This window comes from Tenebrio molitor, chromosome 8, assembly GCF_963966145.1.
Source record: "Tenebrio molitor chromosome 8, icTenMoli1.1, whole genome shotgun sequence".
NCBI lineage: Eukaryota > Metazoa > Arthropoda > Insecta > Coleoptera > Tenebrionidae > Tenebrio > Tenebrio molitor.
The window spans coordinates 15,811,777-15,955,955 of NC_091053.1; the positions used below are offsets into that span (position 1 = coordinate 15,811,777).

General features: G+C 37.3%; 6 protein-coding genes and 1 long non-coding RNA gene across 10 annotated transcripts; 3 read left to right on the top strand and 4 right to left on the bottom strand.

Annotated features, from left to right (window-relative positions):
* Nucleotides 1-201: 201 nt before the first annotated feature.
* LOC138136170 (mannosyl-oligosaccharide alpha-1,2-mannosidase IA-like) lies at nucleotides 202-82,107 on the bottom strand. Of its 2 annotated transcripts, none has more exons than XM_069055222.1 (6): nucleotides 81,437-82,107; nucleotides 10,283-10,501; nucleotides 5,179-5,358; nucleotides 2,896-3,109; nucleotides 1,667-2,292; nucleotides 202-1,195 (listed from the first exon to the last, which is right to left on the bottom strand). In XM_069055222.1, exons 1-6 carry the CDS (start codon nucleotides 82,013-82,015, stop codon nucleotides 1,073-1,075), a joined length of 1,941 nt encoding a protein of 646 aa, XP_068911323.1. In that variant the 5' UTR covers nucleotides 82,016-82,107; the 3' UTR covers nucleotides 202-1,072. The 2 variants fall into 2 exon arrangements, with proteins under 2 accessions (XP_068911323.1, XP_068911324.1); XM_069055223.1 differs by lacking the exon at nucleotides 81,437-82,107 and adding an exon at nucleotides 15,162-15,443.
* A 330-nt stretch (nucleotides 82,108-82,437) lies between these two features.
* LOC138136180 (uncharacterized) lies at nucleotides 82,438-84,761 on the bottom strand. The gene is made up of 2 exons (XM_069055238.1): nucleotides 84,168-84,761; nucleotides 82,438-83,750 (listed from the first exon to the last, which is right to left on the bottom strand). The coding sequence occupies exons 1-2, from the start codon at nucleotides 84,525-84,527 to the stop codon at nucleotides 83,313-83,315; spliced, it is 798 nt and encodes a 265-aa protein (XP_068911339.1). The 5' UTR covers nucleotides 84,528-84,761; the 3' UTR covers nucleotides 82,438-83,312.
* A 928-nt stretch (nucleotides 84,762-85,689) lies between these two features.
* Nucleotides 85,690-86,531, top strand: LOC138136182 (acyl-coenzyme A thioesterase 13-like). The gene is made up of 3 exons (XM_069055240.1): nucleotides 85,690-86,031; nucleotides 86,081-86,262; nucleotides 86,312-86,531. Exons 1-3 carry the CDS (start codon nucleotides 85,948-85,950, stop codon nucleotides 86,466-86,468), a joined length of 423 nt encoding a protein of 140 aa, XP_068911341.1. The 5' UTR covers nucleotides 85,690-85,947; the 3' UTR covers nucleotides 86,469-86,531.
* A 1,617-nt stretch (nucleotides 86,532-88,148) lies between these two features.
* On the top strand, nucleotides 88,149-90,271 carry LOC138136179 (major facilitator superfamily domain-containing protein 9-like). Its single transcript, XM_069055237.1, has 5 exons — nucleotides 88,149-88,373; nucleotides 88,424-88,555; nucleotides 89,113-89,242; nucleotides 89,288-89,500; nucleotides 89,549-90,271. The coding sequence occupies exons 1-5, from the start codon at nucleotides 88,338-88,340 to the stop codon at nucleotides 90,256-90,258; spliced, it is 1,221 nt and encodes a 406-aa protein (XP_068911338.1). The 5' UTR covers nucleotides 88,149-88,337; the 3' UTR covers nucleotides 90,259-90,271.
* On the bottom strand, nucleotides 90,223-91,592 carry LOC138136183 (protein PET100 homolog, mitochondrial). The gene has a single exon (XM_069055241.1). It carries the CDS (start codon nucleotides 90,501-90,503, stop codon nucleotides 90,264-90,266), a length of 240 nt encoding a protein of 79 aa, XP_068911342.1. The 5' UTR covers nucleotides 90,504-91,592; the 3' UTR covers nucleotides 90,223-90,263.
* A 231-nt stretch (nucleotides 91,593-91,823) lies between these two features.
* Nucleotides 91,824-97,721, bottom strand: LOC138136178 (cytochrome P450 4C1-like). 2 transcript variants are annotated; one of them, XM_069055235.1, is made up of 9 exons: nucleotides 96,993-97,721; nucleotides 93,517-93,922; nucleotides 93,283-93,468; nucleotides 93,168-93,234; nucleotides 92,990-93,116; nucleotides 92,883-92,937; nucleotides 92,606-92,784; nucleotides 92,337-92,550; nucleotides 91,824-92,003 (listed from the first exon to the last, which is right to left on the bottom strand). In XM_069055235.1, the coding sequence occupies exons 2-9, from the start codon at nucleotides 93,878-93,880 to the stop codon at nucleotides 91,954-91,956; spliced, it is 1,242 nt and encodes a 413-aa protein (XP_068911336.1). In that variant the 5' UTR covers nucleotides 93,881-93,922; nucleotides 96,993-97,721; the 3' UTR covers nucleotides 91,824-91,953. The 2 variants fall into 2 exon arrangements, with proteins under 2 accessions (XP_068911336.1, XP_068911337.1); XM_069055236.1 differs by having other exon boundaries at nucleotides 92,382-92,550; nucleotides 96,993-97,680.
* Nucleotides 97,722-111,703: 13,982 nt separating this feature from the next.
* Nucleotides 111,704-114,492, top strand: LOC138136184 (uncharacterized). 2 transcript variants are annotated; one of them, XR_011161198.1, is made up of 4 exons: nucleotides 111,704-112,537; nucleotides 112,736-113,368; nucleotides 113,470-113,717; nucleotides 113,776-114,490. It is a non-coding gene; the product is annotated as an uncharacterized lncRNA (long non-coding RNA). The 2 variants fall into 2 exon arrangements; XR_011161197.1 differs by having other exon boundaries at nucleotides 112,736-113,717; nucleotides 113,776-114,492.
* Nucleotides 114,493-144,179: the final 29,687 nt, after the last annotated feature.

Consider the following 144,179-nt stretch of genomic DNA (forward strand, 5'->3'; position numbering starts at 1 on the left):
ACAGAACGCTAGCACACACTGCACCACATTTAGGACTACAATCAAAGATCAATACTGGCTTTCGCGATCGACAAAAACTCGTACGAAACGTCAGAACTCCGAGTCGATATTGTTTTCCACTCGTGCCAACCTTGTCACATCCTCCATTTTCGAACAAAAGAGAAACGCCGGTGGAATCGTGTCGTCAAATGAATAGACAAGTGAATGATGGGAATTTTAATTACAATAAAATTGTTCTATCACATGATTCAATTTTTCATACGAACACTTTGATTCAGTTTAGTAGATTTCAATATCGTACAATAATTTAAGAAAGACAGAGAAGGAAAAATGTAAACGAAAAACAAACAACAATAAGACGTACATACAAAAGAAAAAAAAAACACAAACGATACGATAAACATAAGTAATAAATACCGTTGCCCCCAGTGTAGTGATCTCACCTATGACAGGAACTGCACGAAACAGTTTCTTTAACAGATAATATATATTCAAACTATTTATAAAAATGTACAAATAAAGTTTATACAATTGACCTAGGTATATATACAGGTTGTTGCTTAATTACAGACAAATTTGGCATCTCGACTTACACCTACATCGTAAAAATAACCACGAGCGTACAAAATAAAAAGCTGCGACCTTTCCGTATCACTTAGTTCGGCTAAATGATCTGAGTTTAATTAAATAAGTTACTGACGGTGACTACTCAGTAGTCAAGGATTGCTCATTTAGCTTCACCACAAACACAAACGAGCTATAACAACACTAGTCCTGGCTGAAGTGAAAATTTTTCGTGGATCGATCGTTTCCAATTAAGCAGCAACTAGTATAGTCGGATATTTTCCTATTAAAACCATGTACAACAATGAGTGAATCGATGCGGATTGATTTCTTTACGACTTTCTTCACTCTACATCACCGTCAGTCAGTCAAGTCAGTCAGTCACGTCAGTCACACTCACACTAGCCAAGTCACCGATAAATCTATCTCAAGTAAGTAACTTTTTAAAATAGCCGAGTCTATGGTCAGTCTCGAAAAAATCATCTAGATTGTCTCTCTGGTCGTCCCATTACACTGACGCCTCCCTGTAGAAGGGGTTGACGCCCTTGATGGGGAGTGGGTGGCCCTCGGTGTTGAACACCCAGTAGTCGAATGACAAGAGACTGTCGTCGGAGAACAACAGGTACAAATACTGCAACAGAAATTATTTATTATTATCATAATCAACGATGGCACGTTGCGTATTCGTTGCGATCATAGACGAACGCGGAAACGTGATTAGTTGGAGTAGGTTTCGGCCGAAAGAAATAAATATTTGAAAGGCAATTGACATTTAGTTTACGGTCGTTAATGGCAACCGTAATTATTTGACTGGGCTGTTAGTACCGCGTTATGGCCGTATAAGCGTGTTATTGCCGTTAAGGCGAGTCGTTAAAATATACAGAAAGACTGGCGGCACATCTTCATAAGCGTGCGTAAAAAATAGGGAGCCACAAAGTTTTATAAAAGAGACCGTGTGGAGGGCTGGAGGCTGCGGGGCCAATAAAAAAATAGTAATTTACATTAGAGTACGGTAGGGGTATTTTACAGCGCGAAAACTAGGTTTCAGGCACGAGGCGAAGCCGAGCGCTAGAAGTGTTATTCGGTGAAACTGAATGGCTACCTTAAGCGTTTCCGCCAGGAAGAAGCTCTGCTGCACGTCGTCCTTCTGCGGATCCTCCGAGTACACATTCTTCAATCCCGTGTACCCCCCGGGCACCCTGCATTGCTTCTCCAACGCTTGCACCGCCTCCCAACCCCAGTCCCTGTACTTCTGGTCCTTGGTCAACCTGTACATGTAGAAGTACGACTCGATCACTTCCGGTCTGAGTATGTAGTACTTCTCCGAGTTCTTGAGCGCCTTCGCTTCCGAACCTTCCGTGAATCGGAACGCTTCCGGTCCCAGCTTCGTGTACGACCTGTCGTACGACTCGTGGCACGTGTTCGTTATCTTCTTCGCCACTTCCATGTACTTGTCGGACATGTCGTTCTTGAGCGTCTTGGCGCCGAGACCGAGCAGACCTCCCGAGAAACATCCCAGATGGTCCATCTTGTGCTCGGGCCGGTCGAATTTCAGCTCGGCGAAGTAGACGAGACCGCCCTTCGAGGTGAAGAGCATGTGCTGCAGGACGGCCTGCATGGCGTCGTCGAACATCTGGCGCGCCTCGTTGTCCTCCTTGTTCGACTGCAGCCACGCCTTCAGGAGGTACTCGAAGAAGCTGTCGCCCAAGGCTCCCATCGACATGTGGTCTGCAAAAGATGCAAGTGTCAAATTTACGTTCAAAATGTGACGGAAAAACACCATGAAATCCGGTCCGAATCTCTTTTGGCAATATACAGGGTGTACTAAAAATGGCGCAGAATATTTATGTCACGCGAATCTACGTTGAATACCAAACAAAAAATTCTAATTCGAATTTCCTCTTAGACAAATATTATTATTCAAACTATTAGATACTATTATCAAAAATGACATTAATTTTTTTTTTCAAATTACACTATATTTTTTGTTTATTCGTTCTTATAGAGACATGACAATGTCTCGAATGAACGGAAAGAAATCCATTGGATTCAAATCTGGGGATTTAACGGGCCATGGATTAGGTCCAATAATTGTTAATTCAGATTTGTAATTCTTTGCATTAACAACAACATAAAAGATCGTCACGATTCACACGGAGAGAAAGGGGTCGGGGTCCCGCAAGACGTCACTCCGGGACCGCTACTGTACCACATCGATCACGCACGCAGCTACCGCAGCGGTATTGTGTCGTGGGACAGCTTACGCAATGTAAATTATGGGAGTCGAGATAAGAAAATAAAGAAAGAAAGAAATGTGGAAAAGAAACTTACGTTGACCCCATTTTCCGGTTTTCGGATTGAGGTAGTTGGGATAGAGCCCGTTGGGTTTTTCCAGTCCTTGGAGGTACTGCCTGATGTGGTCCACTTTGTTCCTGTAGATCGGTTGACCTGTCACGTCGCTCAGATACGAGAATTCGAGATGGAGGGTGCCGAATTCGGACAAGATGCTGGATCCGCCGCTCGCCCAACCGAAATTCTTGCTCGCCTGGAACGGTACAAAGGACGTTGATTGGTGGAAAACGAAATGTGAAATGCCAATGCTAACATGAACAAGGTGAAATTGGATTGAAAGCGCTGCCGAAATCGAAAACTTTTTTCAAGGTTGCTTTAAAATTGACGTTTCTTTGACATTTCAGTGCAAAATCTGTTTACCAGTAGCGTCGCGTTTGACAGTAGAGCTGGTAAATTACCCATTCTTACGAACGTAAAATGTTGCTCTTTAATTTATCTCCATTATCAGGTAATAATAATAAAATGCGCAATTATAATTCCAACGTCTTAATTCATGAGGTATGATTTATTGTAATGCAGCGTTTGAGACCACAAATTTTCTACGCCCATGCATTGAACGCTAATTTTCATAGAATTCCGCTACGACATGCCCGACCGATAATTTGCAACACCTGCTCTGGTTTGTTTTCTTTTTGATCACGTTGTATTTTTCCTACTTTTGACACGTTCACGTTGGAGTTTGTTCGTACAACTTTACGAATTGTAGACGCAACTGTTGAAGTTAAGTGATCAAGCTGTGAAACGACGGAACGCGGTTTCTTCTGGCAGTCCAACATCCATCCAAACATCGACCACATTCAACATTGCTTCATAGAACAAATGAATTACATATTCGTAATGATGCTTTGCCTTCAGTTTTTCTTCATGATAAGTTTTTCATGCTATATTTCGTTAATTTTTTTTTGTCTTGACCACTGTTTTACTTTTTCTCCTCCGCTAGTTCTTCTAATGTTTGTTTGAATTTTTTTTTCTGCATTTCTCTTTCTTTCTGTCCCTTCCATTTCTGCTTTTATTTCTTTATAATTTCAAAGATTGTTTTTTCTTGGTATAGTCGTGTAGAAAGTATAGTCTTCTACTCGCGTATAATGGCTATTATTCACTCGGATGATTCCACCACTCGCCTACGGCTCGTGTTGCAATTTTAATCCTCTCATCATTATACGCTCATTGAAGAATGTATACTATTTAACAACTCCTCTAGGTTTTCTTCGACAAGAAGTCGACTAAAGCAATTCAAAAACTTCTGCCGTTTTAGTCCTCATTTCAGTTTTGGATTCCCAGTACCTCCCACAAAATAAAAAAATTCTCAATTTTGTTAGTTTTAAAAAAATGCTTCTTTGTTTTCTGAATTCATCTATTCTCTACAGTTCTTCTATAACTAGCCTTAGTATTTTTTTACATTGCTTCTTATTTTTTCAATTTTAAATTTTTATCCCGCAAGTCAATTATTTCCTTTCTAGCCTTTCAATATCATTTCTTTTTGTATTTTCTTCATCAAATACACACTGCACCAACTAGAACCCTTTCCTTGTTTCTTTTTTTTTTTTTTTGTTAAGTACATATACCTACACTTTATACTTTCTTTTTTCCGGGATTTTTTTACTTTTTCTTTTAATCCAAATCACAATATCTTCTTGTTTTATCTTTTCCCTTCCTCAAAAGTTACCCCAACCCAAATCTCTTCCCATTGCTCAGGTTCTTCGCAAATTAAAAAAAGAAATTTTTCCCCTAACATCTACTTCACGTAATTTCCATTAAGATTTTTGTCTTCTTCCCCACCTGTCAAACGAGACAGTTCCTTTCTTGACCGCACGCCCCGCCCACGCCTCGTGATGTTACAAGCGGGAATGTCACTGAAGTGTGACAACCGACAAAAGAAAACCAAAATCTATCAAGCACGAACGCACCACAAAAACATCTAATTTCCTAAACGGGCAACTTTTTCGCTCAAACTGGCAACCGGTCACACTAATAATCCTTTCGAAATTATGGTGATTACCCTCGATGAATGCTCGTTAACCGTTGTTTTTTTCTGTCCTCGCGACTAATTTCCTGAAATTTGATTTTTTCCGTGCCGTCCGACATCCTGCCGACGAATTAACGGTTTCCCTCCATTATTATGGTAATCCGTCCGACGGAAGCACCGTTTAACTGTGACATGTTACATAATCGTGACGCTCACAGATGCGAAACTAATTGGACGTCGGAAAAGCGACGACGACGATGGTACAAACAAAACGAACACTTCGAAAGAACACTCACTCCGGTTTTCAAGTTGACCAGGGCGTGAGGAATGCCAGTTTGGGTCTGGAACGCTGGCAATAGCTTGTCGGCTATTTGCTGGGCCTTGTCCCGGAACATGACGTCCCCGGTGAGAGCGAAGCAAGCCAACAGTCCACCCACGAACCTGATGTTCACCTCGAAGACGGACACGTCCGACGCCTGAAACAAGAACCAACAACAACAAATGAGAAAAATTGGAATTGCAGCGGGCCCCGAGTGGAACCTTGTGGGACACCCGAACTAGCACGGTGACCCAAAAAATCTAATGTAATGTACGTAAGACTACTGTTGACAAAATCCCGTGGTTACTTAGAAAGCACCGGATACGACCGGATCTAAGTCACACGGAATTCTCGTGGTCGTGGATATTTTCAATTAGGAGGATTCATATTGACCTAGTTGGCGTTTGGCAAGTCGTTCGGGTTGAAAAAAAAATGAGAATCCGAGCCAAACGATTCTAATCTTGACGTGGTGATTGAGTAGTTTGTATTGATCTAGCGTGCTTTGGCGATTCAGGGTTCGCGTACGATTCTCGACCTCGACAGATGGATGAGGAAACGTTCGGGTCTTAATTAAAACGGTGTCTCCTTAATGAAAGCGTTGATTGGGAGGAAATTTGTGGGGATCGGTGGAGACTTTGATCGAACGAATCCTTCGGCGGGTGGAAATTCCTGGAGGAGGGGGAGGGATCTAAATGTGGAGAGAAGCTTCGAGGGATTAGGAAAGAATGGAAATTGGTCTTGGAAATCTGCGAAAGGCAGAGAAGGTACTCTTTATCTTCTGGAGATATGCAAAAACTTTTTTTTAATGATTTATTATTCAGTATCGCATATTTTATCATGTTCAGTTTTGGCGGCAGTTTTGAAACACCCTGTATAACATGTATAAACAAACTGTGACGTGAAGGTGTGAAAAGTATATCAAAATAAACGAATACATAAAAAAATTACTTTTAAAGGAATCATCATTACTTGATTGAAGTGTCCGATCCGGCCTGGATGCCGCGCTCCTTTTTGTGTAATATGAATCTTTATCAGTATCACCAAAGAATTTGGAAAAAACAATTGGTATACATACATACATAAATATAGAAAAAAAAAAACTAGAGACAGCATTAATAAGCAATTCAAATATGTATTAATTTTGAGTGATATGTACTAATAAAATAATACTAATATGAATTGAATTATGGATATTCCTTTGAGAGAATGCTTGTCAATACCTTTCACACAAAAAAAAATGTAATCTTGTTTGATGACTGCTTCAATCGAACTCGACATCTTATCCTTTTTATAACTGCCTCAAACGGCACAAATAACAACGTAGGTACAAGAAAAATAATGAAAAAAAAACTTGCACCGAACACGTTCCACTGACGCAATCGTAAAAAGAAAATTCCCTCCAACAGAGCGAAAAAAAAAGACGTTTCGACCGGCTCAACGTCCATCCGTTCCGCTCCGACCCGTCCGACAAGTCGGTAATCCAGATCGCCAACTTAACATCTGCAACAACTTCAAAAACTCGAATCTAGATCCACCGCTGGACCGGTGCAACCCGGATTCGCGTCGGATCGTGAGAACGTCGCGAGATAAAAACGAAAAAACAACCAAAAAGAAAAACGAACGCGAAGTGTCCGCACCGGTTCGCTCGTCGCTCTAGAATTCCGCACGCCAACCCCGAAACCCACTTATCCGGGGCGTCGTCGCGACCGAATTTCGCCGGTCCCTCGGACCGGACCCCGGAGGAATTCCGCGCGAGGTCCGCCGGCGGACGGAGGAATCGATTATGATAAATTTCAGCGTTAAATCGTGCCATTGTGAAAAATTAATCTCGGCGCCGTCACACCGACGGCATTAAAACGTGTCGTAGGAGGTGAAGCTGACTCGTACCACGGTCGAGGAGTTTAATTAAAAGCGGCCGTTCAGACGGGAAAAAAGCCAACACGACCCAGGCATGTGGTAGGCGACCGTCGAGACTCACTCGACCGATTATTATCATTTACCAACAGGACTGTTTCTGGTACTGGAGCTGGCTCGAGGTTGTGAACGGGAACAAGATGGGAGTTTTTTTTTGTTTTTTTTTTTTGACAATTTGTCAAGTCAACAACTTGTCGAAAGAACTAATGAATGACGCTCGTTGGTCTGAAGAACCAATTTGGTGGACGAAACATTGCGAGGAATCAAAGAGCAAAGTTTTTCATTTCACCGGAACAACTATGTATTTATTGGGGGCGGAATTTTTGTCAGCTGCAAATTTGTATGTTTCTCAATATCTTTGTCAGTACAATAATCCTTAAAGGTGGTAGCACTCAAATGAAATTGGCGACAGTCTTTGAGAGTCAGTCCGTGGGACAAACCCAAACCCCAAATGGGAATTTCAGTAAAAATCAAACAACCAAAGTGAGAAAATATCAAAGCGTACAGTCGGTTGCAAAAAAAATCGAGTACCATTGGGAGTATAAAAAGTGGGACATCAAATTTCTGTCAGTTTTGAAAAATTCGATGTATGTAATTCAAGCTTTATTGTCATTTTGCCTTTGATTATTGTCACAGAAATGTGACACTATTCTAGCTGACAGTTTAAAAATTTATTTTATACTCCTATTTTCCTTTTCCAAATGCCCTCTTTTTTGGGGGACTTTGCATTCAATAAGTATTCGCTACGTGCTTATTTCACTCATTCCCTACAACCTACAATACTTAACGACACCGTAAATCAAGTAGGGTTAGAAACAGTTAAGGGTAATTTCAAATTAAAAGTCAAGAGAGTGACTTTTTTGCTCCTAATAGTACATCACATTTTTTTTAGAGTTTCATCTTTCTTATTGTCAATTTTGATGTTACCGAGACAACCAAAATGTGAAAACTTTTCACTTCTTACGTCAAACATAATGATATGTATATACTGGGTGCCCCAAAATTCGCGGAACAATTTAGCAGTACGTTGTTAAGTAGTAATTAAAATATCAGGTAAAAATGTTTAAAAAAATCAATCTTCGTTTTTGTCGAAGATATGGACCTATTCGTTACACTAAATGTGGCAACATTTAAAAACATTCTATGTATCCCAATAGTCTGCAAATATTTCATTTTTGTTGTATCCATGGAAATGGGGGAGAAAAATCAAAGCCATGTTGCCGTACGTTAGTTTAGGTAAAACGGACATAAAATTACTATTTGGAAATGCTGGAAGTAATGAAGAAAATAAATGCCAATAGGTAGGAAAAGACAAATAATGAAAATCTTTTTTAATATTTAAAATAAATGAGATCAAAGCTGCATCTTTTGAGCCCCCATATCTTCAAGTTTAAGAGGTATAGAATTTTTTTATTATTTTTCTCATTATTTTCTAACATGAGTTGACATTGCCCCATTGAGTTGTTCCGCGAATTTTGGGGCACCCAGTACAGTCAGGGGCAAAAGTAACGCAACAATTCGATAAATCATAAACTGTTGAGTTTTGAAAAAAGAACAAAAACAGGTCGATTTTTAATTTCAATTTCACGTTTATTGACGTAACGTTTTTTAATACACCGTGTTCCTTGTCAAAGTAATGACGTCATCGGATATTTTTAAATAGCAACCTATATTCATTTGTCATCATTTTGATAGGTCTTGTAACTGTCAATATGACAGTATAAAAATTTTAACCCATTAAATTTAAAAAAAACTTGAGAAAAAAATTGTTGAAAATTATTTTTTTTTAAATTATTTTCTTTATCAATGATTAATTTATTAACTAGTTAGTACCCAAAGGCATTACTATTAGGTCAGTATCATTTGGACTTGAAGAAATTATTAATCAACAGGGACAAAGAAGATTTTTATGAAGTAATTTTTTGTTCGTGTTTGATTATTGTTGAAAACCTTCAAATGATACTGACCAAATAGTAATGCCTTTCGGTACCAACTATCGGGCCTTCAAATAAATATATATTTTGAGTAGGCGTAGGCGACATTCTAATTCTGTTAACAATGTAAAGTAATTTTTGTAGGTAACCAATTATTCTCCTGAGTTACACATGTTACATAGTAAGCTTTTTCCCAATTTCATATTGTCTTATTCCGTGGAGGGGGAATAGGGAGAATGCACTACAAAAATTCAAAATATTTTTTAACCTAATTTTATTTCGTTAAAATGTCAGACGTTTCTTGTGTCATTTTCTACGCTGAAAAATGTTGCAAACAATTGAATTTCCATAGGTTGCTCTAAATATAAATTTATTTGAAGGCCCGTTAGTTACGTAGTAGATTATTTTACTCTCCGTTCACTCTTTCTTTCCACCACTCGCACTCCCTCTCTCACCTGGAATCCCCTCCCGTTTTCTTCTTCTTTGTGAAAATTTTTCCACAACCGAAGCCGTCCGACCAGAAGCTAAATAATGGTCCAACAATTCCAAAGAAAAACTTGAGCCCGTTCGCTTGTTTAACGGCTTCTTGAATCTCTAGAATTTCGTCCCCATCCGACGACTTCATAAAACAGACTCGACTCGGTTCTAATTAAAGTCGAAGAGATTTATGTATCTATTGAGGTTGAGAATTGTCGGCGAACTCGGCGGAATACGTTACCGACGTATCCCAGATCGACGAAGACGCTCGCCTCATCGCACAAGCCACGAGTTCACGTCAAATTTTTTCAAAACGATACTCTTCCAGTTTATTTCCGGTCGAATCGTCGACCATTTCGACAAGATAAACCGAGCCTCACAACGCCACAGTCGCGCGTCGCTCTTTAAAAAAAATCACGCCGCGACACCAGCCGGATTTGCGTCCAATTGAACATGCGTGGACCAGCCATTTTGTCTTGTTGCATACTTCCGATTTAAAATTTTCCACGAAAACGACATCTTTCGGACATTTTGCGGCGATTAGAAGTGACAATCGAAATTTTCAAAATTTTTGAAAAATAAAATTTTCTGTTTCTGGTGGATGCGCCGGTACGATTCCCACCAGGACACAAGTTTGAAAAACTTTTCGAAAAATTTCGAAACCGTTCGATTTTCCATCGCCCGATTGAAAATCCGGGTCGAGTGGCTCGAACGTGGTCATCGCTCAAACAAACAAACAAAAAAAACGTCACTCACCATGCTGTTGAGGTCGAGCTCGTTGGCCACCCAGTCCCTCGCCTGCTTGAACTCGTCCTTCATCCCCATAATGTAGAGGGTGTCCAGTCCGTCCATTATTGTGGCGGCGAGGGGCAGCGTGCCGAAGATGCTGGCGCTGTGCCCCCTCTTGCTGATCGGTTTCAGTTCGTTCTTGCCCCAGGCGTAGCGCACGTAATTATCCCACGCGTGCTTCATCATCTGGAAGTAGAAGAGAGGAGTTGAGTGAGCGAGCGAAAAACGAAAGAGAAAAAAATCCATCGACGATGATCATGATGACGTTTATGGTAAACAGGAACGGTTACGACGGCAATTAACGTAATAAATAATAAATCGAGTGTGAACCGTGAGCCCACGACGGAGTAATTTAATACCGACGTGGGCTGATTAATAAGTTTATGGAGTGCGGACGATCGATCAAAATCGAAAATGTCGAGTGCGCCGCCGACAGTAACACGAAATTCGCCGGGACGAGGAATTCCGATTCGTTTTGTTGGTCCTGATGGATTTTTTTTAATATCGCCCAAAACAATAAAACAAACCAAACTGACAGTTAAAAAAACACTAAACTATTTACGACGCGACGTGCTAAATTAAATTGTCAATTGTGTTTCGACATTTGGACTCCCAGAAAATATTTTCATCTTTTATTATCTAATAAGACACATTTCCATTTTCACTTTTGTTTTTGTGAAAATTTTTACGAAGATTTAATTTTTTAAAATTTTGGGTGTTCATTTAAATTTCTCCTCAAAGTTGCCGATTGTGAACGCACCACTCGTCGGTCTGCAGAGTAAAAACACAAACAAGTCAAAAAGTGAGGTTACATTTAAAAGCTGATGCGTGATCTGTACCTAATCCGTGGTGCGTTCACAATGGAATCTTCAACGCCTACTTTGTGGATAAATTTAATTGAACACCCGATACTTCATGGTCTGTTTTTCTGTTTACATTTTTCCTCTCTTTCCCTGGCTTTCTCCCTCCAAGCCCAATTTTTATTTTCTCCGTCAAGAAATGTTAATTCCTTTGAAAGAACTATTTGTATAATGACTTATTTTTTTATTATGCTCACTGTTTTACATTCACGTCAGAGTGTGTTCCATATTATTAATGCTTTACTTTCAATTTGTTTTATTTTTAAATCAAGATAAAATTTACGATTTGCTCCATTAGTTACAAATGAATTAACAAAGTTTCAAATTTTGAAAAATATTCACGCTATGCTTTGCTTAATGTTTTTTTGCATTTTTTATGTTGACCAGTAGGACTTCTCTTTTTCTCCTCTTGTTCGAGATGTACCAAAGCTGGATTATAAAATTTAAAAAAGTTAAGTTTTTAAATTTTGAAAAAAAATGCTTAAATTTCTTTCTCTTTTTCCTGTTCCTGATTGCTGTCAAAGGAATCAATTCCCTTGTTAACTGATTAATCATATTAAAATAATAATATGTAAATTATATTAAAATGTTTTATCCAACTAAAATTTTACGTCTCGGCCTCGACTCGTGACGTCACATACGGGAACGTCATTGAAGTGTGACAACCGATTAAAAAAACTATCAACCACTAACGACACATCACAAAAACCTGTAATTCTCTATAAACCGACAATTTTTTCGCTTGAACTGGCAAGTGTCACTCACAAGTTTTTCTACATAGATCTTTTTTTTGAAAAAAAAAGCAATTTCAAAATTGTTTTTGACAACAGTAGAAGATTTTCTTTCCGAGGTGGTAAAATACAGGAATATTGTTTAATGTACAATAAGGTAAACAATTTTATCAAGCATTGTGTGGGCACGTGGTGTATTTGACGTGATTCTTTTTTGAATAAGAAAGAATAACCTTGATGTATTTATTGCCACTGGTGTGATTAAATGGGTTTCGTCATATCGTCTAGGATTGTTTTCTGTTGCTAATTCTTTGTAACATAGTTAACATAGACAAATTAGTCTCGAAGAGATGAATTTTTTAGACATTTCAGTCATAAGATTTTATCGAAGTACAAAGAACATTCCAAAAATGTTCTGAGTTTATTTTCTTCTTCTATCTAAATCAGAAAATACTTTTTCGACTTATAATTTTCACCGTCATACTTTCTCACCTTACATTAGTAAGTTTTTTTTTTTGCGAAATTATATCAAGTAGTTTTTCCTTCACCGAGAATAATTTCGCTGCTCTAGTGCGTGTAAACTTCCCACTTGTCAAAAAAGTAACCACTCACATTGCACAAAGAGCAATTTTTGAATTGCTTTATTACTCAACTAGTTTCATCTCATTTTCCTTTTTATTTGTTCGTAGAATTGTCTTGTCAATCTAAAATACTAACGATCGTACCGAACGCGTGCCGATAACCTTCATTACCATTTAAAATCCTGTCAACAGGTGTTGTTCTATTGTAAAACCGTTCCCCTAAATTAACTCTTAATCTGTCACTGATGACTTTTTGATGATCGGGGGGATTCCCACTCGTACACAAATTTTTCCGCTTCGCGCTGCAGCCAGCGCAGCGGTACTATAAATCAACAACCCCTCATCGTCCCCCTCCTCCCGTATCCGCAGTTCAAATTCATTATCGCTAGACCAGGTGTAAATAGAATTTTTGTCGATTAACGTCAACATAAATTAGCCGCGGACATGCGGAGGGTGTACACAACGGACATGTGATATATCGATGGCGTTTGTTTGCCGAAGACGGGAAAATTTTCCTCCGCCGCTCATCTCTCGAACGCGTGTAAATAACGTCAAAGTTCGCCCCTGACAAGCTGTCGATGCGGGCGCGGGGGTGGGAAAAATATCGAGAGGCGGCGGCGCTACCTCGAATTAGAAGCAGAAATTAAAATGCACTCACGTTGTTTTGGACATAATGGGAGGCCACGGAAATTTTGCAATAACGCTGTCTGTTGAATTAGGTTATGTTTTTGTACGTTTGAGGTTATGAATAGCGTCAATGTCTAGTGCACTGTTGTCAGTTTTACTAATTTGCAATAGAAGAATAATAATAGAGATGATCATTATAATAATAAATAACACTTGATAGAAATATCCACAATGATTAAAAATGCGGCCTGGATGCCGTGACTCCTTCTGCGAAAATAGTCATGATTATCATTTTTAAGCTTTGTCGTCCCGGATTTTAAAACTTCGACGAATTGATTTTGGAATTTTTTTGTATCGTCCCTTGTGGCATCCTTTATTTTCGAAATTGTTTTTGTTTTCGTACTTTTTTTTCTCTTTTCATTTCTGAATAATCGGTGCGATAACTGGTGATTAAAATTTGACAACATGCTCGATCGAAACCTGAACGGTTATCAGAGGTCCCTTTTGCTGAATAAACAAAATTCCGAAAAAAATACGTAATCTAAAAATATAAAAACGATAAAGAAGCGATAACAATAAAAAAACTTATGGTAAATTTGAGTAATCGGCCAATCGCAGTCTTCACTTCACGTGAACACGGAGAAGATTACTTTGATAGTGTAAAAAAGATGTAAACAAAAATAAAGATTAAATAGTGAATGAAAAAGAATTATTTTGGGAATGTATAAATAATTTGAATTGTGAAGAAATACTGTACGATATAGGGAGATCAAATGTGGTGGGAAAACATTTAAATTTATCCTCAAAGTTGGCGTTGAAGAGTCGATTGTGAACGCACCACTAGTCAGTCTGCAGAGTGAAAACACAAACAATGCAGAAAGTGAGGTTGGATTTAAAGAGCTGATCCGTGATCTACATATAATGTGTGTTCACAATCGACTCTGCAACGCCTACTTTGAGAAATTTCAATGAACAGCCGATATAAAAAACGAAATGATGATAAAAATAGTAATAATACTAATAAGGGTTTACTGTGGTGCTATTAAAAACAAATTAATTTGATATGTTTGTGAGAAAGTACAATGGCAACATTAATTTTTAATTGTGGTCATAAACGTATAATAGTAATAATTCCAAAAAAATAAAAATAAAGCAGGTTTTGATTTGGTGAAGAAAAGTACAAAAAGATAAGAAAAACTTCAGTAAGAAAAGAAGAATAATGAAAAAAAAAACACAAGCAATATGACATGATAAATAGAAATAAAAAGAAGATGGGGGTCAACTGAATTGATTGAAATTAAAAGTAGAAAAATAATAGATTTGTACATTTCAATTGCCTTTTGGCACCAAACTAAGAAAATTTAGATTTGTTAGTTTTGCTTAAAAACTGTTTTTTAATTAAAAGGTTGCAGTCATGTTTGACAAACAAAAAGCAAAAAATACAGTATATTCTGCGAAGCATTTATCTATTTATAAAAAATGTCAAGAAAAGCATTTGACCAAATAATAAACAAAATCGAATCGATGCTTTTTGAAAACGTTGCGATTGTTTTTGATATCAGTGGCTTTTTCCACTTTTACATCACTGTTTTGTCTTGATTCTGTGACGAAAATACTTCCAGTAAAATTGCAAAATACATATTTTTGTAAAATATTTACACGAATGTAGCCTTGCGAGGTCTTTGGAATCGACAAATTCATATTTCGCATCGAAAAATAAAGCAGTGACTACAGAAACAAAGAAAATTGCCGATCTAATGAAAAATGCACTCGAAAGGAAACTCTACAGTTCTGAAGAACGTTAAAAAAAAAAGAAAAACTGCACTCTGAAATTATGCAAATTATCTCAGGAATTAAAGAACAACCTCTTAACCCCTTGATCCATTCGAAGCGAACAAAGCGAAATTAATTATTACGACTCGTGTCTGTTCTTAATCCGCGACGATAACCCGGTAAGACGTTTCGGATCAATAGTGAGTGAGGAAGCTCGCACCCACGAAATCCATGCATTTAAATCCGGCGATCGTTAGGTCCGTGTGCTTTTTACCTCTTTGACTTTGTCCCTTCGCGCGTCATTCTCCACCTCCAGGCTGACGGTGGCGTTCTCCTCGAGGGTGACCACTTCGTACACCACCGGCAGCGTGACTTCCGGCGTCACCGTCGTCACTTGCTGGCTGCTCCGCGAGTGCCTGCTCAGGTATATCCCCGACCAGGCGACCACCAAGATCGCCGAAGTCACCCCTGCGGTTGCTGCTTTCGTCGGTACTACCATGGCACGACTTTTCCACACCGAAAAATGAACCGAACTGACCTGGAGAGTGGTGTGACTTGGTGGCGATGCTTACAAATAAGCTGTTATCGCGGCCGCGTTATCGAAGAGTTGTGAAAGTGGAGAGGAAGCGGGGTCGTCAGTGGACATCGCGTGGTTCCGCCGCAAGCCAATCAGTTTCCCTCCGGAGGTTTCGCCGTCGATGATTTCATCCGACGCTAAAATTAGATCGGAGCGGGCGGCGGCACCCGAACGACCCACGGGTCAATTCACCCGAACGGTACCACCTCCACTGTCACAGTACCGAAACGACTCGTGTCGACACCAGGAAGTACCACCGATTTCGAATGTTGTTGTTTTCCAAATCTCAATGCCAACGAGACCTCCACCACGACAAATACTCCCAGATAAAGTGCTGTCGCAACGACTTCTCGTTGCGGTACTACCGCACCAATTAGGTTAAAGCAGATTAGATTTTCTTTGGACCTTCTGCGCTCCGGACACGTCGAAAGACACTTCCTCCTCCCGATCGAGTTTGCGGAACAAATTGATCCGGACAAAAGACGGGCGGGGTGTTACTTGGCAACCACCCCTGCCTTTATTCGAATGTAATGAAGTCGATGATGGCGAAAAGTGGACTTTACGAGTTTCGAGGAGAATCTACGCCGACGAACCGGAATCGGCGTGGAAATGTGGGAGAATTACGAAATGCGTGTTCTGTCTGTCGTATTTCGACAGGATAACGCGCGCGCCCACACTGCGATGAACATTTATGGGACGTGAATTGACCACGGTCGAGCAATTCGGTTCGCCCTCCGGACACGTAAATAATGTTGCGGAGGGCACGCTCGGGATCGGACAGCACGAGTCGACGTCTGGTAATTGAAAACGACCTGGAGGAGTAACGAAGTGCATGGGAAACCGCGAAGGGGGGCAAGATGTTGTTGGCTTTGTGCTCTCGTTATGGTCAACAGAATCGATCTCGAAAAGTATTAATTTTCAAAATCGATCGTTAAAAAAATTGTCTTGCAGGATTTCTCCAAAATACTATTGGGCATGTTGATGTCAAAATCACTGCTTTTTTCAAATTTTTTCCAAAAATTGTTTAATCTTTTCATGAATTGTACAGTTTTTGTGAAATAACTTTGTAAAACGATTTTTCAAAAATTCTCCAAAAACCATTTTTAGAATCACTGCTGTTTTCAAAATTTTGCCAAAAATTGCAACAAAAATAGTTTTAAATATTTAATTTTTTCAAGAATTGTAATAAAGAATCTGTCAAATGTCGTCATACATTTCGAGAAGTAATCTTCTAAAACCACTTTTCAAAAATTTTCCAAAAATCATACCGATCCGTCCTTGAAATTATGAAAAAAAAAGATCATTTGCTAAAATCCACGACTTACTAAATCTGAATTCAAAATTTCAATTTTTTTATTAATAATTTTTTATTTTAATAAGATAAAATCGTTTGAAGTCTTCATTTACACAATTTTCAAAATCGATCATTACAAAAATTATTTTTCTTCCCGGGTGTCTCCAAAACACTATTCTCTATGTTTAAAGAATCAATCACCATCTTCAAAATGACGGTTATTTTAAAAATTTCACAAAAAATTCGGTATTGTGGCAAAAATTTTAACAAAAATTAAACAGAAAAAAAATTCACGTTTCCAAAAATATAAATACCACCTCTTGTGGACGAATTTTGAAACACTGATTTTTAAAAATTCTACAACAATTGTATTGACCTTTTGTTATTACATATTAGTAAAAAATCTGCTTAAGGTGTGGGATTTCTCTGGAATCTGAATTCAAAATTTCGTTAAAAATCTTGTAATTTGGATAAAACCGTTAAAAAGTTTGTTTCCAAAATCGATCATTTTAAAAACCAGCCAGCATTTCTTTAAGAAGCTTTTTTTACGTCAAGATTAACGGCAGGTTTGCACCCACGTTCCTTATTTTTAAACCAAGCTTAAAAAACAATTGTTGCTACGATTTTAATAATTGTAACCAAGGTTTTAAGCTCTTCTTAATTTTAAACTACGACGGTGAAAACGGCTATTAAAGAATTGCGTCAAAATCCTTATTAAACATTTTGAAAATCACTGTCGTTTTTAAAATTTCGTCAAAATCATATTGTTTGCCAAAAATTTTCAACAATCGTTTGAAAGGTGTTTGTTTTCAAAAATACAAAGTATAAATCAAATTCATTGGTATACTTTTTTCGTGAGACGATCTTCTAACACTACTCGTTAAAGATTCTCCAAAAAAATGTGTACCTGATTCGAAAAATTCGAAAAGAAAAATCGTCTGTTTAATATGCACGACTTATTAAATGTAAATTAAAAATTTTGTCAAATAGTAGATCATGTCATTAAGATTAGAAGTGTCTTTTTGTGCTAAGCCTAGAGATTGAAGACCGAGATGAACTCCTAGGATTTGAAGTGTTTCAAGTCCGGTTATAAAAAGTCATTTCAACTTTTTTTACAGAGATACACAAAAGCGCGATTTTCGACCGCTTGAAGATAAAATCATAAATTTGGATACATATAATGTCAAAATGTCTGCAGTTTGATTTTTTTTCCTTTCTTGAGAACTCTAATAATACCATTAAATTTGTAATTATGAATGCACATATTGTGTTATTTAGTACCAAAATACCTTTGGAAAACCTGAGGTTTTTGTTCGAGATTTTTCAAAAATCATATTTTTTATAATTATGTAATGGAAAAAAAAAGAATTTTGAAAAAATCCTCTTAAACGCTATTACGTAAGTTTTGTGATGCTATTTTCAAACTTTCTTCAAAAATATCTTCCAAAAACAAAATCTTCAAATTCGAATTGACAATTTAAAAAAATATATGTACATTTATCAAATTATCACATATTGGATGCTGCCCAGGCTTCGCCCCCTTGATATTGATTTTCATCTTCATCTTCATCTCATCTTCACCTACACACCTTCATGGTAATTTCGATCTAGACATTGATCTTAATGGGGCGTATTCTGCAATTTTTAAAGGGGTGTTAAAATTTTAGCGTCTTTTAAAATTTAAAGTTTCGAGCCCTGATTGGTCATTGCTATGACAACTTAATTTAACTGCCTTTAAAATTTAGCGCAGCAGTTACAGAATACGCCCGAATATGTATTTATTACTTTAACCTCCAAATTGTCATTTTCTAATCAATTTTTCTGTTCGAAAATTTAACTGAGCGCATAAAACTGTCAAATACCGACACTCTCAAATGAGATCACGTGTATTTTTTTTTACACAAAACGCAACAACACCCAATTAAAGAGTGCAAACGCGATTCCGATACTTCCCACATGCACAAAAATGACATACAAAACTATTTTCGCTTGTTAGCTGTCACAAATTTAGATCAACGAACTGTACTTTGAGATGTTTCGTAAACACACCGTTGCCAAGTGACCGCTTCGAATGCTTGCCGCAACAATCCTCCGACATCTTTTCCTTTTTCGTCACCACTCGACTCCCTCGCAAAATAGTAAAAAATGTTCTCGAGTACACAAAGTTGAGCCAAAGAAACATTCGAACTGTTGGTCAAGACCCCATCCAACTGGGTTCAGTCGTTCTTTAGCTACAACGGGACAAGTGATACATACATACAAATTTTGTCTTTACTAATTGTTTTTTTTTTCTCTTGGGTCACACATTACCATACTGATATTTTTCTAACATTTTCTTCTTTCTATTGTGCCCAATTAGTTTTTCCTTTGTATCTTTTATCATCACTGTTCCTTTTCTCCTAACACGGAAGGTAAACACCTTATTTCTTACCATATCTTTTATAACTCATTTCGAATTTACAACTATTACCGAAATTATTCACCACATCAACTAACTTCGGGAGAACTAACTACAAGCTGGAAGTTAGAACAACTCCTGTTATTTCTTACACACACACAAACTACAAATTATTTCCTCCGTTGTTTACATTATTCTATTCGCCTATTTAACAGTTCCTCCGGAGTCGCATTCAAAACACGACTTCTTCTGCACGTTCGACCTTTGAATTTAAACATCAGTTGAATCACTCTTTCCTTCGTGGAATCGTTCAATCCCAACTCTTCTACCGAATCGTTCGCAAACTGTTGGTATTTCTTTTTTTCTCCGGCAAACGCAAAGACACAATTAAATGAAAAAATCGAAACGCAGATAGCAAAGCTCCGGTTACATTTTTGATTCGGTAATCGGAGAACCCCCAATTATGTTTATTAAATTTCGAGCGGAATCACTCGAGGTAACAATTAAGCCGAAAAAAATTAACATTAAAATTCAATAACCCGGAGCAACTGTGCCAGATTAAAATCCACATCTCTATTGTCTCTGTTAATTACCACTTTGTGTCCCTCCATTATGTCGACGGTAATACCTTCCAATTACGACGACGCGAATGCGAAAAGACAACAACGAACACCGAACGTTGTATAAATAAATAGATTGATAACAACAGTTAATGTAACACCGATGACACACCACAAAGATCATTAACTCGCAAAACAGATGATCGAAACGGGGGCTTGTTTGTTGGACTTTGTCTTCTGCGCGGAAACTGGAATCTCTTTCGGACGACCGATAAGGATACTTTTTCTCCGACGAATAATCGCTCGCCGCTTTTTCTTCCGGGTGCCAATCGTCGCCGCCGACTCGGTCCTCCGGTTAATTATGCGCTCGGGATGTTTTTCCGGGGGCGGAACGGACACGGAGGCGAAAGGGTCGCTCTTAATTGAGGTCCGACCTTCGGGTTCTTTGATTTGGGGGAAAAATGGGATCACCGCCCCCGGAGTGACGGACGAGTCGAAATAATTAGGGACCGGCCAGGGTTGACCGGACCGTTTCGGCTTAATTATCTAAAACACGTTGGCTTAAAGGGTAATCCCGTTAATTTTTATTCGGTCTTTTTTTTAGATATCCTTTGTGTGTATTTTTGTTTTTTCCCTTTTTATTGACATTTCCCTTTAGTTAAGTATTTATCGTACCTATATCCCTCAAGGATCTCCACTAGATCCTATTCTTTTCTATCCATTTAGACATTCCAAATAAAACATTTCAAAATAATAATTGTTGGTTGCTTTTCCATAATTTTAATTTTGATCAGAAAAAAAAAGAGAGACAAAGATGTTATCAAAATGTTTTCACTTTTTTCAATCTTTGCTTGCAAGAAATATATTTCGTTCAATACCTCCCTAGAAAGAGAGTCTGTATCTATAGTTACCAGTGAGTGAATGTTTCTCTTTCGTTCACTTCACTTTCGCTTACTGTCTTTCACTCACTGGTTTTCATTCACTCGTAAATTTTTCCAATTCATTCTGATCACGTAATTTTGATTTTTTAGGCAACATTTGGTACATCGCGGCAGTTGCCTCTTCCAGGACATCATCATCCATTTCCGCAACGTGCACACAACCACTTTATTGACGTTACAGAACATTGTTTATTTTGTATTTTTTTTTTCCATAACAACAGATCCCTCCAAAAATGTGATTTATTTTATTTAAAATTTTGAATACAAAGCTACAAACTCAATTTCTAAGGATGTATTGAACAAAATCAAATACATCACGCGAGAGTAAGGCCGCTTTCGTTCACTTGAATTGCAACGTCCACTCAGCTACGCTTCATGGACGAACACGCTATTCGCGTGAACGAAAGCTTTGCCTTCCTCACTCTTAATGTAAATAACTATTGATCTTATTCTTGTTGTTCTTCTGTTTTCCTTTTCCATTTCCTTACATTTTTTGAATAAAAAGAAGTATCAGATTTACGTTTGGGTATTTTTTGTTCCTCAAGGTTCACCGCTAGACCCCATCCTTTTCCTATATGTATTAGAGAATCGATTTTTTAAAACTATTTCCACAAAGAAAATATCGAAAGTGTTTAACAACGATTTAAGCTCAAAAATATCTCTCCATTTATGTTAGACTATCATTATCATTATTATTGTTAGTGCTTATGTTAAAAAACTAAACATGTACATTTTCTTTTATTGGTAATGAGATCAAATGCAACGTCCAAAAAAGTTGACATGTTGTGTTTCCTTGTCACGTAAAATTTTTGTTCTGTTGCAAGTTTTTTTTTTTACATTATTTGCTTTTTATTCCACATGCTCTTCGTTTCCCCTTCAACCTAGATATGTATTGTCTTCATCTATTCTTTCTTGGTGACAATTTATTTTGTTCTTTTCTTCTTTTTTTCTCCTCTTTTAACGTCTTCTAACTTTTCTCTTTGCAGTTTGACGTTATAGTGTCTCTATCGTCTCATACATTATTGTTTTTGAGTTGTCTTCTTTTCGTTTTCTTTTAAACCTATCCCTCTCCTCTCCTAATTTAAAAAAAAACGCTTTAATATCTCTCTATCTTTCTTCTATTAACATATGCCTTCCATTTTTTACGTCTATATTTTCCATCTTCGACGAAATTCCCTTTTTTGTTTTGTTCCCTCTCCGAAAAGTCTTCTAATTGCGGAAGCCCATATTCCGTTTTCTATATTTTTCTTATCTTCTGACTGTTTTACATTTTTATTCATATTTTCTCTATTCATATTCTTCAAATTAAAATTTATTGTCTTTTGCACAATTCGCTTCTTTCTTATTATTTTTTATTTTTGGTTGAGCTACTTCTACAACTCAGTATATTTTTTTAAATCTACTTGGTACCTCTAACTTTCTTGCAAATTTTTTTTTTTGTACTTTTACTTTTTTTGATCTCAACTCTTTTCATTGTTTTCCTTCCCTCTGATCTACCCTCGTGCATCCCTTCTTTTTGATCATAACATCAACAGAATTTTCCCATTCACACTCAATTAATTTCCTTTGATGTATTATTACACCGTAAGAGCGTTGGCCCAAGTGGCACCCTTGTCTGATCCCCTTCTCACCCTCTTCTCGTCTCTCTGCACGTTTCTTTTTATAAAACACTCTTTTCGCATTCCCACACCAAACAACATCAAATCATCACTTTAAGCACTCATTCATGCAAGTTACTACCAAACGACTTGTTAAAGAATGTCAACGATGATTTATTGTCATTAACGACGTGATTTATCTTTGAATACTGTGTACAAAAAGCCATTTTGTAGATAATGACAATCGTGAAATATAAATAGTGTCGTGATCCCCAACAACAAATTGCTCTCCCCCTCCCAGTCCCGCGACAAGATCTACCAATACGCAACAACTTGACAGCAACTTTATTCTCGTCATCTTATCGATTAATCCCCACGGAATGAGTTCCGTCAAAGACTCCATTATAATAATCCACTTTCGGGCGCACAAAAAAAAGAGCCTCTCGAACATTAAACCGACGCTGTAAAGTAAATAGGTAAATAAATTCGCCGCTTTTAAGGAAACGTTCCGTCGCACGCCGCCCCCGGGGCCCGCGCGCCTCCCGATCACCGAATTCCAAACGAATTTACGTCTCGAAGCGCCATTCGCTCGTTTCGGCCCGGTTCGGACCTCCTTCACGGGCGTCTTTGTCCCGGCCCGAACCGAATAATAATAGACGTTCGGGGGGCGGTGTCTCCGCTGTGAAATTTTCAACGGCTGCAAATTGCAACGGTGATTAATCCCGTTTGATACATTTTGAAAGAGCGAACAATTCGATTTGGGAGAGTGCGAACCGCGGGCGGCGACGGTACGCGACCGGGGGCGGCGGCGATTCCCACGCTCCGCACAATCCGCCTCCGCAAACAGAACGAATCTGGATTGGGTGTTTTCGGCGATGTATTCTGTGGTCGGCGTCCCACACGTCTCCCTCTCAGGACCTCTTCTTTCCTCGCCCTGACAAAAAAAATTACAAAACTGTTCGGAATTCATCCAGAAACGATCGCCGGGCACCTTGTGTGGATTCGAGACCCGTCAGAATATTAATTGCATTTGATTAACGTGACATTAGTAATCTCATCCGGTGACTAAGTCAAGGATGTATCTATCATTGCTGTTGCCACCGAAAACGACACCCGAAAAAGGTTATCTTCTTATCTACAAAAAATTAATTTGTGCACTCCTTCGGCAAAGGATTCGGGGATTACTGGAGCGCATAATTTCTCCTTGTAACGATAAAAATGGTTTTGTTTCTTTTTGGAAAGTGATAACGATCCATCCTTGGATGTGACTTCGTCGCATTTCGTTCTTGAGCTATTGGAAAGCGTTCGATCGTACACGTAAAGCGCTGTTGCAATCGCATTCAATTCCGGTTCTGATATAATGCTGTTATAATTATCTGGCGTGAATACAAATTCGTGTGACGTGGATCGGCTAATTTGAATGCGAAACTGCGCCACTGCAATTCTGATACGATATTCAAACGTGTTGTTGGTGTTTCGTGCAGAATGTCACTCTACTAGATCAACAGCAACAGCGTCAATTTCCAGCAAAATCCTATTTTTGAACTAGTACCGATTCAGTGGTTTTGCTCAAAAATGTATATTTGTATAGTTTTTGTCATGGTACTGCTTTGTACAGATGGTTATGATTTTCATAGTTACAATAGCATGAAGAAGAACTAGAATTGGTATGTTTTGAAGTAGTACCTACTAGTTCAAGTATGTCAAGGTACTCCTTCAAAACAAATCCTCGTTCCTGTTCGTTGGGCTCGCGTGACGAGTCAAGGACCATTAGAAAAAAATCAATTCCCGGAACCGGAACTCGTCACCCGGATTAAGCCGCCCCCGACAGATAAACAGCGAACAGAAAATGATCAAGTCGAGTGAGTTCCTTTTGATCCTCTCACCTCCGACTCGGCGAAAGCGATCGCGTCGAATAATTCTCCGTTTACCCCCGTTTGAAACCCACCCCTTTGGCACCCGTCACGAACGCCTCCCCCACCCACGCCGACTCGTTTAATTCCCTCCCGCACAAATCGTAAATTAGCCGACAATTCGGCGCGAATTTTCGACTAAATAAACGCCGCCCCCGGAAAAATCGCTTCCTCCTACAACAATAACCGGGCCCGTTATGCGGAATGTAAGGGCCCGGGGGCTAAGTGTAAATTACGTTCTTCGATGCGAAACACTCCCGAATTAAATTTGCGAGGAGGAGGGGACTGTGCGGAACGAGCTGAACCGTGCGGTCTTTTACGAGCGCCGCCGCCGCCTCCGGAACATTGTCAACCGGAATCGAGCGTCGGTTTAATCCGGAACGGGAATTGTCGCAGTTTTTGGCGGAGCCGAAGGGGTGAAGTAGCAATGAATGCGTGTGCCGCTTCCGTGACACCGGCACAGGCAACTTTGTAGCTTTTCGAAGCCGTTTTTGATTTTTTTTTAATTGCGGCGGCACGTCTGAGACTAGTTCCTCTGTCGGAGTCGGTCGTTATTTGCAAATTGCGCGCCCCCACGTCGTGTTGTCGGGTCGACGCGCGTTGGGAAATCGGAATAAATAACGGAGCAATTACCACCGGCGGGAGTAACAATATTCCGCTTTGGCAGGAAGACGGTGGAAATTGTAAACAAACACGCGAACGTCGACGTAGAGCGTCTTTACACGGCTGTGCCATTAATTTAGACGAGCGTGTTACCGCGACCTCTATAATTAGAGGCACTCTGTAAAGCGTACCTACGGCCACACCGCGACGTAATTTCATTGTTCCGCTGTGATGTGGTCACCGGTGCCGGTGGAGTTGTCAATCTGTGAGGGGTTGACGTCCGGACGGTGTGCGAAATAAATCGATTTTGTAAGGTTGGTCTGGTGTTTCGAAAAATTATCAGATGGTGACGACGGCTGCGTCGTTCTTTTCTCGTTACTTTCGTCTTTTCTATCTTGATCCTTGGCTTTTGATTGTTTTTATCGAATGTTGTTTTTACTTTTCCTGTCGATAAAGGTCAAGATCACCCCGTCTCAGGATTTTCTTCTTCTTTCTAGTCGTCTTAGCCATCACACATACGGCTACATTATTTATTTACGCAAGATCTAGATATTTAATCTGTAAGTTTTCCAATTGCATCTTTTATCTATCTTCTTTAGATGTTTTTTTTTTCTCTAGAGTCTAGACCTTCTTTTATTTTAGAACTGGCGCTTCTGAGAATTACAGATAGGTACTTTTTTCTACCTTTTCTATTGTACATCAGTTCCTTATATTAAGACTATTTAACTTCTCTTTGATGTTTTTCTTACTTACATACATTTTTTCATTTTCCATTATTCTTCACTTCCCTTCTTCATTATATGTATAATTCTTGGAGAAATTGTTCTTTCTTCAAGCTCTAACCGAGTGATGCCATCTACCAATTTGTTGCTTACTTCCTCTAAAAGTTCCTCTAGTTTTTCCTTACTAATATACCCATTTCCCGTTTTACCCAGCATCATCACCAGAGACCGGCGGAAAAAGGTTTTCGCCTCCCACCACTCTAGTGCAGTGGCTTGGTAGCTTTGAGTTCGCCAAATGAATTGTTTGCGTGTCAATTGCGAATTCGAAAATTATATCTCGGACGAGTAAAACCAATTTTTGATTTTGTCGACACAGAATTGAACAATGTTTCTTGTTTATATGAGAATGAGGATGACGAAGAAAGCATTTAAAATAGGTACATTTTAGCAAAAATACAAAGTTCCGGGTTATTTCTGCTCGTCGAATTAAAAAATTATTTTCTCAAAAAGTACACGGGGTATCGACTTAATTCTTTTTTTAAAAACTTTTCCAATATCTTAGTTACATTTGACTCGCTGCATGTGTATGGAAATTTTCAATATTTCACATAGGTCCCAGCAGAGTGAAGTTTACGATGCGCATTTTTGATTAATCGAAATTCATTAATTATTTTTTTCAAAACTATCGATATTTGCGAAATTTTCAATTCACTGTTGGAAGCGCTCTACTTTTTAGTATAAATATACAGAAAATCAAAATTATAGCTTCAATAGTTGAATTAACACAGCGTTAAATGTTACGAAAAACGCAGTTTTTCGGACTACACCTCAACTACGTACTTATAAAAGCCGTTTTCAAAGTTCGGTCCTATTAAAAAAAGTTGTAGATGACCATTCCTTATGCCCCAAAATGTCCTCTACAAGATAGGATATGTCTCATTTTGTTATACCTTTGAATCACTAATTCATAATTGCAGTCCGATTTTACTCCACTAATAGAGCGCGCCGACACTGAGGGTATTGTGGTGGGAGTTATTCGCTAGCGTTTGACCATTTTTCGCCGGTCTCTGATCATCACCCAGCCAGCATCAGGATTTCTTATTTACGTTGCCTAATTTGAATTTTCGTTTTTTCAATTTTTCTTCTTTCTTTTGTAATTTTGTCAACTCACACTCAGTGTCCCCATTCTCTCTCTCTCCCTCGAAACTTTATAACCTCTTTATTCTTTCTGTTACAAAATTTCTGCATTCAAAAACAAACAAGAAAGAAGTAAGAGAAACCTAGTTAAAAAACAAAATAACGAGAACAAAGTGATACCGTTATGTCCTCGTTTTGTTCGGGACACTGCCCGATCATTGGTCGGCCAATGAGTGAGCTCCGTTCGTACCGCTTTGGTCTCAACTTTCGTTCACGCTCTAAACGTGTTCGTTTCGTTCACTCCTCTTCTCTCCCTCTACAAAAACGATTGCGGCTCCGTAGAAGCAAGCTGCATTTCGAGAAACGGGACCCGACCGGCTCTTTCCAGAGTCCAAAACAAAAGTGGACTACAACAGGAGAACTAAAACGTATTTTTTTTTTTCGTTTTAAAACATATTCTTCTTCTCTCTTTCACCACTTCGTTTAACGTTTTATTCTTTTTTAATTTCCTAACACCACCACATATCCCTCCTCATCGGGAAACTTCTCGACCTCTTTTTATTTTTACCGTTAACAAATTCTTTCAAACAGAACAACAAAAAACTTTGTGAAACAATTTTAAAAGTAAGAAAACTAGAGCAAAGTATCGGATTATGTGAAAACAAAAATCTGACAGTTCCAAGGAAAATCTTATTTTCTCGTGTACGATTTTGAACTAAAATATTCTTCAAAAATCTTGGATGTCGTAAACGATTTTATTGTGGTGAACATCTTTCAAACCAGATGTTCAACTAGTTGCGTGGTTACATCACTCCAATCAGCACAAAAATGCCAAACATTTGCTAATTTAAACAATTTCATTTGTTTAACACTCAAAATTCACGATTTCTGTGTACTCTCTGTATTTATTAATCAATTAATTAATTAATTCAAGAGATGACAAATGCTAATAATTAATTGATTAACTGAGCCCAATTAGGTGCACCTCATGGCTCCCACTCGGCTCCGTTATTGTGTTCACTTTAGAAATGTCCATATTGATCTTTGTCATTCACCGGTTTTTGTTTCACAAAGAATTTAAAACAATTGACTGTCCCTAATTAACACCTTTGATCTTCGTTTCTTTTAGCATCAAACTATTTGGAAAGGAGTTTTCTCTATTAACATCATCCAGAATTTTTTATATTTATTTTTGTCACTTGGGCTCTAGGTTTTTGTAATATGTAATTTTTAATCACCCTCAACTGAACATCGTCATTACAACACTGCACGCTTCTGTGCAGATCTGAATCCAATCGATTATTCATGGGACATCTCGAATAACGTCCCGATCGACGCTTTTTGTTCTAGTTGTTGCTCATTCACAATTAATCGATAATCTCCGCCATGCCTCACTCAAAAAATAAAAAAGAACACACCTCATCCTTCACACAGACCGAACTTTCTACTCGTCCGTCCATTTTTCGTTGTTGTACTTGTGGTGTGACGCAACAGTTCAACAATAAAATCCCGGTCTCACATAATTCGTAAAATTATCGTCGTTCCTCTTTATGATAATTTCGTCGTGAGCGACGCGGATCCCATGTCGTTGTATCTCATTTTAATAATTCGGTAACCGAAAACCACGACGTACACATCCAGGCGTATTTTTTTCCGGTTCGAATGCAATTAATAAATATTTATTGGTCGTCGTGCGGGTTATTTATTTTAATAAAATGGAAAACTGTCGTTCGCCTGTCATAATAAATAAGTAGCGACGGAACGGGTTTGGAAATGCCCCAGCAGAAGGATCTTTATTAACGGAAGCGTTCGATTCGCGTTTTCGTCGGAAAGAATTTCATTCGAATTGACGGGACGAAAGGAGAGGAAAAAAAGTGGTTTCAAGAGTGTTTTGTGGGTGATTTGCGTACGCCTACTGTTTCGGAATTTGAAATGTGAACCGTTTCTTTGTGGCTTTTACCGTTTTTATTAGGCGGAATGCAATTCGGTGCGTGCACTTTTCGTGCAACGGTAAAAATGACGCGCTAAGTGGTGAAACGACACCGAATCGGGCAGACTTACTCATATTGATTCGGTTTGGGATCATGGCCTCCTTACCTGAAACAAAACAGAACGTCAGAATTGTAAAACAAAAGTGCCCGTGGATGTATTTCGAAGCTTAAATAACACAACATTGTTTATACAGGGTGATTCAAGTTTTACCGCCGCACGATGAACCCTATTTAAGAAATTGGTAAAAAATATGAAACGTAGGGTTACATTCCCTCGGTATGAGGCTTCAAATGTGTGCAATCAATTCTCCCGTATCACTTCATTCAGAGCCATAAAATTTAAAAAAAAAAAATCGATTTTCAGCAAAACAAAAATTTTCCTACACGTTCATAAATCACAATTAATTCAAAGAACACGTTTATGAAATTCTCATCAAAAGAAAATTATTAGTTTTTTAATTATTCCAATTTTAACATTAACATCGAAAAATCACCAAGATTTACAGCTACAGTATTATAAATAAATAACTCATTGTTGGTAAACAGCCAACAAACATCTGTTGAGAACTTTGCTAGTAATTCTTAAGTCCATAAAAGGTACCATAAATAACCCATGTCAACCTCTTTTGTGCAAGTGACCGCCCAATTTAATAATAAATCATAGCTAAATTGTGCACTTTATCAACATCAAATTCCATTTATTTCCAAAAACCAGTGATGTTTTCATGATTTACATGACACCAAATTTTTCCTAGATGTTTGAAAGGACTCTCAGTGAAAAATTATGTAAATTAATGTAGCGGTTATTGAAGCAAATCCAAATATTTACCTGTTTCATTAAAAAATTTGGAATTTTTACAGAATGTTCTACAGCGACAGACAATAATTCCTGAATTTTTGGACAATGTCCGGTCGGGCGATTTTTGCCTACTTATGAACTAGCTTTTAGGGCGTAATTTAGTATATTATAGCTCTAGGGCTGTAATAGTATATTTCAAACCAAGGTAAGAAAGTGGTTTCTTGCAGACCGCAGGCAAAGATTATAAACCGAGTCGTAGACGAGGTTTGTAAGTGCCTAAGGTCTGCAAGGACACTTTATTAACAAGGTTTGAATACAATTTTTTTCCCTACCGGCACAACTTTGTTGAAAAAAGTCAAAAAAGATGGTTATATTCGTGATTAAAACGAAAATTTTGAGAATTGAATAGTAGGCTGTGTTATTTGTTTAATTAACTTGTCATCGCATTTGAAGATTTGAGGTTTGTTCGAAAATTTGATATAAACAGGGTAAAGTAATCTACCTACCTAGCTTATCTGTTTATATTCCAGATTATATGATTGACCTACCAACTTACTTCATTGAATTGGCTTTCATTTATCAATAACTTATTTCACTTTTGACACTTTTGACATTTGTATTTTGGTACAGTTTTACCATAAACATTTCATGATTAACTTTCTTACCTTAGCGAGAAAGTTGAATTTTCTCACCTCAAATGAGGTATCCACACCCTACATTTCTAACCGGTAGGGAGAAAAAGTTTTTACCGCCCGCTAGAAGCTGTCCACTGAGAAGCTGCTGAATATTTTTCTGATTTTTTCAAAAAATAGGTAAGGAGAACATCTTCGGAACACTTGCCTGTGATTTTCTTAGTTTGACACCAGTGCATAAAGTTTCAGTATTCTTTTTCATACTTGTCCCGCGATTTGGATGGAAGACTTTCGGTAGCTATTTTGGCTGCTTGAACTATTTCTTTCTTTCTTCGACTGACGTCTCGGGCCCTAATGTCACGCCGCGGGCCACAAACGCCTTCATTACGCCCTTAATACATAAATGACTATAGAAGTGGGTGTTTTCGATCGGGCGGTAAAACTTGACTGACTCGGTACAATCGTTTTATACCTTTTTTATTGTTTAACAAACTTGGTTTGGTCAAAAAGCTTAAAATGTTGGTGTACTGCTTTTATATTTCACTTCTACATTTCCATAAATTAAAAATTTGGGAAAAAAGGTTCAATTGCAGTTACTCAAGGGTCTGGTTTTGGATCCCATTTCTATGTTCTAGGACGAATCATTTTGCCAATTTACTTCCGGATCAAATTACGAGTAGAGAGGATATTAAAAAATAAGTAATGAACAGAATCATAAAATTTATTTTTTTCCTTATTTTTGTCAAGCTTTTAGATCCATCGATTATCGCACTCCTTTGTATTTAATTTTTCTTCTAGTGCTCTCGGTCACAACAGACATTTTATCTGTAGGCCTTGTAAGGCCTTCCTCTCAGCTCCAAGTGTTAAAAATTCAAAAACAACTGTTCATACCTCAATCTAGCGCTAAAACCTATACTTTTGCTCACTACCACATCTATGCAGTTTTTTTTTTCAACCTTTATATTTCTTCCTTTTGGCCAACTTTCTTTTTCTCGATTCCATCAGTTCGTGTTTCTTTACTTCTTTACTTTATCACAACATATCTTGACCATCACAAATTCTTTATCAGAAAGCTATTTCAGCTCTTTATTTTTACCACAACAAATGTCTAGATATATTTTTTTTAATAAGAAACACGTCGAAAAAAGACCAAAACGTAAGAAACCAAAAGCAAAGTGCCAAGATATTTAAAAACAAAAGTGGACCACAATAGACACTGTTCTCCTCGTCTAGCCTAATTTCTTCTTAGGCATTTTCCATTTTTTTTTTTACGAATCACTTTGTGATTTTGATGTTTTTTTTTATGTGGAGCGGCAACCATAAATTTTACATTCAGTTTTCACGCCTGCTTCGACTACAATCATTTAGAATAACCCTGTAGATCTGCTATTGTTTGAATTTAACATTGGCCTTTTAGCATATGAAAAAGAGCAAGAAAACAAATCGAATGCATGATTAACTCAAAACAGCAAAATATTGACATTGGCCCTTTTAGCTCCAAGGCACCAATTTATTCCATAACTTTTTTTATTTTCGATTTTTGTCCATTTCTCTTCATTTTGTTGCTGTTTCAGAAACTGTCCTTTCTTCTAATCTTAATTAGATGATACCATCTAAATTTTGTTTACTTATCTCCTTTACATATTGTTCCAGTTTTTTTTTTTTTTAGTTTTTCTTTACTAATCAACTTCTTTCTTATTTTTGGCACGATTTTAGATTCCAGTTTGATCACCATTTCTGTATTTATTTTCTTCTCTGGTACTCTCGGCAATCCCAGATATTCTATTTACCCTTCAACCCTTCTACAATGTTCCTGTTACTTGAAGTCTTGAAAAAAATCAGAAATAAATAAGAAACAAATTACTTATATCCAAACATGGTGGTGAAATCCATACTTTTGCTATTTACCTCTTCTAGATGTTTTTTAAATCTCTTTTTTTTTCTTTTGATCACCTTTTTTTTTCTCACTTTCACCAGTTCGTTCACCTTGATTTTAATTCTTTTTAATTTTTTATTTCCTTTACATCTTTACTTCGTCACCATTTCTCCTGAGCTATTTAACCCCTTTTTATTTCTGTTTCTACAAATGTCTTTATTTTAAAAAGGACAAGACAGAAGTTGATGACGGAAGATTAAAAAAAAATAACAAAACTAGAGCAAAGGGACGAGATATTTGAAAACAAAAGTGCACCACAATAGAAACTCTAAAATTTGACTGTCTGAGAGTGAATTCAGAAGAAAAAATGCAAAATGCTTTTATATTGTCTCATTGTTATTTTCTGGACAGAAAACTTCAATTTTTATGACTTATTTTTACATCAACGGCCTGGTTTATCTATAGGTCAACGAAACAGTAATCAAGGTACGCACCAGTACTATCTGGAACTGGTACTTAACACAAAACATTTGCTTTGAAAAAAAATAATCAAAACTGACCGAATTAACCCCGACTAACCGCTTTATCTGCTCCTATCATTTTCGCCATAAATTATTCGATCATCGCAACAGTAGTACCACACGTACAGTCGTTGACACCGAAATTCATCGTTATCAACGAATGTTTACACGTCGTGTTTGATCCGACGGCAACCACTGTACCCCGTCACTCCTCGAACATCCACACCTCGGCAGTACCACACATCAAACGGTACCACCAACAGCTCACCACGACCATAAACACCTCCGACACGATGAAAAACGTCCGCGCCGACATCGCTTGCTAAATTTAACTCGAAAAGCTCTCCACCAGAGGCTGACCGCTCTATTTCCACCAGGTTTACTGTCGAGCCGAGCTATAAACCTCGTCCATTACGTCCAAGTTGATTGCATTTCCTGCAATAACTGCACTGTTTCCATCATAAGGTACGCACGCATCGAGTCGCGTGACACCCTCCGCATAATTTAACGATTGATTCTATTTGTCGAGTGATTTTTCTGCGGCGAAAAAGGTTATCAGCCGCACATTTATTAAACATTTCTCATTGATAAAAACGCAAAAAAAAAATACATATCGATGATGAAAATAGAGCGCACGCGACCGATTTCCACGGGTCGAGCATTCGGGTGTATCGTGTCGGAGCTGTTTTCAAAATTTATGCTCGTTCGGTAATATTTCATTTTGATACGGCGGTTCGACGTGGAAACGTACCAGATAAGAGTGGAGATACGTCGATCTATTAATAATAATTGTGTCGGTAAATAGTCGGACGGGAAATAATAGGTGTCGGTTGTGCAATCTTGGGTGAGTGTTTACCGGAGACGGTTGGTAAATGTTGGATTTTACTCGAGGAGAAAATGTCAATTTGTGTTGGGCTCCGAAGGGATTGGACGAAAAGAACAATTTTACCGTCCGACAAATTGATTTTTACGCGGGATTAGAGCGACAACATCGTCTAGTGTCAATTTCAGAACGAGAATGGAGAAGGAAGAGCGTGAGACATCAAAGAATAATTTTAATAATTAGGAAAAAAAAATGTTCACCGAATTAGTTCAACGAAACTAGTTTTTAGGCACCCTTAATGAAAACGGTAATTTTACGTACTCACAAGCGGATGAAAAGTAACTCTTTTTCGGACGCTGTCCGGGGCGCCATCAGTTGGTCTGTTTAGTAAGTTAACAACGAGACCGATAAAACGATAATTGTCTTGTCACCAAATACCTAAGTAGTAAATTTCTAGTTTTGTTGGCAAGCTGATTACAAATACATACTAAAAAAATTGTTAATATGCGTCAATAAATAATAATATCAGGGAGATACAAAATAAATTTGTAAATAAATTTGCTTTGTAGTTCGTGAGGTCGCCTAAAAAATTTATTGTGCACCTCTCCCAAAAGTGCCTTTTGTCCTCGTCTGTTTTCAAGCCTCGGCTGCGCCTCGGCCAGAACACTCAGACTCGGACAAAAAAGATGCACTTTTTTTCTTTATAAAAAATACGATTTTTTCTATTGTCTTTGATTGTACAGTGAAAGCAATGTCAAGTATTTCCAAACACAATTTCTCTTTACCAATCGATAATCTTAAAATAAATCAAATTGATAAACGACAATCCCTTCGACCTACTTATCTAAATACTCTTGTTTAATCAATGCTCACTTTGTAATAACGAACATCAGGGTGGAGGCAGTTTACTGCATACCGAGTGATTCTCAAACTGTTCTTACAATTAGTTGGAACGAGATGGATAAATTCCATGAAAGATGACTTCAATATTCCATTCCAAATCTTGGCATGTTTGAACATATGTATTTTTATAAACATTACAGAATATTAATGATGAATTGTATATTTTGATCATCTTGAAAAAATCGTCCTTTTCTTATCTCATGGATGCTGATACAACAAGAAATGTATCAATTACATGATTGGTCAAATAAATGATACCACCACGACTAAAACCAATTATTTAAGACATCATGAGAAGCTTACAAACAAAACAAGCAAAAATATTTTTAGGATTCAAGGAACGACGCCTCTAAAGAGATAAAACACTCGAAAGATTAATGAAACCTTGAAAAATTTATTTTTTATAAAACCCTATTTCGTTATGGATCACGGTCTTCCCTTTATGAATTATAGAACATCAACGAGTGACGCCACTTAACTATTTATCAAATTTATCGATGTCCTAACGTATTCGTCACTCATCGCACACATTTATAAAAAAAAAAAAAAACGCGTTTCCGGCAAGTTATTGCACAACCCCACACCGCTGCAACAACCTCGACTGATTTCACTTAATAATTATTTTGTTGGGAGGAGAATCGTCGTTTTTAATTTCCTGGTCTGTGTTGGGTAGTGAAACCCTCCCCCGACCGCCCCCAACAACTAACCCGATTAATTACCGGGGCGGCGGCCCAACAAAAACTGTTGAAATATTATATTACCGATTTTATTGTTCGTGTTCGTCGTGTCGGACGGACAAAAAAAACCCGCTAACAAGGTAACAATGGCGAACAATAAACTGGAAACGCACACAAAAGAAGACAATAATTGCGGACCTCCGCACACTTCATCTTTAAAATTTGTAGGCGCAGCAACCACGGCCGTGCCATCCTCTGAATAAGTCAAATCGAAACAATCGCAGAAGCGACTTTTACGACAGTCTGTGCCTTCTCTTCTTCTCCCATTGTGTGTCGATACCCTTCCGCGAAGTAAATAACTAATCGCGAGACCAGATTCGACGTAAATTCGTTCGCAACCGAACGGTTTCCACCACCATTGGATGGTGGTGATGGTGCTCGAGGAGAGTCGACAATTTTTCCCGATTTTCGTCGACGTCCGGGCTCTTGGTGCAGTCGAGTCAAAATTTTTGACCGAACGGTGGAAGTGACGATGGACGGGAACGTCTGGTCGGGATAGACTCTCGCGTGGTGGGCAATTAATTTTACGATGTGGTTGTCCGAAATAACATGTTGGTCGACTTAACAATAGACAGTCGGAGACGCCTACGTTGCCTGCATTTAGCAATTTGAGCGGAGCGTACCGCCCACGAAGGAAAAATATTAAAATGTCGAAGACGGTAATTGTCGAGGTGTAGGTGAGGTCGTAAAGAGGATTTAAGGAGAAATGGACGCGGATTATTCTCACAAAGACCATTCTGGAGTCGTTTGAAATGTATCTCTATTCGTGGCACTTTGTCTTCGCTTGTGCTTTCATTTTGAAATTTTCTTTCTACGCCTACACCACCTACAAGTCTACCATTGTTACTCTACATTATCTCAATAATGTTAAAAGTAACAACCCGATTTCCAGGTACATTAGAAAATCGTTTCTACTCTTGCCCAACATTTTTTGAGTACTTTTTTCTCGACTTTTTGACCGTCCTACGTCGTTTCTGTCGCTTCTTCTTCCATTCCTCCATTCCCCCTTGTTAACTTGACAGTTCTCTTGATTTCCCTTTCTAAACTTCCTCTTTCCTATCACATTCCTCCATGGCCACCTTCTCAAGATCACTTCCCCCCTCTTCCTCCGTGTGGAAGATCACCCAACTTAACTCTTCCAAGAAACCTACACCCCTGTCAGCAACCCCTTCCGATTCCTTCCAACACCGTCCGCACTGCACTCCAAATTAAATTTACCCAAAGCTCCACCCTTCACAACTATTCCGGCTTGTTCGTGCAACACAAATCCACCACCTAGCGGAAACAAGCTGTTCACCCTTGCACAAGCCCTCGCTCCCGGATAATTGCAAGTTCAAACACGATCCCGGTGTAACGCACATTCCGACAAAACTTTCACGTCGCGATCTCGTCCCAAAGCCATTGATTTGTGTGCAACGACTCGGAATACATTAAACTTGCACTTATCAATGCTCGCTCCGCGTCGGCCGCAATAATTCAATTTTCCCATTAACCGCAACCTCGGAGCGGCAAAAAAAAAATCACGTCGCTATTGGCGTCTTGTTGCAACTTGCACACCGAAATAACATTAAATCACTGGTTGGGTTGGGACAAAGAGAGAGAAAAAGAGACGGAGAAGGATCAGGTGGACGCCACCGCGGAGGTGGTCCGAAGGGAAAATCACTTCCTGTTATTTATCGTACTTCTCGATAGGCTATAATGTTTTAAATTAATTTATTAGTTCGTTTGCTTCTCTGATCCAGTGTACGATTGCGTTTTTCGCACAAAAAGATGGGGATGGCATCCCACAAGGGTCAGTCTTGGGACCGCTCTTGTTTCATCCTACATACATATATGTATTTCATTATTCTTGTGTCGCAACAGTTTCAAGAGTAGCACAACAAGCAACAAAGCTTCCTCCAATAACGTCTATTTTGCTCATTTGATGCAAAACTTTTTTTCCTTCCTTCCCGTTCTTCCTTTTACTCGCCACCACTGCGATTTCGCTTTTATTTTTCTTGTTGCGCCCTCGAGCCCCAACCCATCCCCTTCCCGCCCTGGGGCCGCTCGGTTATCCACATTTGTTAGGTCTACATGTCATCCGGGGTCCCCGGAGCAGATGCATCATTGTCACCCCGGCCGAAAACATGCATTATTCATAGCGGAGACGCTCCGGGTTGCGTTATGGGACCATTGTGGATGCGTCCATTAGACCACGACATGCTGAATAATCAGACGCGCCGAATACAATCCACTATCATGTACGGCGATGCAGAAGGCCATTGTTCAAACACGCCGGAGTACAGTCATTTGCACGACACACTCTACCAATCGGCATTTCTACAACGGACGTACTGTACGCACCCGCGCCCACACTCCGTCCGTTTTAGATCTTGCAAACAAAAAAGACAAACATTTTGAAAAGCTCCGGTACCGCTCGCGTCTTCGGAGGATGGAAAAAAGCGGTCGTGTTGTCCTCTGCGATGCCTTATCCGCCGACGTATTTTGAGGTGAGTGTCGAGGTTGACGTGCGTGAGCTGAAGAACTCTTTACGATGTCAACGTTGACAAGACACCGCATCCGTTCAGCGACGTAAAGTGCTCTCCGGCTAGATGCACTACTCGATATCAAAGAACTGATCCATTATTAATAACGTTCTCCGAAGGTCTCGCCGAGTTTCACACGGGTTAAATATTAAATGGGCGAGGCAGAAGAAGTAAATGTGTACGGTACGGGATGTTCGCGCAACGAAATGGTCCACTTTCGGTGGGGGTGGCACTTTTTTCATCAAAGATGGAATCTTTATGTGTTGTGCGTGTTAAATTGTCGACGACTGGGTCATACGTATTGATTGTCTGTCATATGTTAAACGGATGATAAATTAAATAAACCAGTCTCACAATAAAGTCTGACAAAGTAGTTTACGACTACTATTACTACTGTTATTATTTCACGTGTGGAATATATTTATTACTTTTATGGGAAGAACATTCACGAGAAACAACACAGAGGCTAGATTTGAACCTTGTGGAATTCCAACCGTGGAAATATACTCTTGAAGATTCATTAAGCACTTCTGTAAATTTGATTGTCCGAATATAATCTATATGACATTAATAATAGGAGTTAAATTCATAAATTAGTTTATGTAACAACACCAGGTGTTCAGACTTGTACGCCCACCTTTAATGAGATATTTCTTATTGTCGATAATGGATTAAATTCTTGTTGATAGTATTATACTTACTTCCAAAGAATGAAACATTGATAGGTCTTCTACTTATTGGCGACTTGATTAATAATCTTGACAAAAGATCTATACTTAGAAAAAATAAAAGCACTGAAGTTGGTTCTTGGTAATTCAGCAGTAAATTTGAGCGGAAGTTTTTTTATAATATCTTTGCCTTTATGGTTATATCAAAATCCTTTAACATCCTCGAGATTGTCCAGCCTCGGCCGCAAGCGCCCTCGGCGCCAATTTTTCTCTCGGTACGTTAAAGAATGATTTCGCGGCCTTGTTTTAGGTACGCGAAGTGCTCGTTTCGCGTAGGGTTGCACAAAAAAACCTTCATGGACAAAAATTAGCCAAAAACAAAATAAAAAACGACTACAACTAGATGACTGAAGAGAATCAGGGACAGCAAACTGACACTCAACACCAAACTTTCCGTTTCATTCCTTCTGAATATGTTCCATCGCTTTCAACACCGCCGTTCCGCCGCCACAAAACCCCAAACGAACCCAAACAATCAATGCGTACAGATCGTCGACGTCTAATTTTAGCCCAACCGGGTCAAGAACTAGGTCCATTCTATGGTATCTTTTAAAACAATTAACGGCGCGACCCCGGTACTACCACCACCTCACCGACCTCGTTCCACTTCTCTCGCCGTAAAGAAGCTTCTCAATTCTTGTTCCACAAATCAGAAAGACACGTTGACCGCTCAGGCCCTGGATCAATCCTACCCAAATAATTTCTCTCGTTGCTTCGATTAACAAACAAGCAGAAGACTCTCGTCCGTTGTCGATTCGATTATGGCGTCGGATCTATTTTTGTAATTTTTTCTACAGCCATCGACACCGTTTCGCCGGCTCCACATCCAAAAAAGTCGAAGGCTGAGTAAACTCCTATTCGCTGACGGATGCGAAACGGTTGGACGAGTGCAAACTTTCCCACCCGCCAAAACTGTCACACGTTCCATTTTTTTTCGTGGACAGGCGGTCATCAACTGTTCCAACCTGCAGTATGAGAGTGTGACCGTACGGACGACGACAAACTAGGATTGCGACCGGGAAAAAACAACAATAATGGCAATAACAGTCGAACGATAAATCATTCACCTGTAAACAAACACGAGTGAATCGTGTTTAACGGCGTTTCTAATAATAATAAACGCCGCCGGAACGAGCGTAGCCTCGATTTTCCGCTTGTTCGTCTTGCAAAGTCGAAGAATGGTCGGATTCGTGTTGCGGAAAATTCAACAACCGGCATATTGCGTTACGTGAGACGGGGAGCGAAACTAATTTTTCGAGTCGAGAGGTTGGCAGCTCGACGGTTCTGGTTGCAGAAAAAAAGGAAATTTTACGACTAATTGCCTCGGAAATATTATTACCTGGGCGGCGACAAAGAGAAATTAAAAAGTTACGAGCCGGCACGGTGTCCACGTTTTCGTCGTAATTGCTCGGAAAATACAAGGGGACGATAAATCGATGGTGACATTTTCACATTCGCGCCACTTTTCCATGGATGCTGGAGACGGACCGAACGATCTGTTCGCGGTGCCCACGCAAATAAAGTGGGAAAATAAACGAATCGTGAACGGTGGGGAACAATAACGACGGCGATAATGTTCACATTCGAACCACTTCTTCGCATTACGGTAACAATGTTTCGTCAGCTGCCGGTCAAGGTGACAACAATACAACGATTTATTCGAGAGATTAAGTCGCTATTTTAAATTTCACACTTTAATTGTGTACCAAAAGCGATATTTATATTGTGAACAATAATTATCATTGGTTGTTTTAAATAATAACAATAATAAAAAAAACAAAACAAAACTAAAAGGATCGTTAAGTTTAAAAGCGGTACGTTACGTAACCGCCCGCACTGCAATTAACGCTTATCGCATTTTGATAAAAAAAATAATAAGAAAAAATGCATAAAACAAAATACAAATTGTACTTTCGCTATGCGCGCCTGTGCGGGCAGAATCGATGAACTTTCAACAAGTAGATGCAATTAATTTGTCTCTCTGGGGACTGTTCCTTGTTGGCAAAATGTCAAAAATTTCACGGGTTCTCTAATTTTATACGTTTCTAGAAACGTAGTACTACAAGGACAAAAAATTTACGCAAGTTGTAAATTGTAACGTGCGAACTGTTACGGTATATTTTTGACAGATGCATCATTAATAGTTATTTAAGATATGTGTAAAAAGTTATCCTTTATTGCACGAACGGGTTTAAAATACGACCGAGGTACGAGGGGGTATTTTAAAGGATGTGAGTGCAACAAAGGAACTTTTTACACGTGTCTTACAACATTTTATCTACGATCGTGAGATTTCAACATAAATTCGTATAAAATAATATTTTAAGAATAATCAAAGTCGTTTGAGAACCACGTCGTTTAGCAAGCTACTTCTAAACAATGTTTCCAACAAATTGTATTGTTGTGCCATAGAAGCGTGCACTAAAAGTTTTATCGCACAATTCCGTCAGTTTCACTAAACGTCAACTTTGACAACGATTTTTAGTGCAAAAAGTGCCTATTTTTTACACGATCGTAGATAAAATTTGTAATCGTTTGATGAGTGGCAAGAAAAAGAAAAAAGAGAATCAAATAGATTTCTATGAAGAAGAAAAGTGTGTAGACGAGATGAGGTGGGAAATTGTAGAAATTGAAGATGTGGAGATCGAAAATGAACAATGAGGAAATATGAGAGAGACGAAACACAAGCATAAAAAATAAAGATCAAGGCTGATTAATGATTATTATTGAAAATCAATAAGATGGTGGGAAAAATTTAGAGAATATTAAGAAGAATTGGAAAAACTGAATGAGAGAGGTATGAATAAAAGGGACACAAAGAGAAGAAAGCAAGAAAAACCAAAAAATTTGTTCATTAAGTATCTTATGAAATTGTTGAGCTGCTCAAGAGAAGGCAAGTGACGCAAAAACGAAAAGAAAATAATTTTTGGACTATGAAAAATGAAGATCTACAGGTGTCCCAAAAGTACATACCGCCTTTCCTTGAAGGTGCGTCATCTAGAAGTGTTATGAAAAATTCAATATCTACTTCAACAGTGACTCCTGAAGTGCTTGAGCTCATTCACGGCAACATCGTTAAAAGAGCCAACGCATGTTCAGACGCAAATGGGCAAAATTTTGAAAATTTATTTTGATAATAGTTATTTTTATATTAAGTGCGTGAAGAGTGTTTTTTGTGCATGAAAAGGTCTTTTACGCCGAGACGAAGGTCGAGGCAGTATAAGCCTTTGAATGCACAAAAACATCTTCACGCACGAAATATAAACAATATTTTTTCTATAATTGATTCAAAAAATTGAAATTAAAAATTCAAATTTTTGAAGGAACTCTGAAGTTTCAATGCAGTGACCATGTTGCTAGGTAACTAATAAAATACAGTGCGTGAAATGAAACATAGAAATAGTCGTGTGCGTGAAATCGCATTTCACACACTGTTTTGTATGGTTTCTATGGTTTCGATCTTACTAACAATGCAAAAAGAAATACACGTTAGAAAATGACCCACTTCAGGCACCGATAACTATGCGTGAATTTCAATTTTTTGAATCAATAATAGAAAAAATAATTTTTGTTGAAGTGTTTGGTTGTTGTGTTACCTCTCAAGCTGATCAAAATGGTTGTCTAGGTATTCAATAATACAATGCTATTATGTATTTCTAGGTAGAGGTAATTCTCAGGTTACAGAGTTGCCTTTTTTATATTTTAAAATTGCCTAAAGGGAGGGTGAGGATTTTTTTAAAAATATTTTTCCAGCACTCTACTATACATTCCTAAATGACGTACCTTCAAGGAAAAGCGGTACTTTTGGGACACTCTGTATAGTGTAGGAGATTATTTGATAAAATTTAAGAACAAAAATAAATGTCTTATCAAAATCCGTTTGTTATTGTTTGAACATCTTTCGCCTTGAATGAGTTGTAAATGCACCAGATCCATTGAATGAAATTTTATTTAAAGATAACTAAAAACAATCTCTACAGGAGGAATGTGACGTTGTGAAACTTTTTTTTATATTCAAAGGTTTTATAACTTTGGAACAAATACTACGAACACGTGAACTCAACGTTGTGATGTAATTTTTAGCGACGTAAATTCAATTCAAAATTGTGCCAAAATGTTAAGATTAAAATAAAACAAAGTTACACTAAAAATTAACGTATTTGCCAAGATTGAAATAAATATCAAGTGAAACATATTAAAGGTCATCAAGGCAATTTCCAAGAAATGATAAATCGATATATGTACAAAGTGATCAAAAAGAAAACAAACCAGAGCAGGCGTTGCAAATTATTATCGGTCATGTCGTAGCGGAATACTATGTAAATAAGCGTTCAATGCGTGGGCGTAGACAATTTGTGGTCACAAAAGCTACTTCATTAATTTTAGACGTTGGAATTATAATTGTACATTTTATCATTATTATCTGATAATGAAGAAAATTTATAAAATAGACAAGAACAACATTTTACCTTCGTAATTTATCATCTTTATTGCTAAACGCGACGCCGCTGGTAAGCAGATTTTTCGGTGAAATGTCAAAGAAATGTCAGATTTAAAGCAACGGTGTTTTCGTTTTCGGCAGTTTACGGAAGTTTCCTGTAATCGTAAGCAACAATTAATCCAGAATAAGTGGTAAAATGACTTTTAACCATTGAAGATGAAGCATTAGTTATTATGAATAATAATTAACTCATTAATAATAGATTTTTCTTGAGGTAGGCAACCAATAAAACGACTGTGTATAGCAAGTATACACTATACATATGTGTACGATTAAGCTAAGACAGACGTTTCGACAAAACAAAAGATGACGCAGCACTCTTGATTTATTTTCTTGTTGTGCACTCTGTATAAAAAAAAATGTTTGCTATTTTCACAATTTCTTATGTGTTGGTTACTCGAATAAATAAATATTATACATACACATAAATGTATAAACGTGGATGTTATCAAAATTTTCACGAAAATTATTTCCGCAATTCTTGGATATTCAGATTTTTTACAAATACATATGAACAAATAGTTATTTTTGTGCTGCCGTAATTGCAATTGGCATTTTAAGTGGACGATTAGCGTGCGGCAATGGAAATGCAATGGAAATGAGAAAACTCTAGTGCTGCAATGGACAAACAAGAAATCTAAGGCAAAAAAAATAAACTAATTGTGGCAAATCAAGTATTACTGAAAGACAATTATGTCTCTAATGTTATAAAACAAAAGGTGCTTCGTAAATATTTAAAAAATGCTAAAATGTGTTAATTTTAGGTTTGGGGGGTTTATTTATAAAAATTTCGGTTGGTGACCTTGCAAGCTATAAAGTTGCGTTTGAATTTGAAATTCGAGCACTGACAGATTGACATTGGACATATTTTGTGCTAAATTGATTACCAACATAATTTTGTTTAAGTAATATTTATTATGTTAATGATTCAAAAATATGTTTTATTACAAAAGGCAGCACAAAAAATATTGTATGGTACTCTTGTGAAAACTCCATTGCCTTACTCACTCACATACAGCGCTCGACTGCGTCTCGCGCCATATTACCGTTTGTAAAGCAATGGATCGTTTTCAACACTTGTAACATAAATAACTACATATTACATTACAAGTCGCGAAAGTTTACTTTTATGCGCGAGGTGTTTAAATGGCCGAGGCAAAGCGTAAGCGTAACCGAGGCTATTTAAAAACTCCAAGCACGTGAAAGAGCTTTCGCAGCGTGATTATTGGTACATGGTGGATGTTAGCGTGACAAAGTTTAATTCAAACGTATCACCAGATTTGGCCGGGCTTTAAAATCAATATTTATGTTAAACGAATCTCACTAATACGACTTTAGAAACTGATTTCTAACAAGCGCAAATATTTAAAATGTTATCGTACGATAAGTTCCAAGCACTTTGAAGTACCTACTGACATTTTTAAATTTCCATTTAAAAAAATATGTATTATTCTGTTTGTATGTACATATATCTTTCTTACAATCAATTAAAAAAAACTCAGTTTTACTCAAAGACAGCTAGTTTTTATTTGCAATTTTAATTACATATTCTCAAACTGTAAAAATTCCTCCATTTTTGCAAAGCAAGCAGAGTCAATTTCCAAAAATCAATTTCGTCCGTCTCAAACAGAGATCGCCATTAAAGATAGCTAATTACACCTTTAAAACCTCGCATATTTAATCAATACTTAATTAACTCGAGCTGCGCTCTTCATAATAAGCCAACAATTCGACCATCTCGATCCTATCATCATCGAATGGACCTCTTCGACAAAACGAGACAAATTCCACACACACCGCAACCGCACAATTTCCTCTGGGGACAAAAAAGATCACTACGAAAAAATTAACTGTTTTTTTTTTGGACACTCGAACAAAACAAATTTATCTCGGATTCGTTCGAACGTTCGACCGTTTGCATAATTTCCTGCAGACGTACCGAACTCGCTTATCTGAAAATCGCAGGCTCGCTGCGACCGACGAAAAACTCCCGGAGTTCGAATCTCCGGAACTCGTGCACCGGCCATTCGCAGAAGCAGAAACACGCCAATTAATTTAATTAGGAGGGAACGACGGACGCCGGATAACCGCCGCCGCCGCCGACAAACCAACCAGTTTCATCTGGTGCATCTGCATTGTTCTCTCGAATTCTCCTTTTGAACGCGTTCCGCAAGTTTGATGGCAGAGTTCTGGACGCCGGTGGATGCAGGAAGCTGCTCTCGCCATTGAGAAATTTTCATAACAGGTTGCGGTCGTTTCCGGTGAAACCAGAAACATAAATTCATCGGAACGAATATGGAAGCTTGCCGGCGTGCAATGTGACAAAGTTGCTCGCTGCAAATCTTCAAAGGAGCTTTCCCACAAGATTTTCAAAAGAATTCCTCCAACTCTTCTTCTTGGTAATTATTTTTGCCATCGTACGCAGTTTACAGAAGTGACCGGAAATATTCCTCTGTTGACTGTCAACGAAGAGGGGGTTTTCTTCTTAGTTGTGAAAACTGTCACCGGCGTCGGTGGTGATCAGGGTTTCCAAGGAGGGAGTCTGTTCTGCGCTCTGATTGGTCGATTAACGATAGGGGCGGTCCTACCGTTGGTACTAAAGATTAGCCAATCGGGTTGGACCTCGCCGTACTGTGTATTTTTGCTTACGTAATAGATATTTTAATTTCTTTATACGATATATTTCATTTATTTCTTGTTATTGTAAATCTTACAATATATTGTTACAAAATAATTAATTGACGTTAATTTAGATGTTTAATTTCATGCATTCATAATAAATCCAAATAAATCATCATCACTTATTGCAGTGTACGATAATTCCGTGCCATAACGCTTATCTTCATCGGCACCTTTACACTTTTGTTCCACCACACACGCGGTACCACGTCATTTATCATTACGAGTACTACTATCAAACAACAATAAAAACATTTGTTTCCTTATCTTTATTGTTACCTTTACATCCATTAGATAAGAACATTATTTGCCGGATGATCGCCATCACCATCGAATTTCGCTCTAATGAGCCGTGATGGTACCGTACGTGCACCATCATCGAGTACCGTGAAATTACCGCCTCGAAAAAACGCAACGTCCGCAAGTTCTCGTCTTCATCGGCGGCCTCCGACATCAATTTGTGCTGAATTACGGGTTCTCGCGGTCGTCACACGTGTACGAGGGGGCGGAGATTTCTGGGACGGGGGCGGCGGTGCATCGAATTTTGCCACCGCATCGACTCTAATGGTCTCTTCTGTCTTTGATCGTTAAAGTGGAGAGCGTTTCGTGCAATTAGAGCGTAAATCGAGGGGACCTCGTGCGCCGGCCAAAATTGATCCAATTATGAAGTGAAGAAGGTCCAAATGGATGGAGGGAGCGACTGTTAACGTCCAAAGGGGTGATCGGGGATCGAGAGATCTCTTGTCCTTATCGAGGGGAGGAAATGTGGAGTCCCATCTCGAAAAATACTTCCGGTACTGCAGCAGTACCGGACATCACTCTCTCTCTCATTTTCCATTTAAATGGCAAAAACATTTTCCCTTTGGGGTTGCAGTTTCCACCCCAACGTTAAACACGCATTCAAAACACATTCATGGACCCTTGACCCTTTGCCGCGAAACCTTCATCCTCTCGTCCCCGCGCGCACACTATCTTCCTTTCTCGGTACTCCGCAACGGTACTACACGGTAAGACATGCTGACTTTCCCTTTCCAGCATTTCCGTGCAAATAAGGAATTAATTACGGCAGAAACCACACGGGAACTCCATTCGACACAACACAAAACACATAAATAATAGAAGCCGACGCGGTAAACGCAGTGAAAGCGGAATGTAAATCTCCTTATGCAAATAGACTGTTGGTTTCTCCTCGTCGGGAATATAAAGAAAAAATAAATAAATCCCTTCGAATAACGAAATTCCTATTAACGGTTCATTTGCAAACAATTTAGTGTCAGCAAATTCCTGTTTTATTCGTGCATGTTTCGATGAACCGAGAATGCTGTACCACTAAGAGAGGCGGCATTCCACGCTGGCCGAGGAGGACGTCACGGTCTGTTAGGAACGTCCCGGCACGGTTGTACCAGTGGAATTTTATCGGCGGCCGATGGGTCGTACCGGGAGGGAAGATCGTCCAAGACGAGAGACTCTTCAATGGGCAATAATATAATTAATTAACCGGGTGGAATTCTTGTGCGGTTTTGGAGGTACTTGCGGTGGTACTTGTCGTTTTTCGGCGACGACCTTCTTCGGATGAATTTCTCTGCCGAGCCAGACAGACGGTTTAGCTTGCGGTCTTCGACCACCTTGACCTCTACTACTATTTCTGACCGAAATTCTCCCAAGTGTGTTTGTTTCATCTTCAACGTCGAATTCGATCTGGTTTTTAGAAAAGTATTTGTTGAATATTTTACTGCGAATTGTTCTTTTCAACTGTTACAGCTTTTAATTGCAAATTTTCCACTCTCACTACTTCACTTTTTCGTACTTATCTCCTTTTTCTCTTTCTCCGTTTTTCATTAATTCAGCCTTGAAACAATATCTCTCTATAATTAAACTCATTTCAACAGGTTACAGATTAGAACCGCAGTGTGCAGAAGAAGAAAACAAATTGACAATCTATTTCCAAAAAATATTTCTTTCCTCTTCCTTTCACCACTTTCGCACTAATTTTCCGCTTTGACCTTTTCCTTTCCGAGTCTTCACCTCTTCTTCACAAGTCTTACATTCTTTCTGTTCTGATCTTATTGCTTTCTTCTGCGCGGTGCTTAGTTGCACAAAATACATAAAATCCATATGTTAAAATATCTTCCAAATACATATTCCACTTCTTCTAAAATTTATCCAAAATTAGAACTGCCACTTCTTAGGTGGTTTTTTCCACATTTTCCTTTTCACTTCTTCATTTTAAACATTTTTCGCTTACACTTGCTCATTCCTTCTATCAAGTCACCACTGAGTCTTCAAGTACATATTGTAAAAAATTACAATTAGTGTTTCTGTTCTTGGTGTTGAGCTCTTTTTACATCTGTTTAATTTTGAAATTTTTCACTTTCACTTACTTTTGGTGTAAAAAAAAGAAAACCATAGCTTTTGGCACAAAAAGAAGAAAAGTAATGGCGCTTTTCATCTTTTTACATGTTCAACCATATAAATTACTAATTTCTTCTTCTATGAAAGACATTCTTTGGAAAAAACGGGCAGTTTTTTGTTTTTTGAGACTTTTATTTACATCATTTCCATTTCTCCACTCTAGCTCTTCTATTTCTTCCAATTTTGCCCCTTTTCTTTTTCCTCTCGTGGTTCTTAAAAGAAGGCCTTTTATCTTTTCTATTATTTCCCAGCTCCATTTCATTTTTTCCAATCTACCATTCGCATTTCTTCTATCTTATTTATATCACTAAGCGTTTCGTTTCTTCAATATCATCCCCTCTTTTCGTCTCATGTGAAATAACAGTTTCTGTTGAAATAGAAAAGATCGATTCCTTTATTCCTCCTTTCTTCTTCTCGACCAATTCCTCCTTTCGCTGCTACGATTAAAATTGAGTTGTACTTCCTGAAAGTCGCTGAAACTTCAACACTCGCCAACCAGGAGAGAGATCCGGTCTCTAATCAGTTGCACGCACATTGACACGCGAAAAGAACGAGCTAGTCAACACGAATTAAGTCCGAACTGGTCAATTAAGTCTCCTTCGATGGTTCCCGATGCTGGAAATACCTATGCGAACGTTGTAATTTCACTAACACGCACAAAAAAATTCGTGTTACATCACGGACAATAACAGGAGCGGCATTCTTCTGATAAAAACAAGACGTGAGCATCGCTAATAGAGGTCCCATCGTGCCTTACCAAACCAAATCATTCCACCAACTGACCACATTGAACGGCAGTTTTTTCTTCGTGTTTGACTACTCCTAATCTCTTTCTTTGTTGGACGTTTCGTTCTTGATCTCCGCACCCACATTCCCATTTACTGCGTTTTATCAATTCTATTTTTTTGTCCGTCTCAATCCTCCTCATCAAGAGTAGGTATTGTTTCTCGGTTTCTTTCGTCGCAGATTTCCGACAATCAATCATCACAGAAAAAACTCACAACGATTATCAACTTTTTCTCGATGTTTACGGATAAACGGCGAGAAACCGACGTCCGTGAAGATGCGAAAAAATTCGAAATCGCCGAGACCTGCAGTGCAACCGCAAATCGTACTTGTGCAACGCAATCTACATGAGCCGAATCGAATCAAAACGAACCAAACGCGTTTCGTGAAAGCCTCAAAAATGCGAAAGTGGACTTTCGATGTTAGACGCAATTAAAATAATTATAGACCAGTCCCGGCAGGATGTAGCTGCACCGCATTCACGTCATTATTTAAACATTCGCAATCTCTTTTGTAACTTTGAGTCTAGGCGTGCTAGACTGACATTTTCACGTCAAGTGGACTACATATGGCGTTCCTCAGGGTTCCACTTTGGGACCAATGTTTCTGCACATGTGACCTTGCACCAATCAATACAAAAATAACTTGTCTATTTCCTGATTTCAATTTGAACGGATCGATTTGAACGCCCGGCAAGATTTCCAGATCTGACAGCACTCGCTTAAAACCCAAATCGTCAACAACTTGTTGACACCTCACAGACGCGGCAAGATGTTGCTGCACCGCATTCGCGTATCATTTAAATATCCGCAACTTCTCTTTTGCAATTTCGATGGTGGGCGTACTAGACTGACACTTTCACATCTGTCAGACAGATTCCATGCGGACTACATGTGGCGTTGCTCAAGGTTCCACTTTGGGACCAATGTTGCTGCATATGTGACCTTGTACAAAACAATACAAAAATAACTTGTAGGTCAGCAAGATTTACAGATCTGACTCCACTGTTAACAATACGTAATTACTTGTTCCCATCGAGTTGCTATCGTAGAAATTTTACCACATGACATCGTCTGCTAAAGCTGATCTTTGATTAATTCAGTAGTCGCTACCGAGGCATACACTACTAAATGGATTTACTGAACCGTGGTTAAGACTGTCTAGTTTCTAATATCACGAAATAATAAATACCATCTTGAAACGGCTTTTATGGAAGGTAATTGGTTCCAATGATGGTTAGGTCTAACTAGACAACTAATCGTGTTCCTAATTGTACATCCACGAACATCCACTCCATATTTATTCCACCTCTTAAATAAATAATAATTATGTATTTAAACCACAATGAAAATTAATTCCACTTCTTCTATTCCCACGTCCTTCCATTATCAGCAGTCTTGTCCACATTTCTCATTGTATGAGACCAAATTTTGGATGAAATTATGTTTATTTAACCGCCGTTAAAAGCAACGGCCGCGAAATTGGATTTCGCGGCCTGTTTTAGGTACGCGAAGTGCTCGTTTCGCGTACGGTTGCACAAAAAAAGTATTCTACCACGAGAATCAAACAGCCAAGTTGTTTTCCCTTTCCACTCGCTTTTCCTCTCCACCCAAAACAGACTTTGTTTCTGTTCCCAATTACAACTTTTACAATCACCATCTGCTTAATTATCCTTCCAAGTTCACTCCTTCCCCGCACCTGGCTTCCTCCTCGATCAATCATGTCCTCGTCGGACGGGACGTCCTTGTCGAACCTTTCCCGAATCTAATTGGCCCCCCAGACACTTCGTCTTTTGCGGTTCCTCCGCACCAAGGAGTCGGCTTCCGGTGCGGACAATGATAATTGGTCGGGTCGTCTCGATTGCTCCTAATTTGGGGGTCCACACCTCCGTGAAGATTACACGCTCGGAACGGAAGAGTTTAAAGACGGACCGAGACGGTTGGCGCCTCCGAGGACAGGTCGTTCGTCTCGTCGCCTTCGCAGAAGAAGTCGCGATTCGGGGGTGCTCCGACTTCCCTCGTTCTTAACTTTCTCCTCAGAGAACGTGAAGTTTTTCCTCCAACATTTTCTTTGCATCTCGCGCAAAAACAACCCTCTGCCGACTCGGACCGGTTTAATCGCGTTAACCTTCACCCCTCGACTCGGAAAAATCGCGATTTCTTATTAAAATTTATGACGAAGTAATTTTCCGGTGCGCAGATAAAAACCGAGCCTGAACCGTGATATTGGAAAATTTGAAATTTATTAAAAACGCGCGTTTGCGTCGTTTCCGGACCAAAAAAAAAAACATAAGAAAACCCAGTTTCCAATCAACTATTAAAGATTTCTTCCACGCAATTTGGTACATCATCTCGACACCTCTCCGGTTGTATCTTTCAATTTACAACAACGTCAGTCGCGATGCGGACCCTTGCGGTACGCCACGTCCGCAACCAAGACGTTAAGAGCGGGATGCGCAAATTGTTGCAGGCTTGTAAAATATCTTGTGACAAGCTCACTCGAAAGAAATTAGTCAGATGTTGAGAGAAAATTATTTAAAACGAACTCTTGGAGTGTAATTAACAAGAGGGAGCCTTCGAACGCCTCTAATAACGCGTCGAGTTAATTAGTAGAGTGTGACGCTACAAAACACCAACCCTCACGATCGTGAGGGTTGAAATTTCGCCGTAACGTTAACGAGAACGAGTCCCCGTAATGAGGACAATGACGGATGAAAACAACAAAGAACAATGGTCTATGTTCGCCCAAGTTGTTAACCAGAAGTACCACGAGTCACGATTTTCGCCTAGGGGAGACCCGGAGAATTTTCGAAAATTCAAATCGAGGAAAGTCATTTTGAAATTGGACGCTGCGAGTGGCCGGGATTTGGATAAAAAAAATAATGGTAGTAAAATGTGGACAAAAAGGACAACAATACGGTTTGTTGTGGAGGTCGGCGAGTCCGGCAACACCCACGCTCCCCTACGAACCGGACCACCCGATTCCATCGTCGACAACAAGATCACGAAACGATTTTTACCGAATCGAATCGGACTGCGACCACCTCCAAAAAAAATACACATATCGGCGATATTTAACAACGATAGTTGCGAGAGACGAAGAAAAAAATGGTAAGCTGCGGACCCACGGGTCCGGCCCGCGCCGTGATTTATACCACACCGGCGAGACGTTTACATGTACCATTAAAAAATAATTGTAATGGTAACCACAGGAACAGTTCGCGTTATTTATTGCTGTCCGGTGATTTATAACGAATAAAAAAAATATATATCGGGACCGAAGAAGAAGAACGTTCTGGCTGGTCGAATGATGAATGGGCCATCGATGGAGATCACGTGGTCACGCCGAGAACGTGACAGGGGTTGAGGAAAAAACGAGAGACGAAGAATCGAGATGAATTGTGCGAGGCTGACGCGGGTCACGTGCACCACGGCCGAAGGTGCAGTTGGTAAAAAGTTCGTGCGTTTTGACAGGTGACAGTTGTCCACGAGTCGCATTTTTCGACTCGTGGCCACCGTGAGCGGCAGATTAAGTCCCATTGAAAATCTATGGGACGAGGTTGATGAAAAATGAGGGGACGTGGACGGCATAGACGAATCCAAGTTGTTTAAATTAAAAAAAAAAACATGTCTGAAAATATGTAAAAGGAAAACAATCAATATTGAATCGGTTCGAGGGAAATAAATTTACAAAAACATTTTTATTCAACGGAATAGTTATTTTCATGAGTAGCGCTGTCGCATTACTTTTCAGGTATGAGGCCGAAATTTGAAGCACGAGGCGTCAGCTGAGTGATGCAAAACAGGCCGAAAAGTGACAGCGCACGAATATTGAATAACGTTTTTCATGTTCGTTTGGGCAGTCTTAGAAAACATAAATTAATTGTAAATTTTGTAGTTATCTTTGACAGATATCAAGTTAGATATACAGGGTGTTTTCGAAGTTGAGGCGTTCCTTTTAACATGTGATAGTAGGTATGCGTTGTTCTAAAAAATTTTCGCCAAAATCACCTTAGTAAAATGTGTACGGCAATGAAGATACAATAAGTTAATTTTTTTGAAATTTTTGAAACCGGTCCTGCTCAAATTTGCGCTGATTTGTTAGAAATTGGAATTGACAAAAAAAAAATCAAATGAGCATGGACGTTAATCAAAACTACTGTCAGAGTTGTCATCTAATTAGTCGAAATGGCTTTATTATTAGGAAAATAATGAGCTCACAGATATGTTGCAAATGCATGGGCAATGTTATCACGTTATCAGAATGCATCTGCAGCGTCCAGAGGGTATTGCAAAGCGATTTCCGGAAAGACACTATTCTGGGCCAGGTTAGTTATTAATCTAGTACAGCGGAGAAATGGACAGGACCGGACTTAAAATTTTAGAAAACAATAAAAATATACAATCAATTATCTCTGTTCACACCGCAAAGCTTTGTTTGTCCGCGGATGCGACTTTATACGAACGCTAACACTCGAAGTTAAATCAAAGAAGGTGAACCCTTAAATAACTACGTTTATTGAATAATATGGTACAGTTTGTTGGTTGGTGGGTGAATGTACAATGATGTTGTTTTTACCATTTCTGGTCTTACCAGATGCGCAGGCGCCCTAACTCACCCTTTGGTAGGGGTGTCTTTTGTGACGGCCAGCAGGCCGTAACAATCTCCGTTAATACAAACATTTTACTAAAAAATTTAGGCTAAAATTCTTAAGAATAATGTGTAGTACCTTGTGTTACAAGGAACGCGTCAACTTCGAGAACAGCCTGTATAACCGGGAAAGTTTATATATTTAGTTATATACCACTTTCCCGGTAATGTATCTCAGGAAACAAACATGAAAATATTCTTACGGCCGTCCTGTATACAGGGTGTCCCACCTAAGATTTTCGAGTCTAATATCTCAATTATTTGGCAACGGATTTTTATAAAATTTAAAATGCAGATATTTTAGACGGTGAAGATTCAATTAGTAATAATAAAATTACCTCAAGTGCGCTTGTGCGAATAGGGATGACCAAAATTCAGCGATAGTGGCCATTTGTTTCATACGCGTCTACGTTTTCGCATCTATAGCCACGTTTAACACGGTTTTTTCTTGCAAACCAGGCGTCTTTCAAGGACGAGTTTTTTTCCTCGCAGCAATTTTTTGATATATGATTTTAACATTTTGAAAAGATATACATATAAAAATTACGTTTTTAAGACTTGGGTTATTGCATTAATGGGATTTTACTCTTCACCGTCTAAAATATCTGCATTTTGAATTTCAAAAAAATCCGTTGGCAAATAACCGAGATATTAGCCTAGAAAGTCTTAGGTGAGACACCCTGTATAAAAAAATTCACGCTGATTTTTAGGCTCGAAATTGGAAATAAATCACAAACAATAATGAATGAATTGATCATCGACACATATTTATTTTATAAACAATTAGATCTGGACTCGGCAATTAAAACGATTTCAATTTCAATTGGCAGAGTAAATCAAGCGCAACGTTCCGTTTCTATTCGATGAAATAATTCGTTCAATTAATTATTAAGTGAGCAATTCGAACGAATTGCCAAACGACAATTAGTCCGTAAAATGTGTCGTCGCCCAGTTTCGACAACTAATAATCACCCTGTGCACGCGAAACCGTAACAATTGCACCACAAGTTTAGCCGATCGCCGAAATGTCGCGGTGCAAACGATTGACTCCCGTCCAACGCCACCAACACAATAATAATAATAATAATACCGGAATGCAATAAAATGCTCGTTCGACTCCGGCAGTGAACGTGTCTCGTAAAAATTTATGGATTAAGAGTTGGTTAATCCGCGGCCATAAATTCTACAATGTTATAATTATAACATCAAGAAATACACCTCGCCGGGTTCGGTTTACCGGAGATCTTTTTCATTTTGTTGTTGGCTCCTTTCGGTAACATAATATACTCTTGGAAATAAATTGAATTATGTCCGATGGTGGGACGTGGGACGGGCGAATTAGTATTTTCGATAGCGGAATCTATTAGAGGCCATTAATTACCGGCTATTTATATACTTTATGGGTGTCAAAATGATATGTGATTATCCAATTTTGTAATCGTGATTTACAAACAGACTCACAGCCATGAATATTCATCTGACTGGTGAGGGTTGGGCTGTCGGTGGAAGTTTCGAGGCCGTCGGGGTAACCACCGCCGCCGCTGAGCGATGGGGCGCTCGCTATTGTTGCGGGGCCCGGAGAAACGCAAAAGAAAATTGTTCCGGGCGGAGGTACCGTTAAAAATTCAACAACGCAACGAACGCGGAAAATGAGCGACAAAATAAAATTCTTGACGTGGAACACTCTTTCATCTTTTTCTGCCACTTACTCGTTTTTTGATTTGGTGAGTAACTGTGTGAAGGTCCTTACCTGTAACGAAGAAAGAACAATTAATTGAGAGTTGAGGAGTGTGTACATTTGAAAATACAACGTAAAAGTGTCGATACAATGTAAGAGTTAAAAGTTTAATGAAAAAATTGTGTTGGTTTAATCGGGCGGAAAATTAAAGGGCCATAAATATGATTCGAATCGATATAAAAAAATTGCCAAAAGACGTATTGGATTTTAACTATCGAAATAAATCAGTCGATGGTTAATTGAGTTGAAAATTGACATTTGCGTAGGAGAAATTTAATATTCACATTTCTGGTGATTCTCTAATCATTTCCAAATATTTTATGTATTTGTATGTATTTTGAAATAAGTTCAAACAAAGATTGCAAGAGAAGTAGTTACGATCATAAAAATTAATTTGTCGGCGTAAAAAACAAAGAAAATGCGGTTTCCTTGTTTTAAAGCATATTTCCTATAGGTTACTTCGCATTGGCGTAAATTTTATAAAACATCATATACAAGGGTGTATTTTTAAAATGTGCCGAAATTTTACCTACGAGGTTGTAGGACAACGTAGAAAACTAAAAGCAATTAAAAAAAAAATGTACCTCAAAAAATAAATGTCATTTTATTTTTTGACATAGAATTTTTTAAATATTTTTTCCGAGTTCTACAGGAAGCCAGTAGCTCGTGATTAAAATATCTGCACAACTTTCAAAATCACCCTGTATAAAAATTTCAATTTAAGATTAGGTCCCGAAAATTCAAAAATGTATTTAAAAAAAATTCGTTGTCCGGCAAAACAGACTGCAATTATAAAAAAAAGACAAAAAGAAAAATAAACCTTAAAGCTGAAAATATGCTGCGGGAAAACTGAAAATTAAAAAATTATTAAATCTAAAGTTCTTAAGCTAATTGTTTATGATTTTTTGACTCTTAAAAAAAGATTCGCTTAATTCTTGTGCGCTAATATACTATTTACAGAAGAAATACTAGACAAAAACGGAATCGTTTAAGAAAGTCTACACCGAAAAAAGTTCCAAAGAGGAGAAAAAATTTGAAATGTGGGACCATTCAGATGAAAGTCGATGGTTTTTTTTAAACATTAATAAGTTATAAAAACATTCGACAATGAATAGAATATGGATCAGTAGTTTTATTATACAGTCTGATTTTGAAAGTTGTACAGATATTTTAACCCGAGTGTGTTAAAAAAGGCTAAATAACCCAACTACAAATATTAATGGTTTACAAGAGAATCAAAGGAATCAGTTTGTTTGGGAACCGCTGAAAATTATCAAATTTCGCAGGCAGTTGTGACATACGACTACGACCAACCTAAAATGTCAAGTTTTCCTGTCACTCGGGGTATATTTGATTTTTATCGTTAAAGTTTTTTGAGTTTCATCATGGATTTTTGATAAAATAGTACCTGCAACTTATTCAGAAAACAACAAAGGCTTAAACAACAAAGTAAAAAGACTGTAATTGTGAGAAAACGCATAAAAGAAACATCAAAGACGTTGCTCAAAATGCCTCGTTGGCGACCAAGATCGCGTTTATTCATTTCGAAACGCCCGAAATCGCGAAGATGCTGTACAACGTTTACAAAGGTTCGTGCATTGGGAAGAATCCTTTGAGGAAACCTTTCGTCGTAGATTTGCCGTGAATGTCCACGGGCTTCGCCATAGGTCGGTTTTCTTCAGGTTGGTGAAAGACATTTGTGATTTAAATTGAGTTTCTCGTCAAAGTGACTTAATTTTGAATTAAATGATTAAAAAAAGTCTGATTTTTTTTTACCCATTTTTTCGTAAAATTCAGTGGCTTCCAAAAATTTTTTTGAAAAACTTTTACACCCGTTTTCTCGAAAAATATCAACATTGTATAAGGCATTATTGGCTCAATCGTTACCTATTGTGGAGTTCCGCCACTGGTTAAAATATGTATCTGCACAACTTTCAAAGTTCAAAGTATGTAGATCTAAAATATTTTAAATTGATTAATAGTGAAATTAAAAAAAAATGTAATTATGAATTCAATTATAATCTTATATTTTGCTATGCATGTTCATTGAATAGTAATAAGAAACATATAATACAAAAATTAATAAATATTTAGAACTATCCGTTGCTATGAGAAATCTTTGGTGTTTAGAAAAAATTTCGATTTTACCATTTATAATTTCAGCAACAGGAATAGTACCGCAATCTCTTTTTAAAAATTTAAAAATTTTGGACTTAGAGAACACATTGGTGGTTGAAATTCAAAAAGGTATATTATTATACTCATGTCACATCGTGAGGAAATTCCTTAACATTGACACAGAACATAAAACACAAAAAAGTCAAAATGTGGAGGCGAGACGCCGGTAATTATGTTGATAAGCACTGCACTATTACTTGATAGTATTATCCGTAATAGTGTATGTACTCCGGCAAAATTGCCGTGCCGCCGGGTGGAGGTGGGATACGAAGAAATATTTATTTATTTATTTAAAATATTCTAATTGTACGAAAATATGGTGTGATCAAATAAATTTCAGATTAAGAGTGCTTCGACACAACATTTAAATAAACCAAATGATATTCCAAAACACTCCTGATTTGAAATGAATTAATCACACAGGATATACGGACCGCACAAATAAAATTTCAATAGGAAGTCTGCACCGCTCATTAGCTTCGTAGCGAATTCAAAAAGCTCGCAGAGATAAATCCGAACTCGAAGCCGGAAAAACAATTTTCATAATGGAGAAATCGAATCCTCGATAAGAAAAAAAAATCATCTCGTCCTTACTGACGAGAACGAACGAGACGAACATTCCATCGAAAAAAGCGAGCAAACCGACCGAGACCTACTACCATACCTTCCGCAAAACAGATCATTATCCTTATTACCTCTCACCGATGATGTCAAATTATGTATATTACAGAGGCACACACTGCGATCTCGACTCTTGATCGAAATTAATTAATCGATCGACTCCTTTTCGTGTACTTCCTCCGACCGATCTCCCCGACGCGTTCGCAACAAATTGATCCCAACACCCGGAACGTAAAACCGAAAAATTACAAACCCATCAGAGCTTTCTGCTTCATTACCATCTCGATCCCGAGACGCGCCTCTCAGCTCTCCTTCCAAGGACTAACACACCGTCACTTGTTTCCATTACATTTTGTTTACCGCGAGCTTTTAGTTCTGTATACAGACCGTTCCACTGCTAGGAATTAGAACTATAACGTTTCTTCGAGTGTACACAGGAGGAATTTACCTTTGCGAGCAAATATTTATCTGTCAAACAGTCGTCCGAAACGAAAGCTCGATCGCCGCCATCTGTTCGGCGCGTCTGAAGCGATGAAAAAAATTTCCCGGCGGTTTTCCAGTCTAGACCAGAAAACCGCAGAACCCGACGTTCATTATTTTCTCATTATTGGCGGAATAAAATAAACGGAGATAGATGGGACGCAAAGCGACGAGACGATCACGTTCTAAACGAATAATCGATTGTGAAAAGCGATGCGTGAAACATTTTTCACGTCAATGATCTCTCTCAAAAAAAAAAAAACACAACGTTTCTGTTTTATGTGATTCCGGTGATCAAGAGTCGATGTGTGTAAACGCGCCACAAGACAACTGAACGCGTGTGAAAATGGAAATTTGTTTTGTGTGGCAGGTGGGAACGTCGAAATGTTTCTTGCGTCGTTAAATTGAACAAGTAAAAATAAAAAAGATAACAGCGGGAAAAAAATGTTCTTCGATACGGTGACTGAAATAATCGACCGCTGCACATTTATTTTTAATCTTTGGAAACAGTTCACCGAGCCAGAAGATAATTCGAGATGAACGTCAGTTCTGTGAGTTTGACTTGAAGTTCAGCTTTTAAAGCTTGGGCACAGTTCATCGGGCACGTTACGTAACGCGAGAGTGGTCCACATTTTGTTTACGATGCAGAAAAGCGAGGGGCTGGGAAAATTCAAACAATTTTATTTTGTAACACGGTTTCGGAGGTAGAGGTGCTTGATTATCTCATGGGCTGTGACCTTCTAAATAGAAGTCTGGAATTTTACGTACTTTGACACTTTATAGAATTAATCATTCAACGAAACATCAAAATATGTATTTAAACGTTTTTTAACAGTTGAAACTTCCCAGACAATCTGCGTCTCTAATAGGTCTATTATTGTATTCAATTTGGAGTCTCTTAAAGCACTCGTAGTTTAATAGATCTCTAAGAAAATTTTTATCAATACATATTTCAGTGTATTATTGTTACACCAAAAAACTTCTAATATTAATGTTCAAACTCTACTTTTTAACATACGTTGCAGATGTAGTTGCATCCGTTACCTTGAATTACCAATTAATACAAAATTCCCTAGAATTTGAAAATTTAATTTTTTTTATTTAAAAATTAAAACAATGGTGCAAATTCTAAAAAATAACATAAAAAACTCGTTTTATATGGGCATTGGCGCACTCGTCCAGTAGAAAACTCCCCTGCGGGTCGTTTTCTACACTTAGGACTCGTGCGTCAAATCAACCCTTATAAAACTCGTTCTTTAATATACGACACTAGTGTAAATAGTACAACCGCGGCCATCCAAAAGTGAACGATAGCTTGCGAAAATTTCCGTATTTTTCGTTAGATTAAATCAGGCTGTATTCATTGGCGTTCGTGCAGCAGGCGTTACTATTTAATAATGAAAAGTTGTAATAATAAAAATGAGACTGAGAAGTAATTAATACATTATTAAAGTGAAAGTAAACTTTAGTAAAGAAACCTTTGTAACACCTATTCGCATTGGCCTCTCAAGCCTGTTTTCTTGCCAACCCCTCTTTATATTGAAGATGCAAGTCTTACTGCAATGTAATTCTCTCGCCACAGCAGCCAACGACCAATTTGGTTTTAGCTTTGCAATAGCCCTAGCTGTTTGCATCGGAGAGAGATGTGGCATTTAAAAAAAATAGTTTCAATAAATTTTTTATCGCTAGTGTCAAACTTTGACATTTTAGGACGCCTATGATTTAAAGTAAATATCAAACTATTAAAAAAAAAACGTTCACTTTTGGATGGCCGCGATAGTACGTTCAAATCGCTTTTCACGATTGTAGTATCATAAATATCCGTTACCTATGACCGTACGATATATCAGATGTATCTGACTCATTTCAGACAAGTAACTATGTACTTGCTTTACCGCACGCCGTACCGTAAAGTAAAAAACCGACAAAAATTAAATATGCTAATTAACATCTGACTCGTCATTCTTGATCGGCGTTGCTACTTCAATTTCTGAAGACGGCGCATCTTCATTCAAACAATTCGCTCTTCCCTAGCAAATTATTACAAAAACGAAAATCTATAAATTCTGTTGCTTATGTAGATTTTGAAATCACGGCTATTTCTATCTAACGTTTTATTTTATTTTTTTTTTCAAATAAATGTATGTCGTTTTTATAACATTCTCAGTGATCGTGGATAAACGTCAACACGTGGGATGCAACATTAGGTATGATAGCACATACGTGATGACGCGAACTGGGCCTACGGCCTCGTTGTGCAGACTTCACGTGCACTTGTTGCGTAAATACTCATTAAAACACTACAAACCACGAACTAAGGATCTGAAATCGCTCAAAACTTAATCTGGCGCAAAACAACAAACAGACCGTCCACTAGACCGCATCGTACGCATCCAACAAATCGAAATAAATGTTCTTCCACAAATTCGATCGTGTCGCTTGACGTCAAACCAAAACCACAAACGTGAACAGTGATGATGTCATAAAACCGACCATTTGAGATTAATTCGGTTGGTGTTCAACAACCAACACGAATAATATCGTTCGAATTATTAAACCAGTAATAACACTGTAGAGGTGTTGGATTATCTCATGGGCTGTGACCTTGGAAATGTCTGCGCGAAGACGGAGTGAAAAAATTGCTTGATTTATGAAGACGCGAACATATCAAAGCCACCTAGACATGAAGAAATTTACGAGGCGTGCGTACGACGTGACCTAGTGAGCGTCCACCTTAAGCCGCACACCTCATCTCCCACTTCCATCAGTAACAAAACACTGTTTTTTCTCCCTTTTCGCCTGCTCCTCGTCAAAATGTGAACAACTCCCGAGCCACCCCCAACCCCGAACCTTCAAACGTACAATCTCCGTTCGACGACTCTTCCTTCAAAGAGTTCCAGCCCACGCCACACAACTTTCTCCTCCTCGTCCCCTGCAAAACCTACACGAGTAATCTGTTTAAGTGAGCGTGAAACAAACCGCACAGACAATACTCCGATAACAAAGCCCCCCCAAGTCCCGTTCGAAAATTCGTTGCAGACGCCGATCAATTTAGAAAGCCGCCAATTAATCGACCCGACAAGGCGCAATAAGTAATTTTTTTTTCTCTCACCTAGTCGCTTTCACGCGCGCTGCGATTTTTTTCTCGCCGAGATTTATCGCACGCGATGAATGTACCCGAGGGGGAAATCAGAAAAACGCAAGATTCGCCTAATGGAGACGGAGGTGGCGGCGATTCGATCCGCGCCGTTCTTCCCGGCAAGATTTACGTCGCCCCGGAAGCTCACCCGGATCGATAACTCCGGTGCGTTTTTTGTCATTACCATCCTCCCCGACTCAGCCTCGTCGATACTTCCGGTCAAATTTCCAAAATTTCCTCGTTCTTCATCATCACTATTATTATTGTGAGGGTCCGGCGGAATATTAATCTCTCGTCATCATTGCTGTGTTGTGGAGCGACCCCATCTGCAATGCAAATCCTAGGCGAGTGCATTCGGTGGTCCGGGTGTCCATTAAAGTTGCATTCCTGCCGACGAGGACCGGACGATAAACCTCCTCCTCCTCCTCCTCCTCGTTGGCCGTTCCATTTATTAAACGCGTCCATTAATCGTCGTCGGCACCGGTGACAGTGAAGTGAGTTATCACGGTTATCGCGGATACACCGGGTGTATTATAAAACAGGACCGAGATGCCGGATTGCCGTTAATAACCGGGGACCGACGAAAAAACCGCAAAGGCAGAGAGATCGACGAGCGATAAGGGTACGAGATCGAGACTGTAAATTATTCCGGAGGTCCGGCCGCGGCCCAAAATGTGATATTATCATTAGCCATTGTTTTAGTTTTTTGTTTGACGGTCGTTATTGTGCGAATATAAATCCCCGATCGATGTCTCTATATACGGAACGGAATTTATTGTCGGGGAGCGGGACCGAGGAGCAAAAGAAAAACCATGGGAAAAAAAACGTTGACAAAAAAGATGAAATAAAGATGAGAGAAGAGAAACGATAATTGTGAATGTGGGGGGATTTGGTTTAGAAATGAGCAGAAAAGGCTGGAAAAGAAAAAAGAAATAGTGATTTAAAAAAAAAAACAATGAGAGCCTAGAAAAAAGAAGAATGTGTGGTAAAAAAGACAAAGAAACAGTAGAAAATTAGCAACACAATTAAAAACAAATAAAAGAAGATAAAAAAGAAGAACGACTATTGAATAGATAATTATTAAAGCAGTAAAAAGAGAATAAAAATATGGTAGATATACATAGTATGTATACAGAAAAGGTAAATGGAAAATCCTGTGTGAGTAAGAATCAGAAAAAGAAGAAATTTTTTAGGAAACTAAGAGGGATAACTTAAAGAAAGAATTTAATGAAAGAAAAAGAAGCATGTGTTTGCCTAAAAAAATGACATAACACAAAAAAAACAAGAAAAAATATATACAGGGTGTATCTGAAATGCGTATGTTATTTTAACACGTAGCAGAGCTTGTTAAATGAAACGTTTTTTCTATTTGAATTTTTAGGAAAAAGCTTCACAAATTGAATTAAAATTTAGAATAAATTAGCCATCAAAATGAATACCCGCCTATGGGTAACAGCGAAAATGTTCTGTTATAGAAAGGAATCTTTGTCAAAAAAGTTACATTGTTATAAATAAATAAAAAATTATCAAAATTAAATTCTCATGGTTACAAAAAAATAGACACTAGTTAATCACACAAAACGACTCCTTTGGTAAAAATAGGGGGTGGGGTGGGGTGGTGTTATCTTGGAAAACGAAAACTTTCACAAATTTTGAAAGATGTCAGAGAAAATTTTCGTAAATTGCCGAAGTCTTCCACTGGTTAAAATTAACTAACACGTATTTCAGATACACCTTGCATACTACATATAAAAGAATAGGTATGTGAAATAGGCAGATATAAATACAAAATAATAAGAAAAGGGAAAGTCCACAACAACACCATACTAAATAAATTAAGAGGAAAAATAGAAGATTAATGACAAAAAATGTTGGTGTAACAACAAAAAAAGGTGACCAAAATAGACAAAAATAAAATTAGAAAACAAACAAAGAAATATAAAAATTTACAGACAACGACAATACCTTCGTACTTATAATTGGTTAAAAAAAAATTTCAAATTTGCTGTTTTAACAAAGCTGTTAGCGCATTCGTTTTGAATGCGTTAATAAGCTATTATAAAACTCATGTTTTAATATACTATTACATGTCAGTAAAAAAAATGTAATTAGTAGATTGAAAATATTAAACAAGCGTTCCAATAATAAACTTGAATGAGACAGAAATAAGAGAAATATAATGGAACACTAAAGACAAAACGTGCAAAATATTTGATGATAAAAATCGCAGATAAAAAATAAAATCATAGGCAGAAAGAATTAAAAACAAGAAGATACCTACCATTTTTAATTAAATTGAAATAATAAAGGCAAGATATCTTGATTGTTTAGTAGAAGAAGTAGAAGAAACATCGATGAAACAAGCAAAAAACATGAAGATAATACCAAAAGAAATGAATCAAAACAAATTTGAATGAAAGAAGGGGAAAAAGTGACAAGAAGATTATGATATTGCAAATTCAATTATCACACTTTCTGTGTTTCTGAGAGCGAGGAAGAAAAAAAAATAAGATAAATAAAAAAAACTCTAAGAGAAGGAATAAGAAACCCTAAGAGAAGGAACAAAAAAACAAATCAAAGAATCCCAAAGAATTTTTGAGAAAAAATTGTAAATACATATGTAGTTACTTTGCTAAATAAAATTTAGGAAGCGTTTCGACACAAAGAAAAAAATATTTGAATAGAAAAAGTAGGAATATTTTGGAAAGCACATCAGATATCTAAAAGAAAAACAAAAAACTTGTCTTGGCAACCAAATTAAATTAATTAAGTGGATTTGTAGAATGAAAGGAAAAAAAACACAAACGCAAATTTAGACAATCAGGTCCACCAAGTTCAAATGGTATAGATTTGATAAGAATATATTGTGATATTATAAAATAACAAATTAAATAAAAATTAAAACATGAAAAAAATGTTAAAACTGGGATTGTTAAATTGATACAATGTTATACATACATAAATTTACGCTAGATTTTTTGGAATAAAAGAGTAGAAAACACCGTAAGAAAATGAATACAAAATTTATATCTGATGTGTAAATCCAAGAAAAATGTATAACATAATAAAAAATTAATATTGGTAAACATATTATGAGGACTAGTTATTTATGCAGCATGTATATGAAGCATTACTATTTTTTACAAGTGGGAAATTTACACACACGAGAGCTACAACTGGTGTAATCCCACGCCTTCAAAAGCGCTTCGTGTACAAGCTGTGTACATAATTTTTTTGCAACATCACAGTCTGTGCAAAATAACATTATTACGAAACAGGTAATTAATAAAACCTCAAAATATGATTCAGGTAGCATTAATTTCCTACCGTAGTTGCGTAACCAAAAGTAGCTAAAAGTTAAAAAAAAATTGTGTACACGTTGAAGTGAGCACCTACATCCTGTGATCAAATAAATTCCAGTGCTTTGGATTGTCATTCGGCACATGTAATTTAAATAGACCAAATGACATTCCGAAGCGTTCTTGATCTGGAATGTATTTGATGACACGATCGAGTTCTTCCTTCACAATGATTTCCATGAAATGAATGAAGACGATGATGGTGAAAGTGATAATGAAACAGTGTCAAGTATTCCGCAAGAAATTAATTTTCATTCTCCTCATTTCTGCAGCAAATCAAGCGAAACTTGATCAAGTGCAAGTGCACCAAAGTGTAAAATAAAATAATTTGTTCTACACTACGAAAAAGAACGCATAATATTGATTAAAAAACAAATGCTTTTTTAATGATGCTGCAAAAAACATATTTTCGAGAGAGTCCAAATGGACTGTATAATGTGGCAGACCATTTTACACCAATAAAAAAAACGAACAGAAATCACGATCGAAAAAAACATGAAAAAAATGCATAAAACGAGAAGAGAACGGAACTGGTGGAAAAGGACGAAAATGAGACGACAACGTGCGCGGAAAGGAGACGAACGAATTAACAAGCAAGACTGGAACAACGGACATAAATAATATTAAACGCAATCTTCACGCCCAGCAGGACAGGAAATAAATATTTATGGACATTATTGTGCCAATACAAATTCTATCGATGCCTCTATACGGAACGGAATTTATCGCTAGGGGTCAACCGAGTCGACTTCGCGATCTAACGGTGACTCCATAAACGTAGATTTGACTCGTGTGGTCAATTAAAACTCGCCCTTGCTGCTCATTCTCACGCCGGTACCACGGCACACTCCTGTGCCGGAATTTACCCGCACCAAACTTCGCTACCGCTGATTTATTGACCGGAACGCGGCTCGGGAAAAAACCTATCCCGACCATTAGATACGACCAAAGTACATTTTTATCGTACTAATTATAACAAAAATAATTAATGGTGTAGAGCGATCCTCGTATCCTTGACAGCTTCCGCAAGTTTTCGTCGTGTCGAAATTTACATTAGATAGCGGACCAGATAAGAAAATGTTTATTGCAGCGCACCAACAACAATAACAACAAAAAAATGACGTCTCGAACCGGACAAGAGAAATCGAACACACTCCAACAATCGATGCGTTCTCGTTCGATTTCTTTCGATGGGCGCGCCTCGAATTTTCTTCACATTTGGAATCGGACCGGTAACGAAGTAGGTGGAATTTTTATTATGTAATAATGGTGAACAACAAACACGAATCCCAGACAGGATATGTAGACTTTCGGTGTAATTGTTCAGAGCTGAATTAATAAGCAACACGATTCACTGTCCGCATAAATTATTTAGTCCTTGATTATAAAATTACAGTTGTCATAATGGACGTCATTAATCGCAATGGGTGAACGTGTCATTAAATTGACGGAAAAAAAGTGGCACAAAAAATGAGCGCTGCGCCGCGATTCGCGCAACGGAGATTCGGAATTGATTCGCGATTCGCGAAACAGAAACAAAGGAAATCCAAAAACATTTGCAAAACTGGCACTAGCTTATTGTTTTAGACGTCTGAACAACTGTGATGTCCAAATCTGATGGAATCAGGTCTGGCGATCTTGTTGGTCATCTCAATTTATCTAATTAGAGACTAAGGTGGTATTTTGTTCTGAACCGTGACAGACTGCTAATGATATACATAGTTCTAATCATGACAGAAAATCCAAAGAAACTGAGCAATAACAAATCTAATGGGATCAAATCTGAAGATCTTGTTGGCCTCTTAAAGAGCCCTTGCTATCATCTTCTGTCTCAACCGTCAAGTAGTCAAGATGTGCTTTTGGAGACATTTTCGGACCTCTCTCTTAACATCATTGCAACATCCAATCGGTTTGAACAACGATAAGATATTGCTCTGTTAGAAAATTACTTCTCCAAAAAAAAATCAGTTTCTCAAGGTTCCATTTCCGAAGCAATGCTATTTTTAACTTTTTTTATCTGACTTTTCCTGAACACCATATGGAAACGATATTCGTAAAGGTAAACGTGACAGGAAACAAAAAAGATTCATAATCTCCATCGTAACTATTGGTACTGGTTATAATAGAAGATTCAAACCCTTGGTCCTCTTATGGTCTCAACCATAAGAGGACTGTTCGTAATTGGTTATGGTTAGTTGACAAGAATCAGCTTGCTTGAGGCGTTTGGAAAGATAACAAAATTCAAAGATATTTTTAGACTTTCTCCTCCTTACAGAAAAAAAAAAAAAACAATAGGTACCACCTTGGCATCAATCTTATTTTTAATCTAGGTACATTAAAATATCTCCAATTATTTTTATCTTCAATTTTTTTCAACACTATGTGGAGACGATATTAGTAAAGGTAAACTCGACAGGTAATCTAACAATTTTGCACGACTTTTCGAAGACGTAGCAGTAAAATTGTCTCAACTTAGAATCGATCTACAAAAACTTGAACAATGTCCAAACGACTGTTTGGCATCCAAAAGAATCCAACAGACTCAAATCTGGAGATCTTTTTGGCTACTTGCGGTTCTCTGAACTAGTTTTTCGTCTGAAACATGACAAGAATGCTCACGGTGTGATTCTGGTTATGATGTAAGATCCACAAGAGAAAAATCCAGTGAAGTCAGCAGATCTGGTGATCTCGCGAGTCACGCGTAGACTGCTTAATTGTACGAAATATAGACGAAACTGATTTATATGATACGATGCTGGCTGTAACAGAAAATCCACAATAACCAAGAGTCCACGAGAAAAAATTTAATGAGATTAGATCTGGAGAAGTTGTTGGCCACTCTTACTACCAAAAAACAGAGATTAAGCTGGTCTTTTGGTTTCAAGCTAATTATGGTTAATTAACAAACATCAGCTTGCATATGGAGAGCAAAAAATCAAAGTTATTTTGGAATTTTAAAACACAGGTCAGTTGAACCAACAAGATATTGGAGTGTTAGAAAGCTAAAGCAATTCACTGTCATGATAGTAATTGAAAAACACAAAAATATTTCAATTGGAGTTCCTCAAGGTTCTATCTTAGGATCAATATTATCAGTTTATATAACATATTGTTTGCACTGTATGCACACGATACTAACTTTTACCTATATATAAAAGAAACATTAATTAAATTCAAAACTTCGATTTTACATCAGCAGATATTGCTTCTTGGATTGTAGATAAGACAATTGAACAAACCACTCGAAAAGATACAAACTCATTAAAATTCGAATTTGCAATATGCGAATGAATGTTTCATCATTAATGAAAGTCGTAAGGGTCTATCCTAGAACCAAAGCTATTTATTTTATTATTTGAATATTTCGAAACCTAATACATACAAGGATTCTGACATTTATCTTTGTTATCTTAACGAAATGGAACTAAAATTTTAACGATCGATGTGTACACGATCTCGTAAAAAGATCCATCTTACAAATTCGAATAAAAAAACGAGCCAAAAAAATCGAAATAACGAGTTTGACGAGACAAACAACTGCATTTTCTTTATCAGCTGCTTAAATATTTATATAACGTAGTTATTTTTTTTATTGACATTTTACCCGATAAAATATTATGTGTGCAAGCTACAGAACGAATACCTTTCCACACACGTTCGTATTCGCAATAACTTTACATTAGCGTTATCGGCAATATATTTCACGATTACTGTTGTCGAAACAGAATGGAAAACTAAAAGTTACGAGTGATAAAATGCACCACGTGCCTGATAGAAGTACCAAATAAAGTACCAAATCAGAGAATGGAGATTTTGAGACTCCTAAAATATGGGGAGGAGTTAAAAACGGGGCAAAGCAAATAGGGAGGGGGGTAGTCCAGTGAGGTATTGTTTTCTCAATTTGGTTGTAGGTCGTAAAATTTTATGGTACTTTAAATTAATGATCTTGCGTGGCTTATAAATCCCAGTTTACCACTAGCAGGTAATATTTTAAGCAGGGTTGTATTGTACATTTTGGAGTTTTGCATTGTACGGCAAATGGCGCGCCAACGAAAACAACCAAAAACACCCACTACGCCGCTGCTGAATACGAAGGTAATGCACATGCGCCAGCTCAATTTGGTTTCTGACGGAGTTTTATGGTGTGTACATCTCCATGAAACAAGCTCTACCTCGAAGCAATCAACCGAATTTAATAAAATATTCCCAAAACGTGTATTTCGCCAAAAGAAACAGAAGGGTTAGAGTGTGAAAGAAAGCCAACAACGACGTTGGTCCGGTCATGAAGGGGTTCATGACAGAACTTCAGGTTCAAGAGTGTGGGATGCCGAATCTCCACGTCATCCGCGTATGAAATTCATTTGAAAACAATTGAAAGTGGTATTTTTTGTCAATTCTGTATATGGCAGCAGGCTAACTACACAGATCGTTTCCTTCACACACAAAAAAAAAGTTAGATTCAATTTCGCTTTTTTCCAAACAACAAACAAACAAATTAAAATCAATCGTCATTCACGGTTGCATGGTTGGCATGATCACGGCGACAATTATCAAAACCGACAATAACCCAGCACGCAATCTTTCCATCACGGATCAAGTGCCCACCGCAACCTAATAACACCCAACGATCCATCGTGCAGCTGTCGAAACGATCCGACTTTATCTGGACGTCGATGAAGATCCATCGATAATTGGGGGGACCAACTCGCCCTCGCCAAAAAGAAAAACCACCTCGACGCAGTTTTTAATTAACCGCGGAGGTCGAGCTTTCGCCGAACCATATCTGATGGGTGAAAACAAAAACGAAACGAAAAAAAACTGCATCTCGACTATTTTTCACGAATCGGCTGATGGACGCTGTCGCGACGGGGAAAATAAATCGATGTCGTTAAATCGTGCCGGGGCACGGCGAGGTTTTATCAACGTGCCGGACCCAGCGTGGGATAACCCCAAAGACAATATTAAGACGGGGAACGCGAGATTAACGATGATTTAATGCGATAAGGTTCGCCGTGGCGGACGTCGACTGCAGTCGATTCGATAAATTCCCGCTGGTCTTCGACAAAGACCTCACCTCGAGAAACCGCGGAGGAAGGGTACGAAGAGTTGACTTTTTCCGACGTGGTCTCGATGCCACACCAATTCTACCACCCAAGAGTGAGATGCGGTTCGTGGGACGGACGTACGTCTGCGATGTGTGGTCTCGCACCGTCCTGTCGTGTCGAAAAAAATGCAAAGAAAAATGAAATGGTGAGTAGGAAGCAATGAAGATTCGAAGGGAGAAAAGATGTCGATTCTGGCGCCAAAAAGCAATGACATGATCATAAACTTCAAGGGAAATGTTGAAAATGGTGAAACATGTGAAGATTAATTGTAAGAAAAAAATTGAACAAAAAAGAAAGACGAAAAAAAAAAATAGGGAAGAAGAGAAAATTAAAAATAAGGTACAATACGGAAATAAACCGTTAGCAAAGAATATGAGAACGAAATAGAAAAAAAAGAGAACAGGGAAAATACAGAGTGATCAACAAGAAAACATCTTTGCTACCTCATCTTTTGTTTTACCGAAACGTCTGTCTCAGCTTAATCGTACACAAATGTATACTTGCTACACAGAGTCGTTTTATTGGTTGCCTACCTTTCGAAAAATCTATTAGATTAATTAGTTATTAATAATTAATAATAGAAAATGTAGAATAAGTATTTCAAAAGTAAGTCAGCTTAGAAAACCTATAAAAAGAAACAGGAGAGAAAACACGACGAAAATCCAAATTTAACGTTTCCCTAAAAATATCTCCAACACTCCCAAAAATTAGATTTTAACACGCCACGTCGCCACCCCTGGGACCGCCTCCGGATTAATTAGCTCGAGAGATGAAGCAGATCCATATTCCCAAACTCCCCAGTCCGTGATGCGCATGCAAATTCCAATGGAAATTACTCCGTCGCACAGAGAGAAAAAAAGAGAAACTAATTATCACCGACGCCCCCTCTAACCTCCACGACTTAATTCCCCCTTAATCACCTTCGTTTCTGTTTTGAAACGTCCAGAAAAACAGACGCGACCCACAAACTTCCTTCTTCGGTTCGCGTGATCTTCCCATTTATCAAACTTTTGTCCCGTTGGGACCCTGCTCATTAGTTAAATAACAGGATTCGGTACGACCTAAATGAACTTCTTGGATTCAATTAAAAAGTTGTATTTTGAAGCGTGATCTGTAGGTCATCGTCCCTCATTGTATATTAATTAATATTTGGGGGATGAAGGTGGAATGGAAAGAGGGGAAAATGCGGGAGCAAAGAAGTGAAGCATTTACAAGAATTTAACAACGAATGTTCCACGTGAATTCAATAATTCGACACATATCAGGTAAACTGATGAAGCTTGGTTTCGCCTGCAGGAGAAAAAAAATCTATATACTTTTAATTACAAATTTAGTTAAGTTCCGGGAACAATCACGTTCTAATTGCAAAAAAAAAACGAGTTTTCATGCAAGAAAATCTGAAATCGTGACTGTGAATTTACTGGTGCGACAAGCTAAAAATTGCTCTAATTTCAATCGACTGGAAAAAATTCCCAAATGGAATAATTTGGAAAATTCGATTTTTCAGATTAACCACACACGACTAGAGCGAGGAGAAAAATGGCAAAAACGGTCCCGACAACCTGTCGAATTGATTTACCGCACGGTTATCTCCATCGGACGTGCGATAAATAAAATAACGGAAGCTCCACGAAAAATCTATATTGCACCCAGAGAGAACGATAAAATTGGTGCATACGATACCGTGAAGAATCAAGAATGCCGCCACGATAGAGATTACCAAAGCTGGAATATTAAATTCTAAACCGCACGCGATGTCGGAATAACTGAACGTAAATAACTGGATGATCTCTTTAAGAGAGGAGGACGAGAAGGAAAAAAAACGATGAAAAAGTGGAGTTTGTGTTGCGGATGACACACGAAATGAATGGCTGGACGGCGATCCGCACTCGGATTTTATTAATTAAAAAAGGATCCGGTGCCATAAATAAAACTTTAAAGCAACACACGGTATAGAGCTGGCGGGACTCGAAGTGACTGCGAATTTCCACCTAATTGGCTTACATACTTTGCTTTATTCCATTTTATAGTCAGCTCACCGGTTCGGACTCGATTCCGAAGAGACCTTGCACCTGATATAAGCCCAATTGAAAATGTCTGGAGTCTACACCGGTCGATGCAATTGTGGACCGTACCCACAATGCGAACGGGGCTTGGCAAAAACAGATCACAACAATAGATCCAACTGTGTAAATTGGTAAAACATTGAAGGAGTAGGCAGCAGAGCCCGGGGGTGGTGGTGGTACTGGTGAGAATTGCACGAAGTGGCGGTGAATTTGTCCATACATATTTTGGATTGTCCTATTTTATCGTTCGAACTCGATTACGAAAAGACCTGATTCGGGTCCAATTGAAAATGTCTGGACTCTACACCGGCCAATGCATTTTTATAGTTCTGGACCGTACCCATAACGTGAATGGGGCTTGGCACAAAAGAAATCACAACAATAGTTCCAACTCTGCAAAATTATAAAACTTTGACGGAGTAGGCAGCAGAACTCGGGGGTGGCGAAACTGGTGAGATTGCAAGAAATGACTAGGAATCTGCGCTTACGTGTGTTGCCTTATCCTGTTTTATCGTAATGTGACCATCTCGGATTCGATACCAACGAGACAGCACCATTTGCGCCTGAATTGAGTCCAATTGACAATGTCTGGACTCTACACCGCCCAATGCTATTGTCTAATTGTGGATTCTGATCGTGTAAAACGATAAATCTTTGGAGGTTTACGCAACAGATTTCGAAGGTTCCGGAACTGGTGAGAATCGTAAGAAGTGACTACGAATTCGCGCTTCGAATTCCAACGAGCAGGCACGATTTGCACCTGATCTAGATCCAACTGAAAATGTCTGGAGTCTACACTAGCAAATCTCACTCGAACACGATTTTCTAATTGCGGACCGTATCCACAATAACTAATTATGTAATTGAATAAACAATCGTGTAATTTTTTTAAGCGACATTGTTCTCGTAATAAAAAGAACAGCGGAACAATACCCAATTTTTCTGGTGATTTAACACAAAGTGAAATTTTTACGTCCACAAATATGTTTTACGTAGATACAGGACTATTAAATTATTTCACACATATTTTATGCTTCTTACATGTTTGCAAGTTCCACTTTCTTTGTTTTTTCTTCTAATTTTGTTCCCATTTCTTTATGAATGAAACTCTTAACGAGAGATTATTTAGAATCTGCAATCATACCATCAATTGACAAGTAAAAAGAGTAGCATATAACTAGATCAAAAATAAGAATGGACCCAAAGTTGATCCCTGTGGTACACAAATGTGAAAATTATTATTATTAGATGAGAAATAACTAATGCAACTAACAATTCGATTGACATCTCCTTATTGCAGCATTTTTGACGTTTACAAAGACACTCTCTCACCACAAATAAAAAACGTGTCAGACAAAATGAAAAACGTTTCGATCCTGGCCCGTTACCATCCTGTTTGTAACAATGCTCACCGTTTCGAACAGTTCCATTGTGTCCTCCCCGTCATTCTGTCATTTTTGAAACTAGACCAGAGATCGCATTTGTTAAAATTCCATCCGTCATCACGTTGCAAACAACACCGAACCTCGTTCACATCATCGACACATAGGAACTTATCGCACCGTTGAACATTTTCCATCGTATCTCGTCCGGGATGAACCATTACAGAACCGATAGTCGAATTGTCTAAACAAAATTCACTCTCCCATTCAATCGTACGGAGAGAGGTGGGCACGTCGGTATGCGGGTTTCGATAAATTTTACGGATCACCGGACGCAATTTCCTGCATTCGCAAAAGAGAGTCATCTCGGTGGAACATTTTGCCGATCATCGATAAAAGTACTCCTCGATAAATACGATAATTTCATGTGTTCGACGACGCCACCAGTCCGACTATCAACGATCCGAAGATAATTGTCGACTTCCCCGAGTATTTACGCACGTCGTCAATATCAATTTGTTCGATATATCTTCATCGATTATGGGAAAACATTCCCGTGTGGTGGGACCAACAGAGCGTGTCCATGGGAATTTAACTCCCGGCACGGAATCGCAAGAGAACGGGCAGGCGTGCAATGATGGTCATGTTGGAAGCAAATGAAACTCATTTCTGACATGGCAAAGGGTCAAATCTAAAAGACCTTTCAGTTAAACGGTTTTAGCAAAAAGTACAAAACCAAAAAATTACATTTAGACATCGTGGCTCCGAAAGCGTTTGCATATTATTTTTAAACCTGCGATGGTTGTGAAGTGGATTTGAAAACCTTCACAGTTGAAATGGTTAAAGTTGATTAGAAATTTACAAGGATATATAAAACAGCAGATGGTTTACAAAACTGTAACGGTCACCGTTAAATATTGTAAAATGGTTTTGAAAACCTTCACCGTTGCTGAACTGTAAAAATGTAGAGTTGAAAAGAAAGGTACACGGAAATTTAAAACTGCTGATGGTTTTGAAAACCATCACCATTAAATAATGAACGGTTTAGTTTAAATCTGGGAAAGTTATGAAATGGCTTTGTGATGATTGTAAAATTGTTTCAAATTGAACAAAAAGTTACAGGGAGGTTTGAAACTGCAATGGTTTATGGTTTACAAAACTGTGATGGTTTTGAGTTTTGATGTCACCGTTGAATACTGAACGGTTTTAAATTTCCGCGATTTGACGGCATATTAGTCTAAACCTGTCAAGGTTATGAAACGGTTTTGAAAACCTTCATTGTTAAACTGTAGAAATATTTATTTGGAGTAGAACAAAAATTAACAGGAAAATTTAAAACTGCTGGTTTACAAAACTGTGATCATTTTGAAAACCGTCACCATTTAATATTGAACGGTTTTAAATATCCCACAATTTCACAACATTAGTTTAAATCTGTGAAAGTTATGAAATGGCTTTCAAAATCTTCATCATTGCTAAAATGTAGAAATGTTTGAACTTAAATGGAAATTTTTAATTTTTTTTAAAACCCGCCATCGTTATATTAATGAGTTTTAAATCACCACGATTTGACAACATTAGTCTAAACCAGTGATGATTGTAGAATTGTTTAAAAACCCTCACGATTGCCAAACCGTAGAAATATTTCAAAGGTGAATAAAAATTCAGAGAGCAATTTAAAACTGCAGATGGTTTATAGACCTGTGGTGGTTTTGAAAACCGCCAATGTTTTAAAATCAATATTTAAATATTGTACGATTTAAAATCTCCATTAAACCTGCAATGGTTGTGAAATGGTTTTGAAAACAATCACCATTTCTGAACTGTAGAAAAGATTAAAAACGCAGATTGCCTACTATAATAGTCTAAAAAATCGGCATCATTAAATATTGAACGGTTTGAAATCTCCATGGTTTGGCATCATTAGTCTAAACCGTAAAGGTTATGAAACGGTTTCGAAAACCTTCATCATTGCTATACTGTAGAAATATTTATCTGAAGTAGAATAAAAATTTACAGAAAAATTTCAAACTGCTGGTTTATAAAACTGCGATAATTTTGAAAACCGTCACCATCAAATACGGAACGGTTTTAAATATCCACAATTTGACAACATTCGTTTAAAGCTGTGAAAGGTGTTATGAGATGGCTTACAAAACCTCCATCATTGCTAAACCGTAGAAATGTTTAAACTAGAATAGAAATTTACAGAAAACTGTAGATGGTTTACAGAACTATAACGGTCTGGAAAACCGCCATTGTTGTGTAATTATTGTAAAAATTGTTTGAAAACCCTCACGATTACCAAACCGTAGAAATATTTCAAAGGTGAATAGAAATTCAGAGAGTAATTAAAAACTGCAGATGGTTTACAGACCTGTGGTGGTTTTGAAAACCGCCAATGTTTTAAATATTGTACGATTTAAAGTCTCCACGATTTGACAGCATTATACTAAACTTGTAGTGGTTGTGAAATGGTTTTCAAAACCATTACCATATCTGAACCGTAGAAAAGTTATTACTGTGATCGTGAACGGTTTGAAATCTCCATAATTTGGCAGCATTAGTCTAAATTCTTATGTCTATGTTTACGTTAATGCAGTTGAATATTATTCATTGGGTGACAATTTGTGATCCATTTGAAGAAACTGGTTAGTCGATTTTTTCAGTTTTTAAACCATTTTCATTTTTTAAAGCAGCTTAAAACGATAAAAACGGTTTCGATAGTTTAGCAAAAAATGATTCAACTAAATGGTTTTCAAAACAGGCAAGGTTTTGCATTGGTGAAAATCTAGTCAAAAGTTTTCTACAATATACGATTTCAAATTGGTTTTGGCAACTGTTACCATTTTTTTATTACTTCAATTTCGTCTTTCTTGAGCTGTCCAATCAACAGAAGACTCATCAACAGTTTGCAACCAATCACTTGGTTCTGCACCACCAGTTTCAAAACCATCTCGGACAGCTATCCCACGGTTTTGAAAACCACCACCACCATCACACCATTCACACCACTGCCAAGCTTGACCTTTTTCACACCGTCGGACACTAACGACTTGTCGATTGCAAACGTGTTCGCGAATCCAACTGTTAAAAATTGATTTTGGACGGTGTGCGATGGAAGAAACATGCACGTCATAACGATCGCACGAAAATAACGGTCCGTTCTGATGGGTGTCAGTTTGTCATGATCGCTTCGAGCACTCAGTTTTTGCAATCTGTTGTCGTGCATCGGGTGGATATACCGTTCGTCCCTTGCTCGCCTAATAATTCCGACATTGTGCAAGATAAAGCACAACCGCACAATGCTGCAACGGGAAATGATGGAACGGATAACGCGAGAATCAACAACAGGACAGGCAACAATAAGGAAACGAATCGAGACACCGCGATGAGCGTTTAGAGATTTTGCCAACGAATGGAACGAAGCTGACACCAATAGAGCGAAGATGGACAAACGAGACGGTCCCAGAAGACTTTTGGCATAATCTCAAAACACATCTGTAGCTTTCTTGACAAACCGTGGTGCGAGACTCGAACCCTTCCGCACAACTCCAGACTGCGTTCAGTCGCACCGCCGGTAGATGGCGCCAGTCACACCTCCTCACGACTCGATTTCTCCCCTGTTAGGTTAAAATCTACGCCCGTCACGCTGAAAATACTCCCGGGGCGAACAATTCCCCAGGGCCTCCTGTTCGTTCTAAATTTGTCCGAACTGTCGAATTGCAACAAATTATCAATCGGTAAATAAAAACGTATTTATAGAGTGCTCTGCCCACTCTTCTCTTGATTAATAGGCGCAATAAATTTCACGAGTAAAATTCCAGTTATTTTTAACATGATTGAGCGGAATAAATTAAAACCTAAACAGCTACATTCGATAATAATAATGCTCGTTTCGGAGATGATTCACGAGCCACAGGACCAGCTCCCATTCTTGGGCTTCTTTTTCACCGATGCAGTGTGAGTCCGAGCAGCGTCCTGTCCAAATCTGATTTATCGGCACCTCTGGATCACGTCCCCTGGCGTGTTAGAGCTCGGGGGGAATTGTGTTTGCATACGTTATTCCATAGGAGCGCATCCATTACTGCACCGACCGGATCCATTCAACAATATTATGCTAATTGGCACCATCCTCGTTAATTTCGTACAGGTGTGAGGTTTCGTCACGAACCACCTTCATATCCGATGCGATGGATATTTTGACGATTTCATTTCGTCCAAGCGAACATCTTCGATTCGCTGCTCCGGAAAAAATAGTGTCAATGTCGCCGAAATATTTGTCCGTTGCAAACGAGAACCGATTCTGTTGGCCTTTTAAAGTGTTATGTGGTGCCGGTTTATGCCAACACTAAGATGGCGATTTTATTATTGAAGATATCGATCTGAAACGTTCCATTAGAATCGTCGTAAAATATTTACGTAGGTAAAAACACTTTTATTGCCATTTCTTCCCGTCCCTGGAGACTCGCAAATTTACAACTTCTTGCGAACATAAAACGTTACGATGGAGTGTCTACCGCTTGAAGAAAGAAGAAACAAAACAAAACATAAAAAAACAGGAAGCCGCTTGAATCTTCCACCGAACAACAAGAGAACTTGCAAGTTTCGAGACGAAATCTTCAAAGCAAGATTGTCCAGTCCGCTTCGCTTTCTTCGTTGGATCTTCCAAATCTGACCCAAATCAGTTTCGCATTCAAATCGTTGCAACTTTTATCTTTCAATAACAACGCTACCGCTCCATCCGCGTGAAAAGGTGAAGGACTGGAAAGATAAAATCCTTCGGTTGCATTTCAATCGAAATCGTGTTGTACAAAATATTTAAAAAAAGGTTCACCTTTGAAGCAGTTATGGAAAGTGCGCAGCTGGGGAATTGTAGATGTTAAAATTAATTACCAAGACCAAAAACAAGACGGAAATCCCGTCTTGACGTGAGCATCGGTCTGAACCATTAAATTTACCCAAACAGAAGAAATATGCAGATACATATAACGAGTCATTTTGCGATAATAGCAAAACTGGTGAATCGTTTAATTAAGAAGTCGTTACGGATGTAAAATATGGTGCGTAAAGATAAGACCAGATAGAAGGAAATTAAAATCGGGCCAGCGCAAAAGCAAAACTAGGTCCTATCGAAATTGTGTGGAAGCCAGCTCGAACTTGATTTGTTTGGCAAAGTCCAAACACCAGGCAAAATTCAATTTTAAATACACTCGTCAAATTGAAACGTTACATAAAGAACAACCGATTGGGGCATTCTTATCTGTAAAGTGACTGCAAAATTCGCTACATCCTCTCGAAAAGGTGAAGGATGTCAGCAGATTACTCTCGAAGCGATAACGACACTGTCGAGCGTAAATTCCGAGACGATACAACTGTACTAAAAAAGTAGATTTATTACTTATCACGTTGCCAAACGGTACCTACTTCAACCTTGGACGTAGATAAAGATTACTCTATTTTTAGGTACTCCCAGTAGTAGAGATTCGGACGTTTACATTTATTTATACGGTGAGGGTATTATTATGCTTCGATCATTCTCCCTGTTGCCAGTTTTGGATACGCAAATACGTCCAAAGCACCGCGTTACACCGTGCGCTTAACCCCATTGAATTCGTGTGGAACGAGTAGGTAGTTCATTTGATAAAAATAAATCATTTCACTTATCTAACTTATTGGATGTACTGGTTTACGAAATGTAGTACAAATGGAGTAATTTGCTTTTTGTGGAAGATTTCCTTAAGATTAATATCTTATAATCGAGATACATTACATATTTTGAAAACTTTTGAAAATTTATAACGATAAACTTCTTGCTTAATTAACTTTCATGCCGATTAACAATCAGTTAAAAATAATCATTCCGTTTTCAGTAAGACGGAAAAATTCCTTCAAAGAGAAACTACTTTCGCACTAATAAATTCTACAACGAGCACAAACTACAGTTCATCAAATTGCTGTAAAATGATTCACTCACTGTATATTTAAATATGAAATTGTATGTGCGACACGTAGAAACAAAGCCAGTCAAGATTTCTTCATTGTTAATGTAAACTCTCATAAAAACAAATCAGGAGAAAGCTTCTTACTCATCGACATGGAAGGCAACCTTACAAAGCAGACAACAAAGGTAACTGGTAATTATGACTTAAGTATCAACTGCAAAAGCGTCAAAGAAAAATAACAAAAGAAATGTTAACTTAACAATAAACACGAAAGACTTTTTCGCATCTCTTTCAGAATGCTAGATCCACAGTTTTAGAATACTTCAATAGAGACTTGTCATACCAAATACTTGTTGGAAAAAATTCTGCTGAAAATGAAGAGTTTCTTCAATTGGTACACCGAACGTATCAACGGCATGGAAGGTATTTTTTGCAAAATGAACACCAACAGAATTTCTAAATGTGAAGCTATCTTAAATCCTTAGAAGAGAAAATATTTTTGTTTGGCGATTACTTTGACATAGTCTGTTACTTGTGAACCACTGCTTTCTTAAAATTAAAAAAAAAAACATAGATATTTAAAAGTAACTATAACTTCGAAATGGTTAAATAAATATATAACTTTAAAAGAATTTCTTCTTCTGATGACTATATCGTCCATATTCAATATCGTACACAAGATTAAAGACGAGAAGACCAAGAATAAACCCTTGAGGCACACCAGAAGAAAAACGCCTTCTATCATCATAACACATCACTGGCTAATTGTTAAATAAGAAGATGTACGTTTAGAACCATTCAGATAAAAAAATCTACAAATTAGTAACGTGCGTTCAAAAAAACGTGTGGTCAAGTGGCCTGCTATTTGTTTTTGTTTCTGTTAACGTATGGAGTAGCCTCATCAGCTGTCAAATATTTCATGAAACGGGAAGTGGGGGACGAAGGAGCGGAAGTGGAAAACCATCAATACGCATTTCAGAAAGCGCTGAAAGAGTCGGGGAAATAACATAAAATTAACTGAAAACTTCAATTTGTCATTTATCACAACCAATGAAGATATCTACGATCAAAATGGGGTTATATATTTAACGGATCTGTCAACTGAATAGACGACCCACGTTTGGAAAAAGGAAAAACCACAGCTTCCTTGACTACAAACTTATTTTTGTGCTACCATTGTTGTAATTGACATTTTACGTTGACGATTACCGTGCGGCAATAAAAAGGAGAAAACTCTAGTGCTGCAAAAGACAAACGAGAAAACTAAAGCATGAACAAATAAACTACTTGCGACAAATCAATTATTACTGAAAGGCAATTGTGTCCCCAATGTTATAAAACAAAGGGTGCTTTGTAAATACATATTTTGAAAATTTGTACATTTTAGGTTAGGGGAGTTTATTTATAGAAATTTCGGTTGGTATGGCTACAAGCTCTGCAAAGTTGAATACATTTTCGTATTCTATGGAATCATTCAAAACAAAAATCTTACACCTTGTCAGTTGCTTCAGAACTGTTGTCTTTTAATCTCGAGAATCAAGAGAAATCACAAGGTGTCAGGTCAGGGCTGTAAGGTGAATGTTCCAATAATTTTACTCTCTAGGCCGCGAAAAAGACGCCTTGAAACGTCATCATACAAAACTGACACACTTTTAGGACGTCGCAAACTGTAATTTGGACCCTTGGAGATGCATTTGGCGCCTACCATTTTGTTTTGCACTTGCAGCAGGTCTAGATTTAGAGAAACAAGAAACAATTGTTCTTTTCCCTACACTTCTAAATACATACTAAATTTAGTATTTTACATATTTACCTAATTGTGATCACTGTTGGGCGTTTGATTTTCAAAAATCCGCAAAGTTTGCAAGGGTCATCGTGGCGGGCTTAAGATTTCTATGATACTTTTTGTTTTTGAAGTGTGACTCACTTTGTATATAAACTTTTAATTGTAAATCCCCCCTGTACAAACAAATCTGGTCAAGGATTTTCGCTGAGAATCTGCATCCTCATAAAAACCCAACTAGATGTCGTGGCAAGAAAAAAATAATGAGTCACAGTCACATGACTTGGAAAAAAGTGTCAAGACTGCGAGAAAGAAGTTGAGGTTAGGGCCACGACGCAAAAGACTTTTTGGTGTTGGTCGTCGAGATCGGAGATGAACTTTGCACCGGCAAAGCCTGCATACACGCCACGCGACCGCGTAACTAGGTTAAGTAACAGTTCCACCTACCTCTTTCACCTTGTCCCTGCGTTCCCTGGCGACGGGGTCGGCGTCTTCGCCGCCGCCGACCAGCGGATACTCTTTGCTGAGCGCAGCCGGCACCGTGACGATCGTCGCCTCCTGGGGCACGTCACCGACGTCCTCCCGAGCGGCGTTGTCGTCCGGCCTGGAGGCCGTCGAGGAGCTGCGCTGCAGCCGCGGCCGCTCCAGCACCTTGAGCTCGCGGTCCTCGTCGATCTTTTGGCGCAACTTCTCGCGGTCGTCGACGAGGTGCGGGTCGGCGAGGGCGTCCTCCTCGTGGCGGAGCAGACGAGGAGCCTCGCGGCTGTCCTCCAGGTGCGGCGGCGGCGGGATCAGCAGTTCGGGCCCGGCCCGCTTCATCTGGTCGTACATCTTGTACACGCTGTCGGCGGAGTTGCCGCGGAACTCGGGCAGGAAGAAGAAGGTGCCGAAGCAGATGAAGCCGAACGTGATGAACACCGAGAATATGATGTATTTCTCGCGAGCGCGGAACGAACGGCGCGAGAACGGCACTGGCACTCCGTTTATGAAACGCTGGTACGTTGGTAAAATGCCCGTCGAAGTCATCTTACCGGGGTCTAGCGCGATTTCCTGCTCGTCGGGCTGCTACGGGCACCAAGGACACGCCATTAATGATCGAGACTGACACTTGGAGTACTTGGACGGAAACATTGCACGCAGATTTCTGCAGGTGGGAACGGGGATGACAGTTGCTCGGTCGGTAATGACAACTGCTGGAACGTGTCGCCCTCTACCGGAATGGACGTGCGGCGTACATCCGACGCTCGCACACCACATCAACACCTGCAACCTGCAACCCACCTTACTCATACCCACGACCTGCTCTATTCATAACGGGTTGCTTCCGAGAAAGACCCCGTTTCCGCCGATGAGGGCGTCACAAAACGGGCGCTTCAGAATTATAAATAATCAATACGCAATATAACATAGAAGAATAAAAAACACTAAACACCAAAACAACAATAAGGAAAACATTCACGAATTTAATTTCAAAGCAGCAAAAAACAAATTGAACAAGAAAAATTCTCGGTGACAAAAACTTAAGATGAATAACATCCCCAAAAAGTGCCCGTACACTAGCGCTCTGCGGGGATCAGTCAAATTACATTTTTGAACAGGCCCGTTGTTTTTAACCAATATATTTTTTTTAATGTTGTGTCAAGTTAAAACATCCGATCGTCTCAATTACGAGACAAAAAAAACACCATTATTTTTCAATTGTTTCATTGCCAACAGACTCAGTTATTGTTGATCACACTGTATTTGTAAGTACCATGCAAGAACCTAAATATGTGATTCCCAGTTTGACAGTTACATCTGCATGCCGCATGCGTCAATCACCGAATTGGTTTCTGTTTTTCATCATGACACACTGAACTCTCAAATTTTCTGCCCTTGAGGTCACTCCATGAAGAAAAGTAATTATTGGTAATTTAATGATTAAAGGCGGATCTCGACGTGTAAAGAATATGCCAGTTTAATGGCGCCAATAATAGTGGCACCACTTTGTTTTCACGAGATTCAACATGGCGTCAACTTTTTAGTTCTTTGGATCTCTAGAAAATATAAAAAAGAAGTGGAATGATGGATGGTGGAATCTCAGACCGTAAGTTGTTCGAAAACTCTGTTGAAAATAAAATTTCTTTGAAAGTGGAACAAATCTAGTACAAAAATGATTATAGTGAAGATGTTTTCAAGTTGGATTTTACTTCACATGCGAAGCGTCACGTGCCTAGTTTTAGAATCACTGGTGGTAAATTGTTCTCTTTGTGAATGACATCGCTGGGTGTTTCTTCCCTTAAGAGGGGACATGGAGCTGGTAATAAAGATGGCGGCGAACAAATCACGAATATTCTCTGAGCGAAAACGAAACTCTCCGACCTAATCTTTTTTGAACCAGATAGTGCAATATGTCGGACTGGCTCTCTAAAGCACTATTCAATGGAAGTTGTCTTAAATGAGCAACCACCACTTTGGCAAAGGCTTCAAATTCGTCGCTTGTCAGAGCATCTGGTTCTTGAGCTACTTCCGGCAGAGGATTCACTGCGTCCACGTCGACGAATTTAGTTTTTTTATAAGCTGGTTCTTCCTTGATACTCATGGATTTTTTCTTTGCTGTCGTCTTTTGGGGACTCGGGGTCGACTGATTTGAGGTTGACGGTGCGGAACGACCATCCGCTGAAGTCTCTTCCGCATCGGTACGGTAAAAATCATAAAAAGAAATTTCATGTTCCTCACTTTCTTCACTTTCCTCGACATCTCCTTGTAGCTCTCCCCATTCCTGAAAAATATTAGCGCATCGAAACGTCCTTTCTTTATCCACACAGTCTGCATCAAAATCAAAAAACAACCAATGCTGCATTCTAAGCTAAAATTACAACCGGCAACGCTGTATAGTGGAAAATTAAACAAGTAGGGTTTTGTCATTGTATCGGGTTGTCAATTATATCAGTTTATTACAATTTAACGATAAGCGATTTGTTTTTTCTTCATCTCCTGACAATTTTATCACAATTTTTGACTTCGTAACCGCCAACTTAATAATTATTTAAATTATGAATCCAAACGCATCGAAACCAACCAAACCAGCAAAAATTACTAACTGTAGTGATTTTTATTTTTGACAACCTACAATTCAACAAGTATGGTTTTTGCGTTTTTGATCTTGACACAATAAAATGATGAAATTAACACTTACCAAAGTACTTTTTGCGTCTCTCGTTTCCACAATTCCGTTCAAAAACCGATTCGCCACAGAAAACCATCCCACTGTTGGTTTGTAGATGGCGCCCGTTCCACTCTTGTACGAATTTAAAACTTTGTGACGTTCCAAAGTATAGGCATTTCGAATGCTGCGTATTTTCGCTTTGGCGGCGACTTCATCAAATCCAAAGACCGAGTCGGACATAACCTCGACAATTCTCCTCAACGCTTCTTCCCTTTGATTCCTGTCTTTGTACGAGGAAAGTTTGTAGTTCCACAGGCAGGGATGTTGTTCGTACGCCTCCAAGAACTTTATTATGACTTCTGACGACCATTTCTTTGACGGTTTCGCCATCAGCTGTTGCAATTGGAAAGTTGCAGCAATGAAGAGACGCGATCACGGTCACGACAAACACTAAAAAGTCTAGCTGCTGGTAATGATTAGTGGCGCCAGTCGAGTGGCGCCAATAACCTTGGCATATGGAAATTGTGCAGTAATTTCCCCACTCTCGGTTGAGAACAAGTCTGCGCATGTCTCATTCTGAACTGCGAACGAGAACTCGAGAACGCGTCCAATTCCAATCGTCCATTTTGTTTGCAACTGTTTTGCAATGCGGTTGACTCTCGAAAATACATTTTCCATTTGGTAAGTAGATATCAATTTACTTCTTTAAGTTGTTCCTTAACATTTAAAATAAAACGTTTTTGTATTGAATCATCCGTCGAAAAATTCACTTGCATAATCGTTACAATTGCATTTAGTCGAAAACCACGTGGTGATATTTCTTTACATTCTTTATGATGATTGGACCATGCACCATTCTTAATATTTCGTGCAGAGATATTCCCTTAAATATCTGATTCGTCATTATATTATTCAACTTCTTTAAATTCTGTAATTCACGTCTTATATTATTTTTTTTTCTTCCAGACTGGCTACTCAGCACCGCCTCAAGATTCCAATGGCAATAAATACATCACAAATTATGAAATGTATGACGGTACGTTCGAGTAACACTATTTTTTTGCTTAAATTCAGTAGGTATTAAGTAATATTTGTAATGATGACAACACATGCACCACGATCTTACACTTTTGTGAAGAGAATTTTCCACAAACAACTGACAGTGCTTGCATAATTCTTTTTAATGTATGTAATACTTCATCAACATTAATTTATTTCCTCATTTGCAGATTGATCAGCGCGATTCTGTAACCTGAAAGGGGCGAATCTTCAACTGCAGAAAAAATACCATGTTTATGTGCAGAAGAGAATGAAGCAGAATTAGAAAAACATGCAAGAACAGTGGAGATTTGAGATGTTCCCTTCATGCAACTGATAATGAAATATGAACAATTTACATTTGAGTAATTCTGTTTTGGCTAGATGTGAAACTGTAATTGATCAATAAAATGTTTGAGCAGTAAATTTGTTGATATTTAGAGGAAATTTGTTGCGGTGAATAGTTAAAAAATAAAACTGGGAGGGCTTGTGGAGGCATGGCTTCTGTGCAAACTTCCGCGCATTCGTGTGAATATTGTTAAATTAGAGGTTATGAATTTAAATTGACAATTTTATCGCATTTATTTGCTCGTTGTGACATCTGCGAAAACTGTGGGTGATTTTACAGCAAACGAGTTGCCCAAATAACTAGAGAATAAATAAAGCAGTCGGTGTTTTGAGGTTAGGTCATCCACGGTGGGTTCAATATTTGGACTGTTGCGTAACATCTTCAATGAGACTCACTCTAATCCGGCGAGATTAGTTGCGAAAAATGGCTGCGAGAGCTGGACTGGACGCCGCTGGCCTCATTAAATTCATCAAAAACAGCAAAGGATTCGATAGAGTCCTAGAAAAGGTGTGATCGAACACGCTTCAAAATTAGTTCTAGTTTTGTTCTGTTCTAGGTGAAAATACTCTCAGTAGGTGGTGGCAAATGCTCAGCAGAGATGAAAGTCGACGAAAGTCACACTAATCCAATGGGGGGCTTGCACGGAGGACTGTCTGCAACTCTAGTCGATTGCATTTCTACCTACGCGCTGATGTCTAAATTTGAGGGTCCTAACGTGTCCGTCGATATTCACATGAGGTATAAAAAGTATTGTTAGTGCAATGAGTCTTAGATCGTTCGTTTTCAGTTACTTAAAGGGGGCCACGATAGGGGATGAGATTTTGATCGATGCCAATGTTGTCAGGAGTGGCAAAACGTTAGCGTTTCTTGACGTCGAGATTAAAAATAAAGGGAGTGGGGCTATACTAGTCAAGGGGTCCCACACCAAGTTTTTAGTTCAGTGAAATGGTGTCTGTGATATTGTTTCTTCGTTATTTTTTTATGAATAAAAAAGTTCGTTCAATTTATTGTGGGAGAGTTGCAGGAATAATGCATGGTGAATATTCTGTTACGATACTTCACCTATTAGCAATAATCTGCACTACATTCATTCTCCATTTGCAACACTATTCTTTCTGTTTTTGAATATTCTGTTGCTAATCCTTTCTGCGTATACACGACACTCGTATATTTTTTCTGCAATTGAAAATTCGCACAATGAGCCTAAAACATTGGAAACAACACTTCGGATTTGACGAGAATCTATACAGTGTAAATGCCACGGTCTGTTCATTTCATTAAAAATGCATTATGATGAAACTGTTTCCGAGAAAGAGCCAATTTCTGCCGATGAGGGCGCCACAAAACGGGCGCTTCTAAGGTTCTGGATGATAATAAATAAGGTAGACACCAGAGAGTATAGGATAGAGGGGAAGCAGAAATATAAGTGTAAGTGACGACCTCTGGTGTTTCAGACTCCTAACTATTCAGTTTATAGGCTGCTAAGGGGCAACGGGGAGCGGGAGGAACAGTTTATTCATTATGTTTAAGAGTCTCACACACCAGAGGCGCTGAAAATCGTATACTATAATTTAACATTGGCTCTTATGGGTTGCTTCTCCTCTATCCTATACTCTCTGGTAGACACAACTCGTGAGACTCCAAATTAAAAGAGAGGACATTATCGATCAATGTCGTGAGTGTGACAAAGACAAAAGTACACTATTTTTAGGGAATTTTGTGACTTGAAATTTTACGTGTCAAACATTAACGTTACGCCAAATTAAGTGAGATGATAATATTCGTCGCAACCGTTGTCGTTATATTATTTATTATCGAGAACCTTAGGCGCTTCACGCTTAAATAAGAATAATAACAACACAAAAACAACGAACAATAAGGAAAAGATCCACGAATTTAATTTCAAAGCAGCAAAACTTAATATGAATAATATACCCAAAAAGCGCCCGTACACTGGCGCTCTGCGGAGATCACTCAAACTACATTTCCGGTTGTAATACAGCAGGTCCATGGTAAAAAATGCTTTAAGTTTCGCGCCACACCCTTTCTGCAAAAATTTTTTAGGGATAAAATGTTTTCTGCAGAATGATAATTTTTCTGCTGTCGGACCCAAGAGATGGCGATTATGGTTCAAAACGGTGCGACTCTCTCAATGAATTTGATTCATCCTTTGAAAGTTTTCATTATTTATCTGCAATAAATGACTTCTTCAATTTAATTACCGTCATCTCTTTTCACATCGTAACTTCCTTTTTGTTATTATTTAACTGAGCTGTCTCATTACGTCATATTCCAAATTTTGTACGTAATCTTTGGCAAAGTGTGTCTAAATAATTAAAAACAAGATAAAAAATAACCATTTGAAGAGTTGTAAAATTGATCCAGTGGCGGCTCGTGACAACCCCTTGTACAAATGAAGTAATTATGAGTATCCAAATCTTGGTTTTTATTGTTAATGGATGACGCTTTCAATACTGTCAAAATTGAAAACTTCTCACAAGCTTCTGCTTTGTTCTTAACAACATAACAAATAATATTGTAAATTAAAATTTGGTTTTTTAACAAATCAAAGAGATTTTGATAGCTCGTCTCGACAATCGCCCGATTTGTCACCTATTACCCATACTTGGAATACCAAATCCGAGTTATCTTGTCTGTCGCTAATAACGTAACGGTAACATTTTCACTCTATCTCATCAAGGTTTCACTATCGTCATTGCGTTATCAAGAATGACTTACACGTACAGTGAAAACTGCTCTATCACTTTATTAGTACGAGTGCTTACACTGGATCGGAACCAACACACAGCAAAATGCTTCTACCGATCCTCTACACCGTTTCCACTTTGGTAAAATATCCATTTTTTGATCACAACAAAACAAAAATTGATACTTTCAGGATGCCATCGGTTTTGCCATGGTCATTACGATCATGAACCCTTACGCGGAGTCCTTAGGGGGTACCCAGTTCTACTTGGGGGTGCTGGGTTCCACCTGTGCTTTCATCGCACTGATATGGAACCCAATTGTGGTAAATAATGCGCGTTGAAATGAAATCCTGGGCTGTTGTCCTTTTTTAAAGCGTAGATTAATTGGAGCATGTTGACAGCTAACCTAAAATTGAGAGCCAAACAAATGTTCCTTTTTTCTTTCTTTGCAATGTTTTACATTAAAAATATTTAGAATAGCTTAACGATTCCTATTCTCGAAGCAAATAGCTAAGGGCACCCTTTGTTGAAAACAAACTGTTCAATTATGTCCCGATTAAACATAAACGGCGGGAAATTCAAACTTTACACTGTTCTAAATGGTTTAATTTTTCCATGGCCTACTCAGCCCAGGATTTCATTTGAACGCGCGATACAATTAAACCACAAGAAATACGTAAACCTGGTGTCAACCAGTGCGTACACTACACTCATCACAAATCTTATTTTTTGTTCAAAAACTTTTATTCCTGGTTCGCAAAAAAAAATATCTGTTGTCCCAGATTACATCTTTGTCTGGCCACACTAAACAGTCTCCTGTGGTCCCTTTTTCATATATTTTGAAATCTTATTTATGGAAATTAATGTGACTACGTTTTAGGGCAGTTTGAGTGACAGCCTTGGCAGAAAAAAGGTTCTGCTCCAATGCCTCCTCATCTGCCTGGTCGGAAACTTCATGGTCACGTGTTCGTCATCTTTGACAGTTCTGTTCATATCTCGAACACTGACAGGTAAGTGTGTACTGTGTGGGACCCAATGAAATCGTCAAATTCCAGCTTTCGGGACCCAGATCATGACCCTCCTCAAGTCTCTGGTCGATGACAACATCCCCAACCAAGAATCCAAGATGGCGGCGATCGGCAGAATGCAAGCTTTGGGCTGCGTTGCCTTCGTAGTGGGCGCTGTGGTCTCCGGTCACCTGTCCGAATACGAAAACGGCTACAGATACATCTTTTACCTGATTTCAGCCATATTCGTGATCAACATCAGTCAGTACGTCAATCACCCTGTATATTGATAAACATTTGACTTTTCAGGTTTGATATGGCTTGTGCCCGACAAACAAAAGAAAAAGCAGTCGCAAAAGAAAACAGCGCCATCTTTCAACGTGTTCAAAGAGTTAAAGGGCGCCGTTGTTAATTTGAGCAGTATTGATTGGCCCAAATATTGGGACCTGTTCGTGATCAAATTGATCATAGATTTCGTCCTGAGCGTCTTCCAGTTCAATATCAATCCGATCATGACACGGCGTTTCTCCACCACTGGAAAAACCTTCGGGTACATCATCGCGCTATCAATGGTGGTTGGGATAGGTGGACACTTGTCGATGAGCCGACTCAAGAGTGTTCTCTACAAGAACGACAACTCCGGATTCAAGAGACTTCTCCACGGGTCACTTCTCTTGACTTATGCCTGCCTGGGTTTGGGACTCGCCACCAGTTTCCCCATGTACATTCTGCACCTGCTCCCGCAGAGCATAAGCCGCGTCATATTCGACAACACTTTCACCGAAATGATCCTGGCGCGAGCCTCGCCCCAAGAGAAAGGCAGCATCATGGGGACCTTCGAGAGCACAATCGCCCTCGGAGGCCTCACAGCCCCCATACTGTCTGGACTAGTGTCGGAGAGCTGGGGCAACGACATGTGCATTCTACTGTGCACTATACCCCTAATCTTCGGCACGATTCTCACATACACTCAAAACACCAAATCACAAAAAACTATTTATTCGTCTAAATCACAATAAATTATTCAGTTAGTTGCGTTCTTTTCTAACGCCTTTAACCTGTCCGCTTCTTGTTGCGTTTTGATCTTCTGGATGGCCGTCAAGAATTGGCGCTGCTCGGGGGTGTCTTCCGGGGGGTACAGTTCCCGTTTGGTCTTCACCACCCAGTCCTCGAACAGCTCGGGCTGGTTGAAATAGTGGAACAGCGCCACCGGGAACGTTATGTACAACGCCATTTTACCGATTTCGAGCCGCCAACTGCCCATTACGGACCAGTTTTTATGACTTAAAGTCGCACACAAAAGTTAGGTTATGTGGAGTGATTGACATGTGATATGTCAATGTGAGTAAATAAACATAGGCGTCTCGGAAAAAAACTGCAAGGGGGGCGCACTAGCGAAGAATGAAAAAAAAAAATCAAGATGAAGGAGTGTTGAGTCCCATTTATGGTTAAAAATATTTATATAAATGTAACAAAAGTAAAGATTGTATGTGTGTAATATTGGTTGCATATATGACACTCTAGAATTGGAAATGAGAAGTTTTCATAATGTCTTGCCGTAACACTCTACTTTGGATTGTCGTTGATTAAACAAAAAGTCACAAAACTCGTGTTTCTTTATAAGAAGTAATTGCTACAGTAAAATTACGTAATTTGTATTTTTTGTGGTAACATAACCTACAAAAAAGAATGTGGATAGAGTTGTTGTAGGTTGTGATATGGTTGTTGGAGGCGAAGACAAAGGGATCGAAAATCGTCGTCGGATGTTTTATTAGTGATCCACATGGCAGTGTTTGTGTTCGGAAATAAACTCGATGTACGTGGGCCGCGGAGTGGGTTGTGATTACAGAAAGAACCGTGCTGCACGTCTTATGTTAATAACCCACACGGCTAACAAGAAACCGAACAAGGGTCACGTGATATAAACACACCCGCTACTCGTCGAGCCCCTTCGAAACCTCCTCCATTTTATCCGTCGCCATTTATGACGCAACAGTAATTCGATGATAAATGAAAGCGCGCCGGCCATAATTTGGTGCGGGGCGACCCGCCAGACCGAGCGAATTTGTTTTGTGCAGATCGTGCAAAACAAAACTCATCAAAGCCAATCTTACGCTCAAGCGATAGCACAAATTGACAAAGAGCGATGCAGTTTTGTAAAAAAACGGTGCACTGCACTTGCATTGAAAGACGCCATTATCGCCGCGCGATCGGAATCTCTTTTTGTTAGGGAAAAAACCGACGGTGCAAAACACGGGTGAGTACGTTTACAGAGGGCGCTGCAAGTTACGTCACGCTCGCCTAATCGGTGCAGCGGTTAGATGTTTGTTTGAAGTTCTGTTGCACTGTCAGTTTTTCCAAACACCAAAGTCCCTACGTTGCAAGCCGATTCGGTAGCCGCGGGAGGGTTTGAGCACCACCCCGGGGACGAAATCGACGTCGGTGATGCTCTTGAGTTCGGTGGAGACTTTGTAGTGGCGGACGACGGTGCAAATGGCGGTTTTCATGGCCATCATGGCGTATTTGAAACCTGCGACAACAAGACAATTATTTGGGGGAGGTTAGGTTTTAGACGGTTACCGATGCAACTGCGGGGACCGCCACTGAAGGGCAGATACGAGTAAGGGTGTCTTTTCGACACCTCCTCCGGGAGGAATCTGTCGGGGTTGAATTCTAACGGGTGCTCCCAAATGTTTGGGTCTCTGTGTATATACCTACATGATCGGAATCAAGCATTCGCACCCTTTCGGTAGCGTGTAATTACCTAAAATCAAAATGCTGTACCTGGTGTCTCATCAAAAATCATACTGGGTGATTCAAAATGATTGTGGCCAAGTATGGCAACTATGTACCAAAATTTATGTGGCAACTGTGTGGGTGGGATCGAGTTGATATTACCTTGACAGTTCATAGTCGCGCAATTTTGAAAATTGTCAAGTCAACGTGCAATGGTATAAAAACAATCAAATGCACGCCAATGAAATGTCATACACAAATGTCAACTCTACCCCACCCACACAGCTGCCACATTTTCGTACATGGTTGCCATACTTGGCCACAATCATTTTGAATCACCCAATATTTCGACCTGACTTACTTGTCACAATATCTTTATCAAAAATCATATTTCCACCTGACTTACTTGTCACAATATCTTTATCTAGTAGTCTGCCCAAACACGCCGCCACTGGAAACAACCTCAGAGTCTCTTTGACAACCCTTTCCAAATACACCAGTCTTGGCAAATCTTCACAACTTATGTCTCTTCTACTCTGTCCGAACACACTGTCTATCTCTTCGTACACCTTTTCCTGAAATGACACATGGTACACTCGCTTTCACCCTAAACTGTACTGAATTCTTTACCTGCACTTCCGGATGCATTCCCACCATCATCAAGACGAAACTCAGCGTAGACCCCATGGACTCGCTCCCAGCAGCCACCATGGTTTGGGCCTCTTCCATCAGCTCGTGGTCAGGCCAGTGTTCACTTGTTTCGGACAACTCGATCAAGTGGTCCAAAAAACATTTCCTTTTCACAGATTCTACAAAAAAAAACACCAATCGTTAATTTTGAAAACTGCAACGTCAACTGTCACTTGTCATTTATCTTGACATATAGGTTATGTTATGAAAGTGGTACCTTCACAGTACTCGTCCTGGTGAAGTCTATACTCGATTTGTTTGTCGGAGACGATCTAAAACAGAACATTTTGACGCTCGCCCTTCTGACAATCGAATTTTGCTCACCTTCGCCACAAAATCGTGAAGGTCTTTGGACAGTTTTTTCAAAATGACAGAATGAGACGTCAAGTTCCAGATGAAACTCGGGTACATCCATAATTGAAACAGTCTCGTGAAGACTAGTGTCATCGCCCTAAAACGTTTTGTTAGTAAAAACAAACAATTTTTTTTTTGACTTGTTTACTTTGTCAGGCACTGTCCGTAGTCGAAGTTTTTCGAATTTTCATTAATATTTTTACCCATTGCCGTTTCTGCAAAAAAATGAACATTTTTGGAAATTTTTCAGCGCTTCTAGTTACCACATGTTATTTCCACGGCACTCTTATTCATGAAAGGAAATACGTCGAACTTGTCCTTCCCAGCGAACTCCTCCAGTCTCTCGACAAGTTTGAGCGAGTGTGCCGAAAAGACCTTCACGAAATTGTTCAAAATGGGCATGCTGAAGGTGCTCGAGATGACCTTCTTGTGCCTCTTCCATTTTTCAACTAAAACTCTAGTGTGAATTGTCATTTCCAAAATAGACTAGTACGGACCTGGCGCCGTGAACAACCCTTCTTCGAGTATCGGCTTGGTGAACTTATAGTTGCGTGCTTTGGACAGGGCTTGATTCAGGACGATTTCGACGTCTTCGGGTCGAGTTACGACCACGTAAAGTCCCGTCCCCAACCACAATTTCCAAGGCGATTTGAATTTTTTTATGAGGTATATTGCATTTTTGGCGACCGTAGTGTTGCTGCCGAGTAAGTAGAAGGCGCTGCCGATTAAGGGGAGACCGCGGGGGCCGTCCAGTTTGTCGGCGTAATAAAGCATCTTCCGCGTTTTGCCGAGGTGGTGGTACACGTAGTACGCGATGGCGTAGACTATTATTGTGGCGAGTAAAATAGTGGTGACGTCCATCTTGCGATCAGTTGGTGGAATTGACTGGCCTAAATGACGTACCTTCAAGGAAATACAGTACTTTTGGGACACTTCTTTGTAGATATTTTGTTTAGACACTCTAAAATTAGGGCATGACTGTCAAAAGATTCAAAGTCGGTAAACGGGTTTCCAGAATTAAGAGATATAATAAGATTCCTAGATATACAGGGTGAGTCGGGAAGAACGGCCGAAACTCCATGGGTGTATTTACATATGAAAATAATGTTAAAAAAAACTCTTGTTTTTATCCGATTTTCATTTATTTTCAAGTTATAGCATAATAACAAATAAACAAAATTGCAAACATTAACATTGTCTTAATAAATTTTTTCATCGAATGTTCAAAAATACCGTCGTTGACCTCTAAACATTTTCTGCTTCGTCTACGAAGGGCGCTTGTTGCTGTCCTAATTCCTTCATGCCTTTCTTGGTTGCAGTACCTAAGTCTAATACGTCGAATCAGTGCTTTCCGAGTGTTCCCTTATACTTTGTACACTTCATTTTTCAACCAGCCAGATGTTTTTTACCTCAAGCATGGCATACTCTGGTTACAAAATGTTTTGAATGTGAAAACAAGCGAAAATTTGGATACAAGTACTTAGAATGCTAGATAAAATGTTTAATTACACTATAACTTGAAAACAAATGAAAATCAGATGAGTTTTTTAATATTATTTACACTTTTAAATACACTCATGGAGTTTTGCCTATTCCTCCCGACTCACCCTGTGTATATTTATACAGGGTGATTCATATAGTATCATACAAACTTTAACTGGTGGTAGATTCCAACCCCTAGACTCTCTTACAAAAATATCTAGGTTCTAAGATTAAAATTGTTGAAGATAAAGCATGTTGAAGAGTGTACTAGAGCTTGTGCCAACTCTCATGATCGATGACGCAGAAACCAAAATGCGTACTGAAGCGGCTGTACTATTCGAACTAAAAACATCAGTACCATTTTGTCACACTTTACAGATTTGTGAGCTAATTTATGTTGATTGATATTTGGCGACAGGTCCCTTGATTATCTGGGGCATTCTAATCCAAACCGTTGGACACTGTAAAATGCAAATTTGCCGCCACCCTGAAAATTTAACCAAACGACCGATGTTTTTACGTTTCACTTATCAAAATTGGGCTCCGCCTTCGCGCAGCTTTTGTCAAGGTCATCGATCATGAGAGTTGGCACAAGCTCTACCACCTTTTAAAAACTGCAAATAAATGAAAATATTTTACGTTCAAACAAACTGTCAGGAATTGTTGTCAAAATGAAACTAAAGCGAACTTTATAATACCAATATTTTCTCTATAGCAACAATTGTTTGCTTCTATTATGATATTTATGACATTTGTTATACATTGGACGTAAAGTGGAATAATTTAGCGAAGAATGGCATTTACTAATAGTGATATGGTAATTTTTGCCAATTTTTGATGTATACACAAAATTTTATTGTCAAGAATCTTTTGAGACCGGAATCTGCCACAGGTTAAAATATTTATGCAACAATATGAATCACCCTGTATACAGTGATTTGGTATTGAGTAAGAGTCGAGATCAGATTCAAGGTTGTCGGCGTTGGCCCTTCATGTTACTTTGGTGATTTTTGCAGAGAAAAGAAGCATTGAGTTTTGAGAAAAATTAAAGAAAATATGTAGGTATATTCTACTGGGTGATGCACCATTCAATATCATTTTTCCCTTATTAGTTCATGACACTTTAGACAAATAAATCGTAAGAAGGAATACATTGATATTTACAAATAATTTAAAATTTAAAAATAAAATAAAAATTGAGACAATTTCCGGTGAAAAGTGTAATAAATATTTTATTTTATTTTTCTTAATTCAATATAGGTGTCTTGATTATAACCGGATTGTATTTCTCACTTAGATACAAATTCAAAGATATACAGATATACAGGGTGTATTAAAATGCGGATGTTAATTTTGACAAGTAGCAGATCTTGTTAAACGAAACGTTTTTTTCTATGTGAATTTTTTACAAAAAAGCGTTAGAAATTGATTTAAAATTTGAAATAAATTTCCCATCAAAATGTACAGGGTGTTATTGAAAGTTGTACACATATTTTAACCACGAGCTACTTCATGTAGAACTCGAAAAAAATATCTAAAAAATTCTGTCAAAAAATAAAATGACATTTATTTTTTGAGCTACAATTTTTTTTAATTGCTTTTAGTCTTCTACGTTGTCAAACAACCTCGTAAGTAAAATTTCGGCACATTTTAAAAATACACCCTGTATATCATATTTTATAAAACGTACACCAAAATAAATGTCATTTTATTTTTTGACAGAATTTTTTAGATATTTTTTCCGAGTTCTACATGAAGCCAGTAGCTCGTGGTTAAAATATCTGTACAACTTTCAATAACACCCTGTATATCCGTCTATGGGTAAGGGCAAAAATTTTCTGTTGTGATTGAAACGAAGTCTTGTCCAAAAAGTTACATTGTTATACAATTACATATTAAATAATTAAAATTAAAATTCTCATGGTTACAAAAAAATAGAGACTATATCCTGTTCACGTTGGATTGAACATCAGTGGTGCAAATTGCACACATTTGGCATTAACTTTCGTATGAGTTGTCATAGTAACAGGTCAGGTCATTTGCACCATTGATGTTCATTCCAACGTGAACAGATATTAGTTAATCACACAAAAGTACTCATTTGGTAAAAATTGGGGGCCAAAAATTTTTTGAGAATTTTGCAAAATGTTATAGAAAAAACTTTCACAAATTGGTGAGTTCTTCCACTGGTTAAAATTAACACACGTATTTCAGGTACATCCTGTATAGGTATGTCATACATAACATCACTCTGTATATTTTGTTCGTCGTTTGATGTTCAGAATACCTTTTTGTTTTCAGATTGTTGCAGCGACAGTACACTTAATTATTTCTTATCACATTAATACATTAAAATTTAAAAAAAGAAGAAAAACAAATTGAGATGCGAAAGTGTGAATTAAAAACCACCCGGTATGTGTTTGAATTTTGAATTTAAGGAGGACAAGCTAGAACATAATATATACAGTGCGTCTGCTAGTTATGGACTTACCGGTTTCAGATGCGAGCTTGTTACTTTTTGTTCTTCAGAAAAACAAAACAACTGAACGAAAGTGAACTATGTTAATGAATTGTCTAGCAAGCATGTAACAGGTTTTTATTAATATAAAAGCTGCGACGATTTTGTTGTCCCCACCAACATTTTACGTATCATTTTTGTCGTTCTCGATTAATTATTGTAAAACATTTCCATATTTTTGTTATGCCCAATTTATTTGTTTGTCAAAAATGGTGGTAAACTCAACACGGCAATTTCCATTTTCCAAAAATATGAAGAAAACAAGCTCATCGCCAGGTACTTTAGGTGACCCTCTTTTATTTCGATTTTTGACATGTAGGTACTAGATGTAATTGAAATTGACGTATCCGAGTAGGTACCATTTCAAATGTCAGCTGATTGGTACGTTCTTGTAAGAAATGGATTACCTATTTAGGTGGTACTTCTGATTCAGTATTTGATTTTCAGTTTAATAAATTACGCAGTCTGTACAAATTCATTCAATGTTTAAAAAACTGGTTGTCCATGTGTAGGGTAAGGTGGGGCACAATGAAACAAAAAAGCGTTTTCAGGCCATAATAAACCAAAAACAATCATAATTTTTTTGTTCGGCACTGTCAGAATTTGTGAATTTTCTCCTGTGTGAACGGATTTTGACAAATGTCACAACTTGTCAAAACGAAACTTCAAGCTAATTTAAGGGGCTCGTCGAACAAAAAAACGTTGTATTTAACTCGTTCTTGTGTAAATTGAGGTTTTTTGGCACTCGTGAGTCTTTAAAACGCTCGTCTCACTCGCGTTTTAAACTGGCCTACTCATGCTAAAAAAAGCCCAATTTACACACGAACTCGTTAAATAAATAACTAGTAATAAACTCTTATTTAGTACGAAATCAAAAATTAGTCTAGAATTAATAAATCACAATTTCAAAGTTAATGTACATTTTTAGAAATAAAAGTTATCGGCAGTTTTCTGACATCAAATTTTTGTTGCACTGTGCCCCAGGTCTGGGGTACAAAAAAACAGGGGTAGGGGTACAGTAAAACAGGATAGGACACAGTTCAACACAACATTATAAATAACTATTAAATCAACTAAAACAAAAATGAACTCAAATTAAATAATCTCAAAATATTTTATGGAAAATATAATTCACGTGTCACAATATGGTACATTTGATTGACCCAGAAGAAGCTGTCCCATCGATGATAATTTTATCACTGCATGTTGACTGTCACTTGTTTTTAATGAATAAGGGGAAGCGAGGAAGAGATTCGAAAGTTAATTGAGAAGACAACTCCAAAAAAAAGTTGTATTGATTATCTTGTATTGTATTATCCCCGAAAATTCTACAATCTGATTTTGAAGGTTGTGCAGATATTTTAACCTGAGGTAGTACGTGTTAAAATAAGGCAAAATAACCCAGCTTACCTTATGTAAATGTTAATGGTTTACAAGAAAATCAAAGGAATCACTTTTGTTGGGAAACCCTGAAAATTTTCAAATTTGGCGGGGAGTTTTAACGTACGACTAACCTAAAATGTCAAGTTTTTCTGTCATGCGAGATTATGTTTGTTTTTTATCGTTACAGTTTTTTGAGTTTCATCGTGAATTTTAGATAAAATTTGTATCGGTCCATAAATAGAGATAGAAGACCTGAGAGTCTTAGGTGGGACACCCTGTACAGCGCGTACCAAGCAGTTGACTCCATATATGAAAATTCTTTAATTCATTGATTTGACAAAAATTTTACTGAGGACATCGACGCTGCTTGTCTGAAGATTTGACTGACAAGTGTTATCACGTCACTTCAGTATGTTAATTTTAACATTTTCTTTCAAATTCCGAAAATGGGGTTCGTGTTGTCTCGAAAGAAGTCATAGGAAAAAGTTGCTTCTAATGAGATTTGTTTCCATGTGCAAATTTTTCGCACAAAAGTTGAAAAAAAAATGCATCACAAGTGTCACCTCACTTAGTAGCACCTACGATATTTCGAAAATTTCGGGCAAATAGTGCTTAGAATAAAAATTATTGCGAATATCATACTTTTTCTGCTCAGTCAAGTTGAAACTTGATTTTTAAATTTTAATAATTTTGTTAAAACAGATGTTCTTTTTTTGAAATTTGTTTTGAAAATTTTCATATATAATATACCAAGGGACAGATATATTGCCGGAAATTTTTTCGAGCAGTCCTCACACACGAGTGTTTGTAGCAAGAAAATTACACGAGGGCGCCAGCCCGAGGGTAATTTTGAGCGGCAAACACGAGTGTTGGACTGCAAGAAAAAATTTCTGGCGATATATATCTGTCCCGAGGTATATTCGGAAGAGAATCGCCCGAAAATTTTTTTCCCTAGGTCAATTATATCGGAAATTTTCCCTAATTAATTTTCCGCTGAATTAAATTGTGATTGGTTGCTATTCAAACAATTCGGAGTTGTGATTTGTCAATATAAATCATGTGACATTTGAGGGCGATTCTCAGCAGCAGGTGTTAGAAAATAATTAGCAAAAAATTTAGATACAATTTTTTTTACTCTACAGTTTTTGTATTTAATGTTTTGTTGGAAAATAATTAGGGGAGCCAATATCCGAGGATTTTTACTATTACACGTAAAGTGCCTATGTACCAAAATCCATTCTACACCCTGTATGTAACACAAATACCACTTTCTTTTTTTTTTTAATGAGAAATTTGCCGTATACAGGAAGTCACGTGATAACTTTTGTCCATCGATTTTCAGTTTTTACCAAGCAGCGACGATTGCCATGTACCTAACATTTTTAGTAAACCGATAAAAAAAAATATTTCCGTACGGTGCCAATTTTTTAGCAAGGACTGAAGAATAAGGAAAGTAGAAAAAAATAATACAAGGTGATCAAGGTGGTTTATTTGATAAATATCTGACGTAACATGAATAGCTACAAAGTGGTAGGTTATGGTACTAAAATTAACGGTAAATTTGAAATGTCAAATGTCACTTGTCAATGATGCGGCTGTCAGTCTCAAGCCGTCAACAATCGGAAGTTAGGTACTCCAGTTGTACCATTTAAAAATAAAGTTCAGTATTACCAACTCAAACAGTCCTTCTCGATCACTTTGTTTGAACTGAATGTGGACTAACAATCGATAGAAAGTTGATATTTTGAAGTAGAAAAAGTAACAAACAATATGCAAGTGTTGCAACGTGTAAAGTCGTGTAAAAAGTGACAAAGACAGAAGTGACAAAATGAAGATACATGGAAAAAAAACAATTTTGGACAAAAGAAACCAATGTTGGAGACAATCATAAAGAGGAAGGTAAAGAAAAAGTCACAAAGTCTTGTCTATTTGTCTTTTCATTTTGATTTTTTAATGTTGTGGTTAACAAGAATTTAAAAATATTGCAAAATTCTTTCATTTGACAGACTACTGACATTAATGACGTTAGTAATAAATAACTAATAAGTGTGCTATACTTGAAGAGACCTTTGAAGATCACCTCTGATCAGTAATTAAGTATAATTGTACTGGATAACCTCGTCCTTCTTTATTTTTTATTTGCATTTGACATCAAATTTTTTTCAAATTTTTTTCAAATTTTTTTTCTGTTTGTTCTTATCAGCAATAAAAAAAAATAATTTCGGGAATTTACCCGTTTAACATCCTAACATTCAAGAATCAAATCCTTCATAAACATAAAATGATTTTCACTGTTGTTGAATGGCTGCTTCGTAGCGCATGAAAAACCATATCTTTGGTTTTTTAGTTCATTGGAATCGGATAATAAATAAAAAAGTTATGGGTTGAGGCGTTTTTTATCAAACAGCCTGTATTAAAATTATTACAATATGTAATTTTAAGCTAGTAAACAAGCCACCAGGTCCGATTTGATCAAAAACGGTGTCATGCCATAAAATAGTAAAAAAAAAGATTTATTATAATGATTAAATCTGTTCTGACAAACAAGAAACAACTAAGAAAATCACAGAAAAAAATGACGAAAAAACGAAAATGCCGACGTTAAAAACCTTTTTTTTTACAGAAACCAGTTATGCGAACACACGTGGCGAGGATCTTGTTTGAATATATTAAATTAAAAAAAATTGTAACCCACTTTATATTTCCGTTCTTCACTCATTTTAGACACATCGCACAAACACAATTCGGGACCTTTTCTGTCAATCTTTTACTAGTTTCTACTACAGTTACTTCAATCACACTTTAACTTCAGAAAAAAAAATGGGATAAGAATCTATCTAGGTATAGTCCATTTTTTTAAACAAATGTCAATGTCAAAATTCCCTCGAAGATCAGACTGTACCACCCTAAAACCTTTCGTTTCGGAACATCTGTATCGTAAAATCTCCCTAGATCAGGTTTGAGGTTATGTTAATAATTTTCAAAAGTCAGAGAAGTTTCAGGTGTAGTGTAGGCAAATTTTATACTATAAGATAAGAAATAAAGACGATAAGTACACTGAAAAATACAACTGAACATATTCAGTAGTGCAAGCGTTTTTTTACATCAAAAAGACTGACATACAATTGACATTTTACGTTGCCAACCTAATAACCATCAAATAACTAATGGCTCATATCAACATGACAACACTTTGACAATTGTTTTAAAGAAAAAATGAACTTTACATATAGATATTGGAATAAATCTGGACCACCAATGGATGCTTGGGGGATGGCACCGGTGCCGAAAACATCACACGAAGAAACACCACATTGCCGATATATCGTTATTAACTTATTAATTACCATTTGACGAAAATGTGCAAAATGAACACCACGTGACAACAATAATAATAAGCATAATTAATTATGTGGACTTCAAAAGTATCAACATTATTGAAATAGATGTCAAGGTAATTCATTAAATATTCCACTAGACTATAATTATCAATAAAAACCGGATTGTTACAGTTCGTGAATTTTTTGCCGCAAGTCCTTGATAGAAATATACTTGATAAGTGATTAGTTCGAAGTCATCGTTTCCTAAAAAAATTCTTCGGAATCATGTTGTCATAAACATTAAATATTTTTTCACATATTAAAAAAAGATTGATCTTAAGCAAAGCTAGTAAAGGGTGTTGTCCCAGGAAATAATAAAAAAATACAACAAATCTGATTTGACACTCGGCTGTCACTTGTCAAACTCTCAGTACTGCCAACCGTTTGTCAAAATCCCCAAGAGCCGGCGAGTGATTCCCCGTCCTAAGCCGCACCGACGATGATATCTCCCAAATAAATCAATTCGCATTCTCGGCTGCTTCGTTACTGTAAAGCACGCGCTGCACTAAACTACATTCGCTCGCGAAGCGAGCGCCGCACGTGGAGTGCATCCCTCCTTGTTGCACCCGCGCCCATCGCGCACCTCCACGTGCACGTGCCGCCTCTCGGGAACGGTGTCGAGCCGTCTGATGGCCGAGACGTGTCGACATCAACGTGATATCTTAAAGAAAAGTAAATTAAAGCGGACTGCGCCAGTGCACAAAGACTGGGTTCTTGCGTTTTGCCAGGAAACGACGGAGGTCTTCGTTTTGGGTGTGGCGTTCGCGCGAATTACATCGAGGGGCCTACAGGGGTGATGAAAATCTAAAATTTGCCAATTTATGCAAATGTACCGGAATGTCGAGGAAAAAGTCCTGATTATTGAGAACCAGTCGTGGAAGAACGATGCGTGTGAATGATCGTAAAGGGTGGGGGGAAGGCTTGCGAAATATTTTCGGCACGTCTTTGATTGAAAAATGTTTAACAGGTTGTCGCTGGAAGAAATTCTTCAAGGTGAATGGTTAGGGGGGACTTCACCTCAACTGATCGCTTTAACTTTTATTTAATCGTTAAACTCTTTTTAAGAAATAGAATAAGGAAACGATGACTTAGAACTATTCGTAACAATTTGTAAAATATTTTTCCATCAAGGACTTGCAGAAAAAAGTTCACAGGTTGTCGCAATCAGGTTCTTATTGACAATTCAGTAGAACCATTAATTAGTTAACTATTTGAATAATAAAACTGAGATTATTTAAATTATATTGATACATTTGAGGTCCACACAATTGATTATGCTTATTCTTGTATTGTTGTCACGTGCTGTTTATTTTACACATTTTCGTTAGATGGTAGTGACGATATATCGGATTTAACAAACAGAGAGCAACTTGTTCTGGTAGATGGTATGTCCCAAGGATTCGTCTTTGGTCCAGGTTTATTCCAATATGTACAGTCGCGAGCAATAAATTTTGATCGTCAAGGTCATTCTTTGACGCAATCGAAAATGCTCCATTGTAAAACAGTCGTAAATATCATAACCTATCATCATGTTGTATGACATTAATAGTGATTTTTTTCTCAATTTTTTGACACTTTGTTGACGTGGGCATAATCCGGCAGGGAATTTTTTTAAATTTGTGACAATCTAACCAAATTTTGAAATGACATTGACGACCAAAATTTATTGCTGGCGACAGTAGATATTTAGATACATAGTTTCTTATCCCAATTTTTTTCTGAAGTTAAAATGAGATTGTTCGCGAAAGATATAACTATCGGCGTGTTCAAGTTGAAGTAACATTGTAGTAGAAACTAGTAAAACATTGATAGAAAAGGTCCCGAATTGTGTTTGGGCAATGTGTCGTAAAGTGAGTGACGAACGGAAATGATAATTTTTTTTAGGCACCCTTAATGAAAAAGGCAATTTTACGTACTCCCAAGCGGACGAAAAGTAACTCTTTTTCGGACGCACATTTTCGGACGCTGACCGTTTCGGAACTTTCAAGGCACTTTTTGCCCAGAAAGTCTACAAATGCGTAAAGACGTTTTTGGAAACAGGTAGTGTCCTGCGCAAAAAAGGCAGTAGACGACCGACAAAAAGAACATCCGGGTATTAATCCAAGAAACTAACATATCATTTGGTACACCTTAAAAGAGATTTGCACTTTTTTCCCTATCGTGTGTCTGTTGTGCATGAAATTAAACCTCTTGACAATAAGAGCCCCCCACAACATAACCTCTCTGAATACTGATCGTTGGATCGATTTATAAACAAGCGGCATGCTCACCGTTGAATAAAGGCGCGGGAGTTTTAAATCTCATTGTTTCATTGCACTAGCTGAGGACATTATTTTACAACCGACAGGTCACACATAATTCACACCTTTATGAAAATTAAGATTTCAACGTTCTCAAAATCATGAACCTAACTTTTAAGACTGACATCTGAATTGAAATTTTAACGAATTGCCAACTAAAATTTTTGGTCACAGCCAACTCTAATTTTTTTTTTCGGTCTCAGGGTATTATTTAATACAGGATTATTCACGTAAGATGACGTGCCTGACCAGGTAAAAATGCAACCCAAAATGCATTATCATAATGCACATAAAATATAGATAGCTTTTAACGTGAGCCCGTAGAGCGTCTGCCAGAAAAATAGTTCTCTCAACAAAGTATGATTTAATAACAATAATAAGCAATTAAAATCACAAAAGTAATGGGTAAATAGGATCATGTCGGTTCTGCCATCGTTTGAAAACATCTTCAAATACTAAATATGAACGAAAATTGCAAAGACAGATATACCTTTCAAACTAATAAAATACCTTCTTGGATTCTTGATTTAATTTTTAAATACCAAAACACAATGTATGGTTTGTAAGATGTAGTTTGGGTTGCATTTTTACCTGGTCAGGCTCGTCATCTTACGTGAATAACCTGTAGGTATATTTAAACAAGATCCATAACCAGTTTTGCAAAAGCAAATTATTATTGGCAACAATTTTTTTTCTGTGATTTTCGTAGTTGCTTGTCAGAACAGGTTTAATTATGATAATTAATTATTATTCTTTTCTACAACCGTCAAAAAAACGCGACATTTATGCATCGTTATCAAGTCGCAAATTATGTCATTTTTTTTAGATCAAAAATAGTTGTAAAACAGTTTCCTTGGATGCTTTAATATTTTCTTTTTGTTCGACACTGTCAGAATTTGAGAATTTTCTCCTGTGTGAACGGATTTTGATAAAAGTCACAACTTGTCAAAACGAAACGTCAAGCTAATTTTAAAGATTTTAAGCGATTTGGAGCCTTTAAACAGCTCGTCGAACAAAAAAACGTTGTATTCAACTCGTTCGTGTGTCAATTGGGCTTTTTTGGCACTCGTGGGCCTTAAAAACGCGAGTGAAACTGACCCACTCATGCCAAAAAAGCACAATTTACACTTGAACTAGTTAATTAAATAACTATTTTATTATACCTGAATCATAATCCCTGTTTTTGACACTAAAATGCATATGAATGATTAATGACACAGATTACTTCGGAAAAGGTATTTCAATTTACTTTTTTTGTTATAATTTTGAGATTGTAATGCGGATATAATAAAAAATAGCGTAGGATACACGTTTATAAGGGCCTTTAAAGCACTTGCGACGTCAAAAGCACTCCGCTACGCGTCGTGCTCTTAAACTCGTCGTTGTATCATAATATGTAGGTATACTATTTTCATCGTAAAAACAGTGAAAAAAAAAAATTAAAACATTCAAGGAAAATTTTACAAAAATTCGTAACCAAGTGACCAGCGCAAGCGGGCAACTTGAATGTCTGATGGTTTTGTAGAACTTAACCCTCCACCACCGGGCGGCACGGCAATTTTGCCGGAGTACATACACTATTACGGATAATACTATCAAGTAATAGTGCAGTGCTTATCAACATAATTACTGGCGTCTCGCCTCCACATTTTGACTTTGTTGTGTTTTATTATGTTCTGTGTCAACGTTAAGGAACTTCCTCACGATACGACATGAGTATAATAATAATATACCTTTTTGAATTTGAACTACCAATGTGTTACCTAAATCCAAAATTTTTAAATTTTTAAAAAGAGATTGCGGTACTATTGCCGTTGCTGAAATTATAAGGGGTAAAATCGAATTTTTTTCTAAACACCAAAGATTTCTCATAGCAACGGAGAGCTCTAAATATTTATAAATTTTTGTGTTATATGTCTCTGTTATATTATGTGAATTTGGAACAGCTATATCTAAAAGATATGCTTGCTTATTGTTTATTTAAAATAATGATGTCTGGTCTGTTATGCTTAATATGAATGTCAGTTAAAACTGTTCGATCAAAATATAATTTGTAATTGTCATTTTCCAAACAACTTTCTGGTTTATAACTATAATGTGGTTCTGTATTCTTTAATAAATTGAATTTAACAGCTAAATTCATGTGTATAATTTTAGCGAATATATCATGACGTTTCTTATATTCGCTTTGAGCCAAAACGGTGCAAGAAGAAATGATGTGTTCAATGGTTTCCCCTTCAGTTCCGCAAATCCTACATTTATCAATGATCGATTGTTAACCGCATATGTGTTTTTTATAATTTCTTGTATTTATAACACGATCTTGTATTGCAAATATAAAACCCTCCGTCTCAGGGTGAATATTTGATTTCTTAAGCCATGCATGAGAAGCCTGAATATTAATGTCTGGTTATTCCAGTTCTTTAAAGTATCTCCCATGTAAAGACTTCTAACAGGGTTATCATAGAAGCCTAAAAAAATGTGCAAACAATGAGAGTGTACTACACATTAAATTTACTACAAAATTATTTTTTAGTTTCTGTTTTATACGGCTGACCTGTTTTAGCTGACTCATGCTGTATAATATAAAAACTATTGGGTTATTCAAGGTAGAGTTCCAGCGAAAATTTAAAGTTATGCGACACAAAATACCTAAAGCTCAGATTGCTAGATGCCATGTTTAACGTTTTTGTTCTCTATGTAAGGTTATAACTTATAGATTCATTTTATAGTCTGACATAATAAAAAAATGCATACAGTCCAGAATTTTTAAATTTTTAAAAAGAGATTGCGATACTATTCCCGTTGCTGAAATTATAAGTGATAAAATCGAATTTTTTTCTAAACACCAAAGATTTCTCATAGCAACGGAGAGTTCTATAAGTATGAATTTTATTAGCAAAGGTTTAAAAAGCGGTTGTAGAAAAAATAGTGTTTGTATTATTTCGTGCGCAAGATGGTTGTTTTGTTGACACATTCGAATCAGTTTGAAGTCTCGACTTGACGGCATTCTCATGCGTCAACAAAAAACAATCATTTGCGCACTTAATACAAAAATAACTATTTTACTATGATAAGACCAAACCTGATGGCTTGTTTACTAGTTTTAAATTAAAAAAAGAAAAATAATTTAATGTTGATGAAAACATTATTCTAAAGAAAAAAATCAATTACAGGTATTGATATATACGTATTATCATGATCGACGTCGTTTGTTGATGTTGAAAACTTGTCACCTTCGAAAGCTTCTACGTCAAGATATTTTTTGTCGGAAAGGGAAATAATGATTTTTCAGAGGGATAGTTTCTGCTGTTGGCAGTGAAAACAACAGAGGTCCAAGATTTTATCCTCGCGGCACGCCGAATCTTAGGGTGGTTAAGGGGTAAATTCTTGATTTCTTTTGACAATAACAAATATTTTTTAGAAAAAAATATGGTACAAAGCCAGGTCCAAGCCTCACCATTACAATAATAATAAATACTTAATTACCGATAAGAAGTGATCTTCAAACGTCTATTCAAGTATGTCAGTAGGTACCACAACATTAAAAAACCAAAATGAAAAGACTAAAAGACAAGACTTTGTCATTTTTTTCTTTACCTTCCTTTTTATGATTGTCTCCAACACCCGTTTCTTTTTCCCAAAATTGTTTTCTTCCATGCATCTTAATTTATTTTTTGTTACTTCTTCTTTATATCTTTACACGTTGCAACACTTGCATATTGTTGGTTCCTTTTTTTACTTCAAAATTTCACCTTTCTATCGATTCTTAATCCAACTTCAATTAATTTTAATTTTTTTCCACTTCGAAATGAAGTTTCAGCTTGACTGACCAGAAATATAAGTATAATAAGAGAGCAAATCAGAGCTTTAAACATCTTAATATTCGCAATATTTCTTATTCTAAGAACTATTTGTAATTTTTCTTCGAAATATCGTGCTATGACAACGTTGATGCAATTTTTTTGGGCTCAGCTTAGGATGGGGAATCCCTCGCCGAGTTTTGGGGATTTTGAATAACAGTTGGCACTACTGAGAGTTTGACAGGTGACAGCAGTAAATCACAGCCGAGTGACAAATCTGATTCCTCAACTCGTAATTGCGTTGCGTTACGTCCGGTACGTAACAGCGTAAGGCCATTGCCACTCTCACCTCGTCTCCTACCCGTCGGGTGATTTATGCAGCAAAAAGTCTCTCCTCCAGTGGGAGGCAACCGTACACGCAGTCATTTAATTGAAACAGTGATTTATTCGGGATCAAGTTTTTAAATCCATTTTGCATTATCTGCCGTAACGCATGCCTTAAACACAATTTCCGGGTGAAGCCCCCACTACTCGATTTTCATTTTTCTTCAGTTCCCGACACTCGCTCCGACTGAAAAAAACCCCAAACGATGAAGACGTCGAGAGCGGCGCTTTAATGAGACCACGCACTGCTTGTCTTACACCGAATTAATTCAGCCTACCAGTTCTCGGGCGCATCTTTTATTTATGAAACAAACTGCACACTTTAGGGATTTTTTGCGTAACGTTGGTAGTAAATGACACGAGTCGAGCAGTCTGACGACGGCCATAAGTACGGGGTTTATTATTTACTGTGGTGTCCGTGAGAGACGAGATGAAACAGATAGCAGTTTGCTAGATTCCTATCTTCGAATCCTTTCATTGTTCAGGTCTTGTTGGGTCGTTCTGTTCAAATAATTCGTGATCACGCCGAACGGTAGTTCGCCATAACTCACTCGTTCCGGTAAAAATGGCGCATTTCTGAGATTGCTGCGTGAGCGTGGAGAGCGCCCCGCAGCTCGAAAACACAAAAAACCCATCCGCTAGTTGACAGGTTATGTGTCACTTGTCAAACACGACACTAGCGCCACACCTGTCACGTCCGTTAGTCTTTTTGGTGGTCGCAGGTGTGGCGCTGGAATTAAATCAACCGTGCCAACCTGAATACCAAACACCTCCAAGTCCAACCACCCCTTTAGGAATTTTTTTCCAACTTCTTGCGAGTTTACGACTTGGCTGCTTGTTTACGAGGGCATCGTCGCGGATTTGGTGCGGCGGCGGTGCGTTTCGGGGGTGGCTCTCCCGTGATTTAATCCTGTCGGGGTGGGAATGTCGGTGGGACATGACAAAAGGGGTGAACGTCCTGGGGGATTGGAGCGTCGAGCCGCCGTCTACCAGGTTACGAGTTTAAGGACCCGGCGTCGGGACGTTGCAACGGGCGCGGCGGGGTGATGCGTCTTACCTCCGATCCGAGGTCACCTGAGGTCAGTCGTCAGACGCACGCTAGCCGAAGGATTAGACCGGGTTGGGGCTAATGGCTGGGGCAGGCACTTTGTCACGGGAGTCTCCGGGACTTGTGAATTAATTATCGAGGTCCGGGACGGTCGCAGACGGAACTTTGGGAGTTGGAGCGAGTTGATATTCTTGGGGTGTCGCGAGTGCAGGAAGAGGTTGGGGGTCATGTCCGCTTCCTTGATCACAACTCTGCAAAGAAGATGTCAGAATTTTCAATATAACACACAAAGCACTTGTCGTTTTACAAATGTCAAATTAAAACTGTCACTGCATTTGCGACATTGCCAACTTTCAAAATAACGTGCAATGTCGCTTCCAAAAGTTTAATGAGTTCATAAAGAAGCTGAATTATTAATTAGCGGTTAAATTGCACCTTTAATTAGAAAATGAGAGTCAAAACTGGTTTGTTTTCTTAATTATTAATTAACATTTCAGGATTATTTGAAGGGTTAATAAGTAGGTATGAACAGTAAAGTGACTAACTTCACGTCTGTGACTTTGATGAGAATTTTTAATTTTTAAGGTTATGGTTTTATGTATTTATAAATTTGTTGAATTGATATTAATAAATAAGAAAGAAAAGAAGGGGTTAGAGAGACGAAATATGAGTTCGTGTGGGAAACAGGGAATTGAAACATGAGGAAAAACTAAATGAAGTAGTTATGGAACTGGAGAGAGGAGAAATGGTTGAAAGAGAAGAGAAAAGAAACACGTAAAAAGAAAGACCGATCAATGTTGGGGTAAGTACGAAACCGAATAGAAAATAGATGAGGGAGAGAGCTATAAACAGAAGAAAAAAACAAAATGAGAAAAAATAATGGAATGGGATTAAGAAAATCTAGACAGTACATGATGTGGGGGTTCAGAAAGGGGAGAGAAGATATATTTGCCACGTTTAGATGTGGAATTAATCTTCGAAAGATGCAACTACAAAAGGAATAAATAAAAACAATAAATGGATGTGATTATTTGGTTGCCTAAAAATAAGGCGCTCTAGGACGATGTAATTTAAAATTTAAAAAACCCCGCAAATAATTAAAATCACATCATTCCACAAAAAAATGTGTGTCTGTTCTGTTGATTAAAATTGCATTGAAAAAATAAAAAAAACAAAAACAGCACAAAAACAAATGTTAAATTTACCAATCCAGAGAGGTGGCAAATCTACACGAATATCATAAATCACAGTCCACCACATTGTAAGAAACATTTAGACCAGGCCTGCATAAAAAACAGGAGACTACAGAAACAAAAGAGGGTTTCTTATAATTGCAGTCGGATAAAGCGCGTTGCAGAGTCGCAACACGACCTCATCGATCCAGTCTACGCCAGAATCTAATATCTAGGACCAATTATAACAAAGACCCGTTCGTTAATTTGCATTAACAAGATAGTACACGACCTCACAGTGATGTAGCAAATATTTAACCAGCCATACAGCTGTTGGCCACGATCGCATCCTTCAAATTGTCTCGTACACATCGATTGCAAAACCAATAATTTTTTATGTTCGTTACAAAATAATTCACGCAATGTGATTTTTATTGCTCTGTGCAGGTTTTAAATGTTTACATCTTTGTGTCTCATGAATACTATCCCGCTGCATACTTTTATCAAGTCCACTCTGACACACTTTCCAAACATGATCACAATCTTTCTTTGTGAAAAAGAATCAGACTTCAACAACAAAGTTTTGTCTTATTTTGCCGTCCTCTTGATAGTTCAAGTAACATGATTGGTACCTAATATTGTTTGCCAGAACCTTAATTCTCTTAAGATTCTTTGCCGATGGGAGTCAGTCGTGATCTTCAAATACACCGAGGAGTTGTGGGCATACCATATTATCTACTATTTGTTGACTCACCATCCATCAAAACACAATAATATCGAATGTTTTCTGCAAACTGTTCTACGTTGATCGCTCTTCTAATATTGTCTTCGTTTCATTCTCCCGCTTGAAAAACAATAATTGCAGTGTTTATTGTATGTGTTGAGTAAACGCAGTAGATAAGAGAAATCGAGTCGACGGTGATTCTTTCGTTTTTCACTTCTCTGCGTCTCCACGCGAAGAGATATGAGCACGCCGTAAGCGCCTCACAATAACTAGCAAAACAGCAAAAATCTCCATCCAGCTGCACTCTAATTCATCTAAACACTCATTTATGTCTATTTTCAGCAGTAGCTGCGTAATCTACTAGAATGACGTGTTTTATCTTCGATTCTGATCGGTTCCATCAGTCCGTGTGTCGGACAAAGACATCCTATTATCCAGCTCCTCTTGTATCTCTTGTTCTGTCCCCGACTGTAGAGCTAGATAACGTTAATGTTCCTGGTGCAACGTCTAGTTCGTGAGACGCAATTATCGATGTTGGTCGGGCCACATTCGGTCAGCCATCCCCTCGCAGCCCCCAAAGTGCTGCACAACTTCGTGACCTCGCCGCGGACTCGCAATTGCCCGTTATCATGTCTGTTCTATCATTAAATGATGTCGTCTCTGTAGAATTCACCCTTTGCACTCGACGAAACGTAATGAAAGAGACACGTTCGTGTGTGGCGAAGCTCCAAACAAAATTTTATTCCTCCCCGATCCCTTCATTCCTCGCAGACGTAAAATTTTTACTGTTTCGGCCAAGGGGAGGGTTTGCGCACTAATGGAGAGCCTCTGTAGAGGAAAATTCGGAATCTTAACGATAAAACACTTTTTTTTTGAGGTTATGTAAGCACTGAGAGACCGACAGGTCAGTTAAAATCTTTGAACAACTTTCGGGCCCCGTTTGGCACACATTAAGTGAAAATGAGTTTATTTCAGCCTGCAGTAGATTAATAAAGTCATAAATCCTGAGATTCACTTTGAAAAATTACTTTTTTGGTAAAACTCAATAGTTAAGTTGGTACGACAGTTTTGACGTTAAAATTAATCAATCATTTTGAATACTTTGGGCGTATATTTAAGAATTTTCAGGTAAAAACTAGGTTGAGTTCAAGTGCGAAAGATTAATGACGCTGAAGATGCGATAATTCAAAACTAATCACGAATTTGAGTGATTACGTGGCGAACCGACATAACCTCACTTTTTCGTTTCACGAAATTCGACTTTACCGGTGATTTATTTAGAGCAGTTTTTTACGTGGCGTCATCTCCATACAGAGTGTCCCAAGTAGGTAAAAAACGGTGGGGTGCGCATGAGCGGTCGTTAGTGCGGAAGCGGTTCCGCTCCATGTATAATTCCCAAGCTTCCCATATTCCAGCAACCAGCAAGTCGCCCCATGAATAATATAAACCGTCTCACGCGCGCCAGACTCCAAATCCACCTCGTTTCAATTTCCCAAAAATACACTATCGATCCCCGTTTCAGGCGCCCCCCTCTCCCGAAGACGACAGAAAAAGCCGAATTGCGAATTGTAAAATTTCGTGAAAGATTGATCAGACGGTCCGAGATGGGGGAAGACAGAGAGGAAGAGGAAGACGAGCGAAGGCAGACGGGTGTATCGATCCGAGGTCCGGACCTACTCCACTCTGCCCCACTGCACTGCCCCGGATCGATTGAAGTATTAGCCACACTACGCACAACCGGAACAGCATCTCGGCTACGTGGAGCGCACCAGACGCCGTCTACGTTATAGTCTGCATCGCAGACGCGTCACGACGCTCCAGACGCTCTATTTAGGAAATGCACCGAGATGAGGGTATACTGCGCGCCGACGTATGGGACCGACACAAAAGACGGGATTTGGTGCGGGGGCGAGAATAGGTACAATTGAGAACATTAACAAAAACAATTTTCAAAAGAGAAAAGCTGAAAAAGACAGACTTACTATTCAAATTTGAATGATCGTTTACGAGTTGAGGTTATGTGTTGAGTTGCCATACTCACATAATTTAGTGTTTTTAATGAGACTGACTAATTCAGTTGGTAATTTTCAGGTAAGAATCAGTCTGCCTCAACTGGTGACACTTTAATGAAGCCCCAAAAGTGTAATTAAGACAAGTAGGTACTCGCACTTTGAAAATTTACTGTGATTGTGGAATTGACATAACCTCATTTTTTCATTTCTCAAAATCGATTAAGTAATGACTCTTTCTTTTAAGGAAGGTTTTTAAATGATCCTGATCCTCATAGCGAGTGTTTTTTTTCCGAGCAGAGCCAGTACGGATATAATTGCATTTTTGAACAGAACAGAGTGAATAATTCAGTTGGATTTTAGTATCTAGATTAAAAATGTTAAGTGAATTTCCCCTTATATTTGACTAATTTCAAGGTAAAAACTACTTTCTTTCAGTTTATACTTGGCTAATAAAGCTGCACAGGAAATAATTATGAGATAAAGTATGTTTTGGTAAGACAAAAAATTCCATAATAAAATAATCACATAATCGAATCCAAATATGTTACAGTGGAGAATTGTTCCGATTGGGTAAATTAAATCTAGGCACTTTTTTACTTGCATTTGGATTTTTATTATAAAGAAATTTTTAATTTTACGAAATGCAAGACGGCATGAGCAGGTCTTCGTGACCCGGATGTGTTGTTAAATTTAACTTAATTTCATTTTGAACAGAGCAACAGAAACATAAATGTCAGAGCAGAGATGTTCAGCGGTTGAAAGTGTGATCTCTACTCTTTGCCGCAACCATGAATACAACTCTTAGATGAACGCATTTAATTCAAAAAAATTGTTAAAATTCTAATACGCTGTCCTTTATGTATTTTTTACATTGTTCTGTTCTCTTGAAAAATCAAAATATACGAAAGAAAATTTAAGATAATTTATACATCAAATGGGTCTTTTAATATTGTTATGTTAATAAAATACATTGCACCTTTTAATGCCAGCAGACGAAACCTGATCAATTCTATAATGTACAAACGTAACGATAAATAAATCCGGCCTGGATGCCGTGCCTTATTTTTATAACACCAATACTGATTTATTTTTCGTGAAGAAAATCTACATAAATAAACAATACAATTTAGTAATAAAATGCAATTATTACTCTTTGTGTAGTTCTACGTTAGCAATAAATATCAAATGAACAAAAAAATATGAATATGACAGTTGAGATCTTGACAATCATTAGCACATAAGGCTTTCTTTTTTTTTTTTTTGTATATTGAACGTATTACATTTTCATTAAATCCCACTCATTCACATTTCTAATTCTCATTCTTTCAAGATATTTCACACAAAAAGCGATATGATTAATTGAGGAAAAACCCTCTCAAAACTTGTTTTCGCTGCAACCCTCAAAAACTTCTTCCCGATATGTCTTTTTATGAATGTCTGAGCGTCCGAGATCGTTTCTATACTGCGCGCCGACACATGTCTTGTCACTCACTCGACTTTCGACAGTCACGTCGACGATTAGTTCGTCAACCACTTACGTGAAAAATCCGTAATTAAAGGAGTAGTGGTCAACGAGATTGTTTTTGTAACTGTTAAACCTCGTTTAATTTCACAATTTTATCGTTATGTCATGTTTAACGGCACTATTAAAATGTTAAATTCCCTATGATGGTGTCGGAGAGAATAACCGTCTATTTACTGGCTGATAGTAGGAACGCAATCCTCAACCGCCATAAACTCTATCATTAAGTCACCCATTTACCATTAGAAAGAGACTTAACACTTATATGGAGTTTAATCGATGGTAATAAAGGTCGGAGTTTTATCAAAACAATGAGCTGGATGGTATTTGCGCAGATTATTACTTAGCGGACGTGGAAAAATTGTACACCATGCCATTACCGGTGCTCAGGTCAGCGGCGATATTTTAAACATCTTATTCTCATATCTTGTAAATGCGACGGTCTCGAGGGTTCGGTCTTGGTCGAGGAGGTGTCACTGTAATTAAATATTTACTACCGCGTCGTCGTGAGACAATGTACCATCTTGTTAATGCAAATGCGACGTTCCACGGAGCGACGTATCGGAATATCGGGTCTATCAGTCATAATTGGGCCCAATTATTGGCTCCTGGCGCGGAGTGGATCGATGCGATGGTGTTACAGTTCCGGAGCGGGGCGGTTTATCAGGACGCCGAGAATTTTCTCTTGTGTTGGAATTTTCTTGTGAGAGATAAGAGGAAAGTTTATTTTTTGTTCTAGTGGGCTTCGAAGTTTTCCATTTGCAGTGCAGATGCACCCTAATACGAAGCCGCGTGCAAGGATTTAGATAATGCCGTGAAATATCAGATTTGCAATTACAAGAAATGTGTAAGTTTTGGAAAATTGAGTGGTGTGAGTTGTGTTCTGGGGACAAATCTGTCAAAGTGTCGAAAACGTCAAATGCGCTCGTGTGAGAATGCAATCGGAAGAATTTTTGTATAAAACGCAACAATACCTAGTTGAAGTGAAATGTAATTGCAATAATTCTTAAAGCTATAAAGTTGGATCAGAGCTGCCAACCACACAAAGCAAAAAATTCTAGAAGGTAACTCTGCCAACCTTATTTGATTTGTTATTCAATAGGTGGATACTAATGAACGCGATTTTAATTTCTTGTTTTTTTTTGTAGTTTATCACGTTTTTTAATTTTTTTTTCATTAGGAGACTGTTTAGTCGAGTCTGCTTAATACTCCAGATTAGTCTACATCTTGTGACATTTTGCTTTTTACATTCAGACTTCCTCGTCTTGCCAATTTCCTCCGTCTTTGTAATTTTACTTCCGTGTTCCTTAAGGAAAATGGAGATTGGTGACAGGGTCGAACAATCGTGTCTTAGATAAGATCAATTTCTGATTGTCCTCTGCTCAAAACGTAAAGAAAAGTGTGTCTCTCTGTGGTAATTTGTTTTCTTCACCATAACTTCTGCAAAAAAGCATCGATTGAAATATTTCTTTGTCTAAATTTTTATTTTAGTGAGGATTCAAGATCTATTCATTTTGGTGCAACGTGGATTGGCTGTTTTGAAAATATCGAGTTTCTAAATAAAAATCTGATCAAGGGTGTTATGTCACAAATTCTTTTTATTTCCCTTGTGTTGTAATTTGCACAATCTTGTAGCTGTCATTATAGTTAACTTTTTTGTTTGTTCATTTTCTTAAAAACATCATATAACGCTATTATGAATTTTGTTCCAAACTTTATGTTAACATTGTAGGTATGTCAATAATTGTCAAAGTATGGGGTTTCTGGAAAATTCGGCTAAAACTTTTTCTGTTAAAAGGAATTTTGAAAATGATTTTTTTTGTGTGGTTTTGGTTTTATTTTTCATTTTAAATTCTCTTCCCTTCCACACGTTTATTTTTCTTTAATAATTTATTTATTTTCAGTTTGACTTCTCCCTTTATTGAACCGGTAATTTCGGGCTAAATTAACGTAAACATTCCTGTCGTACCCTTAAAAAAATCCCCTTTCAAATTTTTATCTTTTTATCTTTTTATCTTGATTCCACTTGTATTTTGATACTTTTGCTTTGATTGTTTATTGCTTTGATTTTTTTCTCCCTTGTTTTTAAAAGTACATGTACAAAGTGATCAAAAAGAAAACAAATTAGAGCAGGCGTTGCAAATTGTCGGTCATGTCGTAGTGGAATCCTATGCAAATAAGCGTTCAATGCATGGGCGTCGACAATTTGTGGTCTCAAACGCTACTTTATAATAAATCATACCTCATGAATTTTAGACGTTGGAATTGTAATTGTGCATTTTATTATTATTATCTGGTAATGTAGAAAATTTATAAAATAAACAAGAGCAACATTTTACATTCGTAAGAATGGGTAATTTACCAGCTGTATTGCCAAAAGCGACGCCACTGGTAAGCAAATTTTTCGGCGAAATGAAACGTCAGTTTTAAAGCAACGGTGTTGATGCTAACCTTGAAAAAAAGTTTTCGATTTCGGCAAAGTTTACGGACGTTTCCTGTAATTAATTGTAAGCAATAATTATCTAGAATAAGTGATAAAATGGGTTTTAACATTGAAGATAAAGCATTAATTAATAATAGATTTTTCGAAAGGTAGGCAACCAATAGAACGACTGCGTATAGCAAGTGCGTACCTACTAGCTATTCAGACATTTGCTGTCATTTGCAATTTTATATGTAAATGTTTTAGTTTATTTCGTAAGTACACTAACCGCCTAATATTTTAATTGGCTGTATGTAGGACCTAATCATCCTATTACCAACCAAATTTCAAAAGATTATCATTAATTATATCATTTTGAGAAATGTCAAAAATGTCGAGAGTTTTTTGAATGGATATTATGTGTACGATGAAGCTAAACAGGCGTTTCGATGAAACAAAAGATGAGTTAACACTTTTGATTTATTTTCTTCTGGATCACTCTGTACCTACAGTCTTTTTTGTTATCGGCTTGTTTTTTACAATATATGCCATAAAACATTGTTATAAGAAAGATGAAAGCTTGTCTCATAGCAAATGCATTTTACTCAAAAGAGAAATGAATTATGACTCTATGAATGATATATTTTGATTAAATTTAATTTGACAAATTTTGTTTTAAAATGAATTTATTATTCTGTTTTTGTTTCAATCATTTTTCGCACAAATAAACATTTATTTCCTTTCAGCTTTGTCCTTTGTTATTTCTTTTTTATCGTTGCTTTATCGGTTTATTTATTTCATTATCTGCATGCACGTCTACACCTTCCTTCCATTGTTCTTATTTTTGTTTTAAACCAAAATTGATTTCCCCTGTGATGGTTTATCAATTTATCATCTAAACATTTTTTTCGGCATATTTCTTTATGCTTAAAATACTATTCCTTTTTTTTATTTTCTTCAGGTTTTAATCCTCTTTCCTTTTCAATTTTTTATTATATTATCTTCTTTTTAATCGTTTATTGTTACATACTACTTTTTTTTTCTGCACCAAATTTTTGGCCTGCATTCCTACAGTTTTTTTTTTTCTTTTGCTCATTCCATAATATTTTTTCCTTCTTACTACTTTCTTATTTGTACCTATTTAAATCTTGTCGTTGCTTTTATTTATATTCATTGTTCACTAAAAAAATTTTTTTCTTATTTTACTATTTTTTTTGTCAACGTATGTTCTTTTTAATCTTATTTGTTGCTTCTTTTGTTGGCATTTCATATTTTTTCACCTCGCTATCGTTGACCTCTTTATCATTTATTATGCTCTTCCAGAATATTTGTACACAAATTTCTTTTTCTTATTTTACAATTTTAGTTCTTCTTCTTTCTCCTTTTTTCACGTTTTGTTTAGAAATGTCTTGCTTTTTTAATCGCCAGAGAAATCAATAAAACTCATTCAATAGTGGATGGTTATTTTTTAATTCTTTTTCACTTCTCTTTGTATCTCAGTAATTCATTATCCTCTTCGCATTCGTTTTTGACGTCACTGATTCATTGTTTTTATTACTTTGGTTTATTGTATATCACTACAATTGTTCCTGTTATCCTTTCAATTTTTTTTTCCCTTCCATATGTTTTATCTTTCATTATTTCGCTTTTTTTAAATAACGAAACCCTATTAACTTATTGTTTTTATCTTTTGTTCCATCACAATACACAATATTTTTTTAAAGATTTTTAGAATTTGCGTTTATAATACGTCTATAAACGTCAGTCAGTAGGAGTCGTTTATGGCTTTATAAAAGTACACTGTACTTTAATGAAATTTTTATCAATATTTCAGTGTATTACACCAAAAAACTTCCAATATTAGTGTCCAAACTCTACTTTTTAACATCTGTTGCAGATGTAGTTGCCTCCGTTACCTTGAATTAGATACTAATTAATACGAAATTCCCTAGAATTTGAAAATTTATTTTTTTTATTTAAAAATTAAAACAAGGGTGCAAATTCTACAAAATAACATAAAAAACTGGTTTTATAAGGGTATTGGGGCACTCGTCCCATAGAAAACTCTCCTACGGGTCGTTTTCTACATCTGGGACTCGTGCGCCAAATCAACTCTTATAAAACTCGTTCTTTAATATACTATTATCGCACTGCATTATTTTCATCGTTTCTTATTTTACAATAATGTTTGTTTTTTAGTTGTTGGTTTTGACACTCAAAATTTGCTTTTTGCAATTTGTTTCGTCTATTTACCTTTTCGTTTTACGTCTACTACGTTATTATCTCATTCTTCATCCATTTTTAATTTGTTTTAGATTTTCTACCGTGGTTTTCCAAACCTTTTTTCTCCATATATTTTACGATCTTACGTAGGTACATTTTTTGTACCTATTTTTTACGGTTTGTCTGTTGTTCATCTAGCAATGTCAGTGTTTAACTGGTTGCCTAACAGAACTAGAAAAATCATAAAAATATCCAATTTGCATTTACACATTCTCTTATTTGCCTTCATCCGCAACTCTATATTACAATAAAATCCATGCTATTTTTTCCAATGATTTCTAACAGATGTATTATGGTATACAGAGTGTTCTCTATTTCATTCGACACCTTTCGGAAGTATGACAAATATTGCCACAAAACCAAGAAAAAATCTTCAAAGTTTCATAGAGAAATTAAATCCCCCCGTTTTTTCCTAAACGCCACAATCCCGCCCCGTCTCCGTTCCCTTCCCCCGGAGGTCTCCGCAGGCGGCCATAAATTCCCCGCAGGAGCGTTTCTTTTTGTTGCGAAGGTGGAAAAAAATCGCGATCTTGGCGTGCAGAATGCAGCAGCGTGCGAAATTCGAGCGACTGCATCGGTCGTGACGCGATCTTGCAGGCGCGTGACCGCACTGCGAGTTTTCTTCACGCATGGTTGGCCACACTGCCGTGTCCCTAAACGCAATCCGGTCTCATTACATCGAATTATTATTATACATATTATTACCGGCCGGGCCGGCCGACATCGACGTCGATCGCGGTAACGAGCGGCGGCGGCGAAAGAATCGAACGCCGCCGGCACTTTTGCATTGCTGGAGATTTACGGGCGGCGGCGGTCTTCCGACTTTCGCTGAAATGTCAACGCGGAAATAAGTCGCCGCAACCGGCGAGAGGTGGATCGAGAAGGTGGTGGCCGACGGGAGCGGGTGCGGGACACATTAAAAAAATAAAATAAATATTCTAACGCAGAAATCAAGACAAAAACAATTGGTAATATTTAGCCGCAAGAAATAAAAGAATTAATAGCGAAAAAGAGGAAAGTCAGAAGGAAATGGGAAATTGATCACTATGAAAAGCTACTGGAAAACTAAAAAGACAAATTGCCCATACAACTGGAGGATGGACAATGTCAATTCAATTGAAGAAAAAGGAGAAGCCTTCGCCTTCCTTTTGTAAACATATTTTGGAAATGGAGAGTGCGCAAAATTGCTTTGTGTTTCTAAATTTGAGGTTATAAATAGCGTCAATGTCTAGTACACTGTTGCCAGTTTTACTATTTTGCAATAGAAGAATACTCAGACATCGTGGTAAATTCAGCAACATGTTATGTTTATTTTGATAGGTCCGCATGTCAGGCACTTTAGTGACAGAAATCAAACAGTGTGTCCAACGTTAAAAAAATTACTCATGGACTTCCGTTATCCCAAAACAACGTGAACGGTGTCTATAATTGGCTTAATATGTTGTATTTTGAGTTGCCTAACGTCGCTCCACATTTCCGTGACAGTCTTGACAAAACCTACACAACTCAAAGTTTTTTTTGAAGACTACTCTTTTGTTTGTGATTGACCAAACTTGGCCGAATGTTTTGTAACTCGAACGAAACGTTTATTTGTGCCAAAATGGGATTCACCAAAGAATAAGAGACATTTATGATTAAATCTACATAGAGCAACCGACAACAATTTGGTGGTTAATGGGTTTGTGACGCTCGACCATGTCTTCGGAAATTCCGTAAAATATTTACTGATGTTGCTGTAATTGAGATAAAAGGTAAAAAAAAAGAAAAAAGAACAGACGAGCGAAACGACCTCCTGACAATGTGAGACAAGTAATGAACGATGAGCCATACATTTGTCTTTAACAAGACTTTCGTAACAAGTGGAAAATTGTTAAGAAAGACCTGATGTTGTATTCTTATACCCTGCGATTGAAAATAAAAAAAAAAAATTCGAGAAGGCCGTGATTAATACGCTTCAGTTGGCAACAGGTAAAAATTTAATTCAAATGTCATTACAATGGTAACTGTCATTATTAATTATTGACTATTAAAATTTGCTATTACAATATGTTCACTTTAGAGCAAAAAATTTCATTGTGGAGTGTTACTTAAGAAATGGAGAAAGACTTGAAAACGGCGAATGGTCCTATTGGACACCTCGAGTTTTTGAGGAATTTCAACAAAAGTTTCTGTACTTCCAAGGCACTTACCAACAACTTGTCCAGAAAATCTACAAATGCGTAAACATGTTTTTGGAAACAGGTACCTTGGGTTCTGCGCAAAAACGGCAGTGCACGACCGCGCAAAAAGAACAGCTGAAAATATTGAACAGGTTGAACAAAGAATTGCAGAGACGCCAAATAAATCAATCCGGAGATTAACCCAAGAAACTAACCTATCATTTGGTACCTACAGTTTAGCTTATCCTTAAAAACGATTTGCACTTTTTTCTCTATCATGTGTCTGTTGTGCATGAAATTAAACCCCTTGACAATAATAGCCCCCACAACATAACCTCTCTGAATATTGATCGTTGGATCGATTTACAAACAAGCTGCGAGCTGGTATAAAGCGACAAAATAGAAAAAATAGTATAAAGGATTCGTTACAGAAGGTCCTTCAAGCACTCATTTGTTCCTCAACTCGGCGCTACGCGGCTCGTTTCTGAATTTCAAATTCGTGCTTGAATAGATGCCTTCTGCAACTTATATTTTAATATACTATTACAACCGACAGGTCACACATAATTCACACCTTTATGAAAATCAAGATTTCAACGTTCTCAAGATCACTAACCTAACTTTTAAGACTGACATCTGATAATTGAAATCTTAACGAATTGCCAACTGAAATTTTCGGTCACAGCCAACTCTATTTTTTTTTTTCGATCTCACGGTATAAAGCAAGTGTTCAAAGATCTTCAGCCACCAGACTACGAAGAGAGAATGACTTATCGTCACTGGTTCGATCACACATTGAACGGGATCTATCGTTTTTTAGCGACGAAGCTTGGTTTCATCTTTCGGAATATCTGAACTCACAAAATACGCGAACGTGGAGTGCAGAAAATTCTAATTTTTTTCACCCTTAAAAAATTATAGTGCAAGTCACCATTTTGTGGGCTCGTTTTCTTTGAAGAGTCAATCAACTTCACCCAGATGAATTACATAATGGTTCGTACAGATGACGTTAAATTACTTAAGGGAATGTTATGACTGTCGTTTGATTAGCTCCCACACACACAACATCTATCCACCTCGATCACCTCATTTGACGCTACTAGACCATTTCTTGTTGCCGACTGAAAAAACATCATTTTTAAACAAGCGATACACACAATTGACGACTCAAAAATGAGAATTAGACGAGAATGTGGAAATCTTTCAACAAAAGTTCTCATCAGAGTATCCAAGAATCTGAAAGGCCGACTTAACTTGTGTGCAGACCCTGAAGGCCAACATTTCCAGCGTTTATTCTAAATTTTACAACAAAGTGCGTTGGTATAAATTATTATAAATAAATAATCCTTGTTCGGAGATCTGTGAAGTCTGAAATCTAAAATAAATTGTGACATAATTCAGTGGAGCCCTACATTTTGCCTGAATTTGTCTTTCCAAAAAGTCATTGTGAAATATAAAAGATAAATCACATAATAATTATTATGTTGTTCTAAATTTGTGGAAATATTTTAAAATTACACTCTTCTTCTCATCACGATTTAGTTTATTTGGTGTGTCGCAAGGTTCCATTTTAGAACCACTGTTATTCTCTCTTTGTAAATTTTCAAATTTGGAGAATTTTGTCGTGGTTGGTAACAAATGTCATATTGTTTGGAAGATTCAAGTTTCAATTGTTATTAACAAATTAAAAATGAGCGAAGATGTACCCCGCCAGAAAGACGAGATTAGGATTAGTTTAACTGCCCAAGACACGTCTGATATAACGATTTATATTCCACGGAAACAACTTAAATTAAAATTCGTTTTGTTTTGACGTTTATTTTGACATTTTATCTTCGTCATGCCAAGATCAGGAATGCCAACCTTGAAAAGTAAATTGCACTAGTTTGTTTCAAAGCGCGAATTTCTATTACATTTTTTAGAGATGAAAATGAAAGAAACAAGTTGGTAGCACGACCGACAAAACACAGAAACATTTGTTTCTTTTCGTTTTGTGTGGGATTATTACTAGACAAAACCAGAAAAAAAGATAAACACAGATAATGTACCATAATCCAGCCTCAATCCGTAAAAATTGCGATTTCACACCCTCCACCCTTGCCCATTTTAGCCGCGACATTTGCAGCAAAAAACCCTCTATTTTCGGACTCGGCCAAGCAACCCCTCTCTCCACAGGCGTCGCCTACCAGAGCCGTATCGATCCCTTTTAACCGAGAAGCTGATAATTGGACTCAATTATGATGAATAGACCTGATCACAGGTCCCGCACGTCATCCACCCCCGCTGCACCGCGTCCTCCCGAATCGGAAAACGTTTTTTCCCATCCCTAATTCACTTCGATGCGTTTTTTCCGGACGAGCGTATTTTCGGGGGTGGAATCCCGATCGATTTTGGCCGTTTGCACTGGATGCATCCACCCTTGTCGCTGTCACCAGCCGAAAATCGTTCGGGGAGTGCGCCACTCGTCTCATCTCGACGGCCGTCCCCGCCGCCGCCGCCACCGCCGCAGACTGCCCGATGTAGGTCACTCGTGGCGACCCAATTTTCTTTCGCATCCCGCCAATCGTCAAAGACCGCCGAACAAAGGGGGCTCCGGTCGGTAAGGGCGATTTCTCGGGGACGGCGTTTCAGCATCAACGAATATTGGGGCGATAAAGTTGTGCGATCAAAAACTACACGGAGTGGGAATTTTCTGATACGTTTGCTTTGATGGGGACGACCAAGATTGGCGGTTTTATGCAAAGGGGTGGAGGGTGAGATGTCAGGGGGAGTTTGTCTGATAAAATAAATGACACAGGAGTGGGGGTAGGTGTTTGTTGCAGAAATGCCTTTCGTAGCTGCATAGGGGCGAGTTTTGGGATTTTACAACGAAATGGGGAACCAGGCGTACTTGATTTTCTATAAGGGGGAGGTTTATAAAGGGGTGATTAATCGAGTAAAAAAGTGCAGGTGGTAGAAAAAACAGATGAGAGAATGATGACAGAAATGAAAAGAAATGGAACAAAAAAAATGATGACTGTTGTTTCTTTTTTTATTTGTTTTCTTTTTTTTTATCATTTCACGAAATAGAAAAATGTAACCAAAGAAGCCATATACAGGGTGACTTTAAAAGTTGTGCAGAAATTTTAACCAGTGGTACAAAGGGTAACGATTGAGCCAATAATGCCTTTACAAATATGTATTGAAATTTTTCGAGAAAAAGGGACTAAAAGTTTTTCAAAAAAAGTTTAGAAACCACTGAATTTTATGAAAAAATGTGTCAAAAAAAATCATAGTAGACTTTTATGTTGTCATTTAATTCAAAATTAAGTCACTTTGACAAGAACCTCTATCTTAACCTCAAAATAAATCACAAATCACAAACATCTGGAGAAAAACGATATGGTTTTGATCTATGGCGAAGCCCGTGGACATTCAAAGCTAGCACGGCAAATCTACGGTGAAAGGTTTCCTCAAAGGATACTTTCCAATGCACGAACCTTTGTAAACGTTGTGCAGCATTTTCGCGATTTCAGGCGTTTCGAAATGAATAAGCGCGATCTTGGCCGCCAACGAGAAGATCGCATTTTAGTTGCAGAAGGAGAAATTCTTCACGAAATTGACAGTATATTTAACACTATCCCACCTCCACCCGGCGGCACGGCAATTTTGCCGGAGTACATACACTATTACGGATATTACTATCAAGTAATAGTGCAGTGCTTATCAACATAATTACCGGCGTCTCGCCTCCGCATTTTGACTTTGTTGTGTATTATGTTCTGTGTCAATGTTAAGGAACTTCCTCACGATGTGACATGAGTATAATAATATACCTTTTTGAATTTCAACTACCAATGTGTTATCTAAATCCAGAATTTTTAAATTTTTAAAAAGAGATTGCGGTACTATTCCCGTTGCTGAAATTACAAGTGGTAAAATCGAAATTTTTTCTAAACACCAAAGATTTCTCATAGCAACGGACAGCTCTAAATATTTATTAATTTTTGTGTTATATGTCTGTGTTATATTATGTGAATTTGGAACAGCTATATCTAAAAGATATGCTTGCTTTTGTTGTTTATTTAAAATTATAATGTCTGGTCTGTTATGCTTAATATGAATGTCAGTTAAAATTGTTCTATCAAAATATAACTTGTAACTGTCATTTTCCAAACAACTTTCTGGTGTATAACTATAATGTGGTTGTGTATTCTTTAATAAATTGAATTTAACAGCTAAATTCATGTGTATAATTTTAGCGAATATATCGTGACGTTTTTTATATTCGCTTTGAGCCAAAACGGTGCAAGAAGAAATGATGTGTTCAATTGTTTCCCCTTCAGTTCCGCAAATCCTACATTTATCAATTATCGATTGTAAACCGCATATGTGTTTTTTATAATTTCTTGTATTTATAACACGATCTTGTATTGCAAATATAAAACCCTCCGTCTCAGGGTGAATATTTGATTTCTTAAGCCATGCATGAGAGGCCTGAATATTAACTTCTAGTTGCTCCAGTTCTTTAAAGTATCTCCCATGTAAAGACTTCTGTTTTATATTTGCTATAGTGTCAGGTATATTTGGCTTAACAATGTCTGAAATTATATTATCACTTAAATTTAAAGGTGTGTAGCCTTTATCGGCTGAAACCAAAGCATTGAAAAAGGTGTTATCATGAGCTCTATTGAGGAAATAATTTTTTTCTATTATTGATTCAAAAAATTGAAATTCACGCATATTTATCGGTGCCTGAAGTGGGTCATTTTCTAACGTGTATTTCTTTTTGCATTGTTAGTAAGATCGAAACCATAGAAACCATACAAAACAGTGTGTGAAATGCGATTTCACGCACACGACTATTTCTGTGTTTCACTTCACGCACTGTATTTTATTAGTTACCTAGCAACATGGTCACTGCATTGAAACTTCAGAGTTCCTTCAAAAATTTGAATTTTTAATTTCAATTTTTTGAATCAATTATAGAAAAAATATTGTTTATATTTCGTGCGTGAAGATGTTTTTGTGCATTCAAAGGCTTATACTGCCTCGACCTTCGTCTCGGCGTAAAAGACCTTTTCATGCACAAAAAACACTCTCTTCACGCACTTAATATAAAAATAACTATTTAGTGAAGCAATTTGATTTTTTAGCAGTATTTCTAGATTTGAAAAACCCCTACCACCGTTTTCGCGTGGTAAATTAAATCTTTCAATAGCAGATTTAGGATGGTGTTTACTAAATTTGGTAAAAAGAACTCTAGCTTTAATGTTTATGTTCTGTAAATTAGTTTTGGACCATTTTATAACACCGAAAGAATAGGTCAGTAATGGAACAGTATATGTATTAACTGCGTTAATTAAATTATTACCGTTTAATTTTGATTTTAAAATAGATTTAATTCTTAAATAAAATTGCTTTTCTAAATTTTCTTTTATAATTGAGTGTTGAATATGATTTGATTGATTAATACCTAAATATTTATAAAATTCTCCTTTATTTAAATTTTTAATGATTTCTCCTTCTTGAGTTATATATTCTAAATGTTCGTAATGACCGCGACATATTGATTGCATTTTACACTTATCAATACCAAAACTCATCCCAATATCATTTGAGAAATTTTCAGTTATTGTTAGTAAAGATAAGATGTGATTCTTTTTTGATGCATAAAGTTTTATGTCATCCATATAAAGAAGGTGATTTAATTTGGATAGTGTGGTATTATTAAGTCTAATATTGAAACCATATCCAGAGTGCTATTTAATAGATTTGTCAAAGGATTAATGGCTAGACAAAACCATAAAGGACTTAAAGAATCTCCTTGATAAATTCCCCATTTAATTTGAATAGGCTCGGATTTTAATTTAGTATTGTTTATTGATAAATTTAAAGTAGTTCTCCAAAATGTCATAACATGAGATAAAAAGTTAATCAAATCCCAATTAATGTTATAAATTTTAAGAATTTTAATTAACCATGAATGTGGTACTGAATCATAGGCTTTTTTGTAGTCTATGAATGCGGTATAAATATTTCTATTATTTTTTCTAGCTTGTTCCATTATTACCGTATCTATTATGAGTTGTTGTTCTTTACAACCAAAACACTCTTTAACACAACCTTTTTGTTCTTCATTAAGTATATTTAATTTTTGACAATGGTCGTAAATTATTACTTTAATGCAAGATGTCATAATTTTATAAATTGTAGGTAGACATGTGATTGGCCTATATTTTGATGGATTCTTAGTATCGGAATCTTTTGGTTTCAGATATGTTATACCATGGGCCAAAAACTCTGGAAATGTGTTAGGTTCCCTAATAAATCCGTTAAAGTGATCAAGTAAGCATTTATGAATACAAGTAAATTTTTTTAACCAAAAGTTATGAATTTGGTCACCTCCAGGGGATTTCCAATTATGTGAACTATTAATATTTTTAACTAAAATTTCAAGGCTAATTTGAATATGATGTCGATTATTACTATCTGGTATATCATTTTCTAAATGAGGAATCCATTCTGCCTGATTATTAAATTGAACTTCATTTGACCATATGTTTGACCAGAATTCTTTAATTTCGTTTATATTTGGTGTACCATTATTAGTTTTAGTTTTATTATCTGTTAAATTTTTGTAAAACAACTTCTCATTATTTCTAAATAGTTTGTTTTCAAATTTCCGTTGTTTATTATTTTTATATCTTTTGAGTCGTTTAGAATAAATATTTAACTTCTGTAATAAAGTGTCTTTGATTTCTATTAATGTTTTATTATATTCATTATATTTTAAACAATGTATTCGGTTGTTATTTAAAATGGATTGAATACAATTATTTGGATGATTAGAATTTATACCCTTTAAATATTGAGTTATTCTACCTAAATCTCGTCTGATATTATTATAGTATATTATATATTGAGGGAGAGAAATGCATGATTTTTCCTAAAGTGCAGTTTGTAGCCAGAGGGCGAAGCCCGAGGGCTACAAAGCACCGAGGGAAAAATGAGCATTCTCTCCAGAAGTATATATACTATTTTTTTCACGGTAGGGATTAGAAACAGCACAAAAATCTCAAATTTTAAGAATAAAAAAATGATGACAAATGAGTTGTCATCTTTCGATGAATTTAATGGAATTAGTAGTTGCCTTGACAACACAATTGGATTTTTGTCACAACAGTCAAAAAAATGAAAACTCCCATTAGATTTTTGTCACAACTGTCAAAAAAATGAAAACTCCCTAGGGAGCAAGTATTTGCAAATATTTGCTCCCTAGGGAGAAAATGCTCTACTTCTGTCACGATGTTGACATCCGAAAAGTTGATTTCTACTCCCGATCGTGAAAAAATACGTTTATTTAGTCTTTGTTCCCATTTTGGTAATTCTTTCGTTTTTATATTATTTGTCTGGCCAATTTCTTTTGATCCATTTAATCTGATAATTGTTAAAGCTCCACTATATATAATACTGTGTAATTTTTTAAAACTTGTGGTGTTATTTACAAATTTAGGTAAAATGAATTGATTTAAAATTTCAATCATTGCAAAGAATTTTTTGGAGCTTTGTTGTTTAGGTAATAGTGGTCTATTAAATGGTTCTATATGTTCAAATTCGTTCAGAGTTCTATTAAATTCATCTTCAATTTGTTCTTTAAAATTTTGATGGTAGTAAAAATTTTTATTAATAACATGTATATCATTATAACTCATGTCTAAATTATGTATGTCTGTTTGTATGGTGTTTGGTGAATCGAGAATTGGACAGAAAGAGTCATTATGGTTAGATAAACTTTGTAAACTTTGCGGTTCAACAGAATTTTGGAGTAAATTATTAGAAACTTCATTATTGTCAGAATAATTAATTGACAATTCTAACTTTACATCATTTTTGATCTTTTCTAAAATTGCCGAAGGGATATAGTTTTTCTTCATAATGGCTCTCCTCTGGTCAGCTAAATTTTGAATAGTAACAGGAAACTGGGGGTACTTACTTTGGAACGCTTTAAATAAATCAAGCCTGTAAGTACTCACAACATCCTGTAGTTTTGTGATCCGAAAATATTCCCGTATAATGAAAATATTCATTTCCATAGTCCATTTTTTGCGTTTTCTAACTTCTGTAGCACCATTGGATTGCAGTGAAGCACTTGCAACAACATTTGGCGCGTTTTTATTAGAGAGCGAATTTATTGACATTTAGACAGTTGTCACGGCACTCTATTATTATTACTATTATTAGTACTACTACTAGTACTACCTTGTGCCATTTTTATAAAGAGAAAAAGCAACCTGAGTTGACAAAAGGAACAACACTTTTTATTTTGTCTGTTTATAACCATTCGATAAATACTCGCAGCGACTACCACACGTGCGTGATTATCTTTCCCCTGCTGTTATTTTGTCATTAGAAGCGACGCAGCTGTGGTGCTGTTGTCAGTCTGCGCCAAACAAAACAAAATATCTTATTTATCGCGACGATTATCGGATTTTGTTTGGGTCAACTCATCCGACAACGCTCATCAAGCTGCCACCGTTTGATTAACCCAAATCACCGCGATTCAAGTAAATGGTTCCAGTTTGTTCACGGTTAAATCCATCTAATTGCATCGATTGCAGCAGCTTTATTCGTCTGACGGTGCACAACGACGAAATAGCCGGATAAATTTCATCCCATCAGGAATTTCACGAATCATTTGCGACGGCGAACTTTTTGCATTCGATTTTTTTCAAAGTTCGATTCCTTCGATTTCCATCGCGACAAACGGAAAAAAATTGTACGTGCCGAGGTGGGACAATATGGACGACGTCGAACGGATACAGTTCGCTGTCAATGTTTTTGCAGAGAGTGACGGATGAAAGTGCGCTTTTTGAGAGCGAAAGAGTTTTAATTAGCCAGTGGTACTTTTACATTCGATGAAGAAAGATTTGTGGTGGGGCGACAGACTTAAGTGACTAAAAGGGGAGGAGAATGGACAGGTACTTTACAGGGGAAAAAATTAAAAATCGAATGCAAAATTTTGAATACTGTGCTCGTTAGCTGGAGATTCAGGCATTAGTTGTTAAAAAAAAGGAGAAGAAAGCATGAAAAAAAATACTGTTCTAGTTGCTTTTGACTAGTCTGCTGTTCAAGAAAGTTTTCTGTGATAGAATACTTCTGGTTAACTGCTGAAGCTTTCATTTTTGTAGTCTTTTTAAAATAATTATCTAAATCTGAATCTTAAATTTATAATTGTTTGGAAATGCGGACTTTCCCAGAAGATTACTATTTAGCAGATTAAATAGATTATCTTCTGCGAAAAATCCTTCAAAAACTTGTCATATAAGGAGTATTTCAAAAAAAACAATTACCTATTCTTCTAAAACAACGCTAAAAGACAAATTCTTCTGCGTAAATCTTCTGAGAGAACTTCTGAGAGAACTGCTAGAATTTACAGGATAAAATTTGAGAAAAGACCAAAAAGTGCATCTTTTTCGTCCGAGTCTAAGTTTTCTGGCCGAGGCGCAGCCGAGGCTTGAAAACAGACGAGGACAAAAGCACAGCACATATATGCAGAGGTGCACATAAAAAATTTTAGGCGACCGCACAAACTACCTTTTTCAATTAGATAAATTTATTACTACAAATTAACAATTTTTTGTATAGTATTTGTTATCAGCTTGCCAACAAAACTAGAAATTTACTATTTGCATTGCAATTACTTATTTACAGTGACAGAACAATTATTTATCGGTTTTGTTAGTTTCGTTGCTAACTTACTAAACAAACCAACAGATGGCACCACGATCAGCGTCCGAAAAAGAGTCACTTTTCGTCCGTTTGTGAGTACGTAAAAATACCGTTTTCATTATTTCTTACTGAGAATTATCCAAGAAAGTAAATACATATGGGATTTTGTCTCTTTGTTTGCCACTCTCTACCTTACTCTCTGTTCACACTTGTTCCACTCTGGTAACGCCGCCACTTTCCAAACCCCTTCTCTTTCTTCTCTCCTGTTTTCCACATTCTTCTCTGATTCTATTAACTAATTAAATATTTGATTACGAATTATGACTCCTTTGTCTGCGTCCTCATTAAGCGAACCAGCTGTTCGGCTCGTGTGGAACAAAGCAAACTTGGCTTTCGTGAAGACTCCAACGAGAGTCGCTTTAACGGTCTCATCTTTATTATCCTGAAAATGTGATGTCGTCATATTCCGATTCCGATCTAACTTCTTGCTCACTAAAGACTTCCATAACGACCTCACGACACATCCGACATTATTGTCGATGTTTATTAAGAGAATGACATCTCGTCTATCTCACGAAACATCGAAATTATCCCGAAAATTGAACGAGTACGATTCGGGATTGGTTTTGTTGGTCGTGGTGGAGATGGGGCCCGGCGCCTCCGCCCGAAATGCCCGAATTCGACGAGACTTACAGGGCAATAAAAATAACTTTAGATTTATGTCTGGATGGTTTCCACGAATGGTAAAAGTAAAGATTTTAAATGCGGACAAATTGTTTGAATAATATAATTCTCCCAGAATTGTTCATAGTGTACCACGAGGATTCAACGGGACTCATATCTGGACGGTAAAACTATCATGAAGTAGTTGATTTGATCGACCATTTTTTTTTTAAAACATTGGAATACGATTTGGCAATTCACCTAGTTCAGCGCTCGCCGGTGGCGCTGGCGTGCCCCGCGTCGTGACCTTGACAGAACCTACACGTTCACGTTGCTGGTGAAAAAAATATGTTGACACGATTCATTTGAAACATTCATGGTGGCTGTGGTGTACTTTACATTGTGACGTTTAAACGTTGAAATTAATAGATCTGAGAATGTGAATTATTAACGTGGCAAAGTATGTGTTAGTATCGACCGTGAAGATAAATTTGTCTCTCTCTTCTCCGAGACGTACGTACGAGTTTCAATAATTTATTTCGATCGAAACTGTTAAATAGGAAAATGACTTCGTAATGGATTGGTTTTGTTTGGTCTATTGAAAAAAAAAAAGAGACAATTTGGCAAATGTAATAGAATAAAAATTAAGTAAATTATAAAAAAAAATAATTAGAATAGAATAGAATAGAAGAAAGATACTAGAAAAGCTGGAGGAAATGAAAGAAGAAATAAAGCAACTGCGAAAAGAGAACCAAGAAGTCAAGAGATAAATATATAAAACGACTATAGAATTTAAGAATAAAGAAAAGAAATGGGAGGAAGAGAAAATCAACATGTCTGAGAGAGTAGCACGGCTGAAAAGGAAAATAGAAAAATGAAGAAAGGAGGAGAAGAAAAAATAACATAGTGATAACAGAATGGAAAGGTGAAAGAAAGAGCAAGCAGCAGATCAAAGAGGACATAGAAAAGTTAATAAAAAAAAACATAGAGGAAGCTAAAGTCAAAGATTGCTACAACATAAACGAGGATCAAGTACTTGTGGAAATGGAAGAGTGGAGTGGGAAAGTAAAAGCGATAAAACAGAAAGGAAAACTGAGAGAAAATAAGGAAACAGAGAACGACAGATACAGAAGAAACTAAGAACCATCGCGAAAGAAGAAAAAAAGAAAGGGAAAGAAGTAAAAGTCGGATATAGGAAAATAACAATAGGGGGATACAGCGGAGATGGAATGAAGAAAGGGGGCGACTAGAGATTTTTCACTAGGAGGAGGAATATGGGATGGAAAAAACGGAGACAACGGAAATAGAAAAAGGACAAAGAAAAAGGTAGATGGACAATGAGAACAATGGGACAATGGGAATACAAGAGAGAAGATATGAAGGGGAGAGCACAAGCAAAAAAGATAACGAAAACGACAAAAGTGAGGGTATTGTATTGGAAGGTAGCGGGTTTAATAAAAAAAGAACAAAAATTTTGGGAGTACGTGAGACAATTTGAAATAGTGGCTCTGGCAGAAACATTGGTAAAGGAAAGGAGCTGGGAAAAATAGAAAAGTTGTTACCGAAAGAGTACAAATGGGAATCTCAAGGGGCAAAACGAGGAAAGAAGAAAGAAAGAGCTGTTCGGAGAATAAAAACAGGGGTAAAATTGGGGATTAAAGAAAAGCGACAAGAAAAGGGAGAAGAAGGATGTATGGAAAGAAACGTATAAATAGGTAATAAATGGTGGAAACTAATGACAAAATACAGCAAAGAGATAAAGACAACAAGAAGAGGTGTCGAAAATACAATAAAACAAAACACGGAAGAATGTATGCTCATTGGAGGGGATTTCAACTGGAGAATAGGAGAAAGAGGAGCAAGAAAGTGGGAAGAGGACAGGAAGGATGGGAAAAGAAAATCCAAAAACAAGGTGGAAAATGCAGAGGGGAAGAGACTGATGGAATGGATCGAAGAAAATGGATGGGAAATATTGAATAGGAACAAACAAGGGGACGAAGAAGGGGAATGGACCAATATAGGTAGTAGAAGGGAAACAGTGATAGATTACGGAAACGAAGAAGCATGGAAACTAGTAGAAGAATTCAGAGTAGGAGAAAGAGTAGAATCGGACCATCTCCCGCTAGAAATAAGTTTAGAAGAAACGAACCATGAAGAAAGGGGAAATGGAAGAGTAAAGGAGGAGCAAAAAAAGGTGATAATAAAAATATGGGATGACCAAGCAGTAGAAGAGGATAGGACGAGACTAGAAAAAGCCAGATTCGAAGAGCAGGACGTAGAGAGAAGATGGCGATAGAACTGAAAGAAGTAATTGAAAAAGCAACGACAAAAAAGGACATAATAGTAAAGGGAGCAAAAGGGACAGGAAGGAAAAATGAGTGGTAAGACAAATAATGTGAACAACTGAAGAAGGAAACAGTAAAGGCGTTAAGAGAACAGAAGAGGATCAAGATCAACTGAAATACTTGTTACTTGTTAACGCTTAAACAAAATTGCGTAAAAGGTTTGCCTCTGCAATGTAGCTTAATTTAATAATAATAAATAATAAATAGCCCTGTAAAAGCGAATGAAGATTTTTTTTTGGAATTGCTATTTTATGTTTAAAGAAAAATGTAATCAGGAATCTGAAAGCCCGTAGGGCAAAATAAAGCATTCTTTGGCGAGTGTTGTATGAAATTTAGAAACGTTTTAATAGAACCATTTTACCACAGAAAGTTTTCTTTGCATAGAAGTTTTCTCTTCTGCGACAGTAATTTTAATTTTCTAAGACAATTAAAAGAAGTATTCTTTTGAAATACTTTTAACAGGCGCAGAAACGTAATAATCGAAGAAATTTGTGACATAAATAAATTTAAAACAAAAAGTATAAAATTAGTATTCTGCCATATTTTGCACAAAATATCTTCTGAGGTGGTTTTAACAGTAGTCATAGATGATTTTTATTTGAAGATTTTAACCAATAAGATCTTCTGAATCCATCAATCAATTAATCTATGCTATTCCTATAGTAATATTAACCAAAATCATATCTTCTGTAACGATGTCAGTGGAAGCAACGGATTATTATTATTAAAGGCAACTTAATCAGAATTATAAATCTTCTAAGACAGGACTAGTTTATAACAGAAACATTTTAGACAAATCATCCATATGGAAATCACTTCTGATGTAGTTGTGACAGCAGTAACTTCTTTCTTCTTCCTTAGATTTGTTTCTTTACCGATTTATTACAAAAAAAAAACTTTCTAAGCCAGTCTGAACATCAAATTAGTTTTACATGAAGGTTGCAGATATTTTATTAAAAATTTTGTTTTCTTTGAATACAATTTTTATCTTCTAATATAGGAGAAGTATCTGTGATATATTCCGAATAAGATGTTTGTCTTACCGATGAGCCTGAGTTGATAATTGTACTTTTTACATCTTAAATAGCTTTCAGAGAATTTTCTGCCAGAAAATATGTAACTCTTTATGAGCGTGTTCTCGGAGCTGACGATCTTTTTTTAAGAAATTTAAGAATAGTTTCCTTAGCTTTCTGCCAGAAGTATCTATCTTCTGAAAAGGTTTTAAACCAGTAACATCCAAAATAACTCATAAGTGTGTTATTCTTTTGAGAATTCGTTACTCGAAAGGGCTTTCTGAGGTGACAGAATTTCTTTAAAAAGCAAATCTTCTAAGACAGAAATAAATGCAGTTTTGACATGGTCCAGAGAAAATTATTTCTTCTGACTACATTTCAACAGTCCTATTTGCAACAAACTGATTTGCTGAGAAGTTTGTAGTACAATTTGTTTTAGAATATTTTTAATACATAGGTATATGATTAGTTTTCTTGGCTTTTCACAATAAGCACATGCATTCTTTATTCTTCTGAGAAGGTTTTGAAAGCACTAACTCTTAAAATAACTGACTGTTGTGTTTTTCTTGGAGAATTTTTGGAGAAACTGAGCATTTCACGAAGGTTTAAAAAAACCAAATCTTTGACACGCACAAGAAAAAATGATTTCTTATGACCCATTTCAACTTCAGCTCCTTGCAATTTTTTTTTTTCGTTAATATTTTGGTTGTCAAACTGGCGTCACTTCGCAGTGCCCTTTGTCGCAAAAATCCCACATTTTTCTCGTCCACCTCGCCTCGACTCCTTCACCGACAGCAACGAACGACGACCGTCACATCCAAGGACGCGTAGATCACGACACCGTCCATGGTCATTGGACCCCATCCGTTCGAAAACGAAAAAAAAAGAAAGGAAAAAAAGCTTTGTGACAAATACTCACGCTTACGGTCGGATCAGCGGCGCAACACAATCGGTTACGGCCGAAGACTAACGTGCAGAAAATTGCGTTTGCGCAAAAAACGACTTAATAGCGCAACTATGAGCATTACACGTAATGCGTGTCTCGCGATGCATCCTGCCAATTCACACACTGTAAAGCCTCTCTAATTTACGGCCTCGTGTGCTGGTGCTGCAATCGCAATTAAAAGCCGACTCGTGAAAGGAAGAGTGGCTCATGTGGTACGACGGCCGATGCGAAAAATGCCACTCCGATCCGGGGTTATTACCTAGTTATGGACGATGGTTCGGATAATAATCGTTTTCTCTGATGACGTGCACGTCGAGCTCATCTCGGGTCACGGCGGCTGTGGGATCGACACGAAAAATTTGACAAATCTTACGAGTCTTCCGTTCCGCGGAAGAAAATCGAGCGGTTGGGGGCGACGCGCAAGGAAGCGTTCGTGGACCTATCCTGTTTAGTGTCAAAGTGTACGAGTAAATCATCCGAAATAGCTCGCTCGCTCTAGGATGTTTTACGAATTAATTTACGTGTGCAGATATTTTAGTATTAAGCTTTAGAAATCTTTTCTGGGGGTGTGATAAAAGTGATAAATATGAACACGTGCTCCACGCTCGATAACACAGCAGGTAGATACTTCCACTACTCCGTTAATCTGTGTATCTAAAGTGGGCGAGAGATTAATCGAAGTGGAAATGAGAAAAAAAGTTTTGGTACTGCTTAAGAGGAAGAAAAGATTGCTGAAGAACAGAAAGTAAAAATTAAAGTGGAGACAGGAATGCTACGAAAACAATACGGCGAGGATTGGACAAGAAAAATAATGAAAAGAAGAAGCGCAAAATAATAATAAGAATAATAAGAATGTTGTGAAAGCAGTATTATTATTTGATTAGTGAAGTTAAGCAACGTCGAGTGGGGTTATTACTTGGATGGGTGGCTTCATTTCGACAGTGTTGTCTGTAATCCGTGATATAGTATGAACAAATTCAAAAGTGAATGTGTAAAAAGCGAACGTACAGCAAAATAAATGATAGGAATATAAAAAACGGTGCTTTTAAATGAATTGTGGGATTGATAAATAAATCACGCCTCGATGCCGTGTCTCTTTTTTTTGCAATTATCATGATCATAAAAACCTGAGAAGTTTATTTTTAAGGCTACTAGACATGCAAAAAAAAATGGAGATGTAAAATGCCTTCACGTTGTTTTGGTATAATGGGAGGCTATGGAAATTTTGAATTTAATTTGGTAGTAAAGCTGTCTGTTGAATTAGGTTATGTTTGAGGTTATAAATAGCGTCAATGTCTAGTACATTGCTGTCAGTTTTACTAGTTTGCAATAGACAAATACTCGGACATCAAACAGTGTGTCCAACGTTAAAAAAACAAATCATGACTTACCATTATGCCAAAACAACGTGAAGGATGTTTAGCTAGCAACAAATTATTAAATAAGAACATAGAAAGATAGATATGCAAATGAGGAAGAATAAAAAGGAGAATGAAATACTGAAGGTTTACAAAGGAGGAAAAAAAGAGAGAAAAGAAAGGTTAAACCATCAAAATCTCTAATTCGCAGATGGAAAAGTACGAGGAAATTGTAATTTCACGATATTGTGAGGGAATAGTATATTCTGTAACGAGATTAGAATGAAAATTCGATCTACGAGCGAAAGATTCCGAGCACGAGCGTTAGCGACCGTGAGGAACCACGAGTAGATCGAATTTTCATTCTACTCGAGTAACAGACTGTATTTTCTCCACGACCATGTAATAATTCTCCACGACCAGAAAGTATGAATCAAAAACAATTAAATCTGAACAATTTTTGTTTATTTCAATTAAAACTTGTCACAAAACAATTTAGGACGCCGCATTGATATCTGACACTGACAGTTTTGAAATCCATGGCAATCTATGTATTTCGTTAAGCATAATTATGGAATATTCATTCGGTTGCTTGTTATGGAATGAAAATACATGCAAAACACATAAGAAGCAAGTGTTTCAGAATAAATATTCCAATCCCAAGAGTGAGAATTTTTACTTTCTATTATTAAAAATGATTTCGGAATTATTACATTCACTAACGATCGTGGAGAAAAAATTATTACAGTTCAAATAATGAAGATTTTTTTTGGTACCTAAAGAAATGAAAAAAACTATAGTGGAATTATTAAAGACCAAAACAAGGGGAAAATAATTTAAGTGATTTAAGTGATGATGAGGAATGAGCAGATGCAGAACTGAAAGAGTTTCTGATAAAGTGTAAAAAAACGAATACAAAAAGAATAGGAAGAAAGGAAAAAAAAGTACAGTGTAAGAATAGTAATCGCATTCTGAATGCGAAGAAATCCGAGAATAATACAATATGATCAATAAAAAAGAAAGGATAAGGAAAACTATATTTTTGAAAAGGTACTCGTAATAAATTGTCAGTTGTCAATTACTTGAATTTTATTTAAAAAATGGTTTTCACTAGGTAATACAACACAATCAGGACAGAATCATAGTTTCGAAAGGAGAAAAAACGAGAAAGAAACCATGACTGAGTTTACCATTCGCAACCTTTTTTTATTGGAGTTTCAACAAAACCTCTCTTTATCATCAATTGTAAAATGTTAATAGGAGTAGACAAAAAATACGAAAGAAGGAAAGAATGGAGAATAAGATGAAGAAAAAATAAAATAATAAATAATCGTAAACCTTCTGGCTAAGGCCAGGTGCTAGAAGTTTTCAGGTTTTTTTTCAAGTTTTCATAAGATGAAGAAGAAAGAAAATAAAGAGAAATGAAGAAGAATTTAAAAAGATAGGAAAAATGGAATATACATCATGCAACAAATTTAAAAGAAAAATCAGTAAAAAAAACTGAGTTGTTATAAAGTGTATAAACCTAAAATAGAGATAATATTGAAGAGGTGAAAGAATACAGAAAGAGCAAATAAATCAGCATCGACAAGAAGAAAAATTATCGTAAATGGTTCGAGAAGAAGAAACTTAAAAATGTAGTTAAAAACTGGTCAAAGAGTAAAATATATGTATAGTTTGTCTCAATTCAAAATTTCCACTACCTGTTGAATTATGTTGGCAAAATAAAAATATTTCTAAATTGGGGATTCTTATAACCAAAGTTGGCAATATAATTATTTTATAAATATGATTGAAATCATTAAAATTAGTTCCTAAGTTTACTTTGCTTTTAGAATTTGATTTTCTACCTATTTACTTGCTGCATTTTAAAAAAGGTTTTCGTTCTTCCCTTTATTCTAAAATTTTGAGTTGTAAAAACGGAAATTGACAGATAACCTAACAAATACAATCTGACGCATTTTTCACCAAACAGTGTTGCCGGTTGTTTTCCAACCTAGGATGCAGTGTTGGTGGAAATTTAGAATTGAGACAGACTTTACCTATTATTTTCAGTTGGATTGGTAATAAACTGGATAAAAAACGTATAAATCGAACGTTCAAAAAATAAAAGAGAAAACCTGTAAAAGCATCAGGAAGGTAGCGAGAAGTTGCAAACTTTCATTGACAATGATTAAAGAGCATAAATCATTTATGAGCAGATAATCAATTGAGTGAAAAGAACACTGCACTTTCCTTAACGAAAAAGAAGGTGAAAAGAGAAAAAAGTAAACACTGACGGAATGAAAATACTTAGTGAAAAAGTAAGCTATCATCGTGTGAAGAGTTACATTATCTTGTTTAAGAATAATATCGTGGATCAATAAAATTTATAATCCAGTCAGCCTTGGCACGAAACCGTGTCTTCTCAGACTGATATGCTTATTTGTGGTATCAACGGTTACGTTATTTGAAGACTTTAAATACAATTCATCTCAATTACTAAAAATGTAATGTATCTGTTACTGTGAAAGACCGAAATCCGGTAAATGTCGAGATACACCGGTGAATGTCAACATTGTCGAAGTTGTGTGGCGTATGTCCGAAATATTGGTCAAATATCATTATTTCTAACTTAAACCGGCGAATGTCGACATTCAGCATGCACTCATGGTGTATGTTGAAAAGAAACCTTTTTTTTTAATGAAAACAAAAATAAAACTCTATAGGTTATATTTATTTATTAAAACAATATGGAAAACAAATAAAGACATTGTTGTTGAACTTAAAACAAACAATAGGGCATTGTAAATCACAAAACACAACTAAAATAATATCAATATAAATATTCAAACTAGAGTTCTTTTTACAAAATTTTGTAAACATCACCCCAAATCTGCTATTGAAAGATTTAATTTACCACGCGAAAATGGTGGTAGGGGTTTTTCAAATCTAGAAATTCTACAACATAATCAAATTGCTTCACTAAAAAATTATTTTCTCAATAGAGCTCGTGATAACACTTTTTTTAATGCTTTGGTTTCAGCGGATAAAGGTTACACACCTTTAAATTTAAGCGATAAAATAATTTCAGATATTGTTGAGCCAAATATACCTGACACTATAGCAAATATAAAACAAAAGTCTTTACATGGGAGATATTTTAAAGAACTAGAACAACCAGAAATTAATATTCAAGCTTCTCATGCATGGCTTAAAAAATCAAATATTCATCCTGAGACTGAGGGTTTTATATTTGCAATACAAGATCGTGTTATAAATACAAGAAATTATAAAAAACACATATGCGGATTACAATCGATCATTGATAAATGTAGGATTTGCGGAACTGAAGGGGAAACCATTGAACACATCATTTCTTCTTGCACCGTTTTGGCTCAAAGCGAATATAAAAAACGTCATGATATATTCGCAAAAATTATACACATGAATTTAGCAGTTAAATTCAATTTATTAAAGGATACACAACCACATTATATTTATAAACCCGAAAGTTGTTTGGAAAATGACAATTACAAATTATATTTTGATCGTACAGTTTTAACCGACATTCATATTCAGCATAACAGACCAGACATTATTATTTTAAATAAACAACAAAAGCAAGCATATCTTTTAGATATAGCTGTTCCAAATTCACACAATATAACACAGACATATAATACAAAAATTAATAAATATTTAGAACTCTCCGTTGCTATGAGAAGTCTTTGGTGTTTAGAAAAAAATTCGATTTTACCATTTATAATTTCAGCAACAGGAATAGTACCGCAATCTCTTTTTAAAAATTTAAAAATTTTGGACTTAGACAACAAATTGGTGGTTGAAATTCGAAAAGGTATATTATTATACTCATGTCATATCGTGAGGAAATTCCTTAACATTGACACAGAACATAAAACACAAAAAAGTCAAAATGTGGAGGCGAGACGCCGGTAATTATGTTGATAAGCACTGCACTATTACTTGATAGTATTATCCGTAATAGTGTATGTACTCCGGCAAAATTGCCGTGCCGCCGGGTGGAGGTGGGATAGTATAACGTAACTACACGTACATTTTAATTTTTAAACTGAAATATTAAAAAAAAAGAAAAACACGTATTAACAATCTTATTTATTGCAACAACTTAAACTACCATGACACTTCGAATTGCACAAAAGCCCCTTGTTTTTACAGCTGCATTTAGCCGTGGAACACTTCCTTTTGCAATTACAACGTGTGTAGCCTTGCCCTCCACTTTTTGAATTAGCAGAAGCTGCTTCTCTTAGTGACATTTCTTGAGTTGAAACCTCGTCCATGGAAAGTAACTTTTCTTTACAAATTGCAAACTGATTACGGGTGAAAAGTTGCTTCAAGGTACCATGTTTGTTTGCTAATCTATAAAAGTCGGAATCCTCTATTCCAGCAACAACCGCTAACACATTTCGGGGGTCTGTACGACCACGGTCGACATCAGGGACTTGAATTCTTACGGTATCACCAATTTGGGCCGGAGGAAACTTTCGTTTTGAGGTTCGCAACATTTTTGTTGCTTGAAGTAGAAGATTCTCTTTTGCGGCTACTCTTTTTGAAGAAATTAGCTCGTGTTGTTCAGTCAGTGCTTGACATGAAGACGTACTAGGTTGCGGATCAGTCAGTGCTTGAGATGAAGACGTGCTAAGTTGCGGATCAGTCAGTGCTTGAGTTGAAGATGTGCTAGGTGGCGGATCAGTCAGTGCTTGAGATGAAGACATGCTAGGTTTTGTATTTTGGTTATCCACGTCGCTTTCATCTAAAACATGGTCATCAATATGGTCACTACCCAAATTTTCTTCAAAAGTATTAACATAGGCTTCAAGCTGTTCTTCGGTTTCAATGTTTCCCCTTTTTGGTTTAACGCCAAACAGGGCTTCATATGGACTCTGGCGTATTCCTTCGTGATAAGTTGTGTTTTTGGCGAATTGGACAAATGGCAAACCTTCTGACCATTTATTTGAATCATCCATGCGGTTAACATACTCGTATTCTGTATGTCCTGATTGGCTCTTTCGACTGAGCCTTGTGTTTGACTGTGACGAGGCTTTCCGTGCACTATTTTAACATCTTTCCACATAGCGCATAGTTCAGATATGACTCGATTACTGAACTCTCTATCATTATCCGAATGCAAAATAGCGGGAGCACCAAATGTTAAAAAAATATTAAGAAGGTGATATGCTACTTCTTCCGCTCTCTTGCTTTTTAAAGGTCGTAACTGGACAAACTTGGTTAAATGGTCTTGATATACCATTATATACACGTAATCGCCATCCCTGTGTGATTGCAAGTCTATCAAGTCGACTTGACATCTAGGGTTCAATTCGGAGCTGACCATTGGTTTCACAACAATACCTTTTTTAGGCGCACTGTATTTCATTTGACATTGTTTACACAAATTTAAATACAACATTATAACTTCATAAGTAATATTTTTGTATCTGACTTGCAATTCTTTAAGCATTCGTGTTCTTCCTCCATGACCTGTTCTTATGTGAGTTTCGGAGAGTATATTAAACAACTCATCATTTGTAACATAATACTGGATATTCGTTTCTCCTGGTTTTAATGGCACAATTAGCTTTTCTTCATCACTAACTTTTAAAATGTCAAAACGTTTTAAACGTCTGTAGTCCAAAGGTGTACTATTACGATCATAAAATTTTGGACATCAAACTTCTGTCACATTAAAAAAATTACTCTAAATCATGCTTTATTGAAACTGTCACATGAAAGATGAAATTGTTGTCAATTTGACACCGGTTTAAAATATAATTTTTTTAATATGCGAGTACATTTGGGTATTTGTTTTGTATTTTTTATTAATTAAAACCTCCTTCTATTCCATTTGTCTGATTTTTACAACTTTTTGAATATTTTCTCGGTAAATCTGACATTCACATTTTCAAAATTGACACAATCAAAATTGAGGTTATTAATACATAAGGGTCGTTTTAGAATATATGACAGCACGATGACATTAGTGTCCAAAATTTTTTGATCGCAATAGTACTATTGGGTGATTCAAAATGATTGTGGCGAAGTATGGCAACTATGTACGAAAATTTATGTGGCAACTGTGTGAATGGGGTAGAGTTGACATTTGTATGACATTTCATAAGCGTGCATTTGACTTTTTCAATTCCATTACACATCGATTTGACAACTTACAAAATTGCGCGACTATGAACTGTCAAAGAAATGTCAACTCTACCCTTCCCACACAGTTGCCACATAAATTTTCGTACATAGTTGCCATACTTGGCCACAATCATTTTGAATCACCCAATACACTTTCTTTTAGCAAAAATCACTTCAGAAACGATTTTAGAGTACCTTTCTTGAGAAAAATAAAAACAATTGTCTTCTCGTTTACTTCCAATTAAGGCATGTAACTTTTCAAAAAACTTATCACGATTCACTGCAGTAGCCATTGAACACAAATTATAATTTCTGATAAAAAAATTAAATTATCAAGCTTGCACGCACGCTGTCAAACCTTGCGAAAGAATGA

What these genes read in the sequence shown, in the direction of transcription:
- LOC138136170 (XM_069055222.1), bottom strand. Translation starts at nt 82,015, where the DNA reads ATGACTTCGACGGGCATTTTACCAACGTACCAGCGTTTCATAAACGGA. An exon ending in AGCTCGACCTCAACAGCATG is followed by an intron (nt 5,359 to 10,282) that starts GTGAGTGACGTT and finishes TTCTTGTTTCAG; the next exon opens with GCGTCGGACGTGTCCGTCTT. An exon ending in TCCTGGCGGAAACGCTTAAG is followed by an intron (nt 1,196 to 1,666) that starts GTAGCCATTCAG and finishes TTTCTGTTGCAG; the next exon opens with TATTTGTACCTGTTGTTCTC.
- LOC138136180 (XM_069055238.1), bottom strand. Translation starts at nt 84,527, where the DNA reads ATGGCGAAACCGTCAAAGAAATGGTCGTCAGAAGTCATAATAAAGTTC. An exon ending in GAGACGCAAAAAGTACTTTG is followed by an intron (nt 83,751 to 84,167) that starts GTAAGTGTTAAT and finishes AATATTTTTCAG; the next exon opens with GAATGGGGAGAGCTACAAGG.
- LOC138136182 (XM_069055240.1), top strand. Translation starts at nt 85,948, where the DNA reads ATGGCTGCGAGAGCTGGACTGGACGCCGCTGGCCTCATTAAATTCATC. An exon ending in TCGATAGAGTCCTAGAAAAG is followed by an intron (nt 86,032 to 86,080) that starts GTGTGATCGAAC and finishes GTTCTGTTCTAG; the next exon opens with GTGAAAATACTCTCAGTAGG. An exon ending in TCCGTCGATATTCACATGAG is followed by an intron (nt 86,263 to 86,311) that starts GTATAAAAAGTA and finishes GTTCGTTTTCAG; the next exon opens with TTACTTAAAGGGGGCCACGA.
- LOC138136179 (XM_069055237.1), top strand. Translation starts at nt 88,338, where the DNA reads ATGCTTCTACCGATCCTCTACACCGTTTCCACTTTG. An exon ending in TCTACACCGTTTCCACTTTG is followed by an intron (nt 88,374 to 88,423) that starts GTAAAATATCCA and finishes TGATACTTTCAG; the next exon opens with GATGCCATCGGTTTTGCCAT. An exon ending in CATATCTCGAACACTGACAG is followed by an intron (nt 89,243 to 89,287) that starts GTAAGTGTGTAC and finishes GTCAAATTCCAG; the next exon opens with CTTTCGGGACCCAGATCATG.
- LOC138136183 (XM_069055241.1), bottom strand. Translation starts at nt 90,503, where the DNA reads ATGGGCAGTTGGCGGCTCGAAATCGGTAAAATGGCGTTGTACATAACG.
- LOC138136178 (XM_069055235.1), bottom strand. Translation starts at nt 93,880, where the DNA reads ATGGACGTCACCACTATTTTACTCGCCACAATAATAGTCTACGCCATC. An exon ending in TGCCGTGGAAATAACATGTG is followed by an intron (nt 93,235 to 93,282) that starts GTAACTAGAAGC and finishes ATTTTTTTGCAG; the next exon opens with AAACGGCAATGGGTAAAAAT. An exon ending in TACGGACAGTGCCTGACAAA is followed by an intron (nt 93,117 to 93,167) that starts GTAAACAAGTCA and finishes AAAACGTTTTAG; the next exon opens with GGCGATGACACTAGTCTTCA.